The sequence below is a fragment of the Mus caroli genome, unplaced genomic scaffold, assembly GCF_978045245.1.
Source record: "Mus caroli unplaced genomic scaffold, Mus_caroli_1 scaffold_9, whole genome shotgun sequence".
Taxonomy (NCBI): Eukaryota; Metazoa; Chordata; class Mammalia; order Rodentia; family Muridae; genus Mus; species Mus caroli.
Window position 1 is genome coordinate 111779163 of NW_028227264.1, and position 129603 is coordinate 111908765.

The 129603-nt window shown below is 39.0% G+C and overlaps 2 protein-coding genes across 5 annotated transcripts; one reads left to right on the top strand and one right to left on the bottom strand.

The window, feature by feature from the left end:
• Nucleotides 1-30081: 30081 nt before the first annotated feature.
• LOC110303568 (GLIPR1 like 1) lies at nt 30082-43625 on the bottom strand. Its single transcript, XM_021174691.2, has 5 exons — nt 43355-43625; nt 41929-42171; nt 36121-36221; nt 32289-32374; nt 30082-30176 (listed from the first exon to the last, which is right to left on the bottom strand). Exons 1-5 carry the CDS (start codon nt 43550-43552, stop codon nt 30094-30096), a joined length of 711 nt encoding a protein of 236 aa, XP_021030350.1. The 5' UTR covers nt 43553-43625; the 3' UTR covers nt 30082-30093.
• A 3054-nt stretch (nt 43626-46679) lies between these two features.
• Caps2 (calcyphosine 2) lies at nt 46680-91318 on the top strand. Of its 4 annotated transcripts, none has more exons than XM_085843159.1 (18): nt 46680-46818; nt 49094-49200; nt 51108-51157; nt 53324-53369; nt 53463-53588; nt 54243-54401; nt 57343-57456; nt 57930-57997; nt 64662-64781; nt 67994-68068; nt 68773-68868; nt 68959-69052; nt 74284-74402; nt 75357-75436; nt 78779-78933; nt 82699-82824; nt 85928-86024; nt 90221-91318. In XM_085843159.1, exons 2-18 carry the CDS (start codon nt 49123-49125, stop codon nt 90394-90396), a joined length of 1779 nt encoding a protein of 592 aa, XP_085699285.1. In that variant the 5' UTR covers nt 46680-46818; nt 49094-49122; the 3' UTR covers nt 90397-91318. The 4 variants fall into 4 exon arrangements, with proteins under 4 accessions (XP_085699285.1, XP_085699287.1, XP_085699286.1 ...); XM_085843160.1 differs by lacking the exon at nt 46680-46818 and adding an exon at nt 46960-47244; XM_085843161.1 differs by lacking the exon at nt 57343-57456.
• The last annotated feature ends 38285 nt before the right edge of the window (nt 91319-129603 follow it).

The following is a 129603-nucleotide window of genomic DNA, read 5'->3' on the forward strand; positions in this document are numbered from 1 at the left end:
GTTTCATCCCAGGGATGCAGGGATGGTTCAATATACGGAAATCCATCAACGTAATCCAGTATATAAACAAACTCAAAGACAAAAACCACATGGTCATCTCCTTAGATGCGGAAAAAGCATTTGACAAGATCCAACACCCATTCATGATAAAAGTCTTGGAAAGATCAGGAATTCAAGGCCCATACCTAAACATGATAAAAGCAATCTACAGCAAACCAGTAGCCAACATCAAAGTAAATGGTCAGAAGCTTGAAGCAATCCCTCTAAAATCAGGGACTAGACAAGGCTGTCCACTTTCTCCATACCTATTCAACATTGTACTTGAAGTCCTAGCCAGAGCAATTCGACAACAAAAGGAGATCAAAGGGATACAAATTGCAAAAGATGAAGTCAAAATATCACTCTTTGCAGATGATATGATAGTATATATAAGTGACCCTAAAAATTCCACCAGAGAACTCCTAAGCCTGATAAACAGCTTCGGTGAAGTAGCTGGATATAAAATTAACTCAAACAAATCAATGACCTTTCTCTACACAAAGAATAAACAGGCTGAGAAAGAAATTAGGGAAACAACACCCTTCTCAATAGTCACAAATAATATTAAATATCTTGGCTTGACTCTAACTAAGGAAGTGAAAGATCTGTATAATAAGAACTTCAAGTCTCTGAAGAAAGAAATTATAGAAGATCTCAGAAGATGGAAAGATCTCCCATGCTCATGGATTGGCAGGATCAACATTGTAAAAATGGCTATCTTGCCAAAAGCAATCTACAGATTCAATGCAATCCCCATCAAAATTCCAAATCAATTCTTCAACGAATTAGAAAGTGCAATCTGCAAATTCATCTGGAATAACAAAAAAACCTAGGATAGCAAAAACTCTTCTCAAGGATAAAAGAACCTCTGGTGGAATCACCATGCCAGACCTAAAGCTTTACTACAGAGCAATTGTGATAAAAACTGCATGGTACTGGTATAGTGACAGCCAAATAGACCAATGGAATAGAATTGAAGACCCAGAAATGAACCCACACACCTATGGTCACTTGATCTTCGACAAGGGAGCTAAAAACATCCAGTGGAAGAAAGACAGCATTTTCAACAAATGGTGCCGGCACAACTGGTTGTTAACATGTAGAAGAATGCGAATCGATCCATTCCTATCTCCTTGTACTAAGGTAAAGTCTAAGTGGATCAAGGAACTTCACATAAAACCAGAGACACTGAAACTTATAGAGGAGAAAGTGGGGAAAAGCCTTGAAGATATGGGCACAGGGGAAAAATTCTTGAATAAAACAGTAATGGCTTGTGCTCTAAGATCGAGAATTGACAAGTGGGACCTCATGAAACTGCAAAGCTTCTGCAAGGCTAAAGACACCATCAATAAGACAAAAAAAACCACCAACAGATTGGGAAAGGATCTTCACCTATCCTAAATCAGATAAGGGACTAATATTCAATATATATAAAGAACTCAAGAAGGTGGACTCCAGAAAGTCAAATAACCCCATTAAAAAATGGGGCTCAGAACTGAACAAAGAATTCTCACCTGAGGAATACTGAATGGCAGAGAAGCACCTGAAAAAATGTTCAACATCCTTAATCATCAGGGAAATGCAAATCAAAACAACCCTGAGATTCCACCTCACACCAGTCAGAATGGCTAAGATCAAAAATTCAGGTGACAGCAGATGCTGGCGAGGATGTGGAGAAAGAGGAACACTCCTCCATTGTTGGTGGGATTGCAAGCTTGTACAACCACTCTGGAAATCAGTCTGGCGGTTCCTCAGAAAATTGGACATAGTACTACCGGAGGATCCAGCAATACCTCTCCTGGGCATATATCCAGAAGATGTCCCAACCGGTAAAAAGGACACATGCTCCACTATGTTCATAGCAGCCCTATTTATAATAGCCAGAAGCTGGAAAGAACCCAGATGTCCCTCAACAGAGGAATGGATACAGAAATTATGGTACATTTACACAATGGAGTACTACTCAGCTATTAAAAAGAATGAATTTATGAAATTCCTAGCCAAATGGATGGACCTGGAGGGCATCATCTTGAGTGAAGTAACACAATCACAAAAGAACTCACACAATATGTATTCATTGATAAGTCGATATTAGCCCAAAACTTAGGATACCCAAGATATAAGATACAATTTGATAAATGCATGAAACTCAAGAAGAATGAAGACCAAAGTGTGGACACTGTGCACCTTCTTAGAATTGGGAACAAAACACCCAGGGAAGGAGTTACAGAGACAAAGTTCGTAACTTGATGAAAGGATGGACCATTTAGAGACTGCTGTATCCAGGGATCCATCCCATAATCAGCTTCTAAACGCTGACACCATTGCATACACTAGCAAGATTTTGCTGAAAGGACCCAAATATAGCTGTCTCTTGTGAGACGATGCCGGGGCCTAGCAAACACAGGAGTGGATGTTCACAGTCAGCTATTGGATGTATCACAGGGCTCCCAATGGAGAAGCTAGAGAAAGTACCCAAGGAGCTAAAGGGATCTGCAACCCTATTGTTGGAACAACATGATGTACTAACCAGAACCCCGGAGCTCTTGTCTCTAGCTGCATATGTATCGAAAGATGACCTAGTCGGCCATCAATGGAAAGATAGGCCCATTGGACTTGCAAACTTTATATGCCCCAATATAGGGAAAGCCAGGGCCAAAAGAGTGGGAATGGGTGGGTAGGGAAGTGGGGGGCGCTATGGGGGACTTTTGGGATAGCATTGGAAATGTAATTGAGGAAAATATGTAATAAAAATATTAAAAAAAAATAAAAAGCGAATGTAGTGGCTGAGTGGAATCCCAACACTCAGAAAGTACAGAAAACAAGATCAGAAACTCAAAATCATTACTGGCTACCAAGTTCAAGGCCAGCAAAGACATTAGGAATGTAGCTTAGTTACCCAAGGAGCTGAAGGGATCCGCAACCCTATGAGTGGAACAACATTATGAACTAACCAGTACCCCGGAGCTCTTGACTCTAGCTGCATATGTATCAAAAGATGGCCTAGTCGGCCATCACTGGAAAGAGAGGCCCATTGGACATGCAAACTTTATATGCCCCAGTACAGGGGAACGCCAGGGTCAAAAAAAAAAAAAAACCCTGGGAATGGGTGGGTAGGGAAGTTGGGGGGAGAGGGTATGGGGGACTTTTGGGATAGCATTGGAAATGTAATTGAGGAAAAGATGTAATAAAAAATATTTAAAAAAAAAAGCTAACATAAAGCAAACGAGTGTATCTCAGGGAACTTACTCTGTGTCATTTATGCGAGCGCCACACTTACCCAGCAGCTGGAAGGGCTCTTAGAGATGAACATTTTAGAAAATATGTGTCATTCAGAAAAGCAATTTTGAAAAACTTTCAGATGGCCGCACTATCAAGGAAAAGTATGTACTTACATTAATATTTTAATATAACTGATATTGTGGAAAGAGGACAGGCTCAGCAATTTCTGAATATTGATTTCAAACTTAATTTCTTCTCCAAATTACCTTTGCATGTTTGGGAAGTACTTACTGACATGGGTGTATAGGTTGAAAAACTGTGACTCTCCATAGAATGACAGATGTATATGTAGATAAAGCGTTCATTACAGTTCAGCAGGCAAAGTTTACACCCACATACTTATTTGTCTTTTTCCTGAAATAATTAATGAAAATCTTTTGTTTTTCCTGATTAGTATATATTCATATGTTATATATTATATTCATATACAATAGACTATTATACAATATAATATATAATTAATATATAACATTATGATAATAATGCTATTATACCTCGATTTACTTCCAAATGACAGTTATGCAGCTACTCTTTTAAATAGATATTAAGGTAAGGATAATTTGTGACTGCTTCCTTCTGAGTCTAATACAATTCTAAGGAGAATTGTTTTCAATTTTCATCCTTTAGTAGAGCTCATGAAGGAAATTAAAGTTTTGTATTAAGGTTGCCAGCTTTTCCTCTTCAAAAGCAGTAAACTGAAAACAGGGATTAATGAGTATGAAAAATATTTTTATTTAGATTAATTATAAGATGAGTGGTGGTGTGTGTCAATGCGTGGTGCGTGTGTGTGTGTGTGTGTGTGTGTGTGTGTGTGTGTATGTGCACTCGTGTATGATCATCTGGAGATGGGCCTATAAATACATGTGTGTGGGATTATGTTGATATGTCAATTGAGGTGGGAATACCTGCCCACTGTAAGGGGCACAATTCTCCTAGGCAGAGGATATTGGAGTGTATGCGTAGAGAGGAAAATCTGAGCAATAATATGCATACATTCCTTGCTCTTTCTGGCCCTGAATATAATATGATCAGATGTCAAAGTTCCTGCTACTGTGAACTTCTTGTCATGATGGACTATATAACCTGTGCCTTTGAGATAAAATAAGCCCTTTCCTCCTTATTGCTATGAAAGAAACCTCTAAATATTTCATAAGCCACTTGAACTACTAAATATCCGGAATGTTGAAGAATGGAAAAATCTTTGAATGCTGGAAACATCTTAATGGGCCATTTTGATGGGGACTTAGAGGAAAAGAATGCTGAGAAAAATGAATACTGTGAAGCCAGGCTCCCACGATTTCAGATCAGAGCAAAGACTGGACTAGGAGCCATTCATGTGGCATCTGGCCCAAGAATCTGCCTTCATTCCATCTGTGTCTGCAGTGAAGACCTGCCCACTCTGGGTGGTGTCATTCCCTTGACAGGGTATTCTGGATTTTATACAAGTGGAGAAAAAGAGCTGAGCACTAGCATGCGTGCATTTGTTGCTCTTTCTTACTGCGGATGGGTGTGATGTGGCCAGCTAATTCAGGCAAGGTGACTTGCCCACCATGATGAAACTGTACCTTGAACTGTGAACGAAAACATGCCCACCCCCTTAAGTTTCTTTTATCAGAGTATTTTATCATAGCAACAGAAAAGAAACAAGACAAGCAGAACTAATTTACATTTGTGGGAACTATCTATGGTGTTTCTAGTATCTTTGATATGCAAAATAAGACCACTGATGACCCTAAATACTGTAGTGGGTTAGGATTTCCAGAAATGACCACAACTGAATCTATCACCTCATATGCTTTCTTAATATTGTAAACTTGATTTCACATTGGTGGTAGTGTCTATGTCCTCTCTTAAGTCTGCATGAGTGGTTACTTAGACTGGGAAGGTGTTGATGCATCATGTCTTTTTTTTTCTTTTTTTTTAATTAGGTATTTTCCTCAATTACATTTCCAATGCTATCCAAAAAGTCCCCAATACACTCCCCCCCAGTCCCCCACCCACCCACCCCTACCCCCTTGGCCCTGGCATTCCCCTGTACTGGGGCATATAAAGTTGGCAAGTCCAAGATGCATCATGTCTTATGCAAAAGCAGTTTACCTGCTGCTGTATTTGCTGGGATGCTTATGCTACCATAGGAAATCTGGAAGTTCTAAACCTGAGTGCACATGGCAGTGCTTTGGTTACTATGGAGCCATTAATTTATATTTCTTGCTCTAAGATATCGTCAAGGGTAAGATAAATTTCAGCCCTGCCTGAAGAATTCAGGCAAACTTTTGTTCTTGTTTCCTCCAAGTCAGAAGCAGATACTGTCAAGTAAAACTGAATTTTAACTCTCAATCAATTGCAACTGAATGTACATCTGAATCGTTCTCTGTGTGTGAATGACTGTGTATGGAAATGTGTATGTGTGTATGTGTATGCACATATGTAAATGTGAGTATGAGTGTGTGTGACTGTGTATGTATGTGAATATATATGTGAGTATGTATATGAATGTGTGTGTATGACTGTGTATGTGTGTGAGTGTGTATGTGACTGTTTGTGAATGCATCTATGTATGTATACATTTGTGACCATGTATGTATGAGTCTGTGTGTATGAATGTGAATGTGTGTTACTATATGTGTTTGTGAGTGTATGTATGTGACTGTGTTTCTGTATGCTTTTGAGTATTTGATACTGTGTGTGCAAATGTATGTGTATGTGATTGTGTGTGTGTATATAAATATACATATGTGACTATATATGTGACTGTGTGTATGTGTTTCAAATATGTGTGTATGAAGGTGTGTTTGACTATGCATGTGTATATAACTGTGTGAAAGTATATGTGTGTGACTATATGCATGTATCTGTGAATATGTGTGTGTTTGTGTGTGCATACATGTATGTGATTTTGTATATTAATGCATTTTTATGTGACTGTGTGTGTGTCTGTGAATGTGTGTGTGAATGTGTGACTATGTATGTGTGTGAAAGTATGTATATGTGCTAGTGAGTGTATGTGTTAGTGTATATGTGATTGTGTATATGTTTGTACTACTGTGTGTGTTTGCTACTGTGTGTATGAGTGTGTATGTGTGGCTGTGTGTGAATGACAGTGTGTGTGAATGTGAGTATGTGACTGTGTGTGCATGTGAATGTATATATGTGAATGTGTGTGCATGTTCATATAAATGTGTACATGTGAATTTGTGTGTATGTGAATATGTGTGTGAATGTGTGTGTGTGTGTGTGCTGATGAATAGGAACTAATGAATATAGATCTATCTGTCAAAGAAAAGGATAAATTGGATAGTTTCTATTGAGACAAAAAAGAAAATCTTTTTGATTCTGAAAGCCACGGCCTCACATCCTGTTCCCTGGAGGCACAGTCCCAGGGAGATCGTAGGTTTTCAGAGGAAAATATCTGCATCTAGTCTGGGAGTCCTAGATAGGACTAGATAGGACTCCCAGGTGTCAGGTTTCATGAACAAATTCATCCAATTGTTTATCCAGTGCACACATTTTGAGTAGGATTATGGGTAGACTTTATTACAGGTTCAAGAAATACCACCACTAGCAACAAATCCCCTGCTTCAAATAGTGGAAGGAGCCGGTGAACAAATAAATGAATGATAATTTTGAGTCCTCTGAAGAGAAGAGAAAATAAACAGCATGGGCAGAGTCTGACTGAGGAAGCCTTCTCTGAGGAGATAATTCTACTTAACCTAAATCAGGCAAACAAAAAGAGAAAGAACGTTCTAGGCAGAAGAAACAGTGGCTAAACAAAACCCTGGAGTGGAAATGAGCATGGTGTGTTCAAGGGAAAGAAAGAAGGATGCTCTGGAAACATAAGAATGTGTCTCTGCCCCTCCCCTGTGTGTGTGTGTGTGTGTGTGTGTGTGTGTGTGTGTGTGTGTGTAGGGATGTATGCATGTATGCATGTGTGTATAGGTGTGTGTGTGTGTGTGTGTGTAAGGATGTATGCATGTGTTTATAGGTATGTGTTTGTGTGTGTGTGTGTGTGTGGTGACACTCTTCATGTAAGCTCTGAAAGAGCCTGTGTGGTCAATCCTGATTGCTAACATGATGTGATTTAATCACCATTGAAAACAAATCTTTGGCTAAAACACCCCCCCCCCCCCCGCCCCCAATGGGGACCAATGACTTTATTTTTTTCTTAAAATTTTTTATTATGTATATGCATTTTATGCATCAAACATATTGATAATTTGAGTATTTTGAGAATCAATAATACATCAAAAATTTGTTCAACATTTATATTCATATCCTTTTATACCCTAAAAATACCAGCAATGAATATTTAATGCTATCATAACTGAGGATCCTATATCTAATGTTGAATACTAAATTGTACAGAACATACAAAATATTCTTTGGGAGTTGAGCATAGTAAAAGAGCATAAAATATTAAAAATGAATCATTAATAAATATGTTCAAAAGCCCTTATATGCTACCACCTGATGTAGTGAGAGAGTATCTGTTAGGTCCATTTGGTTCATAACTTCTGTTAGTTTCACTCTGTCTCTGTTTAGTTTGTTTCCGTGAATCTGTCCACTGCTGAGAGTGGGGTGTTGAAGTCTCCCACTATTGTTGTGTGGGGTGCAATGTGTGCTTTGAGCTTTAGTAAAGTTTCTTTGATGAATGGGGGTGCCCTTGCATTTGGAGCATGTATGTTCAGAATTGAGAGTTCATCCTGGTAGATTTTTCCTTTGACCAATGTGAAGTGGCCTTCCTTATCTTTTTTGATAACTTTTGGTTAAAAGTTGATTTTATTCGATATTAGAATGGCTACTCCAGCTTGTTTCTTGGGACCATTTGCTTGGAAAATTGTTTTCCAAATCTTTACTCAGAGGTAGTGTGTGCCTTTGTCACTGAGGTATGTTTCCTGTATGCAGCAAAATGTTGGGTCCTGTTTATGTATCCAGTCTGTTAAGTCTATATCTTTTTGGGGGAATTGAGTCCACTGATGTTAAGAGATATTAAGGAAAAGTGATTGTTACTTCCTGTTATTTTTGTTGTTAGAGGTGGAATTATGTTTGTGTGGCTATCTTCTTTTGGGTTTGTTGAAAGATTTCTTGCTTTTTCTAGGGTGTGGATTCCCTCCTTGTGCTGGTGTTTTTCATCTATTATCCTTTGTAGGGCTATATTTGTGGAAAGATCTTGTGTATTTGATTTTTGTCATGGAATATATTGGTTTCTCCATATATAGTAATCGAGAGTTTTGTTGGGTATAGTACCCTGGGCTGGCATTCATGTTCTTTTAGTGTCTGTATGACATCTGCCTAGGATCTTCTAGCTTTCATAGTCTCTGGTGAGAAGTCTGGTGTAATTCTAATAGGACTGCCTTTATATGTTACTTGACCTTTTTCCCTTACTGCTTTTAATATTTGTTCTTTGTTATATGCATTTTGAGTTTTGATTATTATGTGATTGAAGGAATTTCTTTTCTGGTCCAGTCTATTTGGAGTTCTGTAGGCTTCTTGTATGTTCATGGTCATCTCTTTCTTTAGGTTAGGAAAGTTTTCTTCTATATTTTGTTGAACATATTTACTGGTCCTTTAAGTTGGGAATTTTTGCTTTCCTTTATACCTATTATCCTTAGGTTTGGTCTTCTCATTTTGTCCTGGCTTTCCTGGATGTTTGAGTTAGGATCTTTTTGCATTTTGCATTTTCTTTGATTGTTGTGTCCAGAGATCCTGTGGTCCAGGGCATGTTAGAGTGCCTGGGAATGGAGTTTCCTCTGGGTGTTGTGGGACTGGCTGAAGAATTTGTGCCCAAGGTCTACTCAGGGCACTTGCCCAGACTAGAAGCAACCTGTGCCACTGGTCGGGCAGAGTTCCTCGGTGCCTGGGTCCTGCTGGTCAAGTTATACCTGGTGTTTGGAAGAAGTTTCTAGATTAGGCTAACTGATCTGGAAAGATCTACTCTAAATGTGGCATTTGAATAGGAACTAATAGATACAGACAAACACAGTTCAGGAGGAGGCAAGGATTGGTTAAACAAAGCCTTCCATGCCAGAAGAGCCTGGATTTATAGACTAAGTTGAAAGAAGGGTAGAGCAGCATAGTGATTTGATTTTCACCTCCAAATAGACAAAGGGTAGTGGCACACTATGGACTGGATTTTGTGAGGAAAGAGACATCCTAAGAGGAAACTTTCATAACTCATTTCCTGGATTGTGGTGAGTTGGAAAGAAAAGGCAGAAGCATTGGAAATGGTGAGTTGTGGTTAACTTTGTGACTTTGCCAAGAGATAGCATGTCCACAGGTGGATTATGGAACGTGGGGAATAGAGAGGGAGCAAGGATTCATTAGACTGAGTGACTGAGTGGGCAACAAAGCTGTGTACTGAGAACTGGGCTTGGCTAGGAAGGAAATAGGCTTAGAAGAAACTGTGAATGTTGTTGTGTCATAATTAAAATTTCTATTAAACATCTACATGAGAATATCAAGTAGGCTTTGTTCTGGGATTTGTATACAAAGAGGAAATAGGAAATAAGGAATCAGGAGTGCACAGTATGGAATCACCAGTAAGTAGGTAGCATGTAAAATTATTGAGATTTTGGTGAAGTAGCCACCAAGGATATGTTGTAGACATGAAGCAACGAAAATAAAAATGGTGGCCAAGGTATGAGCCCTAGATACATGTACAGGTTTAGTAAAGAGTGGTGAGTGCTGTCCTAATTTGCTTTCTGCTCCTGGGTTAAAACAATGACCAAAACACATTTTAAGGAGGAAAGTGTTTATTTCATCTCATACTTGAAGGTAATGGTCCACTAAGGGACATCACAGCAGGAACTCAAGGGAAGAACCTGAAGGCAGAGCCAGGGAAGAATGCTATTTACTGACTTGTTCTCTCAGCTTGCTTTATTATACAAACCAGGACTATCTGTATGGGTGGGGGGCACCTCTCACAGTGAACTAGGTCCTCCCATGTCAATTACCAATCAAGAAAATGCCCCATAGAAATGCCCATAGATCAATCATCATTTTATATGGGTCTGGAGATTTGAACTCATATCTTTGTGCTTGCTTACAAATGCCCTTATCTATCAAACCACCTTCTTAGCCCTAATTGCACTTATGTTTACAGAAAATATATTTTATCAAAACAAAATTCATCTCAATTACTTTTTGGTGTCTAGTTTTGTGTCTGAGACAGGTAGTGTCTGTCTTTTTCCCTGAGGTAGGTTTCCTGTAAGCAGCAAAAAGTTGAGTCCTGTTTATGTTCCCAGTATGTTAGTCTATGTCTTTTTATTTGGAAATTGAGTGCACTGATATTAAGAGATATTAAGGAAAAGTAATTGTTGCTTCCTATTATTTTTGTTGTTAGAGTTGGGATTCTGTTCTTGTGGCTGTCTTCTTTTAGGTTTGTTGAAGGATTACTTTCTTGCTTTTTCTAGGGCATAATTTCCATCCTTGTATTGGTGTTTTCCCTTTATTATCCTTTGAAGGGCGGATTCGTGTAAAAATATTGTGTAAATTTGGTTTTGTCATGGAATACTTTGGTTTCTCCATCTATGGTAATTGAGAGTTTTGCTGGGTATAGTAGCCTGGGCTGGCATTTGTGTTCTCTTAGGGTCTGCGTAACATCTGTCCAGTATCTTCTGGTTTTCATAGTCTCTGGTGAGAAGTCTGGTGTAATTCTAATAGGCCTGCCTTTATATGTTACTTGAACTTTTCCCCTTATTGCTTTTAATATTCTATATTTATTTAGTGCATTGGTTGTTCTAATTATTATGTGTCTGGAGGAATTTCTTTTCTGGTCTAGTCTATTTGGAGTTCTGTAGGCTTCTTGTATGTTCATGGGCATCTCTTTCTTTAGGTTAGAGAAGTTTTCTTGTATAATTTTGTTGAAGATCTTTGCTGGCCCTTTAAGTTGACATTCTTCATTCTCATCTATACCTCTTATCCTTAGGTTTGGTCTTATCATTGTGTCCTGGATTTCCTGTATCTTTTTGCATTTTGTATTTTCTTTGATTGTTGTGTCCATGTTCTCTATGGAATCTTCTGCCCCTGAAATTCTCTCTTCCATCTCTTGTATTCTGTTGCTGATGCTCACATCTATGGTTCCTGTTTTCCTTCCTAGGGTTTCTATCTCCAGAGTTGTCTCCTTTTGGGTTTTCTTCATTGTTTCTACTTCCATTTTTTTTATCTCGGATGGTTTTGTTCAATCCCATCACCTGTTTGTTTGTGATTTCCTGTAATTCTGTAAGGGATTTTTGTGTTTCCTCTTTAAGTTCTTCTACCTGTTTAGCAGTATTTTCTGTAATTACTTGAGAGATTTTTGTGCTTCCTTTTTAAGGGCTTCTACCTTAGGAGTGTTTTCCTATATTTTTTTAAGTGAGTTATCAATGTCCTTCTTAAAATCCTCTACGAGCATCATGAGATATGATTATAGATTCAAATCTTGCTTGTGTTGGGTTATCCAGGACTCACTGTGGTGGGTGTACTGGGTTCTCATGGTGCCCAGTGGTCTTGGTTTCTGTTAGTAAGATTCTTTCATTTGCCTTTCGCCATCTGGTAATCTCTGGTATTAGATGTTCTAGCTGTCTCTGGCTGGAGCTTGTTCCTTCTGTGATTCTTTAGCCTCTGTCAGCACTCCTGGGAGACCAACTCTCTCCTGAGTCCCAGTGGTCAGAGAACTCTCTGCAGTCAAGCTCTCACAGAAGTCTGGAGCTCAGATCCACCTCCCGATTCCTGGGGTCACAGCCCTTCCTGGAGGCCGACTCCCCTCTGGCAGGGAAGTTGCCCAGGGGTCTGGGTTTCAACTCTGTCTCCTGGGTGAGGATGAAGGCCCGAAGGGACTCTGTCCAAGAAGCTCTGTTGCTTCTGCTGCCCACATGCTCTCCTGTGTAGACTGGTCTCCGTGATCCCAAGGTTCTGGGTGTGCTAAGGTCTGCCTTTGTCCTTTGACCCTGTTTCTGCTAACACAAGACCCTCTGTGTTTTTTGGAACTGATATTGCATTCCACTCACCTCAAGATCCTGGGTGTGCTAGGGTGCAGCGTGGAGTGTCCTCTGGAGACCTTGGGGACCTTCACAGAGATGTCACCCAAGGTTGGACAGAAATTTAAACTCGCAGAGATTCAGAAAAATTCTGGTTTAAATTCTTCTGATAAATTTATAGCTTTACAATTTCTAAAGATTTAATTAGCTTTGCGATGTTAAAGATTTAATTCTGTCTGGAGTACACATATTCAACAGGCAATACTGAATCACTGACAATCAACAATATAATTAAAGATTAAACAAAATATTAAACAAATGTACTATGTGAAACATAATGTTAGGAAACTTGCAAATAGAAATGTACAGATGGATTTTGAGGAATGGTTACATCTAGGTGATTAACATGCAGTACTTCACATAGATATATATTTTTGTGGAAAAGCAACCTCAGAATCTTTCAAACTTAAAATATATTATCAAGTACATTCAGAACATTGCAAATAAATGTCTTGAGCTTATTCTTTCTTAACTGGCATTGTATATTGCTTGATTTACAGCTCCACACCCACCGCATGGGCGCATGCTCACCTCACCACCATTCTGTGAAGAGACATAAGCTGCTTGAAGCTTGCGTCCTCCTGAAGGATGTGTGAACATATGTATGAACAATAAGCAAGACCCATAAAAGATGTAACAGGGGCGGGTCAGGAACTGGTGCTTATCTACAGGTTCCAACGACCAGATTCAGGCTAAAGTCAGCCACTGAGCCCAAGATGGATCCTCACAGGTGCTGATCATAACTCTTTCCCCTTCTCCTCCTTTCCTTAGTCTGCAGCATCCAGTTCTGCAGGAGAGGTTCTCAGCTTCTGCAGGCCTGCTGTGAAATGCCCCGCTCAGCAGTCAGGCTGCTTCCTTTTGGTAACCTGGTTTTGGCCTTAGCAATAACTCTGACTCCAGGAGGCCCCACCACCTCTGAACCCAGCACCAAGGTGAGTTTATGCGATTTGCAATGACACTTCTTGCCTTTTCCTGTAGGTATCGAATCACTGGGATCAGAAGAAAGATACGCGATGGCAAAGCTGTTGGAAATCTCCGTGTCTGAGGATATGCTGAAGACCAACACACCAGAGCAAGCGACCTGCAACCACCGCTTTGGTTGTTGTTTCAAGCAAGAATTCACAATGGCTCTCCAAAGGCATTTGTTGTGGATAGGCCTGGTGCTGATCTTGTAAACTGATCCCTTAATGAATAAAGGAGCCAATCACTGGGCAAGTAGGCGGGACTTCCGGGTTGGGTGGAGGAAGAGAGGAAACAGGAGAGAGTTAGGTTCTTTTTGGAATGGGGACAGAGATGGGTAAGATGTAGCTGCTACAGTTCCCAGGGATCTGCCTCCCGAGGAATCATATTTTAATACGGTTTACAAGATTAGGTTTTAGTTGTTGTGCCCAGAGATTGAGTTGCCATTGTTTCTGAACTGAGTCTGTATTGTGTTTTCCTTCAGGCCATGGCAGCTGCCAGTGGAACCCAGAGGGCTGGGTGGAGAGATTGTGTAGTTTTGAGTCAGTCTCCAGCACATTAAAAAGAGGTTGGCCAATGCATGGCCGGCAAAGCTGTTGTGGCAGAGTTGATTCCACTAGGGTGGGAACGTGCCAGTTAGATATTTTTTTAATATTTCCTGCTACAGGTATTGATGTTTAGAACTGAAATTTGGTTGGCTACTTTTTATCACCCACAACATGACTCTTTGGTTTACTTTGTTTGAGACAGGACCTTGCTATATATGGGTCAGGCTGGCCTTGAATTCTTGGTCATTTCAGTCTTTCAAATGATGGAATTAAATGTGGGTACCACCAGGCCCAGTTACTCTCCCCACTGCGGACATAGTTTGGAAGTTTGAGGAGTTAGTAATTTCGAGGTTGAAATTCCAAGTTTTTATTAAAATGCATTTCAGTGTTGAATTCATCTGACTCAGCAAGATACATTCTTTTCCAAATTTCAATTTTGTTTCTCACTCAGGAACTTTTATAATACACACACACACACACACACACACACACACACACACACACACACACACACATATATATATATATATATATATATATATATATATATATATATTGTTGTCAGATTAGCTCCATTCATCAAATATTTTCTTCAGATAGCTTAAGATTAGAATTTAATGGCCTATTTCCTCTTTCTGTATTCTCATAATACATTTTTATGTTTCTACATCTTTTCTTTTCATTCATCTCTTTTATGAAACAAATCTGTTTATATTTTTATGGTCACATTTTACATAAACGTGTGTACTCACATATGTGTGCCTGCACATGTGCACGTGCGTTTCTCGCACATGTGAGGATCGTCCATGTTAGTGAAGGCAGACTGATGTTTCCTTCCTCACCTCCTCTGTTATATTGTAAGCATCTTTGTCTGATTCTTAAACCACAGAGCAGCAACTGCATCTCTTGAGATGGGTTCTCCTTAGAATTCTGTGTGAAGTTATCTTTAAAAAAAATATCCACAGCAACCCTGAAGAATATGTGTGTGAGCATTCTATTTTGTGCAGTTTTGGTTTCTGTATTATTTTCCAATTAAAATATTGACTTCTACAGTATTACAAGTCTCACTGGCATTTCTTACGGTTGGCTAATTCTGAAGCTATAGATAAGCAGTAATCTAAATGGAAAGGATTTAGCCCTAATTGCTTTTTATCCGTAAGCAAGCTAATAGTTATTCTCATTTGTTCCTTCATTTTACAAACATACATGGAATACTTATAGGTCAGACACTGTGCTAGACATTTTGCTACTCAAATAGAAATCCCACAGTCAACATCTTCATGTAACTCTCTGTGTAGGGTCATTTACAGGGCCTGGGCCAACTGTCTGGGGATTAGGTCTTTAATTGGTATTGGATCTGTTCCCTGTTTTCCAGGCCACCTATGTGCTTGACATTTTTTTTTCTTTATGTTTGTGCTGAAAACCCAAACAAAACCTGCAATTGCATAGTGGGCAAAAAGAGGCCAAGGAGGTATCTACAAGTGATTTCTGCCACAGGACTCAGGACTTGGGAGCTGCCTTCTGTGTTCTGTCCAGACGGCTGGCTATATAGTCTATTGTTATTAGCTACCCCTACTCCAACAACAGGAAGCAGTCATGAAAGAGAGTTAAGAAACTGGTGCACACAGTAACATGTCAGATTAATTATTAACTGACATTTAAATTAAGGAGGAAATAGAAAGCTCATTACTCAAAATGAATGCCAGACGTTAATTCACTGAACTTTATAGTGCGATACAAGGCCTCTTTCAAATGTTAGCAAGCATGGTATAGAGTTAAAGTCACACTGACTTCAGGCTTCGAGGTAAATTAGAAAATGGTTTCTGATGTTTGCTACCATGTGTTTGTTTACATGATAGATACTGCTGCCAGAGTCTCAATCAGATGTAAGCTGATAAGGACTCAGATTCTCATGATATTATAAAGGTAGCCAAAAGAGTATTTTAATAAAGCGGTATTTGTTACATGGCCTATATGTTGTCCAAAAAAATATGTGTAGCCACAATGCTGACCAGTGAGTGTTTTAGAAAGATCAACAGTTAACTATGGAACTCCTTTATGTAAGCTTGGAAGATCGTTCAGCAGCTCTCCCCTTAGAATCTCTTCCCTCAGTGAGGTACCACCAAAGAGTAAAATCCCATCAACCCAGAGAACATAAGAAACATCAGTGGACGAAAGGTCAAAAACACTGGAGAGATGGAAAATGTTTCCATGATTAAGAACAATTAAGTACTCAAATCCCTGAAGGAGGTGGGGCTCCTCTAAAAATCTGACTCCCAGAATGCCTGGACCACAGGGTGAGGCTTATGTTAAGCAACTGTAAAAATTATAAACAAAGCAATTGAACCCAAGCATTGGGAAACCATCCCTCTCACACTGGTCATAGCTAAAAGCAAGCTTAATCTGGAGAAACTGAGTCAAAACTACCTGCACCAGATCAAACAGACACAGCAGAAGACAGAGGTGAATTTAGGAGCCAGGGACAGTAAGAACATACAAAATATTAGATGTTGCCATTCATGATGTTATGTTAAGACTCTTCCCTTCCCTTGGACATTGAATCCTAGATAGCCAGGTTCAGACATTCAGCTCACTAATGAATATTGAGGTCTACCTGACAGTCAGCTTTTCATTTTTATCTGTGAACATTCAATTGGTAAGAAATAGACATCTGAGAAAGGAAAATTGTGGGTTGGGGAGAGACAGAGAGACACAGAGAAAGACAGAGAAATTGACAGAAGAGAACATAAAAAAGAAAGAAAAAAATTGTGTATCAAAAAAAAAAGACATTGGAACAGAAAAAGAAAAAAACATACAAAAGCCCCCATGGTTAATATTCTGAAGGAGAGAGGAGATAATCTGCTTTGAAATACATATGAAGTAGAATATAAAAAGAAAAAGAAAAATATGAAAAAGAAAAAGAAGTAAAAATATGATGAACGTGAGGAGGTTTTCTTGAGCCTCTTTTGGTGCCAGACATGCTACGAAATAGTGATTTGAAGGCATAGGAAATTTCCAGAAAGTGTGTGGGCACAGACAAAGGCAGACGTCTGGGAAGCAGGAGGGGGTGCCATCACAGTCTCTCTCTCTCTCTCTCTCTCTCTCTCTCTCTCTCTCTCTCTCTCTCTCTCGATCTGTGTGTGTGTGTGTGTGTGTGTGTGTGTGTGTGTGTGTGTGTGTGAGTGCCTGTTGGAGGCCCTGGTAGTCCAGGCATGACAGACTTCAAAAGTAGTCTCTTTGTGCCTATTCATCTTTAGGTCAGACACTGTCTCATGTCCCATCTGCTGAAGGAACTGGAACTGTAGGTCTTGGGCAGGGAATAATCCATCAAGCCATGGAAGCTGTTGAAACTCTGCAGGAAAAGGAATAAAAATGCCTAGTACAAGACAAAAGGTAGCACTCTACAGCTGCTATAGTTGAGTACCAGTACCAGTGTGTGTTAAGCTAGAAAAAGATGAAATTGAGGGGAATTAACCAACTGCTTTTTTTTTCTTGCATGAATATAGACTTTTTAAAAAAATTATTTATTATTATATCTAAGTACACTGTAGCTGTCTTCAGATGCACCAGAGGGTGTCAAATCTCATTACAGATGGTTGTGAGCCACCATGTGGTTTCTGGGATTTGAACTCAGGACCTTCGGAAGAGCAGTTGGTGCTCTTCAACACTGAGCCATCTCTCCAGCCCGAATATAGGCTCTTATGAAAGTTTGACAACCCCCACCCTTTTTTATTCTTGAATTCACATCTGTTTGTACTGGATATCAGAAGAACTGAAGAATACTATATTTCATCCCTCACAAGGTAACCTCAATTAGTTGATGCAAATGAACAGTTCCCAACAGAAATGAATGGAAAAATTTGTTCTAAGGAATAAATACATAACATTCTCATTGTTATGTATTGGAACCTCTGGTATCCTCAACATTTGTGCTTACATGATTCTATTACAAGAAGACACCTTGTGAAACAAACCTCAGCTAAAAGCGTGCAGTTTTTCTATTGGCCTTTTCAAAAATCAAAGGTTTGTGTCTTCTTAACCTGGAAGTAAAAATGTTACACTTCATTGAAATACTGAAAAATCTCCTGCTCATTACCAAGCATTGGAAGATTAATGAGTCTGCGTTCTCTCACTGGACTCAGGTGGTTTCTAAATGCCTGACTGAATATTTTCCTCCTGAATTGTGGTGCAAGGATGGCTTGGATTGGTTTTAGGTGTGGAGTCCAGAACTTTCAAAGCAGCTAGTGCAGTGTTTGAAGGGAGCTGTCATGATGAAAATGGAATTGAGGGCCCTGAAGAAGCAAGCAGTGGGGGATGGAGTCCTGGCAGCTGTCCACCACAGGGATCAAAGATGCATTTCTCTGCAGCTTGTGAGTGGCATAGTTTCTATGTCTTCCATTTTAGACCTCTAATTGGACTGCATCTGGGCTTGAAGACTGCTTATTATTTCCAAATGATGACTGTGGGACTAAGAAGACTTCCTAGCTAGTCCTCAGGTAGACAGGACACATCACAGAGCAGAGCACCCGCTGTCTGTTATTCTAAGCAGACCTGGTCCATTTTCATTGTTTAAGCCATCAACTAAAACAGGTTATGATCTTTCAAATAGTTGAAAATAGTTTTAATGTTAGCACTTATTTTTCTGGGTGAATAAAATTAGCTACTTGGGGAGTAGGGATTAATTCTTTTAATTTATTACTTATCAAAAGGATTTATAAAATGAGGACTGTAGCTTGGCTTAAACGTGTGAGGTCTTCAGTCTTTTTATATGAACAGACTGGGAGAGTGCAGATGCTGCAGCAACAGGAAACACAGATAATGCTTGGGATGGTTTGTCTCAGTTCCCTCCACGACCTTCCACCATCTCAGTGTTCAGAAGAGAATATACCATTAAATGCAAAGAATTTCCCCTCTTTAGTTCTCAAGGTTCTTTCTGATTCAAGTCCTATACACTTAAGAGTTATAATATTAACATTTCTGTGAATTTTATTATATAACACCAATTTATCAATAATATATGATATTATATAATATAAGCATAATAAAATCAGCTTGTTATGTAATATAATGAGAGATAAGATGTGGCATAAACACATTATAGCTATAATTGTCTGACTAATTTTATGTGAATATGCAAATATTTGCATATAAAATAGAACTAAATCATTTAGTATTTATAAATATAGGTTAATTATCAATTTTATTTTATGTAAAATATCATATTTGCATTCATACTTTCTGTGTGTAGGGACCAAATTTTTGAAACAATTTTATTGATTGGTACTAAGATGAACTGAAAAGTGCAAGTATTTGTTGTCATAGTTTAGGCATATTTCTTACATCATGGTGTAGAATTCTAAGAATGATGATATGTGAACTTGACACCGGTAGGTGTTTATGTAGAAAAAAAATATGTTTTAAATGTTGACTTTTATCAAAACTATACATTTATAAAATGAACTCAAAAATATGTGTTTATATATATATATATACGTATACTTATATATGTATACACACACACACATATATATGTGTATATATATATATACATATATATATATATATACACAGTCGTCATTGAATTCAGTCCTAAGAAATTATATTATTCATTTTATGAAAAATTGATGACCATTGGGTGCTAAGTGACAAACTATTTGATGTCCCCCATTAAAAATAAATTTAATCTATCTATCCATCCATTTTCATCTCTCTCTCTCTTTCTCTACATATGACTTTTAAAGATTGAAATTTATCTCACAATCCAAAAATTTATCATTGCAGAGCATATAATTTAGTATGTATAATATTGTTGTATTTTCCCCCCGTGATCAAAATCTAAAATATTTCTAACCATGCTCTCAAAGCTACTAAAGAAACATACATATTAGCAGTCTGCATCACTTACCCCATTCCATGTCAACCACTGATCTATTTACATCTCAACAGAGAGCCTATTTTAGACCCGTCTTTCCAATGGAGTAATACAGTATTTGTTTAGCTTTTAAAATATGGACCCTTGTCTGCCTTTTCTCCCATAACACTGCATTCAATAGTCATATTTTATGTTTCTCTAAAACCAGTTTTGAAGTGATAACTTGTTACAATTCAGTAAAAACATTAATGAAAAACTGACAAATAATGAATGGGGTAAGAAACAGTCTCTTACATCATCGGGAGTCTGAAATAAACCATCACATCCATGATTCCAAAAAGGTGAGAAGCAGATACCCAATGAAGAACTGCTGTAAACAGCAGCCTGTAAGGTAAAGTACAAAAAAACCACTGTATACTTGCTTTATAATGGAGACAACGGCTATAACTCATATCACTAGGGAGAGCAACCAAGAAGGAATGGGGGACACCCCTTCTCCTCCTGCTCTGGGGCCAGAAGCAGAAGGGAAAGTGAAGTCTTGTCTGTCTGCTGATCTGTGGGAAGTTGGGATGCAAGTCACTTTCTTTAAAAGTCTTCCTTCCATTCCTCAGTCAAGGGACATCTGGGTTCTTTTCAGCTCCTGGCTATTATAAATGAGGCTGCTATGAACATACTGGAGCATGTGCCCTCATTACATGTTGGAGCAATTTCTGGGTATATACCCAGGAGTGGTATAGCTGGGTCCTCAGGTAGTAATATGTCCAATTATCTGAGGAACCACCAAACTGACTTCCAGGGTGGTTGTACCAGCTTGCAATCCATCCAGCAATGGAGAAGCGTTCCTCTTTCTCCACATGCTTGCCAGCATCTGCTATCACCTGAATTTTTAATGTTAGCCACTCTGACTGGTGTGAGGTGGAATCTCAGGGTTGTTTTGATTTGCATTTCCCTGATGACTAAGGTTGTTCAACATTTCTTTAGGTGTCTCTCAGCCATTCGGTATTCCTCAGTTGAGAATAGCCCATTTTAAAAATAGGGTTATTTGGTTCTCTGGAGTCTAACTTCTTAAGTTCTTTGTATATATTGGATATTAGCCCCCTATTGGAGGTAGGGTTGGTAAAAATCCTTTCCCAATCTGTTGATTGCTGTTTTTTCCTATTGACAGTGTCCTTTTCCTTACAGAAGCTTTGCAATTTTATGAGGTTCCAATTGTCAATTCTTGATCTTACAGCATGAACTATTAGTGTTCTTCTGTTCAAGAAAATTTCCCCTGTGCCCATGTACTCAAGGCTCTTTCCCACTTTCTCTTCTATTAGTTTCAGTGTATCTGGTTTTATGTGGAGGTCCTTTCCACTTGGACTTGAGCTTGCTGACAGAAGCCTGATATAGCTGTCTCCAGAGAGGCTCTGCCAGTCCCTGACAAACACATAGGTGGATGCTCACAGCCATTCATTGGACTGAGCACAGGCTCCCCAGTGGAGAAACTACAGAAAGGATCCAATGAGCTGAAGGGGCTTGCAGCCCCATAGGAGGAACAACAATATGAACCAACCAGTACCCTCAGAGCTCCCAGGGACCAAACCACCAACCAAAGAGTACACATGGGGCAACTCATGGTTCCAGCTGCATATGTAGCAGAGGATGGCCTTGTAGGACATCAATGAGAAGAGAGGCCCTTGGTCCTGTGAAGGCTCGATGCCCCAGTGTAGGGGGTGCCAGAACAGGGAAGTAGGAGTGGGTGTGTTAGTGAGTAGGGGGAAGGGAGTGGGATATGAGGTTTTCGGAGGGGAAATGAGGAAAGGGGATAACATTTGAAATGTAAAAGAAAATATCTAATAAAAAAAAATCCTTCCTTCCATCTATACTGTGCACTAGTTTCTGATCAATCTCCTTGGTCTTGAAGTATGCATACAATGGCTATTTCTTATATGATTCACATAATGGATAGAGTGGTGGGCTTTTAAAGACACAGACAGGATTAAAATTTTTATCATGTGGAGGGAATCATTTTATCACTAGAGTTTGCGAATTTGAAACAGAAAAGTAGGTGAAGCAGTTGAGAATCCCATTGATTTAATAATGATGTACAAATCAGATACCTGAATGTAATGACAACAGTCCTGGTCCTCAACAAAAGTGTCATTTAAGTAACTGTAGCTTGAATCCTCTATACAACCAACCTACATGTTTTCGCCAATATCGGTAAATACCAGATGGTACACATGGGGTTTATCTAGATGAGTATTATGGGTAGACATACATTTCCCCCCCATGCTCTGGCAGTATGCTATAAAGCTATATCACAAATAAACACACACAAAAGCAGAGAAAACAAAATAATTAAAAATATGTTGCTTTAATGTTCTAATTTATTTTCTTGGTATTTACTCCCTTAGGGAGAACTAGACCAACTTTGTATTACTTATGTGGATTTTTTCCCTGAGCAGTATTTGTAGGAAAAAACAAACAAACTTGTTTTCTAATTATCAATAAAACGATGACTGCTTCCTAAAACAGAAGGTTATTAGTATGTCTGTAATCGAAATAGTCAAGTGAAAGATTAAACTAATTATTCTAATATCTTTCATATAACCTTTTCAGGATAATATAATAAGCTTACATACAGTTTGATCAGAATACACACTTTTCATGTTCTGTCTTTTGTGCCTAGTAAACTAAAATATCCATCTAATAGCTATTTATTGAGCATTAATTATATATAAAATACTAGTTTCAGATATAAAAGTAGAAGTCAATATACAATTGGTCCTCATGTTGCTGTATTCCCAGCACTGAGGAGGTAGGGACCAGACAATTGTGAAGACCTGCTGCCTGCCACCCCAGCCAAGAAAACAGGACACTAGATCAGGGAGCAACCTGGTCCTAAAGAGTAAAGCAGAGAGGACATTGGACAATTTCCTCTTCTCTCTGTATGGACATGCACTTCTGGGCTCGCTCACACACACACACACACACACACACACACACACACTACACATATATGTGCACACAGACATACAGACACATAAACATCACACATGACATACACACACACACATCTACACAACCATCACACATACAAGCATCATGCACTCACACAATGCACCTATACATACACAAGCATCACACATGCATCCATACACTCATACTCAGACACTCACACCCTCTAATATCTGTCCAGACCTTTTGACATCTAAATTCATTTATAAAACATCAATAAATATATCCAAGTACACTCTAACTTATGGCACGCATGAAATTCTTCTTCACATAAGCTTTCTGACAACTTTCTATATTCATTACATTCTTATCTTAAAATCTCCTTTCTCATCTGTAGTAATTAGTCTTTTTACTTTAGAACAAAATTATTATTTACCTATTGTGCAAAGCACAGTGAGTCTATGGAGTGAGAGTGAGTTTCCCACACCATATATCCTTCTTGTTTTTTATACCTTTCATACAGTCTGTCTATTTACAAGTGTTCCTTACTTTACAGAGAGCTCAAGTTGACAATCTTGGATGGATATCTAAAACTTAACCTGAAATAGTTTTAAGATAAAATTTCACAAAAAGATTTTGGAAATTATTTTTAGGAAGACATGTTAAACATTAAAAAAAACCAGACATGCTTTCAATTTATTTTCCTAGTAGCCACTCACAATTATAGTATATGCATGTTAAGTATCAAAACAGTCAGAATTCAAAAATACCTTAAAAAATTAAAATGTATAAGCTCCACTTACTTCATCTATATCTAATCATGTATCCTTGGTGCACATTTTCCCCATAGCTCTACAGTCCTGACACCCTGGGCTCCCTCACTCTTACTTGTAACCCCATGAATAAGTTAACAGGCATGACAGGCATGACACTTTTCTCTATGGTCCCTCTTGGGCACGGAGGGATTTTAAGCTTACCTGTAACTGTCATTTTTCTTTTCAAACAATCATAAAACTATCTTTAAGCTTTCTGGTTTTAAATGCTTTAATTAATGTGATGAAAAGCCCAAACTAATGACTTGGATGTCATGATACTTTCTATCAAGGCCTTATTAAATTAGATTAATTTGCAAAAAAAAAACCACAGAAGATAACCAAACCTCAAAAAACCATCTAGATCAATTTCTGCATTCATAAGAGCTTTAGGAATATTTAATCTATGTAAGTGCTTATTTCACTTTTAGCCAATTTTACACAGAACTTCTTTCAAATTATTTGGTAAATTTATTTACATATACCACCCTGAGGTAAGAAAGTATTACACATACATAATACATATACAGAAACAGAAACATGAGAGCAAATTTAGGAAGCTTATAAAAGAGTAAGTTTGAGGGTAATGCTCCTACCCTGGAGCTATAGATGATCAAACAGAGTCTTATGCCAGATATGGGGCACCACACTGGGTTGGTGATCTGACAACTGGGACCCCACCACACACACACATTACAGGCCATTGCTAGTTCTCTTCCTTACTCACCAGGCCTTGATGCTAAGATCCTACTGCTGAACACATCACACTTTCATTCATCACACATGAATAAAGCTAGTGCTGGCCTAGAAGCCTCCTCCTTGAAGGCTTCTATAGTGCCTCAAGGCACACTGTAGGCTGCTGGTTAAGAGAAGTCATCAATGTTCTAACCTAGTTGTGAACCCTGTAAACTACAGTAATGTCCAGTAGGACAAGATATGTCCTCTTGTATAATAATAGCATGAATGTTATGGGGGTAACCAACTCATGTCTGGTACTGTAAACTTGGCTATTCTAGATTGCTTTATATTGCTGTGATAAAGACCATGTCCCAAACCAACCTAAGCAAAGAAAGGGCTGATTTCATCTTACATCTTAAAGGCCACCATAAAGGGATGTCAAGGGAGGGACTCAAGTAAGGAAAGAGCAAGAAGAACTGAATTGAGGCCATGGAAGACTGCTGCTTGCTGGCTTGATTTCCAGGGCCTGTTCAGTTTTCTTTCTCATATGACTTGGTACCACCTGCACAGAGGAGACACATCCCATATCAGTCACTAATCAAGAAAATGCTCCAAACATTTGCCTACAGGTCAATCTCACAGAGGCATTTTCTCAACTGAGGTTCATCTTCCTCAATGATTCTAAATTTTGACAAATTTTCAGAAAGCTAACCAACACACTGCCCAAGAGCAAGTGGGAACATTCGAAGCCTATTACTATTAGTTTGCTAGAAAACAAAATATCAAGCTGCCTTCTAAACTGTTAGCCGTATACCTAGGTACTTGGGCAACTCTTACACTTCATCACTCCTATAAGGTGTGATTGGCTGTTAACACAGACTCGTAGCTGGCCAAAGCACAGAGCACAAAGCACTGTGGCTCAGTACTAAATACAACATCAGTACCATACCTACTCACTCCCAAGGCTCAGGAATATTGCTAAAGAGTGGACACAAAGATTCTGAGAGCCAGAGAGGGGAACGATTGCTGTGAATAATGTCTTCTGGACATGACAGGATCTTTGTAGTTATGAACTTATAGAAGCTACGGTTGCTAGCACAAGATCTGCACAACAGCAGTCCAGTCAACACTGCAGCATAGAGAAAGGAGAGATTCATGAGGCTAACACGAGGAAACGGGAACACCAAGGGGCCTCAAATGTCAGTACATTTCAGAATCATCTGTATGACTTCATGTTAAAATATAGGCTAGACTAGTGGGCTCCAAACTTGAATTTGGGATTCAGGAAGATCACGGAGGGCCTGAAAACTTTGATTTCTAACAAGCTCACTGGTAGTTCTAATGCTGTGAGTTTAGGGACTATATTTTAGGAACGTGTTAGGTTAATGAATAGAAGAAATGGCAAAATCAATGGAGGAAACCAGTGTTGGGGCAGACGGGGAAAAGTGAGACAGATCTCTGTGGCTTGCTGGCTGCCAGCATAGCATTATAAACTGAGCTCACTAAGAGTGGCTGTCTCAAAGGAATAGCGCTGAGAGCATTAGAGGAAGATATTGGATGACCTGCTCTGGTCTCTCTCTATACAATGAATAAAATACACAAACCTACACACCTGCACACATGTACACACATGCACATAGCATATGAAGGTTGTCTTGGAATCAGAAATCTGGGACTTATTATTTATTCCCTGACAGAGCAAACCATTAAAGGACATATTTTAAGTGCAGGGAAACTTAGAAATGATTTGAGTAAAACAGGAGGCCTCAAAATTAGCATACATAATTACATACGTTTCTGTACATTCACAATGAACAATCTAAACAGAAAAATCAGGCAAATAATTCTACCATGATAACATTAAAAGATAATAACCTTATCCAAACTGGTTTTAAAACCACAGAATGTTGTTGAAGAAAATCAAAGAAGACACTAATTAAAAGGGTGATGTCAATGGCCAGGGACTGGGAGACTTAATATTAAGATGCCTCACTACACAAAGTATTCTGTAAAGTAGTGTGACCCCCCACCAAAAGCAATTCAGACCCTTAAGGGGCATTGAATAGAATCATAATAATAATAAAGTCCTGAAAGAAAATAAACTCAGAGGCTTGGAAGACTGAAAGAGATTAGAAATAAATTCCTGCACACCCAGGAAAGTGGTTTCTACACATACTGCCAAGACCATTTAATTGACAAACACCAATACTTTCTAACATGCCTTGGGAAAACTGCATATTCACACACAAAAGAGTAATATTAGACCTTTATCTTATACCACATAAAAATTAATCATAAATTTATCAAAGAGGTAATTGTAAGACCTAAAATTATGATTTTTTTCCCAGAAAATGTAGACGATGAACTTCATAATTTGGATTTGGCTACTGTTTCTCTAATACAGTACCAAAAGCATATGCAAGAAGGAAAAGGAGAAAATTTCATTGAAGTCTCTTAAAACTTTTTTAGAAATGTATTTTTGACATGCATGTGTGTTTGGACATATATGGACCATCTGCATGACTGATGCTCAAAGAAGCAAGTGGATGCTCACTGTCAGCTATTGGATGGATCACAGGGCTCCCAATGGAGAAGCTAGAGAAAGTATCCAAGGAGCTAAAGGGATCTGCAACCCTATAGTTGGAACAACATTCTGAACTAACCAGTATCCCGGAGCTCTTGACTCTAGCTGCATATGTATCAAAAGATGTCCTAGTTGGCCATCACTGGAAAGAGAGGCCCATTGGACTTGCAAACTTTATATGCCCCAGTACAGGGGAACGCCAGGGCCAAAAGAATGGGAATGTGTAGGTAGGGAAGTGTGGGGGGGGTATGGGGGAATTTTGGGATAGCGTTGGAAATGTAATTGAGGAAAATACATAATAAAAAAAATAGTAAATGATCTTGAGTAAATATCTAACTATAGCTGTGATAATTTCCCACTGATTAATTTCTCCTAGTTATTAGCTTTATGTTTATATAACCTTCCTCTTAGCCAACAAGCTTCTTGTCATGTTTACAAATTTACCAACTTAAGAGTATAAAAGCTTATCAACAATACCTTAATAAAGGAATGATGTCAAAAAAAAAAAAAAAAAAAAAGAAGAAGCCACAAGAGGGTGTTACAGGTCCTTGGAACTTGAGTTACAGAAGTTTGTCAGGGCTGGGAACTGAAGCCAGGTTCTCTGCAAGAACAGCAGTGCTCTTAACCATTGAGCCATCTTTAGAACCTCAAGTTTAAGACTTCTACTATCAATAGACAGACAACCCATCCAATGAGAGAAGGCATCTGTAGATACTCTGGTCTTTCATACCTGCCTCTCCACTCTCCCACCTGCTCTGCCACCACTTCTTACAGTTCTAATCTTCCCTCTTATCTCCCTTCTTAAGGTCTCCTCTTTTCCTCCTTCCTGGTGAGGGGAAGAAAGGAAAGCACTGGAAAGAGGGAAAGGAAGAGGGAAAAAAGGAAAGTAATGACTGAGACAAAACTCACACCAACTTTAATTTTTAAATGGAAATCATGAAATCTCCAATTAATGAGCTAATTAATTGGATTCACGTGTCCTCCCAAGGTCAGATATATCTCAGGTCTGATTCCTCTGACAAAGAATTAAGAGTCCTGCTGCCCCTGGCTTCAGAAATTATAGATTGTATTAAATCTCCCAGACTTAACGCCTTCTGATCCTGGTAATACCCAACTAGGTATATAACTAGTGAAAATTCAATGCAGGCATAAAAAAAAAATACAGAGCTCTGGAAAACTGGAAGAAAAGGAAAAAAATAAACAAAACTTAATTGAGTTCTTTTTGTTTGTTTGTTTTTGGAAGAATTATTGTGAAAACATTTACAGTGGAAAATAAAATAAAATAGGATCTGATCTTATATTTGAATTACCCCAAGAGTCTCACTTTTTACTAATTCACATCCAAGGATCTTTGATAAGATTATATTGATTCTTAAAGTTTGAAAAACAATTGCATTAAAACACAATTTCTGAGGCAGGAGTTGGGGAGCACCCTCACAGACTTTAGTATTTACTCTTGAGTTTGAGGGGTAATTTATATATTTTGCATAACAGTCATGGATCAGGTATGTTTTTTAAAAATATTTCCTGCTTTTGTCGTTGTTGTGTGTTCATTGCCAAATAGAGTTAAGAAGCACTTCTGCTTTTGTCTTCTACAAATGATTGCAGAACACTGTTACAATAGTATCCTTTTTGTTTGTTTTGGTTTCTCCCAGTGTATGGTATCTTCCCCACCCCCGCTGTACCGGAGCTCACTCTGTGGAGCCCACTCTGGATGAAAACTCCGAAATTCGCCTGTTCCTGCCTGTGTATAATAGTACTCTTAAATGTTTGTCAAATTTTACTAGTGAATTTATCTGTGCCTGATGCTTTCTGTTTGGGAAATTAATTGATCATTTAGTCAATTTATTTAACAATCATATGTTTATTCAGACTCACTCTTTTTGTATGAGTTTAATTTGGCTATTTAAAATGTTATGAAACAAATGAAATTTAAAATATAGTTTTCTGCACATTTAATGAGAACAAATAAGGAATAAATCTAACAACACACAAATGTATGATTTTTGTTTTCTGTATTGGTCTTAGTGGGAGTATACTTTAACTTTTAGACTCTTTTACTCAGTCTTTCCTACTTTCTTTTCTTCCTGTGTATTTGGGGTGGGCATGTGGTCATGCAAGTGTGTGTGAGCACACATGTATGTGCACGTGTATGTGTGCATGCATGTTTATGTGTGTGTGCACATGTGTGTATGCATGTGTGTTTATGTGTGTGAGGATATACATGTGAGGTACATCTTGTACAATATGGTTTGACTCCATGGGGTATCTTTCTGGTTTGCTCCCCACCTTCTATGTTGAGACAGGATCTTTTAATTGAGTTCATAGCTTGCTGATTAGAATCTAATTAGCCAGCCTGCTCCAGAAATCTTTTGCCTCTACTTTCCAAATGATGAGATTGGGTGGACAGTCATACCTGTCCCATCACTGATGGGTGATGAGGGTCTGAACTTTGGTTTTGGTTTTGTGTGTGTGTGCAAACACCCTTAAAAATAAAAGCAAGAAATTGACTTTCCACTGCTTTCTAACTTCTATACTAATATATATGTATATATAATATTATTTATTACATACATTTGTATTTTTACATATAATATACTAAATAAATATATACAGTATATATGTTACATGTATATTCAAAGAGCATAATATTATATATAGCACATATATTATCTGATGTCATGAGGGAGGTCCTCTTAAATCCAAAACACCCGGTCAATGGAGATGACAAAAATTTACTGTAACCAAGCTGCTACAGATTGATCAGGGCCACAGAACAGACTTGGGAGCTGAAAATAAATTGCACAGCTTATATGGATGGTGAGATCATAAGGGGAGAGGAACGCAGGGTGGGCTGTAGTGTTGTTTAATCATATCTTGGCATAAGGGGTTGCACAATGAATTTTTCACCAATCAGGTTAAGAGTGGGTTCCTGAGCCTGGGAACATGAACTTAGTTTGACCCTGCCAGAAAGATGGAGAAGTTATCCTTAAGATGTCTGAACACGGGCAACTGTTCCCTTAGAAGCATCCCTGAGATGTCTGGACTCAGACTGGTTGCTTATAATAGGAACTGTCCACTATTCTAAAGTCCCCAGCTCCCTTAGGGCCTGGGACCTTGAATTTAGCTTTTCTCTAGGATTAAATAGTCTGAAAATGAGGTGGTGGTATTTAGAATATATTTTTAAGGCTTGTTCCCAACAATATATCCATTTTGAATTGAAAAACAGACATCGAATTTAGATCTCAGACAAGAATGTCAAGACTATAAGGGAGAATTAAATAGATACTGACTTCCAACTAGTCAGAAAAAATAAGTCTTTTATTTTAGCATTTAAAATTTTTCTTCTGAATAGAAATGACAGTTAAAGTAGTCTCTGAAGAATAAAACCAAGCACAAGTACATGGCATGCTGCTTTCTGGTGAGGTGTTTTCCGATTCATGGGACCTGCCAATAAAACACAAGGATAGACGCTCAATGACCTGTCCATATGACATAATGATCAAAAGCGCAATGACCTATCAATAAAAGGCAATGATCAGAAGCCCAATGACCTATCAATAAAACACAATGAACAAAAGCTCAATTTAATTAAAAAAAATAACTAAAGAGGTTGGGCATTTAGTTCAGTGGCAGAGTGCTTGTCTAGCAAGCACAAAGGCCCGGTTTCAGTCCTCAGCTCTGAAAAACAACAAAAACAACTACAACACCCCCCAAAATAACTAAAATACTTTCTAGATGTACTGTCATGTATAAATTATGGGAGTTTAATGAAAGAAAGGCTACATAAAATTTATACACACACACACACACACACACACACACATATACATATACATATATCTTTTAAAATAAGGTAATCAGTTAGAATTGGAGAGGAAACCAGGAAAGGGGATAATATCTGAAATGCAAATCAAGAATTTACCTAATAATAATAATGAAAAACAAAACAAAATACTCTTTAACTTAAGAAAACAAAACCTTTCAAAGCTTACAGGATTGAAAAGCTTTATAATGCTGCCTATCACTAAGGTCATGCCAATACATACTCCTAGAATGCCTCTTGTGTTACAGGCATAAATATCTAAAAATAGGTAGAACTACATAAAAAATGAGCCCACAGTAGCAACAAAAGTTTTATTTTTGACACTGCCATGCCTGGCTTGAGACTGCAAGGAAAATTCAATTGTTTTATTTGGACTTTTAAACTTCATCATCATTGCTATAGTGGAACTTACCCCAAATTCATTATCCCTACATCTAAATTTTGTCCTCATCTTTGAATTGCAATAACACCTTGTGTGTGAGAGAAATGTACCCTTTTCATTTGCTTCCTATCCCCATTCACTGACATATTTTCATTCACTTCCTACCCCGTACCATGGTTTTAGGTTTTAGATACAGTGATTCTCAGAAAAGAGAAAACAGCAAAGGGGAAGGTATTATCATATTTGAAAGATGTATTAATTTATGCATAGGAGTGTTTGTATGTGCACCTGCACATCAGAAGAGGACATCAGATCTCATGAATCTACAGTTATAGACAGTTATGAGCTGCCATGTGGTTGCTGGAATTGAACTTGGGACATTTGGAAGATCAGCCAGTGCTCTTAACCACTGAGCCATTTCTCCAGCCCCTATCATCAATTTTTAAATGGAATGGATAAAAGGAACAAAACTGGTCATTTTAGGATGATAAGCACTATGAAGAACATACATCAGATTATCAGAATATAATGAGGGAATATAATGACAGCTAAAATTTGTTGCTGGCTTACTGTGCTTTGTGTTCATATTGCTTTGTGTGGCTTATCATATCTACTCTCCTTAATGGCCTCTCAAGTTAACATGTCTGGTTCCAACACTACATAATTGAAGCTATACCCATATGCCCGTCTTTTAAAAAACAAGTCAGTCAAGCTAAAAATAAAGTACATTAATCAACATTAAAGGGTGACCAATAAACAGAAAAGGAAAAGCACACACGTTAGAACTCACAGGGCTCAGATGGAACACAACTAAAGACAAAACAGTTAAAAACCAGAGTATAGCATAGTCACTAAAGATATGAATTCACTACCTAACACATATATAACACATACATAATATGAACAAGCTGTTTTTAATAGAGACTGTCTCCCAAATATAAACAAACAAACAAACAAATACATCACATGCATTGAAACCACAATTTCAAAAGAAGTAAGGCTCATTTTCCAGCCTTTTTTTTTTAATAGCTATTACAACCTGGAAGCCAAAGTCATTTAAGGGGTTAGAAGCCTATGCAGATGAACATCCCAACCAACAGCTATCGTGAGCACTACAGCAGACTAGATCACAGTTGTGTTTAATTGTTGTCTTCTTCCTTGAAAGGGGAAATATCAGGGAAGGGAAGGAATTATCTGAAATAAACACATTTAATATGATTAATGGTAAATGCTTTATGTTCTAATAGAAGCGAGCAAGTAATCTAGAGATTAATATCAGGAAGGACCACATATAAAAAGATAATGAAATTGTGGAATCATTACTGTCTACTATTTTTTCTCTTTCACTTACGGCAGAGACTATTCTCACACTTCCTCTGTCCGCACATAGAGCAGGGGTCTCCTGTCCTGTAAGGTCTGAAGTCTATGAAGTTTCCTCTGCCAAAACAGGAAACACTTTTTAACCAATGCCACTAAGCTAAATGTATCAATGTCTATGCAAGCTTTTCTGTTTTTCAATAAGTCATGAATGTTGAAAATAAAGAAAACAGCAATGCCTGGTCTTTAATAGAAAGACTCATTTCCTATATGCTAAGACACCATCAAAACTTTTCTTTTTAAATTTTATTTCATATTATTTCTTTTATTTTAATTTTTTTATTTAAAACTTATTTTTATTTCTTAGCATTTTTGAAAGTTAGAATATAGGAAGACTGTACAGGCTTGTAATCCCAACACTTAGGAGGCAGAGTGAGGCAGAGGCAGGTGCATCTCTGTGAGTTAAAGGAAAGTTCAGTCCATGTAAAGTGTTTTGTGCCAGCCACAGATATGTGATGAGACCTTGTTTCAAACTAAAAAAAAATAAAAAACCAAATAATATTAATGATGATGGAAAAATAAAGAATATACATCATTTCCCCCTTCCATTTTCTTCCTCTAACGTGTCCCAATCCTCCCAAACCCCCCCCCCCCGCCCACTCTCTCTCAATACACAGGTTGGATGAGGAGGGAGAACTTTGCTCTGCCCATTTGGCATTGCTTGTATGTATATGTTCATGATTTCAGGACTGACCACTTTATATTGGATAACCCATTTAGGGGACTCATTCCTGGGTACAAAGGTTTCTCTAGCTCCCAGAAGTCCTTAGTTGCCTGCTGTTCTTTGTGTAAGGGTGGGACTCAGTTTCCCCTTCATGCTGGGATTTATTTTCAGGCTTTCAATCACCACATTTGTGTCTTTCTATATCCAGAACACAACAAAATAGGGCCTACAAGTTAAATATGGCTCATGAATCTTTTGTCCAGTCCATGAGCTCAATCTAAGGGGTTAATGAAATCTTAAAAACAAAGATCTACATATGACAGTGTATCTATAGCATGCAAAACTCAACATAGTCACCATGCAGTACTTTACAAAAAAAATATTTATGATATTAGCTATAAAGTTCACCATTAGTTTTTATAGGTGCCCTTTATATCTTACCTTTATAACATAAGATAAGATATTTCCTTCTATTTTGAATATGCTAAATCGTCTTTTATAATTGCTTGTGTGTATGTGTGTTTGTGTCTGTGTGTTACACATGTGAGTGTAGGTATCCAGACATATAGGACTCCCCCCCCCATCTCAGCGGTTCTCTAACCTGTGGGTCATGACCCCACAATCTGATGGGGCTCACATGTCAGATATCCTGTATATCAGATATTCACATTTTGATTCTTAGCAGTAGCAAAGACAATAGTTATGAGGTAGCAACAAGATAATTTTATGGTTGGGGCATCATCACATAATGAGTAATTATATTAAAGGGTTGAAGATCTAGGAAGGTTGAGAAACAGTGTTCTAGAAGATGTTGGTTCTGGGAATCAAACTCAGGTCTTTGGCAAGAGTGGTCTGAGACCTTGACTGCTGAGCCATCTTTCCTATTGAGGTATTCGATACAGTAAATATGAGTCTTTTGTCTAAAACTTGTGTTTATAACAAGAAGTTTAAATCTTTATCTCCTCCACCTTGATGCAAATATTTTAATCTCCCCAACATGCAGTAAAAGCTTTCTTACAAAAAGGCATGCATCTGTTGTATTCCAGGGATCTGAGGACAAGGGGTCAGGATCCTTTTCCTCTGGGAGGTCTAAACTCCTTGCTCCTCCTCCTTCATTTCTTATGCACCAGTTCTTTTAAGACTAGCCAATCAGGTGAGACGGTGAGGTTGGTCCTCAGCCAATGGAGAAAAATACACAGTCACCTGACTTCGAAGAAAAGCCAAATGCATGTCTTCTCTGTGTGTTCCTCTTTCAACACACCCTCTCACTTAAGCATAAGCTTCCCTTGTCCATACACTCCATTTAGAACCGTAATTTTTTCTTTTGAACTGGAACTTACCCTCTACCCCCAAATTTTACTGACCTCCCCTTTATTTTATTGACCCTCCCTTTATTTCCTTATTTCCCTTCCTCCACACTTCCCAATTCCTTCCCACCTCCCCTTTCAACTGAATCCACAACCTTTCTGCTCTCATTAGACAACAAACAGGCTTCTAAGGGAAAATAGTAAAATTAAATATAATAAAACCAAACAAAACTAACACATCAGGATAGGACAAAAAGCCCATCAAAATTGCAAGAAACAGACCCACTTGTCCTGGGTTAGGGATGGGTGTGTGTGTCCACTTCTCTTAAGGACACTTGTTTCTAGGACCCAAAGTGGTGCAGACTAGCACTTGCTCTGAGCATGCCTCCTCATCTCTGTGAGGTCGCATGTGCTTTGACTTTGCCCATTTTGATTGAGAAAGCCATGTTACCTTGGTGTCCTCCACCTCCTCTGGCTCTTAGACTCTTTCTGCCTTCTTGTTCTAGGCCTTCCTTGATTTTTGAGGGGAGGGATTTGATGGAGACCTCCTGTTTAGGGCTGAGAACGAACCTCTTTCTAGCAACCAGGAGTGAATGTTTTTCTCTGAATCTATTGAGATGGTCATGCGAGTCTCATTTTCATGGTGATCAGTGGATTGAATTAATTCAGTATTTCAGATTGTTTAAATCAGCCTTTTATACTGGCAAACTTCTTCCCAGATAAATAGGCTTTTATAGTGTATTCAGCTGAGAAATTTTGTTTAGAGTTTTTATGTCTGTCCTAAGATATATTGTTCTACAGCTTTCCTTTAGTTTTTTGTTTTGTTTTGTTTTGGTTTTGGTTTTGTTTTTTTTCCTTTGTAATTTGTATCTTTTAAGAAACTTTGCCATTTAACCCAAGCTGCAACGTTTGTGGACAAGACTGTATTATTTTCATGATGATACATGTAAAACATATTGTGCTAATTTCTGAATATTGTTGATGTCTTTCATCTTCTTCGACTGAGAGCAGTTTGGGAAACCTTTGACTTTTTGCTGATTTTCTCTCTCTCTCTCTCTCTCTCTTTCTTATCTTATTTGTCTCATTTATTTAACTAATTCTGTTTACTTTGGGCTTAATGTGTCCCTCCCAAGTCTCTTTAGGTGGATTGTAGGAGGCAGAGAGATTCTTGGGCTCCCAGATAAGCATTAAGGAAACCAGGAATATCAAACACAGAGTTTTGTCTCTTTAAGAGGAGAGTCGGAGGGCGGGGCATGTATGACCTGTCCACCCAGAGGTCTGGGAATGGAGATGGTTAACACTGTAAACCCTGTGGTATCTGTATAGCCAAGCTAGGCTCCCCAGACTCTTATGTTTACTCCTCTGTCAATCTATAGCACTAGCCTCCCCTAGACCTTTATCAGGAGCATTTTAAGACAAACATTTTACTCACCAAGCTATCTTCCCAGCCTCTACTTTTCAAACTTAAGAAATAGTTTCCATTATTTCTATCCTTAGGTTGAAAGAGTTCAGGGAAAAGGAGGCCTCTCAATTAGGCAGATATCTAGGCCCATCCCATTTTCACCTTTAAAATTAATTTTGCAGAGGGAGACAACATCAAAGTTCCTTTAGGGTCTAACATAAGCTTCTGCTTTTGTAAGCATCTGTGTTGTTGTTTTGTTTTGAGACATGGTCTCTCTATGTAGCATTGGCTGTCCTGGAACTCACAGAGCTCCAATATCTCTGCCTCCTGAATGCTGGAATGAAAGGTGTGCTCTACCACATCCATCTTTGTAAACATTTGTTAACCGCAGTTATTTCAACTTAGGACATTTTAAAAAAGGAAATTAACTTACGTTGGCGAATAATTACATACAAATAGCCCAGCTGAATATCTGTTGAGATTAGGACAATTTGAAACTGCACAACCAATTTTAAATGTTTTGGCCCAAACTACCTATAAGCAAAGAAATTGAAAAAGTAATATGTTAAAAAATCTATATAAACAATAAGTTATGATACTATGTATAATCTTAATTATACAACCTATATACATATATATGTTTACTGCATTTTTTCTAACATCTAACACATTAAGTTATAATTTGTTAAGGCTGCTGTCATAATAGCTGAATGGTTTATATTAGGAAACAATTATCATAAACTGAAAGGATAACTTAACAAGTGAATCAAATATAATACATTGTTAAAAAACTCATCACCAGTTCTTCTAGATAACCTAGAAACCATTTTAATTCTCTCCATGGTCACACTACAGGAAAGATCCAGCTCAGATTTGGATTAAAACAATAATTTACTTCTTTCTTAAGAAAAAGTGTTGCCAAATTGATTGTGCTAGTGCTGCTTTTAGTTTGCAGCTTTGAAAGTATTCATAACTTTGTCAAGTCATAAGATAGGCATGTGACATTTATTTAAATGGTCAATGGTAGGAATGGTAACTTGAAAAAAAAAATTTGAGGTCCAAGGAAAACTAATTTCAGAAGAAGAAGCAGTGTTGTGCGGAAAACTAACCAGAAGAAAGAGCTAAGGATGTGTGCAATGCCTCAAGTCCCTCTCACCAATGGTGGAATGTAATTTTTTCCTATGCTCCAAAGGAAAAGAGAAGGGGATATTTTATTTATCCCTCTTGGAAATGAAATAATTTAAGAAAAATTTGAGCAGACTAAGTCATTTTTTTAATTAATTTAATTTTTTACACTCCAGATTTTATTCCCCTCACTGTATCCCTCCCCATCACCCTCTGACTTTTCCACATCCCATACCCTTCCTCACGCAACTGTTTCCATGTGGATGTCCCCACCCTACCTGACCTCTAAACTCCCTATGGCCTCCAGTCTCTTGAGGGTTAGGTGCATCATCTCTGATTGAACATAGACCTGGCAGTCCTCTGCTGTATATGTGTTGGGGGTCTCATATCAGTTGATGTATGCAACCTGTTTGATGGTCCAGTGTTTGAGAACTCTTGGGGATCCAGATTAATTGAGAGTGCTGGTCCTGACAGGGTCGCCCTCCTCCTCAGCTTCTTTTAGCTTTCCCTAAATCAACAACAGGGGTCAGCTGCTTCTATCCATTGGTTGGGTGCAAATATCTGCATCTGACTCTTTCAGCTGCTCGTTGGGTCTTCCGGAGTGTAGTCATGATAGATCCCTTTTTGTGAGCACTACATAGCCTCAGTGAAAGTATCAGGCCTTGGGACACCACTTTAGACCTGTTGTTGCTGGACCTTCTTTTCCTTAGGCTCCACTCCATTTTCATCCCTGTAGTTCTTTCACACAGGAACAATTATGGGTGAGAGTTTTGACTGTGGGATGGCAGCCTCCTCCCTCATTTGATGCTCTGTATTCCTGCTGGAGGTGAGCTCTCTAAGTTCCCTCTCTCTACTGTTGGACATTTCATCTAAGGTCACTCCCTTTGAGTCTGATACCCAAATCACACAAGGACCTAACCAAAAAAGATAACTACAGAACAATCTCACTTATGAATATCAGTGCAAAAATACTCAATAAAATTCTTGCAAACTGAATCTAAGAACACAGCAAAACCATCACTCACCACGATTAAGTAGGATTGATCCCAGAGATCAAGGTTGGTTCAATATATGAAAATCCATTAATGTAATCCACTGCATAAACAAACTCAAAGAAAAATATCACATAATCATCTCTTTAGATAAAGAAAAAGCATTTGACAAAATACAACACCCCTTTATGTTAAAAGTATTGGATCAAGAATTCAAGGCTCATACCTAAACATAATAAAAGCATTATACAGCAAAGCAACAGCAAATATCAAATTAAATGGAGACATACTTGAAGTAACCACACTAAAATTGGGGACAAGGATGCCCAGTCTCCCCCTATCTATTCAATATAGTACTCGAAGTGCTAGTTAGAACAATAAGAAAACAAAGAGTTCAAGGGGATACAAATTGGCAAAGAAGAAATAAAGGTATCACTAATCTAATCACCAATCTAATTCTTAGATTCAGTTTGCAAGAATTTTATTGAGTATTTCTGCACTGATATCATAAATGAGATTTTTCTGTAGTTATCTTTTTTGGTTAGGTACTTGTGTGATTTGGGTATCAGACTCAAAGACCTTTGAAGCAGATATGAGAGTATGCATAAGCAACCCCAAAATTTTTACCAGAGAACTTCTCCAGCTGATAAACAACTTCAGCAATAGAAACTTCAGGATAGGAAATTAACTCCAATAAATCAGTAGCCTTCCTTTATATGATAAACAGGTTGAAAAAGAAATTAGGGAGTTGGGCAGTGGTGGTACACACCTTTAATCCCAGCCCTTGGGAGAAAGAGGCAGGCAGATTTCTGAGTGTGAAGCCAATCTGGCCTACAGAGTGAGTTTCAGGACAGCCAGGGCTACACAGAGAAACCCTGCCTCAAAAAACCAAACCAAACCAACAACAACAACAACAACAACCAAACAAAAAAACAAAAACAAAAACCAAGTAAGAAAAGAAATTAGAGAAACAACTCCCTTCATAATAGGAATAATATAAAATATCTTGGGGTAACTCTAACCAGACAAGTAAAAGACCTGTATAAAAATAACTTTAACTCTCAAAAAAAAATCTGTCCATTCAGAAAATGGAGAGATTTCCCATGTTCATGGATTAGCAAAATTAATGTAGTAAAAGTGGCCACCCTACTAAGAGCAATCTACAGATTCAATACAATCCACTTCAAAATCCCTACACAGTTCTTCAAAGACATGGGAAGAGCAATTCTCAAATTCATCTGGAAAGGCACAAAAAAAAAACCAGAATATCCAAACAATTCTTAATAATAAAAGAACTTCTAGGGGAATCACCATCCCTGACCTCAAGCTTTACTACAGAGCAATAGTGATAACAACTGCATGGTATTGGTACAGAGACAGACACATTGATCAATGGAAAATAATCGAAGACCCCGAAATAAAACCACATGCTTACAGACACTTCATCTTTGACAAAGATGCCAAAAATATACAATGGAAAAAAGGAAGCATCTTCAATGAATGGTGCTGGTCTAACTGTCTGTATGTAGAAAAATGAAAATAGACCCATATTTGTCACCTTGCACAAAGCTCAAGAAGTTCTCTGTTGGAATTTTTGAGGTCGTTTATATATACTATCATATCATCTGCAAATAGTGATATGTTGAATTCTTCCTTTCCAATTTGTATCCTCTCGATCTTTTGTTGTCTAATTGTTCTGGCTAGGACTTTAAGTGCTATATTGAATAGGTAGGGAGAACATGGGCAGCATCGTCTAGTCCCTGATTTTAGTGGGATTGCTTCAAGTTTCTCTCCAATTAGTTTGATGTTGGCTACTGGTTTGCTGTATATTGCTTTTATTGTGTTTAGGTATGGGCCTTGAATTCTTGATCTTTCCAATACTTTTTTCATGAATAGGTGTTGGATTTTGTCTCATGCTTTCTCAGCATCTAATGAGACAATCTAAAGTTTTTCCAGTTTTATTGAGTACAAAGCTGTTCTTTTGTCCTTGTTTATATAGTGGATTACTTTGATGGAGTTCTGTATAATGAACCATCCCTGCATCCCTGGAATGAAGCCTACTTGATAATGATGGATAGTCATTTTGATGTGTTCTTGGATTCAGTTTGTGAGACATACTGAGTATTTTTGCATCGATCCTTATAAGGGAATTTGGTTTGAAGTTCTCTTTCTTTGTTGGGTCTTTGTGTGGTTTAGATATCAGTGTAATTGTGGCTTCATAGAACCAACTTTTTGTCGAATAGTTTGAGGAGAATTGGAATTAGGTTTTCTTTGGAGATTTGATAGAGCTCTGCACTAAACCCATCTGGTCCTGGGAATTTTTTTTTTTTTTGAGACGATTAATGACTGTTTCTATTTCTTTAGGGGATATGGGATTGTTTAGGTCATTAACCTGATCCTGATTTAACTTTGGTACCTTTTATCTGTCTAGAAAATTGTACATTTCATCTAGGTTTTCCACTTTTGTTGAGTATAGGCTTTTGTAGTAGGATCTGAAGATTTTTCAGATTTCCTTAGGATCTGTTATGTCTCCCTTTTCATTTCTGATTTAGTTAATTAGCATATTGACCCTGTGCCCTCTAGTGAGTCTGGCTAAGGGTTTATCTATCTTGCTGATTTTCTCAAACAATCAGCTCCTGGTTTGGTTGATTCATTGAATAGTTTTTTTTTTGTTGTTTCCACTTGGATGATTTCAGCCCTGATTTTGATTATTTCCTGCTTTGTACTCCTCTTGGGTGAATTTGTTTCCTTTTGTTCTAGAGCTTTTAGGTGTACTGTCAAGCTGCTAGTGTATGCTCTCTCCAGTTTCTTTTTGGAGACTCTCAGAGCTATGAGTTTTTCTTTTAGAACTGCTTTCATTGTGTCCTATAAGTTTGTGTATGTTGTGGCTTCATTTTCATTAAACTCTAAAAAGTCTTTAATTTCTTTCTTTATTTCTTCCTTGACCAAAGTACCATTGAGGAGAGTATTGTTCAGCTAACACATGAATGTTGGCTTTGTATTATGTTGTTATTGAACATCAGTCTTAGTCTGTGGTGATCTGATAGGATGCATGGGACAATTTCAATATTTTTTATCTGTTGAGGCCTGTTTTGTGACCAATTATATGGTCAGTTCTGGAGAAGGTACCATGAGATACTGAGAAGAAGGTATATCCTTTTGTTTTAGGATAAAATGTTTGGTAGATATCTGTTAAATCCATTTGTTTCATAACTTCTGTTAGTTTCACTGTGTCCCTGTTTTGTTTCTGTTTCCAGGATCTGTCCATTAATGAGAGCGGGGTGTTGAAGTCTCCAACTATTATTGTGTGAGGTGCAATGTGTGCTTTGAGCTTTACTAAAGTATCTTTAATGATTGTGGCTGCCCTTGCATTTGGAGCATAGATATTCAGAATTGAGAGTTTATCTTGGAAGATTTTACCTTTGGTGAGTGTCTACACATATGTTACAACAGTGAAAGAAATGGAGGTCATGAGTTTGAAGCCAGAAAGCAGGGGGGTATAGAAGGACTGGAGGGAAGAGGGATGGAAAAATATGATGTCATCCTATTTTAATTTCAAAAAGAATAAAAAGGAAACGACCAAATTAGTGGGGCATTAGCATGTAGAAGAAACTATAATGGGTTTAAAGACACAGTAATAAAGTTATCAAATTGACTGCGGAGAGAAAAATATGATAAACATAATAGAGACATCAAACTGGTATGATCTGAATATACTTCCAGTACTGGTAGCAGGCAACTAGGAGGAGAGAACTATTGTGAGAAACAGCCACCCATGTTTTCCAAATGTATTTTAATCTATAGATTTAGTGTGGGGGAAGCTCAAGATTCGATAGCACAAGGAACATGTGACGACCAAGGCACCTGACATACTTTGTGTAAAGTCGATCAAGTCGTAAAAGCAACAGCAGGTGGGGAAAATGAGATCACAGCAGATTTCTTGAAAGTAATGTAAAAAAATGTCAGTAGAGTCACATTGTTAAAGATCAGAAAAACTATACTCAGTACATGGAATCCCCAATAAGACGGAGGTATTTTTTTATGGATTTAAAACAAAGTATAAAAAGATTGTCTTGTAACTAAAGTGAACAAGAGAACTAATTAATAACTTGCCAAGTACATACCTGTGTATAATTGACACATATTTTAGAACAGGTATTATCAACAAAATTATAATATGTATTTTCATTATGCCAATTATTAACAACATCTTCTGGTTGCGTTTCTACTTCACCCAAATATATATTTTCTCCAATAAAGTCATAGTCCAGAAGACATCCATATTTTTTTGAAGTACAGGGATTATGGGCAAGTTTGCACTCTCTAGTCCATGCTTTCGCTAGTCTTGCCAGCTTCTCGTCCCAAATCTGAAAAGAAAATAAAAAAATACTCAATTGCATAGTACATATTTGGTTACAAATTTTAGTTAATTTGAGCCCTTTAGTAAAAGCAATTTTTTTGTTGTTATTTGTTGTCTTAGCTGCTTTCTTATTACAACCAAATACCTGAAAGAAACAGAAGAAGAAGTTACATTGAAACACCATTTCAGAGGGGTCAGGACATGGTTACTTGGCACCATGTTCCCGCCCTATCATGAGGCAAACGTCAGGAGCTTCTTCAGAGTGAACAAGAAGCAATAAGAAAATGGCACAGAAAGTGATCAGGGCAAAGTCCAGGGGCCCTGCCCAAGTCTGCCTCTCCAAACCTGCCTCCTTAACCCTGCCTCCCCAATCCCCACTTCACCAACCCCACCCACCTCATCAACCCTGCCCCCCTAAAGACTGACAATGTACCTCCAGAAATGTAAGAAAATAGGACAGTTTTACATATCACTGCAACATCAAAGGCCTCAACTTCTTGCAATCTTTTTGTCTCAGGGATGCCAGCCCAATGTCCTCAACCTTGGCAGCTGCCTCCCACCTCAAAGTAATGTCACACTCAAGCCTGCAATTTGTGAGAAGTGTTCTCTAAAGTGTCTCCCAAGCCTTTTATGCCCTAAGTAGTAAAGATTTCGACAGATCATTAACACCTACGAGGAGGACACACCTTTAGAGCACAGGAGCGAATTCCAGGAATATCATTGCTTCTCAGTGATATGAGACATACAAACATGATAGTTAAAAATTAAAACAATGCTTCTGCTCTCTAGCAGTCAGGCCAAGAGTGCTTCAGGCCTCACCAATAATCTCTGCTTTGTACAAACATTTAGAGCATGATTTGTAAATAAGCCACGATGTCTTACCCTAACTGGCCTTTCTCAAGAACGACAGATGGAGCTGCAATGTACCGTTTTCCAAATCAGGGAAATCTCTGCATCTTACCCATCCAGCTAGACTATGACTATCATATGTCATGCACAATGGCCCGTGTGGTTAAAGCAATTAACTTTCGAAATTCCATTGTTATAAAAGGAGTCAAGGGTGAGTCCTTGGGGGGTGGGGGATGCATCTACTAACAAGTTAAAATGAATTCTGGTCTTGGTAAATCATGTTTCATCTCTCTCCCCTGTTTAAACTCATTGTTCTGAACAGAATCCCTTTTCTTTCTCACCAGTTGATTCATATCGGCTGCTGGGGGCTGGACCTTGCGTCGCAGTTCATTGTGGATGTTGAGGAATGCATTTATAAATTTTGGATCCAAGATACTTGGCACCCGAGGAAGATCATTGGCGAATGCCTTGGGCAATCTAGTGGCTATCAAATACAGAACTAATGTCCATAAAAAATTAAGTTTCTTCTTCAGGGCCATGGAAGGATGCGGAGGATACCTCTAGTGAATATGCCAGAACAGAGATTACACTCTAAACTGGCTCTGTCTTCCCATTAGACTGGGGAAAGTGTTCAAGGCAGTCAGTGTTGCCATGGAGACTGAAGCCTGGCGCGTTCAGAGCTTCTAAGCCTTAAATTGTCAGGAAAGCCTGTGGCGCCCTCTGGTGCATGGTTCGAAGCATCCAACAAGCTTTCTGAAGAGCCAAACCAGACTCACTGTGGAAAATACTTGGACTGGGAAAAGACTGATTGTGAAAACACTACAGGGTTCTGACAATGGGGCTGGCCTGTGCTAACAAAAGAGTTTGTTGTATGTATTGTCGCAGACGATTTAGTCGCTGCACTCAGTGGACAGAAGCAGGAGCGGGTGGCTCTCTGTAAGTGGGAGTTTGAGGCCAGCCTGATCATTATAGCAGATTCCAGGCTAGGCAAGAATTGAGAGCCTGTCAGGCTACAGGGAGAGAAATGCAAATAACTTATGAGTTTCTTAGACTCTATTTTTCATGCCTAGCTTTAAAAAATTTATTTAAAATGAACTGCATCTTATTTTGTCTCTTCCTCCAGATAATGGGAATTAGAAGATGGCAATTGGTGAATTCTGTGGCTTCCTGTGGTTTTTCAATTATGCCCTTGTCAAACATCCAGGAATTCCCTTCTCATTGACTACCTAGAAAAGCAAAAATACTATAGGCATGTGGAAAATTAGAGCCGAGTAGTTTTCTTCTAGTGAAAATCTTTCTTTGGGATAATTTAGAATCTGTGCCCTGTGAGATGACTAGCAGATTCCAGATCATTCGTATTCTAAGGACTAGGACTATGCACAGAGTCTGTTGCTTGCTCACTCTATTGAAAAGGAAGTGTAAGTCAACTTCATTTGGTTTAATGCTTTAAATCTTTCAGTTACTCTCTAGTAAACGCCAAGTTTCTTGTAACGTCTAATGATATTTTTCAGTATTTATAGCTGAATATCTTTAATACTCAGGTTGTTTAATTTAATATTTAGGTTATTACAGTGCCATTTAATTCAGGCAAACACATTAATACTTACCCTGTGTTCTTCCCTAGAAAATTTACCGCACAAACAAAGCAATCAAAAACTTATTTTGATAAAACTAGTTACCAAATTAAGTTATGAAACAAAAACGAATGAGGAAACACAGGAACACAACCAAGAACAAATCCAAGCATCCTAACAGAATCGTTACAGAGTTAGAAGGGACATGTTGGTGGTCTATTATCTGACGGGGCTTGCTCCGTGTACTGCTGTGGTGTTGCACACATAGGCAAACTGAGTTTCTTATACTCCATACTCCAATATAAATATAGCTATGTGCATTCTTACACATCCAACCAGACAGATAGGACCACACCCATTCCTGTGTATATATCTCCATGCCTCTTCATTATGTAATCTGACCATGACTGACACCCGGGTCCTTAAACCTTTCCTCATCTTCCTGTAGTTCCTACCTGAAGGCCCCGTTTTTCTCATTGGCTCAATTGCAAATTAAATTGATGTCCTTTTCCCTAGGACCTGCCCACCAGGCTCTGCCCTTCACATCAATGGTGACTCCCTTATTTACAGATTTTTCTCTAAATCTAAAACAGGCACTTTAAGCCTCCAGTCAAAGTTTGTTAACTAAATAAAGAAACACGCATGCTATTATTATTATACTGCGTGTGTTTTAACCTTCTTCACTGTGGAAACTGTTTCTTATTTGTAAGGCCTAATAAACATTTTGAGTTCTGTCTGTGACGTAAGAGGCAGCGATAGACAGGCTTCTGTGCCTTACTTCTAATCTTTGGTGTATTAGCAGATTTCATGTGCTCAGCATATTCTGAATACAGGGAAGACTATGCAAATAAATGTTGAAAGTAAAACATAAACTTCAAAGGAAAATGTTGTAGTGGATGCAGGCGGTTCAGGGGGTGAGAGTCTACAGCATGAGGGCCTGAGTTTGAATCCCCAGCACCCCCATCAAATTCCAGGCATAATAGATATGCTCACCTCTAACCCCAGCATTGCGGGAGGGGAGCAAGCAGGCAGATCCTAATAAGTTTTATGTCTTTTTCTTTCTTTCTTTTGTGACAAGGTCTCATGTAGCTCAGGCTGTTGCCCTTCAACTTATTACATAGCTGCGAATGATCTTAGACTTCGCAGTCTCCTGCCTCAACCTCCTGAGTGCATCATATTAACTTTTTGAAGTTGTCAGGGGTCAAATCCTGTATTCCCACCCCTGAGTTCCCTTTTTTAATTGGTTATTTATTTACATTATAAATGTTACCCCCCCTTCTTAATTTCCCCTCCACAAACCTCCTATCCCTTACCCTCTCCTCCTGCCTCTATGAGGGTGCTCCTGCACTGACCCACCCACCCACTCTTTCCTCAGGGCCCTAGCATTCCCCTACATTAAATCATCAAGCCACCACTGGATCAAGGGGCTCCCCTCCTATTGATGCCTGACAAGGCCATCTTCTGCTACATATGCAACTGGAGCCATGTGCCCCTCCATGTGTATCCCTTGGTTAGTGGTTTCGTCCCTGGGAGCTTTGGGAGTGTCTGGTCGGTTGATATTGTAGTTCTTCCTATGGGGTTGCAAAGAGTTCACAGTTTTAAAACCCACAAAATATATTTGAATTTTGTATCTGAAACTGTTTAAAATGTGCCTGTTTTGGAGAAAGTTGATTTTCAAAAGATATTAAAATTTTAGAATCTTAAGCCTCAAAATATTTGCAGATCTGAGATTGCATTGGGGAAGATACCACTTATTGTTATTGGTGTAGAATTTTACAAATCTCTCAAGCTACCCTTGTCCCTTTATGGACAAGGTAGTTGAGACCCAAAGATGTTGCAAACATAGGTAAGATTTTGGTGGGAAAATTGTTGATAGTCTGGGATTCAGGATATTTTTATGGTTGTTTTCTCCTCAAATATCAAATTGGACTCTGGACATAATGGTAGTTGCTCTGTGAAATAATGTTCAAAGGAATTCCACTAAATGAATGATCCACTGTGATCCTTGCCGGGTTTTGCTGGTCTCCTAGTACAGAAGAAACCTGCTGTGCAAGAGTCCCCTCCTTTAGTCTGGGCCAGGGTTTATCACACCTCAGATTTGAGCTCTTGGTCTGGGAGGCTGCACCATTAAAAGAAAGAAAGAAAGAAAGAAAGAAAGAAAGAAAGAAAGAAAGAAAGAAAGAAAGAAAGAAAGAAAGAAAGAAAGAAAGCCGCAAGCCTTTGGACTCCAGGTGAGTTTGTCTGCTAGTGCAGGGGTGTTTGTCCAGACTGTAGGAAGTAGAGGCAGCCAGAGGAGTGGAAGGATTGGAGTACAGAATCCTGGGCCCAGAGGTGGAGTCAAAATCCCTTTTATTACTGGGGAAGTTGGAGAGGGTGAGGAGGCCTAGTGAAACAGCTTCAGTTGCCTAGCAACCAGAGACTCTGGTCTAGACTGTTGTGTTTTCTGGGACCTGCTCCTGAGCTTGCCAAGGGGAAGCTTTCAGAAGGAAATTCTTGGTGGAAGGAATCACCATGGTTTATACAGCTTCCAGTCCTTCTATTTTCGATTTGGGTTGTAAGGAGCTAACACTATTAGGTCAAGTCAGCTTGCCTTGCTCCCTAGTGTGGCCCTGAGTCCTGGAAAAAGGAGCTAGTGGATTCTTTTGGGAGCACTCCAGGTACTGTAAAGTAAGATTTAAATTGAATTAGGAACGACTTTGTGTTCAGTTTCAGACCTTGGGTCTATTGTCACCACGGATTCAAGGTGGACTCAGTCCCTGTCCCTCACGAATTTAAGTACTGAACTGTATTTATTAATCGTTTCCTTGTTTATGGACTTGATCAGATGCCTTCATCCTTTCCTTTCACGTGTGTTCTGACTTTGCATGAACAAATTCAAAGCTCTGGATACACTTACCAGGAGTGAATAGCTGGAGTTGGAAGTGGTCCTTGTTAAGAGACAAGGAGGGGATGAAGCCTTCGTGACTCTGTGGTTAAAGGCATCAAAGACATTAGTCAACAGAAGTAACTACCTGCTAGCAACAGCTCTTGCTGAGCAACACAATTTGGTGAAAATTATTCTGGTGCTGATTAAATTAACCGCCCTCCATGCCCACCCCCAACCCCCCCACCCCACCCCTGCCAACAAAGCACATGAAAATGTTGAGATACTAAATTAATACTAAGCTAAATAATAAGTAAGCTAAATACCGATCAGACCTGGGTATGCTGAAGCTCTTTGTAAAGTCCACGAGGGTGGGCACAATAGGCTGACTGAGAAAAATTAATTTACAGTAAGAGTCTGGAGGAGGATCCAGTGGCAGAAAAGTCTCTAGCCACATAGATAGCACAAGGGCCACCAGGCTTTGGCTTGGAAGCACATTCACGCCAGTGCCAAGCTCCTAGGCAAAAAACGGGTAGAGTATTCCTTCCTTTGAAGATAGAACCTCATGTGTACACTTAACATTCCAAAAGTCAAAATAAAAACGTGAAATTTTGAGGACAGATAGAGACTTCATTTAACAAGCAGAATTTATATACATACATACACACACACACACATATATATACTATTACATAATTATTATGATTTATACAAAATTACTAATTATACTATTGGTCGAATTTTTGTTTGTTTGTTTTATCTCTTTTGTTTTGGAGACAGGGTTTCTCTGTGTGTCCTTGGATGTCCTGGAACTCACTCTGTAAATCAGGGATTCTCCTGTCTCTCAGCCTTCAGACTACTGGTATTAGAGGCATGTGCCACCACTCGTTAAGTTAGTCTACCCTGACAATATAAAAATCTGTAATGGCTTGAGAACTGAATATAAAGAAGAGTGTGCTCATGGCACAGAGAAGGCAGGCAGAATATTATCTGCCTCCCAATTATGCTGTAAAACCTTAGCATAGACAGAATGGCTTAAAATAACACAACTGTGTTATGCTATACTCCTGGAGGTCAGTGCACACAATTTGTCTGGAAAGCAAGCTGCCAGCAGGATAGGCTCCTTTTGGAGGTCCCAGAGGAAGAGTCATTCATCCTTGTCTCTTGGGCATTCTGGAAACTGCTCACTGTCTTTCCCATCTTTGGTGGCAGCTGGGTGGCATCCGTGTTTCTCTTGGACTTGGGATCCCATCTTCTCACCTTCTCTGACTTACCCAGATCCTTCCCTCCTCCCTCTTCTAAAGACCTGTGTGGATCTAGTGAGCCCAACAGGTTAGTTTTCCCCTCTCAGATTTTTAACTTAATGCCACCTGAAATATCCCTTTTGCCATGAAAGAGACACAGTCACAGGGCCTCGAGATTAAGGTATGGACCTTTCAGGGCATACATTTTGCAGACTGCCACAAAGCATGATGTATTTGCTCCACCCAAACTTGGTTTTAGTTTATTAAGGTCTATGATGATTTATTACTAGCCACAACCATTAAACGCAATGGTTTCTTTCTATGGAAAAGTACTGTGTGTGGATTATCTACAATAAAAATGAGCATTTTTGCACTTATTTTCAACTTTTTATAATATAGCATACTGCACGAGAAACACAAACATTCGAATGGATTTAGAGGTAAAAGGAGTGGCTGCCTCCAGGAGCCAGACTCGGCTATTTTCTGGAAGAAAGAATTCACTGCAGGTATGTAAACCTCAGAATTTTCCTCTTACAGAATGATTCCCTCAGTTGCTCCAAGCATCCTTTGTTTACTGCTGTGCTGATGACTGTTCACCCACACAAATATGTAGGATTGGCACTTCTTAGCTTTGTAAGTGTGGGCCACCAAAGTTGACCATAGTCGTTATCTTAATATTTGCCATTGATTTAGACTTAATCTGTTAATTTTAAGCTTATTGCTTTATTGTTGTTATTTTTTAAATGTCACCCATGTATTTACAGAAAATATGAGAGAAAGAAGAAAATAGAAAGGAAGATGAAAACATTCCCCATATTACATTCTAGTCTGTTTATGTTTAATTGGTACATCATTGTAAACTGCCTCTTTATTAGCTTACCCTATTAGCATTTTATATATTAAATGTTCTAAAAGTAGTGTTAGTGGTCACATAAGATATAGTGTAATTTATATACAAAGAAAGATTTAAAAGATCCCAGGCTAAACTTTCCCCAAATTGTGTACTGTTTACTGAAAATGAAGTTTCAATGACCAGATCCCTTGCTTTATTTATTTTATACTCAAAAGCTGCTCCGTGTGATGCTAGGTGCTAAAGACCCAACAGTACATGAAGACTTAGCTCAGGGAGGCTCGAGGCCTACGGGTGAGATCCATATTCCAACAGTGTTAAAAATACAACTAAGGGTAAATATTTAACAGAGAACCATAGGGGTTTAAAGCAGAGAAGGTGGTAAAATGTCGGCCAAAACAGAAGGTTTCAACAAAAATGACATCTTTAGTCACTGCCTGTTTAGGATCCTGAAACGCAAAACAGCTGCAGGTTCAAACCTCAGAGCTAAGGGTGATATAGCAATCATCAACTTGCTATTTCTGGATTTAAATCCAGTCAAAATGTTTGCAGAGCAAGATATATATATATATATATATATATATATATATATGTATTTTTTTTTTTTTTTAAGGATAGTTATGTAGGACAGGCAGCTGGGTTTGCATTGTGAGGAACGTCCTTCTCAGTCCTCAAGACACTACCATTTTATAGTCCATGAAGTAACAAACAATTCCTCTTTCTCCAGTATATTATGGTGATTTTTCATTTAAAATTTATAGAGAATTTCATACATAGGTACTATATTTATACCATTGTCTACTCACTCACTCCCCCCCCCCATTCTTCCCACATGCCCCAAAGTCCCTCTGACTCTGATTATTATAATAGATTATAAATTGTAATATACAATATATAACATTTAATACATAATAAAATATACAGTATACAATATAACCTTTGATAGGTCACATAGCAATGTTATGTATAATTATATAAATATATACATATATATTATAATTTACAAATACAACCTGCTGAGTCCCTTCAGTGTTGCTCATATGTGAATGTATTCAGGGCTGACCACTTGGGATTGGTTAAGGTATCAGGGACTTGAGAATAGGGATCTCTGTCTCTTTCTCTAGCTCTCTCTCTCTCTGCAGACAGCAATTGCAGAGAGTACTTCCTGTAGGGGCGGGGCCTCCATCCACAGCTCACACTGTTGTTATTTTTCAGGTCTTGTTTAAACAACCATGTTGCTGAGATTCATGGGTACAGCTTACCTGCCATGTATAAGTCTAACAGGAGACATCCAGTCCCTCTTCCTGCCTGCTCCACCGTGGTTATGGTTTAGGGAGGCATCTCCCCAAGCCCAGAGTGCGGTGAAGGTGGTGATGCTCTGCCTTAGCATCCTTTCCTCTGTGCCTGAACAGCAGTGAGGAGGTCGTGGGAGGCACGTTTTCTATGGAGTTTACTGAGAAAAAGTAGAATTCTCTTTATTGCATGCAGTCATGACTATCTTTTAATGTATAAGGTACACTGATTCTGCTTTTTGTTAATCTTTTCTTTTCTTTTAAATTAAAGCAAGGATGGACTTCTAGATCATGGGCAATCCAAAATTCCTGCCTACCTATGTAAGCTATATTTCTTCACATATTTATTGCTGAATAGGCAAACACTTATGATACCTTGATTAGTTAAAAAAACTTTCTATTTATGCATATTCACGTATATATGTATGTACACAGTTTTGATTGTGAAGTGCAGAAAAAACTGCATAGAGAGAGCCTGAATATTATTGCGGCAGGATTAAAAGTTTTCTGATAGGATAGTAAGAATGTGGATAATATTTTGCTGTTCTTATTTTATTTAATGCCATTCTCCCATTTTTCTTTCTTTCAAAAATTCACTTTGTCTTTTTAAAATTAAAATTTATATTAAAATAATACATAACATCACAAAACTGTATATACTTTGCATATTTTTAGTCTACAGAAAGTATCAGTGTGGTGTACTCCAGCCTAGCAAATTGCTACTTTTAGTATTCTAAAGGAATTCTGTAGGGTATTTTGATACACGTATATATCAGGATACATACCTTCTCTAAATGCATATATTAAAGAAATGTATGCCATCCTTCATTTTATGATCGTCATAGTACAAGGTATCCAGTAGTAACTATATCTGTATTTTAAATTGTTATGTTGAAGAATATGAGAATTCAATTGATATTATTTTATATTTATATATTTTATATTGATATATTTTTATATTATTAAAGTTTTCTTTTTTATTTAAATATGCCTGATATGTTATAGTTTCAAATATTTGAAAAGTATAAAACACTTTAAAAATAGAGGTTTCATATAGTTCAGATTGGAAGACATCTCTGACATAGAAACTAAAAGTAGCAATTTGCCAGGCTGAACCACACCACACTGTTGCTTTCTGTGGACTAAAAATCAGCAAAGCCAATCATTTCATCTGCTGCTACATGATAGACACTACACCTGCAGCAAGACATAAAACATAAGCTATGTTTGAGTAAAATGTTATGTTTGGGTACTGAACACACAGTAGGGAGAATTAGCAAGGGGCGTGTGTTAAGGAGAAGAGCTCGGGGTGTACCAGTTATGTGCTAAAATATGTTTTACAATTGATATATAATGTACTGTTTATTACATTTTTAGTTGCTCACTATAAAAATTAATGTGAAGTCGATCAAAGTGTTCATTAGGTAAATTACATTAGCAAGAAATTTACACAGCTAACAAAATATTTAAATTATTACAAAGTTTATTTAGCCGATTTCTACACACAGAGGGCTTTGTTTGCTTTTCCCTGAATATTTATAACCAGCCTGTGGCCACAGTGATGAACTAGCTCCAATATGGATGTTCATTGACATTTTTATTTGGTGTAAAACATTATGAGTGGTTTCTAGGTGAAACCAATTTTGAATGCTTAAAATCATATTGCTGAACATTCTCTTGTGCTTTCCACCACTTGGCAGCTCCATATATGGTTCGTTTAAGTTTTATTTGCAGTATCAATATTTCTCCCTCCCCTGCTTAAGTCTCAGAAGTCAACCAACTAAGTCGTAAATCAAATCCTTACTCACAGTGCTTGCTGATTTCCATGTCGACAGTCTTAATGCCAGCTGCTCTCAAGGGAACAGTTTGGAAAGAAGTGCGCGCAGTTGTAACAGGACTCAGATAGAGATCTTACTAGCCGGCCATGTGCTCACCTCAGCAGGATGGTAGATGTCCTAGGTGCCCTAGGTGCACAACAGCAGAGCAGGGAAGTCATTAGTGATGGATGTGAGAACGCATTGCCTTCGTCCTTTTCTCCTGTGTCTGTGTCTGTGTGTGGTGTGCATCTGTGCCTTGGAGGATCCCTTCCCATCCTCCAGGATGCTGATGACAAGCAGCCGCCCCTCCCACCCGGCTTTTATGTGGGTTCAGGGCATCCGAAAGACCGACCGAGCAGCCCAGCAAATGCCTTCTTCACTGTGGCACCTCCTTACTCTCACCTTTGTATGAATACAATGTATTTAGTCATAATTTTGTGTGCCTTTTAATTTTATTACCATATTTTGATTTTATTATTCTCCATTAATAATGACCGAATTTAATAACCAATATGAAAAGTTATTGAATATTTGTCAAAAACTAGACAGTGGCAGCCAACATACTATTAGCCCAATTGTTACTTTGTACAGATAATGTATTTGATAATGATTTTTCTGTTATTACAGACTCACTTAAGATTTTATGAGATGCATAGATTATTTCTTTTAGGGTCCCACCACTTGATCTGGGAAGCCTTGTTGACTCTGATGAGGAGGTAATTTTAAACTTTATGTTTAATGTCGTATATCTTTGACTGCGGCAGCCCCCACCAGCAGGTACTAACCCTGATTCCATTTCACCTTTTTAGGATAATTTTTCACAAACACCACGTGGTACAGTCCATGTTCATCTTAACCCATCACGGTCACAGCCTGCTCTGGGCTGGGCTCTGCCATGTCAAAGACCTGACACTCAGCATGGACGACAGGAAGTGGTCAGTGTGCATTTCAGTGCTACAGTGCATTCCATTAGATCTGCTCTAGGCTTACATGTTCTTTTCCCAATTAATCAGTGTGTCCTTGGTTTATGTAAGTCACATATAAAAGATATCCAACAGTGGTATTGATGAAATAGTTTTACAGTTTTTGAATACTGAAATAACATTTTTAAATACTTGTAAAGTTGCCAAGTTACACTGTGTGTGAGTATGGATTCCAGGAATTTTTTAAAAAATTGTAAAATATGAGATCGTATCATATTATCTGAGTGACAGGAGATTGGTTTCTTAGACATTAGCTCAGACTTTAGAATACTAAGAAGTAGGGAAATAATCAAACTTTAATAATAATAATAATAATAATATATACCACCTCAGTCTATATTTTACAATGATTATGACTCTACATTTGATCAGTGCTTGCTTAGCTACATGGTTTTTTGTTTTGCTTTCCATTCATTCATTCATTCATTCATTCACGTTAGCTTAATATTTTAATGTCCCCTCTCGTCAGAACACAGAATATGGTGGCCTTTTTAGAGTTAAGTTGTAACATAAACAGTAAGTGAGGCAATGTCAACAAGAAAATACTATGTCTTTTTCAAAAAAATATTATTTTCTTACAGACAGTACACGTTCTTTTACCCCTAGGAACAGGACATAATACCTGAGGATTTGCCAGCGCCAACAGGCAAATACAAGCTAAAGTACCAGCAGTACGCAAGCGAAATGAAAGACAGCTACAAACAGTACATTCAGAGGAGCACAGAGAAGCCAAAGGCAGCAAGCAGGCCAGAGGCAACTGAGAAGGTAACAGACAAGCCACCAAGGACTAATGAACTTCAAATTGCACAGTGCGTGTGTCTTAGAAATGTCGTTTTTACTGTTAATTATAGAAAGTTTGATACTGAACATTTATTTCAATAAGGCAGGGCTATTTAAAAGATTTTTACTTATATCAAGTAGTTTACTCTTCATGGCAAAACTAAAGCACCTTTGTCAGGATTTCTCACATGGAAAATTTTATTCCTATCCTCACATGTGTGTTTAAACCTTTTTATTTAATTGAGAGTGGTGGCATGTATATATAAATGTATGCTTGTGTAATATATATTGTATATATTATATTTATTGTATATTATATGTTATATGCAAACATTATATATGTGTTATATATGTGTATGTATACACATACACATACACACACACACACACACATATATATATATACACATTTTTTATGCAGTTGTCTTGAACAATAGCTTATTTGGGCTACAGTCTAATCTTTAAAGTGGAAAAGAGTTCTCAAACTTTACAGTGTTCTGTTATAAAGCTGCCCCCACTTCTCTGTCCTTGCCTCATTTGGGGAGATGCTATTAATTCCCTAATTATACTTAGTTGTAATCATATGTAATCATATACTTAGCTGTAATTCATACTCTAGCACATCTAGAATCAGGAAGACCTTGAAGGAGACTACCAATATAATGTAAGCACCAAGTGAGGATGAGGGCTCTCACCCAGATGAGGGTAAAACAGACCTAGGTGAGAAGCAGTCCCATTGGATGGGCTTCTGGCTAGACTGTGAAGATGGGCCAAGTTGCTAAAAGATTGACTGTAGATTTGAGAGACAGAGATCAGAGTGACTGTATGTGGTTGAATATTTAGGGCGACGTCATCTGTAGGAATTGGCTAATCCACATACAGAGAGATAGGACATGTCAATTACACATTGTTCCCAGAGGATGGGGGTTTGGGGAGAGAGGGAGATGTTATCAAAGGGCTCAGTTTTGTTTATCAGAAGAGTAAGTTGTGGGGGAACTAATGTTAAGTACACGGTGACTGCGATTCCTAATGTTGTATATTTTGGAATTCTATGAGGAAACTTTAAGTATTTTCATACGCCTATACTCACAACACTCACTACGCTGGCAGGTGTGAATTTGACCTTACTGTTGTAATTATCACTCAATGAACACATGACAAGTTATCACATTTATACCCTAAGTACGTACATCTTCTGTTTGTCAGTGTGCAAGTATTAAATTACAAAGTAACTGTACACCTTTTGGTTAGAGCAGTTGTCTTAAGCAAGATGTGGAAAGCCCTAAGTGAGAGTCAGCAGTGGCAGGTTTTAACTTGGTATATGGAGTGGAAAGCTCCCCGATCGCCTTTTGTGGAAAGTTCAAAGCAAAGTGAGTCTGTTTGTTTAAGACAGGGTTTTGCTGTGTACCCCTGGATGTCCTGGAATTCGCTCTGTAGACCAGGCTGGCCTTGAATTCAGAGATGCACCTGCTTCTGACTCCTGAGTGCTGGGGTTAAAGGTGTGGACTACCACACCTGGTTAAAAATGATTTTTCTCAACTTAGGCATAATATGACTTTCACATATTTTAAAACTTGATTTGTTTAATTTACTTCAGCATTAGCTAGGCATTTTCTTGGTGTTCATTTAAATAAGTTATTACGTAGAAAAAAATGAAATATTATCAGGGAAATAAAGCAAACTGTAGAGCATCCTCCTTCATGGCTTTCTGTGAAATAGTTATTATCAGGCACGGGGGCCACAGCAGTTATGAAGTTCCTCTCCTCACGGGACAGATCTCATGTTCCGAGATGCAGACAATAAATCATAAGCAATATGCAGTAGTATTTCATGTAGCAGTGACAGGTCATGAAGTCAGGGAAGAATGTGACAACAGTGTGACCTTCCAAGGAAGATGGGCAGTGAGCAGCAATCCCAGAGAAGACACTCGTGAAATCTGGCATGTTCCTGACGAGTTGCTATTAAAGGGTTTTGTTAGGTAAGGGATTACATATCTTGTATTTATCTAAAATTTTGATGTTTATCTTTTTTGAAATCCCAAAGACTCCCTTAGCACTTGTGAATGTACACTATCCCTCGCCCTATCCATGGATTCAGGAACAGACCTGACTGGGACATTGTGGGAATGAAGAGAGGCAAACACGTGGTCACACTGAATAGCTGGGCTCTCAATGGCAAAGACTCACCACCCCAGACACTCAGCCTGCTTATTGCATAGAGTTGAAGAGGGAGGCAGGACTATTCATTCAGATAAATAAGGAGCCAGGATTATTCCATTCTCTGAACCAGGAGGCAGGTTTAGCTAATCAACAATAGCCATCTCTGTAGGGCAGTGGTCTTCAGGCTGTAGTCATCTGGAGGGAGAAAGCTATGACGGACATTTTCTGCACACATTATTGACAGTTGTGCTTGAATTAGGAGGGAAGGCTTTGCCATTTCCCTGAGCCTAGCCTGGGAAAGGCTTTTGAGATCACCATGGTGCCGAGGTATTGATCCTTGACAAGGTCTTGCCTATGTCAACAACACACATTCCTGTCAGGACTTCATACCACACAGGAAATCCTCTAACCCCCCAACAGGACATATCCACATCTATTGAGCTTTTAAGGACTCAGTATGTACAGTGGTAATTACAACCATTTTTGTCTTTTACTTAATGTTTTTATAAACATTAAGAATATATCATCTTATTTATCATCCACTGATCCAGTATCTACTGTTATTACCAATTTATGACTAACAGGAGGCCCAAAAAGGTCACTTAGCTGAACAGAGAGAGACCTGCATCCTAAGACAGGCTTGTACTCTCAATTTCCAAAGAGCCTTTGAGATGCTTGGTGGTCTATTCCCAGGCTTTGTTAAAAACAGGTATTGTGAACACGTGCCTGATGATCGGCTTAGTGTCTCTATTGTGTCCTGTGATCAGGTGGAAGGAGCCAGTCTGGACGACCTCATGACTTTGGATAGGAAAGCCCTCTTACAGCAAGGTTACGCAGATAGCACTTACCATAGACAGAGCATCTCGAGGAAATCAGATGTGGTAAGCCATTGGCAATTCAGTTCTTGCTCATTTGCTAAGCCATGAAGGTGTTTACCTTCTGTAGAGGAATTTTAATCCAATAACATGCCTGCTCGGGCAAGGAATCACATCCAAAGACCTTCTAGGTCTATGTGATCCTATTGGAATGCAGACACGCCTTAATACATAACTTTAATCCTTAATAATGAAGGTGGGGTTTCCAGGACGTGTCTCCAGGGGGTATGTAGAGAAAAGGGCTGCCATGTTCTCCATCTTTGTTCCGTGAGACACAAGGCACCTTGTTGGACATATGTCATGATGTCTACTGAAATTTAAGTGCATTAAGCAATGGAAGATTTAATAATTGGAATCTGATATATCAACAGTAGTCATCTCTAACTTAGGGAGAAAATTGGAAACATTATATTTTATGATGTGCATTAAGTGTTCCACTTTATCAATAACAGAATTGTCTAATAATTTTATTTTCCCAGGAGACTGTGGCTATAGAGAAGAAGAAACAGACCGTTGCAGAGCAGATGATGATGGACCACTTATCCAGGTGGGTGCTAGGAACTCCCACCACACCTGTATTCTGAAAGGGACCACTAAGTACCTTCTTCACACACAGCATCCATGTGCTTGCCAGTCAATGCTTAGCTCCAGCAGTTCCCAACCTTTCTGCTCACTGCACCCTCGTCATTTTAGTGATTTCTGTTTTTAATAAACACTTGAGATGAGTAGAAATACTTAGAAACTTCAGAGTAGGGAGATAGTTCAGACTGTGAAGTTCTTGCCCTTTTAGCAGATGGACTTGGTTTAAAGTCTCAGAACCAAGATGCAAAAGATAGGTATGGCAGCAAGTGCTTGCAAGTTTCGTGATGGGGAGGAGACTTGGGGCTTGCTTGTCAGCCAGCCTCACTTGCTCGGTGAGCTCCAAGCCAATGAGAGATGCTGGATCAAAAGACAAGGGGTGGGGGTTGGCTCCAGAGGTTGACCTCTGGAGTCCATTCATGTGCAAACATACAAATGAACCCACATGATCATGAATTCACAGGTAGGCAGGCATGTGTATATGGATGCACGCACGCGCGCGCGCACACACACACACACACACACACACGCATAAAAATTCTTATTGTCTCATGAAATATTTTTATTTAAACTACTTAATAATTCTCTCCTGATGACTTACTGAACATTTTTGAATCACGTATAAATGAGAAGACAGCATTTTAAAAAAATTCATTCATAGATTTCTAGATTGCTTTTTAATGGTATGTGTGCTTCTTTTGGGCACTGTAGAATCTTTCAGAGTTACCTTCTGTTCTGTTCTTGATTTTTCACATGATATTGGTTGTTTGTCATAGCACCTGTAGAAAACCTGGATTTCAAAGATTCGAAATGATATAAAGAGATTAGTGAGACATCTTGTCAAAACTAGGACCTCTAGTTGCTATGGTTTCCAAATGGTGACAGGAATCATACCTTTCCATTAGAAACGAATATCCCACAGGGTCATTGTAGTACTAGGTGACTTTTGTAGAGTTGAACACTATGAAACTAATTGTTGATAATTTATAAATCCCCCAGAAACTGTATAAAATAATCCATAAAGTGATAAACTATAGCATGACATGTAGGTCATCGAGGAAAAACATGTTTAGTTTAGTGGCCATCCACATTTGACTCGCATATTCTTCCCGCCCCCACCCCCTTCTCTGTTTGGTGCTGATCAACCCCGGGGCCTTCCTTCTGCTGTATAAGTGCCAGAAAGTTCTTCAAAGTCACTGTCTGCAGCGTGACTCTTTCTATTCATAAGAAAAGTGGTGGCACCATGCCACTAGATAAAGGGGCTTCCAAGTTCTTGGTCTTCAACAGGGTCTGTCTCAGTTGTCGGTTTTCGTCTTTCTAAAGCAACTTTCTCCTGTCATTATATGTGACAAATGAATTCCATATCATCTACATATTTGATTCCTGCTTTCAAACATGTCCTGTATCCCCATACATCTTTAGTCTTCAAGATTTTGATTTCTCTCTCTCTTTCTTTCTTTTTCTAATCTACATTTTCTCACCTGACCAAATCTGCTTTAATTTTCCTACACAGAAATTCTAGATTTGAAGCTATTTAGTCCTCATGTCTTGTGGATGCCATTCACCCATTTCGTTCTTTCAACTCTGATATCCACTGTCAGCCAAGACCCAGACCTAGCAAAATATGTTGATTTGTCCTGGTGCCCACTATTTGTTTTACCTCTTCCTATCATCTGGATAATTTCTGTCAGTCCCCATTGGGTTTTATTGAGTCTTTATTAACCTTTCATTGGCTTATCATCAACCCGCTCACTAGAGTGAAACTATTGAAAGATAATCAAATCATCTGTCAATTCCCTATCTCAGTCCCAGAAAATCTAATAAAGCTTAGGTATCAGTTCTATGAAATGTCAAAATGTAGTAGCTAAAAGTAGTTTTTGCCCATATGTCTTTCGAGTAGCTGTCCAGGCTTGGTTTGTCCAACCATGCTCCTTAGATAAATTACAAATTAACAAAATAAATCATGTCAGCTCTGAGAAGAGATCTTAAGAATCTGCATGCATCTCCATTTTTGCTTTTGTAGCTTTTTCCATCTCAAAAGGATGCTTGGCTCAGTCACTCTTGGTCTCCAGAAAAAGATTCCTCTATAAATGCAGCTAGGCTACCTAGCCAGGAGCACCCTCGATTAGCAGATTTCCAATCAACTCACATTTGCCTGACTTAGTTCAATGAAGAACAGCAGAACCATCCATAAGTACGTTCCATCTAAGTGAGTCCACAGCAGGCATATGGATCAGAAGTGCTGATAAGCCAGGGCCACTGCTGCCTTCTGTTGGACCCCACCTTCTACCTGTTCCCCAGTAGGACTCTACTCTTTCCCACCCTGTTCTCTCCTGTGCTCCATGCACATCATCTTGCTACATTTCTAGAACGTGCCAGGTCCTCCTGGTGCCTCTTTTCTTTTGCATTATTGTCTCCTCTCTTCTGATGGCCTTTTCCCTAGAAATCTATGATGCTGTGCACTAATTTCACTTCATCCTCTTATGTGGAAGTCACATGATGCAGCTTGCCATGGACACAGTACTAGTTAGGGGTACCATTGCAGTTATAAATCAAAAAGGCCAACACAAGTTGGAGTGGAAAGGGTTTTTTTGGCTTACACTTCTCCATTTCTGTTTATTACTGAAGGAAGTCAGGAAAGAAACTCAAATAGGGTGGGAATCTGGAGGCAGGAGCTGAAGCAGAGGTTGTAGAGGAGCACGGCTTATTACACTCATCTTGCTCCTCATGGCTCATGTAGCCTGCTTTAATTGTAGAACCCAGGACCACCAGCCCAAGGATGGTATCACCTAAAATGGTCTGGGCCCTTCCCCATCAATCACTAATTAAGAAAATGCTTTATAGCTGGAGCCTATGGAGTAATTTTCTCAGGTGAGGCTTCCACCTTTTAGATGACTCTAGCTTGTTTCAAGCTGACATAAAAGTAGGCAGCACAAACACTTAATAAGTAATTGATAAATTCTAGCTCATAACTTCAAATCTACTCATTATTTCTTCATCCATATCAACCATGAACATGTAGTTTATTCTGTAGTATCATGTAGTTTATTCTCCTATTTAACATATTATCTGTCCTTCTCTTTTTTTTTTTAATATTTTTATTACATATTTTCCTCAATTACATTTCCAATACTATCCCAAAAGTCCCCCATAGCGCCCCCCACTTCCCTACCCACCCATTCCCATTCTTTTGGCCCTGGCATTCCCCTATATTGGGGCATATAAAGTTTGCAAGTCCAATGGGCCTCTCTTTCCATTGATGGCCGACTAGGCCATCTTTCGATACATATGCAGCTAGAGACAAGAGCTCCAGGGTTCTGGTTAGTACATCATGTTGTTCCAACAATAGGGTTGCAGATCCCTTTAGCTCCTTGGGTACTTTCTCTAGCTTCTCCATTGGGAGCCCTGTGATACATCCAATCGCTGACTGTGAACATCCACTCCTGTGTTTGCTAGGCCCCGGCATCGTCTCACAAGAGACAGCTATATTTGGGTCCTTTCAGCAAGATCTTACTAGTGTATGCAATGGTGTCAGCGTTTAGAAGCTGATTATGGGACGGATCCCTGGATACAGCAGTCTCTAAATGGTCCATCCTTTCATCACAGCTACGAACTTTGTCTCTGTAACTCCTTCCCTGGGTGTTAAAGCGTGTGCTCCCCAAGGGCAGGGCACTATGGGAGCCTTCTCAGTGCAAGGTGGCATTCCTGTGCTCTGGGGCAGTGTCTGTAAAGTGCATTCTCTTGACCAATCAATGGGTGAGAACCAGAAATGACAGAGGGATTACTGGGAAGCAGCAGAGCTGAGCTTGACATTTATCCATGCGACTGAAGGACTTGCTGGAGCTTTTCTGGGTCTCCACTTCTTGACTTTTGTCTCTGCCCCGAGAACCTCAAAATCTCATATATCTCTAGCATTCTGTGTGAATGTAGATAACCTCAGACTCAGACGGCAGAACTGTGGTGAATGTGCACATATTCGATGTGGGAAGAGAGGGAGAGAAAGAGAAAAGAAGAGATGAGATGATGCTTTCTTGGTGGTTGTTTTTTTTTTTTTTTAATTTAAAAACTTTCTTGATCCTTAGTTAAAGCAGTGGTTCATTGGTTTCCCAAGTAAATAGGATCTAAAATAAGGCATAAAAATATCTAAAAACTTTCTTGGTTGTTCTCATTATTGAGGAAACGAGCTCCTGAGTCCTATTTCTCAAGGGCTGTTTCGTCTTCATAGTGTTGAAGGCTCATGACACTTTTAAAAGTGTTTGCCTGTTTGTCAGTTTTATAACATAATTAATTAATGTTGAGACCTTCATATGTAAGTACTGGATTTACTTCACCCCCCTTCCCCACCATTTCTTCCCTCTAATTCCTCCTGTGCCCTCGATAAAACTCATGGCCTCTTACTCTTTTTATACACATGGATGTGTGCGCGCACACACACACACACACACACACACACACACACAATGATAAGAACAACCTGCTGAGTCCCTTTAGTGATGGTCATTTCTTTTTTTTTTTCCCCCTTTGTTTTTTTGTTTTTTTGTTTTTTTTTTTTGAGACAGGATTTCTCTGTGTAGCCCTGGCTGTCCTGGAACTCACTCTGTAGACCAGGCTGGCCTCGAACTCAGAAATCTGCCTGCCTCAGCCTCCCAAGTGCTGGGATTAAAGACGTGGGCCACCATGGCATGGTGCTCATTTCTAATCTATCAGGGGACTAGTCTATCAAGGGACTCTTCTCAAAGACTGATCCTCCACTCAGCAGTCATTAACTCCCTGTAGCTTCTCATGTAACCATTGGCCTTGTGAGATTCTCCTATCCACTTTAGTGTGTGTTGTCATTTTCCAGGTGTTGTTCAGGCAACCATATTGTTGAGACTTTTGTAAGTTGTAAGTGTAGCTTTTCTCCCTGTCATATACAGAAGATACAGCTGATGTCCCTGACCTCTGGCTCTTACAACCTTTCCTCATTCTCTCTTATGATGGTCCCTGAGCTTTAGGTATAGGGTCTGTGTTGTAGGTACATCAGGTGCAGCTGGGCACCCCACAGTCAGTTAGTCTCTGCACTTTGACCAGCTATGACTTTCCAGAATGGTCTCTGTCTGCTGAAAACCTAAGTAGAAGCTTCTTTGATGGAGGTGAGAGATACACTCATCTGCAGGCCTGAGGGTTTTTAGAAAAGAGTTAAAAATTATACTGTCTTTGGAAAGTGGTTCCTTCTCGGGCCCATGACCTCATCAAACATGGTAGCTGGTTAGGTTTACAGTGCCAGGTGTTAATTCTTTCCTGTTGAGCCTTAAGTCCAATTAGACAACTGTCCATTAACCCCAGACAATTAGCGCCATTGTCACACTGTCTCATCCTTGTTGAAGTCTCCAGACACTGGAATTAGGAGGGCTGTTCATCACCTTTCCCCTTTGGCAGCTTGTGTAGCTTCCTCTGGGGGAGGGGATGTGACTGGAGGGGGTGACCAGGAGGGGGGCAGTGAGCATGATGTAAAGTGAATAACTAAAAAAAATATTTTAAATTAAAAAAAATGTTCCTTAATAAACATAAGAAGAAAAGAATCAGTTCAAGTGCTTCCATGGACTCATGTATTTCTTTCAATTTTCTGCATGTGGTATGTGTGCATGTGGAGGCCAGAAGTTAATGCAAGAGTGTCTTCTGCAATAGTTCTTCACCTTGGCTTTTGAAACAGTCCCGGGACCTGGAGCCCACAGATTAGATCAGCCAGCTGGGCAGTGCTGTCCAGGGTTATTTTTGTCTCTCTCCCCTTCAGCCCTGAGATTATAGATGCAGGCCACTTTGCCTGGCTTTTGGACACATCTCATGATCCAAACTGAGCATTTCATGCCTGTAATGCAGGCACTTCATTGACTGAGGCATCTAAGGCTTTCTTTCTAGAAATTGTGTCCTGTTCCTTCATGCTTCCCCGTCCACTCTCTGTGACTGTGCTTATTATCACTTTATACTCTTGAGATGGATAGTCTAGTTGTCAACTTGACATACCTAGGAAGGATGAACCTCAATCGAAAAATTGTCTCTACCTGATAGGCCTGTGGATGTGTCTGTGAGGGCATTTTCTTGATTTTTAATCAATATCAGAGGACCAGGGTCTCTGGGATCGGTACCATTCTTAGGCAGGTGTCCTGGTTTGTAGCAGAACTGGAGCCAGGGAGAAAGCGTTCCTCTTGGCTTTTGCTCCAAGCTCCTGCTTTGGCTCCCCTCAGAGAAGACCTGCAAGATAAAATAAACCATTTCCTCCCCAAGCTGTCTTTGCTCAGTGCTTATATAGAATCAGGAAGCAATGTAGAACAAGTCTTATTTACCAACATTCCTCCCCATGTTATCAGAAGTCAGCAAAAGCTCCATTTGAAGAGAGCTAAGAGAAAACATGAAGCTATTACTCCAGTCATAACTTCTAGGTGCTCTTATGTTCTACTTGTATGAGGGTATGAATAACTGTATTCCCTTTTATGGGCAGTACTTTTAATAGTTAAATACACTCGTATATGACAAACGTATTTATGTCAACAGGACAAATTGCTACCTGGTGCTTGAGAGTTTCCAACTGCTCAAAAATAAGCAAGCATGTATTTTGTCACGTTAGACATCAGACTTTGTGTCTTCCTGCTTAGGGCTGTCATCAGCGATCCAGAACAAGATTTAAACATCAAGAACCAAGAGAGTTTTCATGTCCCTCCTGACTCAGAGAGGGCACCACTTCGAGTCAGGAGACGAACTCTGCATGAAACGAAGTAAGAAAAGCTTAATGATGTATTGCTAAAATAAACTTCTGCAACATGCTGAATTAATTTTCATCTGTTTTCAACTATGTACATAGAAGTAAAAGTTTTAGGATCACAGATCTCAGTGCTAACTCCTTACATTTTTTCCTTCTGCCTTCTTTGCATTCCATTTTTCTTACATTTATAATTTAGAAGGGAAGTCATAATTCTTTCTAGGATAATAAAGGTGAAAATGAGTAATGTATTCATTTAGACATCTCTGCCTGAGGATGGTACCTTGCCTGGCTAACTCAGATTTATGTACTATATGAAGAATTAATCTGCAGAGGAAAAAGACCATCATTTCCCACATACCCTGCCTCTTAAGTGGTCCATATCGTTTTAGAACCGTAGGAGGATAACCACACGTTTACAAAGATTCTCAGTGAACTATGTCCGATGTCTTTTCCTCAACATTATATTTAGGAGTATCATTCATGATGTGATCTCTGGTTGTTTTTCTCTTTGCTTTCCATTATTCCATTTTATGAATACGCAACAACTCACCACTCACAGGTGCTTAACATGCCTGCTGAATTATGAATTATTCTGTGATGAACTCTGTTGTACATGCTGTCTGGTAAACACACATACTCCTGTTTGTTAAGTGAGTATTTAGACTCTCTGGACCATGTAGTTTGCCTGCATTCAGCTCCACAAAGCACTGGCAAAGAGTAAGCCTCGTGGCAGGATGAGTGGTCCTATCCATCTTTGCCAGCACTTGATGTTGCCTATAATTTCTAAATTGCATTTCTCCACTGTATTGGTGATTTTAATTTGCAATTCACTGGGGACTAATGATGGTGATTAATTTTCATCTGTGCATTGTTCATCCAGATGTCCTTTCGCAAAGTTTGACCAACTTACTAATCTCTTCTTACTTTGTTAGTGCCTTTTGTATTTTCCTTTGATAAGTCTAAGCCTACTTGAAAGTAAATATCACCATGAATTTTGAATTTCCCTATATTGTATGTCAAACTGTCATAACTGCGCAGATCATTTGGACCCCGCTTTTTAGTCTCATCTCTCTGGATTCTTGCACCTGTCTTAGTATTGCTTCATAACAAGTACATGCCGTTTGTTTAAAGTCAATCCAGTTCACAAAAATCCCATGGAGTTTCTTGATTAGGATTTTAAGCATGGCTTCCCACTCTTTTGTTCTCTCCAAAGGAGAAGGAAGGATCTCTACTTCATAAGATGGCAGCAAGATTGGTGTGAGTAGTGTAGCCTTCTCTCTTCTCTTTCCTCTGGAGGCAGCTTCCTGCAGACACACATTTCACCCCTGTCCTGAACTTTGCAGGTTTCTCTTCGGTACAAAGAAACAATTAGTCTGTGTAAGTCCAGTGCCAAACACTTACCCTATTATTGCTGTGTGCCCAAACCATGCTTCCTCACCAACTTGGTGAATGACAGAAGTCACCTTTGATATTCTAAGTGCTTAATTCTTCGTTTTGGACTGGTTCCAGACTTATATAGGGAAGAGTTTGTACCACTCACTGTGCGCCTGGAATTAAATGTGGCCCGCTTCATTTCATAATCCAAATATGGATTTACTTGGGTCCTTTGCCAATGACGCCGGACTCCTTGATACAACTAGCTCTTCCTCCCAGCATTGCTCACCACTGAGAAATGAGTAAATGCACTGATTGAAGCAAGGTTGTCTTCCAGATATGTCCTGTGCTCACATGGCGGCAAGCACCTGCTTGCCTTGTCTTCCACGACCTTGCTTCCTTCAGTTTTAATGCAAGCATTAAACAAACCCACACATAATGAAGTGAATTCATAGTAGCCCATGTCTACAAAGCCATCAGTTATGGTGGGTGGTATTGCTGCTGTCCTTTCCCCAGCATCTAAAGTCATGCTAGGAACATAGCGAATGTCCAGGGACTGCATTAGTACCAGTGAATCACACTGACCTGGGAGGATGGAGCCTCCATGGCTCCTCTCTCTTCCCAAACTCTTACAGAGTTAGCAGGCTTCTGTTTCCTATCTCCAGCTTCCTTTCTGCAGGACCTGGACATTACAGAGGGAAAGCTTTACCTGTTCTCAGTGGCTGGGGCCTGTTATACCACTGCTATTTTATTATTCATGCAGTCTTCATAAAACTGGATGAACAGTCATAATAAAACCACTGATATCTCTTAAGATAAAAGATATCATTAAGTAGAGGGTATCAGAGTGTGTGCATTTGAGTTCTGCTTTATATTTTAAAGACTACCAAGCCTTGGAGTCTTCAGAAGGTCACCAGTGCTATCTATATGAAGATACATACTCTATGTATGTATGTATGTATGTATGTATGTATGTATGTATGTATGTATGTATGTATATATCTATCTATCTATCTATCTCTCTGTATATACATATATAAACACACACACACAGAGCTTGGTTCATCCAGCACTCCTTACCACCATTGTTTCAGTAAGGAGTAGCATCAGCTACTTGTAATGGAAAACCTGATTGATAGGGTTCAATGGGTCAGGATTGATTTTCCTGTATAACCAGCTGCTTGGAAGTAGGCATATATTGGTTTTGTTCCTACGGCTCAATGATGCTGCAGCTCCAGACTGTATCCCTTTAATATTCACAGGCAGGGAACACTGCCCATTCTCTCATCGCAATGGACAAGAATCTTTCCTGTTGAGATTATTGGCAAAAGTGCTTTTGTTGGTCATCATCACAAGCACTAAGAAACTAAGTGCTGTGCTGTGAAGAAGGCAAAAGAACTGGGTTAGAAACGGCATTTGAGCTGATATTCAAGCTCAGGTCTGCAATCCCAGCTTTTGCTAGGCCAGCATATACTATATAATAATGGCATAATAGAAAAGAAAAGGACAGGGAATAGAAGGAGAAGGGAGGGGAGGGAGAAGAGAGGGACGAGGAGAGAGGAGGCAAGTCTACTGGGACAGCCCTAACCAAAGCTACTGTGCTCTGTTCAGGATGCACCTTTACCGTACCTTGTCCCTGTAGGTGCTGGCATGACGGGCTGATGTAGTGGAGACTGTGTGTGGCTCAGACTGTGTATGCCTTTTGTGTCTTTATATATTCACAATCTGAATTTTAATTCTCATCTTTAATCTGTGACATTTCAAATTACTGCCACAGCCCCTTGGTGCATTTGTTGTTTTTATCAAGTGCAATTGTTCTAAAACAATAACTTACAAAATGTATCTTGACAGGATAAGAACCAACTCCGCATTAACAGAGAATGACCTTTCTCAGAAAGTAGAATTTGAAGGGAGGGTCTTATCAAGGTAACTGTCACTTTATTATTATTATTTTTACTTCTGTGGTTATAATAATGTATTCTTTTCTCTCATAGAAGTGTCAAGATTAGACAAATCATACCATTACAGAAAAATGTGAATTTTTGGGTTATATGATTTTTAAGCAATGATTATTACTGTTGTATAAAATACCACACTGTGGTGCAAATATTTTAACTAAGACTATTTAAAAATTGATTTTATAAGTCTTTTGTAAAGATTGGATAAACTTGCCTATTACTAATAGAAATTCCTTATCTATTTAGAAGTTAATTCCTATGTGAGATGGTTAATTTAGTTTTAATAGTTTGAGTTAACAGATTACTGATAAAGACCATGGCAAAGAGGATGGATTTAAAAAATTTTTTTCACCTCAATGTTGTAAACGTGGTAAGCCCAGAGTTTTTAAAGGCCTCTGCTTTATCTTATCTCTGTCATTAAGCTACCTGAGTTGTGACGTAGCTGGACGTTCACCACTGTTAAGCTTATGGCTTTTTCTTTATCCAAATCTCAGTCAGGGATTTCTGCAAGTCGTATCATATTTCCCCCCAAATCTGCAGTGACCCTTATTCATTGTCACACACCCAAGGGAGTTACAGTATCGTCACTTGAGATGTATGATCTTAGTTTATCACTTACTTTAAAAACAATCCCCATGTTTAAATATCATTGGCATCATCTTGTTTTTCTAGAAATGGACGCGATGCCTGCAGGGAACTGATTGGGTTTTTCTTTGCCCACGACCGGTCCCTAACAGTGTATGAATATCGAATGTTCGGGAAAAACAGGTGTGCTCTGAAACACTGTCAGAACCCTAGGAGATTGATTCCAAGAGGGACCAAATGCCTTCATTCTTGTTATTGTTGCTTAACTTCTAGAACAAGTGTGCTTCCTTTTATTAAAAAAGACATTTATCATCATCAGTGTGGACGAAGAAAAGGAAAGCAATATGAGCTTGGTGACGTCTATACTGTAAGTGTGTGTAAGTGTGTGTAAGTGTATGTGTGTGCTGGCAATTACTCTGTGTGTGTGCGTGTGTGTGTATGTGCTGACACTATACTGTTAGGATGTATGTATGCTGGAATTATATGTGTCTGTATTTGGGCACTATAGTGTAAGTTTGTGTTTGGTGGCACTATATGTAATTGTGTATGTGTGTGCGTGTGTGTGTGTGTGTGTGTGCTGGCACTATACTGTAAGTGTGTATGTGTGTGTGTGTGCTGACACTATACTGTTAGGATGTATGTATGCTGGAATTATATGTGTGTGTATTCGGGCACTATAGTGTAAGTTTGTGTGTTTGGTGGCACTATATTGTAAATGTGTATGTGTGTGTGTGAGTGTGTGCTGGCACTATTCTGTAACTATGTGTATGTGTACTGAAATTATACTGTTTTAAGTGTGTGTGTATGCTGGCACTATAGTGCAAGTTTGTATGTGTCCTGGCAAAATAATGTAAATTTGGATGAGTGCTGACACTTAATACCATGTGACAGACTATGTACATTTCTCTGGTGTGGAGCGAGATCACTGCTCCCGTTTATTTTCCTGATCAGCAACATTTACTTGTATGCACAGTGATTGGTTGATCAATCCCAATCCTCCAAATCTTGAGCACAGTATTTATTTCCCATAAACATTCACACGTTGTTTCTTAATGGAGACTGTTGCCATGAGAACGTGTTTCTCACTACTGTTGTAGCTCTCTGTACAAGGCCTGTTCTGTGCAAGTGGCTCCCTCAGTACCCCCGGGACTAACGTGCCGCAGAAGGAAGGACTTGATGTTCTCTGTGGACTGGCACTGCCCTCTGGAGCTGGACCTTTGATAACCTGCTTCTTGTCGGTCTCCGACCTTCCCGAGTAGGCTGAATTTTGAAATCACATACAATGAAACATTCTCTGTACTGATCATTCATGTAATGCTTATATATGTTCACATTCTAAACACTGGAGATGAAATACTGAATAAGCAAGAGTTATTCTTTGCTTTGTAGCAATTGCAGCATACTGGGAATTGGATAGGAGTCAGATTGGAGACACAGTGGGTTCAATTCTATGGGCTGTAAGAGTCTGGAGAAAGTGACATCTGAGGTGATTAAGGACTCTGTGAGGATACAGGAAAGGCTTCAAGGTGGAGAAGAACATGTATAAAGAACAAAAGCAAGAAAGTAAATGGATTACCTGGAGATGTGAAAGTAGGTCAGCTTGTTTGGAATCTAGACATAAAGAAAGTAGACTTGGGATGTAGAGATAGTTCAGTTGACAGAGGGCTTAATCTTGCTAGCAGGGGGACCTGGGATCAGATTCCAGAACCCATGTCAAAAATTCAGGACTTGGTAGCACAAACTTGTAATCTCAGTGCTGGGGTGACAGAGACAGGTCATTTTAGGCTTATTGGCTGGATGCAGCTTAGACTGTTTGGTGAGTTCCTGAACACAGAGTGACCAGGTCTCATTAAAAACAACAACAACAACAACAACAACAACAAACAGGGGTGGATAGTACATAGGGTATGCTACCTGAGAATGTCCTATGGCATCCACATACATACACCTGTACTCCCCACGACTAAATAAAAAAGGAGCCTTATACCAAAGAGCAGTGTGTAATATACTACAGAAGAGAGGATGTGGGTAGAGTGGAGAGACTGCATGACCAGATTTGTAATTTAGAAATATCTGTGGGAATTCAATGTGTAGAACTGTTTGAAGAGCAGGCATGTAGGCATGGATTGGATGGATATTAACCTAGGAGAGAACTCATGGTGTCTTGAGAAGCAAGCATCAATGGCTCCAAAGGTAGTTAGAGGACAGGTCTTCAGGAGATGCAGTCACTGAGGTGTGATGACGAGACAGGATGGAGTAAAGGGGGAGGAAACTCTACACATCTTAATCTTGTGTTAGCTAATCCATGCCTGTGACATTCCTATCTGACTCTTGATGTCTAGAGGAAGTCAACTCTGCCTCCTGTTGCGAAATTTGAAGATAACAGGTTTACTTTCTATTGAAGGTGACAGTCAATACCAGTTCTGAGCTGCTGCTGTTGCACCTCAGTGTAGTTGCTGATCTGCTCTGACCCTCTGTCCTCAGATGAACCAAATGTGGAAAGTCACTTCCTCCTTTAGCTCAGGAAAGTGAGGAAGAAAGGAAGTAGAGATGAGGCATGAATGGAGAGAGGAAAGTAGAGAGGGGCAAGAAGGAAGGAAGGGGGAAGGGAGGCATCACCCACATGTGGGAGACTTTGTGTTTACACCGCACGATTAGAAAGGTTACCTCAGCGGGGTTGTACACACAGCATGTTTTGAGTGTTGTATCTCCCTTGGTGTTTACCTAGGCTGGTTTATTACCTTAGGAAAAGGCTCATTGGCCACAAAGCTAACAGTAGGTACCTAATTTCAAAAAGAATCCATATCCATCTCAAAGGGAGGAGAACCTGCCTCCATCGCAGTTACTGATTTTCTTTTTCTTTTCTTTTTCTTATTAGATATTTTTTAATTAGATATTTTTAAATTATTTATTTCATTTACATTTCCAATGCTATCCCAAAAGTCCCCCACACGCTCCCCTACCCACTTCCCCATCCACCCACTCCAACTTCTTAGCCCTGGCGTTTCCCTCTACTGAGGTATATAAAGTTTGCAAGTCCAATGGGCCTCTCTTTCCACTGATGGCCAACTAGGCCATCTTCTGATTCATATGCAGCTAGAGACACGAGCTCCGGGGTACTGGTTAGTTCATCATGTTGTTCCACCTATAGGGTTGCAGGTCCCTTTAGCTCCTTGGGTACTTTCTCTATCTAGCTCCTCCATTGGGGGCCCTGTGATTCATCCAATAGCTAGCTGACTATGAGCATCCACTTCTGTGTTTGCTAGGCCCCGGCATAGTCTCACAAGAGACAGCCATATCTGGGTCCTTTCAGCAAAATCTTGCTAGTGTATGCAATGGTGTCAGCATTTGGAAGCTGATTATGGGATGGATCTCCGGATATGGCAGTCTCTAGATGGTCCATCCTTTTGTCTCAGCTCCAAACTTTGTCTCTGTAACACTTCCATGGGTGTTTTGTTCCCAATATAAGAAGGGGCAAAATGTCCACAATTTGGTCTTCGTTCTTCTAGAGTTTCATGCGTTTAGCAAACTGTATCTTATATCTTGGGTATTCCAAGTTTCTGGGCTAATATCCACTTATTAGTGAGTACATATTGTGTGAGTTCTTTTGTGACTGGGTTACCTCACTCAGGATGATGCCCTCCAGTTCCATCCATTTGCCTAGGAATTTCATAAATTCATTCTTTTTAATAGCTGAGTAGTACTCCATTGTGTAAATGTACCACATTTTTTTATCCATTCATCTGTTGAGGGACATCTGGGTTCTTTCCAGCTTCTGGCTATTATAAATAAGGCTGCTATGAACATAGTGGAGCATGTGTCCTTCTTACTGGTTGGAACATCTTCTGGATATATGCCCAGAAGAGGTATTGCGGGATCCTCTGGTAGTACTATCTCCATTTTTTTGAGGAACCTCCAGACTGATTTCCAGAGTGGTTGTACAAGCTTGCAATCCCACCAACAATGGAGGAGTGTTTCTCTTTCTCCACATCCTCGCCAGCATCTGCTGTCACCTGAATTTTTGATCTTAGCCATTCTGACTGGTGTGAGGTGGAATCTCAGGGTTGTTTTGATTTGCATTTCCCTGATGATTAAGGATGCTGAACATTTTTTCAGGTGCTTCTCAGCCATTCGGTATTCCTCAGGTGAGAATTCTTTGTTTAGCTCTGAGCCCCATTTTTTAACGGAGTTATTTGATTTTCTGGAGTCCACCTTCTTGAGTTCTTTATATATATTGGATATTAGTCCCCTATCTGATTTAGGATAGGTAAAGATCCTTTCCCAATCTGTTGGTGGCCTTTTTGTCTTATTGACGGTGTCTTTTGCCTTGCAGAAGCTTTGCAATTTTATGAGGTTCCATTTGTCGATTCTCGATCTTTCAGCACAAGCCATTGCTGTTCTATTCAGGAACTTTCCCCCTGTACCCATATCTTCGAGGTTTTTCCCTAGTTTCTCCTCTATAAGTTTCAGTGTCTCTGGTTTTATATGGAGTTCTAAAGTAATTATTCCAAGAGGGAGGGAGGGGAAATCGCGTCCCCTCTGCTCTGGAGGAAGAATGAAGCCTCTTGGTTTTGTTTTTTGTTTCTTTTTATTGAGTTTGCTTTTGTCCATATGTTGGTCACATTCATTATACATGAAGCAACTCTGAAGTTAGAATAGGAATTCTCAAGGTCACGTTAAGAATTTCTGATAGAAGTTTTGTCACTGACTCTTTGATGATCTAATTAGGTTAAAATTCGGTTTTATAGTTTTGTGATATCTATCAGCAAAAGATGAGGGGAAAGACTGTGATTGATCTACTGGGATTCCCCAGCCTCTTAGGCATCATCTTTCTGTGAACCAAGAGCTCTTGTCCTGAATTTGGGGATTTTATTAGGGCTTCTTCTTCTTGTGTTGTTCTGTTGCTCTGATAAAATACCATGAAAAAGGAGGGAGAAAAGGCTTATTTGGCTGGCTATTCCAGATTACAAAGAAAACTCAAGGTGGCAGAAACTTGAAGAAACATGTCATGTTATATCCACAGCCAAGAGCAGAGAATGATGAACCAATACTGCACACATGTTAGGGCTCAACATGCTTTCTCCCCTGTTAGACATTCCTGGATCCCCTGTCTACTGAATGATGCCACCCACAGTGGATGGATCATTCCAACTCAGTGTTATGAGCATAATACCCCCTCATGCTCACAGGTCAGCCTAATATAGACAGTTCCACACTGAGACTCCTTTCCCAGGCAATTCTGCATATTATGTCATGTTAACCAAACTGCCCATCAACAGAAGTCATCACACATCTGCAGAACTCATGCCACTGCTTCTGTGATTCTTATCTAGTACATGGATTCTCTTTTAGTCACATGACTATTGTATACTGTGTTAGGCGTTTTGTTTGAGGGAGGGAGGATTAGTTCATTTTTCTATAGTATTAGTTGAATGTAGTCCTTAAATACTCTTTGAATCTACTATATTTTGGTAACGTTTAGAACATACCAAGGCAACTATGATAAAAACCAAATCTCTTCCATCAGAATGAGTTGTATTTTAATTTTAGGTATTTTCTAGCTTTAAGACATTTTTTTTCGTCTGTTCATTTCCTCAGGGTGCAACTTTGACATTTTTGAGCTGTGATCAACCTAGCCTTCCAAAGACCATAAAAGAAAATGCATTGCTTAGACTTCGAATTACAAATATTGATCAAGTAGCTTTGAATTCTCTGAAGTAAGTCAAACTCATGTGTCATTTTGAAAGTACGTGATAGCTGCATAGTTTGGATCTCAGAAGGAGTTTCTATCACAAAGCATTTCATATTTCAGAAGGTTTATAGTTTATAAATCATAGCTGTGTATATCTACATTATGTCCTGTATTATAATCAAACTTACTTCATTTTTTGGAACACATATGGCAATTAAAAATTTTAAATTGTTCTGTTTTATAATCAAGAGAATGTATTAATTTTCCCTTTTATTTTTTAAAATGCTATCAAAAGTGGAGCTTTAAAAAATAGGGTATCAGACCAGCATCATAACTGTTTCCTACACTGTTGGTGTGATATCTTTTATAGCACAAAAAGCCAAGACCCCTATGGTGATACAATTCATTCATTGACAATTATATATATATATATATATATATATATATTGAAACAATAATGTTACAAATAAAAAATTACATTGAAGACTACTATAAATAATAGAAATAATATGTATATTTCTATTATTTGTTGAATATTTCTTGACAGTAATTATTATTTAAATGGTAGTAATATATATATGTATATATATGTATGTATATATATACATACACACACACACACATATATATATACATATATATATATATATATATATGAGCATTGTCTATAATCTAGCTCTGAGAATCTTTATTAATGCATCTTCCAGACATTAAAAGTCTATTTACACTTTATACTTTGCAAGCTAAAGCTGCTTTTAAATAGTTATAGTTACATATTTAAAAACATTAAAGCAGTTATGAAAATTAATATCTTCAAAGATTGCAGTGCTTTTATAGTTCTGGATTTAATTCTCCATGGAATCAAAAGTCATGGGCAGAAGTGGGGCTTCCTATAGCTCGCATACCTCCACAGCTGTTGAGAGCATCATTGAGTCTGGAGTGGGGAAGCACAATTTAGCCTGTCTGTTCTCACTTCTAGAGCGGCCTCTGTGGAACATGGGGAAGAAGATGCAGTCAGTCTGGAGGCTCATGATCAGCTGGTGCTACAGGCCATTCAGGGTATGCTGTGTCTTCTACGCTCACACACGATTTTCCTTATTGTCATTTAGAATAGTGTTTGAGATACTTTCAAACATTTTAGACTTCAATTTATAATTTTTAAAGCACACAATATACTTTATATAAACATTTTACATACACCATTTTACATACACACACACACACACACACACACACACACACACACACACATATATATATATCTGAGATGGTGCAGTGACTTTATTTATGTGAATAGCTTATTTCACTTTATACAATGTCTCCACACCCATCCAAGTTGTCATAAATGGTAGGACCCATCATTCATAGCTGACTTGCATTCTACAGTGCATGAATATGCATTTTCTTTTTTTGAGCCTTCGAAACAATTTTTTATTAGATATTTTCTTCATTTACATTTGAAATGCTGTCCTGAAGTCCCCTATACCCTCCCCCCGTGCCCTGCTCCCCTGCCTACCCACTCCAACTTCTTGGACCTGGTGTTCCCCTGTACTGGGGCATATAAAGTTTGCTAGATCAAGGGGCCTCTCTTCCCAATGATGGCCAACTAGGCCATCTTCTGCTACATATGCAGCTAGAGACACGACCTCAGGGGGTATTAGTTAGTTCATATTACTGAAACATTATATATATTGTTAAATATACATATTTTGATCAGAGATATTTATGTGAATGGTGAGTAACTGATAAATCCCAATCACCTGAATCTTAAACATAGTATTTATTTTCCATAAACATCCACACACAGTTCCTTAATAGAGACTGTTGCCAATAAAACTTGTCTTTTGGTATCTTTGTGTATATATATATATATATATATATATATATATATATATATATATAATATATATGTTCATATATATATACATATATAATATATATATATACACACATAGGTACTATGTATATATCTTCATCCTGCTAAAATTTATATATATATATATATATATATAATTTTAGACTTCAATTTATAATTTTTAAAGCACACAATATACTTTATATAAACATTTTACATACACCATTTTACATACACACACACACACACACACACACATATATATCTGAGATGGTGCAGTGACTTTATTTATGTGACAGTGCATGAATAAATCTAAAATTTATATATATATATATATATATATATATGTCTCTCTCTCTCTATATATATATAAATATATCTTTATCCCACTAAAACTTTTATATATACATGTGTGTGTATGTATACATACATATACATACATATATACATATATGTGTGTATGAATGTATTTATGTGTGTGTGTATATATATATATACATATATATATATATATATGTATATATATATATAAAATGTTTTAGGGGGCCAGAGCCTGCCATTACTCCAGAGGACGTTAGTTTGGTTCACAACCCCCACATCATGTAGCTCACAATCCTCTGTAACTCTACTCTGATGACCTCTTTTGGGCTCTATGAGCATCCATAAGTGTGTGTGCATTTACCCTTGCACAAATGCCCAAATATGTAAATAATTAATAAAATAAACCTTGATACCCAAATATATACATAAATAATAAAAATAGTTCTTAAAGTATTTTCAAGTTTTTTATTAATGGTACTAAGCAGAAGGGTGTAGTTATAATAATAATTTTAGAAATATTCAATGAGTTGAATTATAAGCTAAATAAAGTGTAAAATTGACATTTTTAAAAATTAAAATTATATTAATTTATTTGTGTAGTGTGTGTTTGTGTGTGTGTGTGTGTGTGTGTGTGTGAGATACCACATACAAGTGAGGTAAGATGACAACTTGCAGGAGTTTTTTTCCTACAACTCAAACTGAGGTCATCAGGATTGGCAGGTACCTTTCCCCATTGACTGATCATCTCCACGGGCCATGATATATCTGTATATGCATATGTATATGTATGTGATGTGTGTGTGTGTGTGTGTGTATATATGTGTGTATATATATGCACATATATGTGTATCTGTATGTATATATACACACGTGTCTATCTATACATACATTTGTACATACACAGATACTCTTATACAAGGCTCACACTGAAACTCCGGTAGATTGCAGCTCACTGTGCAAACCTGGCTGCCCTAGAACTCACGGCGATCCTCTTTCCTTATCTCCAGAGTCTGGGAGTATAGGCAGGAACCACCATGTACCTGTACTTGCCTAGACGATATCCTGAAGAGACTCGTGGCTTAGTGCCTGACATATCTCCAGCTCACTTTCTGTTGAATGTGCTCTGACGTCTGTGAGCAGATCCTGCTGTTCCGTAGGCACACAACTTTGTGTAGATCCTTTGCAACTCTTTTTCCACCTCTCAGTGAGAGTAATGTCTTATTACCTTTCCCTGGGAAGCCAGAGGGAACAGAGGAAATGTAGATAGACTCAGGACACTGAAACATCCTTACAATTGTCTAAGGCCTGGCCTTCTAGCCAGTGCAGTGTACTAGGTGTTACATACAATTCCTCTATTGGATTCCATCTTCGAGGAGGGAGGAATGCATAAAACAAATCATCACAGAAGTCAATATATACTTCTAGGATTTTGATGAGTCCTGAGATAGTATTCATGATCAGACATTAAGGAAGCGAGCAGCTACCTGGATGGTTGGCTGAGACTGGCGCCGTCCTTGTTAGCAGGTCTTTCTCTCTGCTCTGTCATCGCCAACAGTTTTTGTCACTAGTGAAGCTCGTGACAGTTGCACTCTTCTTTTCCAATGTATTCACTGTAGTACGATACAGACAGCATTCTATGTGCTAGAAGGAGTGGTTAGGAGCCAGAGACCGCTAGAACTTTCTGGATAAAATAGTTGCTATGAAGATGTAAATGTGGACTAGGACACCACAACACAAATGCCATTGACACATTTTGTTCCAGCTTTCAACTTTTAAACTACTCAAAGTTTTTTGAACTGATATTTTTGGTGTGTGATTTGTCAGGCATCTATTCTGAAACTCAGTAGGGTAAATAAAAAAAATAGGAAAGATATGGGGTAGTTAAATAAGATGATCTAAACAAGAGAAACTAACATTGTATTCTTAAGACTTAGATTACTTGCTTATGACTAGAGAGAAGCATTGTTTCCCTGTATGTAACATGCACCGCTTTCACCACACAGTGGTGCTGTGGCTCTCGTGTATCATGAATATGCAGTTGTGTCTGACATCGTGGTTATTAAAATCATTCTCCTTTCCAAATTCAGCCCAACGCAGATATTCATTGAATATTCACATCCTATTTTCCATTATTATCAACCTATTTTCCCAGACAAGAAACAACTGCAACTTGAAAGCTTGGTGCACAGAAGCAATTAGCTCCCCTCTCTCTTTTTACTAAACAGATAAACTGAAAGAACAACTGCACAAGAAGGGTGCTCGAATTTTGACTGGATTGGGAAAATACTTCCAAGGTTTGGACAAGGAAGGGAATGGGCTTTTAGAAAAGGCAGATTTTCAGCAAGCTCTGAAAACCTTTCACTTGGAAGTGTCTGAACAGGTATGTACCACACAGCATTTTCTGCTCTGGGTGTATTCTTGCATGGTCTTGCTCACTTTTCTAATGACATTTTAATAGCCTATTTTTTTTAAACCCTGCTATCAGAGTTATGCCACTAGGCCACAAGTCCCATTTATTTTTAAAATGTTGACATCTATCCCTTTATCATATGTTTCTGAAGTGTTTTATAGCCAGGCATGTGTTAAACTCTGTGATGACGTACTCTTCACCTCGGAATCTTCAAAACTGAAGAAAGTGTTTAGTACATGCATCAAACAGAGAAGGCGGCTTTAGGAACCTGTGTGGTGGTACTCACTTCCAAGCTAAGTTATCAGGAAGGAACTCTAAGATGTTGGCAAGACCCCTGGGGAGGATGCATCAGGCTGGGTTGTGAATAATGTGGAAGAATTAACCAGGCAAGGGTAGCGAAGAATAAAAGCAGACAGTGGATCTCCCAAGAAGAGGGGGTCATGGCTCAGAGAATGGTCATTTCCTGGAAAGGAGAAGCAGGCTCCGGACATGAACTGTGGCTCTTTCCTAAGCCACAGGGACTTAGTTCACTCTGACATGAATGATCTCACACTAGATCTCTGTGTTCTAGATTTTTCTCATCATTTGGGCCACAGCTTTCCTTAACAGAGGAGCTCTGCTGTCTGAACTCTGATCCTTTCTGTATCAACGTCCATTTTAGTTTCTTCACGGCAAGTTGGGTCTGTAAGTGAAATGTCACATCCCATCCAGATGGTGACCAAGGTGGCTCAGGTTCCTGCTCTTTATTTAGCACCTTGAACTGAGTCTTCCACGGCAAACACGGGCACAGTAGCACATCGCTAGGGCAAGTAGACGGGAGAGTGGGAGAGATTAAGTTTGTTGCCCCAAAGCCTTGTACGCTATACTCGCAAGTAGGTTAAAAGTAAAATGATTCAGATGTGGATTCTTTTGTACTTTTCTCTTTTGCTGAACAAAACAATTGTCTTGTCACGTGATGTATTATGTTTCTGAAATTAGGTTCATGTAAAAGCATAATCACTTAGCCATGTGACACACAAGTGTTCTGACTTTTCTTTTTGACAGGCCCTGCCTGTGCAGTTCTGAGATAGTTGCTATGTCTAGGATGGCATAGAAGCTCTAATAAAAAAAAATCATATGGGAATTTGCTTTATCAACTGTAAAATTTGATGTCAGGGTGACATGGCTTATCACTGTTGGGACACAATTGTCCTTTGGCTTGTTGTGACGATGACGTTGAAACTTGTGGTGTGTCTGGTGAGACAGACCAGGGACCATCCACTTTAATATCTTTCTTTCATAGATGAACAAAATAAAACAAGAGTAGGAAATTAGAATTCAGTGGTATATCTTTGTTAAACAGATAGGTCAATCGTAACTGATAGAGACCTGGGGTCCACATAGCCTGGCTTTGGAGTGTGGGAAAGTACTGCATTCCTCTGGTGCTTCTGTATTTGTTTGTGAAATGTTTATAACTAGTGAACAGGACTAACTATTCTAACATTTCTGGCTTAATTACTTTTCTAGTGTTGTGACAAAACTCCATGGCCAAGGCAATTTATAAAAAAAGCATTTAACTGGAGGCTGTTAGTGCCCCAGAGGGTTAAAGTCCAGGACCCTCATGGATTGGAGCATGGCAGCAGGCAGGCAGGCAAATATTACTGGAACAGTAGAGATTCTACAGGTTGACACGACAATCATAACACAAAATGTGAGAGCTAACGAGGAATGGCATAGTCTTTTGAAATCTCAAAGCCCAGCCCCAGGATCATACCTCCTCCAAGAAGGCCACACCTTCTAATCCTTCCCAAACAGTTCCACCAATGGGGACTGAAACATTCAAATAAATGAGCCTATGGGGGCCATTTTCATTCACACCACACAATTACCAAGAAGGATAATGTATGCATGTAACTTCCATCCTTTCTCATATGTTTTGTTTTATGTAAACTTGATTTAATTTTTTTTTAATCTTTGGAACCTGTCCTGGGTTCTTATACATGCAAAGTAAGTATCATACCATTGATCTACATTTCCAGCCATATCACCTATTTTAACTAATATTTTTATTTTGCTTCTTGTTATATCACCTATGCAATATACATGCTTATGCCACCATAAGTGCATACAGGGAGATGTGAGAATAAGATTTCACCAGCCTGGGTCTCACTGTGAAGTAGATCATATTTGTAAAAAGACACAATTGTTCTCTCTTATTTTAAATAAAAAGTGGTATGTTCTGCAAAGAGCCAAGTTTACATAGAAATATTATCAATGAAGCAAAAATTTCAATTGAATTAGTTTCCATTCTAAATCACATGTAGACACATATTTTTTTGTTACTAAATTACACTACATAATTTTTGAAAATCCTTCTTCTGAGCCTTCAGAAGTCCTTTTAAGTCTGATATTCTTTGAGTTAAGTGAACATGTTTGCCTCGTGTTCGTTTTGACTCATGATTTGTAAAAGTGAAACTCAGACTCAGCTATAACTCAACTATACATACACATATTTTTCTTTGTAATGTATGAGGCATTTTGACACACAAAAATAATTTTATAGGGAGGCTGGGTATCTTAGCTTCCCAATTACAGTTTTATTTGAAAAGATAATAATTCCTGAGTATCTGTTTGCCAACTTGGGTGTTTTATTTACAGCCTCATTTAAAGTCAACACCGTGATAGAAGCATTGAGAATATATTTCTCTGAGCTTCAATAAAGGAATAGTGTAATTTCTTTTGTTATCACGAACACTGAGTAGAATAGGGTTTTAAGCAGCAACTTTGCCCAAGAAGCCCACGATAGTGGCAGTGAACAAATGGACATAATGTGTTTAATTAGTATCATCCTCCTTAGTAAAAATTTGGGAATAGTTCAGAAGTCATTCAAACTTTCTGTGCTCCCAAGACCAGAAGTAACCCATTAAAGGTCTCAGTGTGGCTGGTGTTTTAGAACCTGAATAGACTTTGAATTGTCACAGATGGAATACATTTAAAAACAGGAATGTTCAATACCGAGTGCACAGCAACCATATTACTTTACATAAAGAAACTGAGAGGTAAGCGGAGGGGGTATAGTGTGTAGAGAGAAATGGAGAGATTGACCAAGTGACATAAATTTTCATTTGCATAAGAGGACGAGTTTTATCTAATGCACAGCTGGGTGAATATGGTCAAGAATAATGAAAAATGTTTTGTGTGTTTAAAAATAGCTAAAAGAGGTTTTAAATATTCTTACTACTTTGTTGTTACTAAATGTTACTAAATATTATTACTAAAATGTTAAATATTTGACAGAGATGGCATTTAGTCTGGCTTGATCTTTCCATAGCATAATGTGCATTGAGATATCATGTATACTCTCTACATGCACCATTATTTATCAATGAAAATGATAAAACCCTTGGGATGGAGGTCAGTGATTGAACTTGCATTCCAGAGCTCACTTGATATGCAAGAGGTCCTAGGTTCCACCCTCAGCATTTCTCTGCCCTCAAATAGCATACCTCTAAGAGGAATATACTGTGAGGTATTACTCCTTCAGAAAAGGCCCGAGCTTAGGCATTCACACCAAAATGCCTTTTACTGGGTTTGTCTGTAGTTAGATGAATTTTCTTACTCAGTAGGTTACCTTGTCTAGAGCCACAGATGATCTAACAAAATATGCCTTTGATCCTGGTTGTCACTTACATAATTTAAAGATGTAATGGCAATTTCTGATTTTTTTATTTTATTTTTTATTTTTTTATTTTTTAGGACTTTGAGTCTTCCTGGCTAATTCTGCAAGGATATGGCCATAGCAAGAACAAGGTTGACTATGGAGAATTCAAACGTGCCATTTTTGGTGAAATGAATGAATATAGGAAGTCATTTGTTCGCAAGGTAACTGCTAACTGATCTCAAACTATTACTCTTACTAGATTGTTGTATTCATTCTTTATCACCTTGAATAGACCATCAATTGAAACATGTTATATCATTTTGGCTAATACACACTGGGTTTAGTAACACTTAAAATAAGCAAGCTTATGTATTTGTTCAAGTCTACCTAGAATAAAATGAAATGTCATATAAATATATACACATATATATCACATATGATATGTATGTCTTAGAAAATATTTGATCCAAGAAAAATAAAATCCAAATGGAATTATATTAATAAATTACTGTTTCTGTAAATTGCTAGCTATCCAACTATATTGTTGTGTAAATTCCTAAGCCTCATTTGCTATCGCACAGATTGGATGTGATGATTCTATTCTTAGCATCACACCTATTACACTGTTGATGCTCCAATGCATTATTTTATAATGCTGATGAAAGTGTTTCTGTGTTTTTTATGATATAAATGTTAAGTGTTACAGTGAACATGACAGAGGTCATATTAAGTTGAAATAAGAATCCCAGGACTGGAGAGATAGGTCACTGGGTAAAGAGTTTCTTTTTCTTTTTCTCTTTTTCTCTTTTCCTCTTTCTTTCTTTCTTTCTTTCTTTCTTTCTTTCTTTCTTTCTTTCTTTCTTTCTTTCTTTCTTTCTTTCTTTCTTTCTCTCTTTCTCTCTTTCTCTCTTTCTCTCTTTCTCTCTTTCTCTCTTTCTCTCTTTCTCTCTTTCTCTCTTTCTCTCTTTCTCTCTTTCTCTCTTTCTCTCTTTCTCTCTTTCTCTCTTTCTCTCTCTCTCTCTCTCTCTCTCTCTCTCTCTCTCTCTCTCTTTCTTCTTTCTTTCTTTTTGTTTTGTTTTTTAGTTTTTTGAGACAGGGTTTCTCTGTATAGCTCTGGCTGTCCTGGAACTCACTTTGTAGACCAGGCTGGCCTTGAACTCATAAATCCGCTTGCCCCTGCCTCCCAAGTGCTGGGATTAAAGGCGTGCGCCACTACACCTTTTTATTTTTATTTTTTGGGGGTAAAGAGTTTCTACTGCAAGTGTAAGGACCTGTAACCCCAGGGCTCTTATGGCAGGCTGAGAGGCACAGATAAGAAACTCCCGTAGGTTGCAGCTGTGCATTAGCTAACAGCAAAGAGACCCTGTTTCAGACAAGGTGGGATGTGAGAACTGACACCCTGAATGTTTGTGCTGCACACACCACACATGTGCACATATATCATAACTACATTCACACACATCACACACAGATCTTTAAATTTAAAAAAATAAAAATATAGATTAACCCAGTTTTAGTAGACATGTACACTTTTGAGTGGTATGTTTTTTCTTCTGCATGTGTATTTAATACAATCGGTAAATAGGTATATGTACCTCGTATTTATAGAAAAATATTCTATGTGACCTAGGATAGGAAATCATAGCAGGTGTCAGTCCCAAGTGCAAACAAACACAGCAACAAAAACCCAAAGCTAAACTAAAGCCCTCAACCCTTACTCACCAAGAGATGTAAGAAAAACTTTAAGTAAAACAAACTTCTCACTCACCTACAACTTTGCACTTAATTGTTATTATTATTATTATTATTATTATTATTATTATTTACATGCCCATGGTACTAAGTTTGAGTAGCAGAATAAAGTTGTATTAGTGTATTAAGTCATTGTAGTTATACTAAAGAACCAAAATAAAATAAAAATAAATAAAGGAAAGGAGGAAAGGAGGAAGGAAGGAAGGAAGGAAGGAAGGAAGGAAGGAAGGAAGGAAGGAAGGAAGGAAGGAAGGGAGAATGGAAGAAAAAGGTGGGGCAAAAAAGAGTTACCTCCAGCAACAGGCCTGTCAAATTGTTTTCTCATAGTTTGTAGACTAGAGGTCCAAGCAGGGTGAGCATATCTGGTTTCCTTGGAGGACTCTCTCTGTGGTTTGCAGGTGGCTGCTCTACTGTTTTCCTATGCCCCTCTTTGCATTATGCTGGCCCTTGTCAAAGAAATTCTAGTCATCCAGGACTGAGGCCTACTCCAATGATTCCATTCCATCTTCATTACTTCCTTAAGGACTCCACCTCCACATATGCCTATTCTGGGGCTCTAAGAGTAAGGATTCAGGAAAGGAATGGAGGCACAATTGAATCTAGAGCAGGCCAATGCTTCCATGAGATAAATATTCTGAATAAACAAAGATGCTTCTGGTTTTGACTCCTGGAAAGCTCAGGTTGCTGCTTCAGATAGCCTGGTGTGTCTGTGTATCTTCCTTTCTTTCTTAGGTCTTTTTTTTTCTTTTGATAGGCAGAGTTGTATTGAGTTGAAAGGACAATAAGCGAGCCAGTCAGGAACTTAAAAGAAAGTATTACATATTAAGAAATCAGCGTTTCACCTGTTCATTGATTCTAGTGATCTGGAGTTTGCAAGTTGACTTTTTGAACTAAAAAACAAACAAACAAACAAACAAACTTCAAATAACTTCCCAGCTCTTCATTTTGGTCATTTACCAACGTCATGAATCCCGGAGCTGAAAGTTACCAAGGTCTTTGACCTGACTCATCGATTCCCAGCAAAGCCAGGCCAGGGCAGTGCGGATAGACCACTTTGTGCAAGTCGGGGTGATAGACACATGAAATGCCTGGCAGGGAGGGGTTCTCTCTCCCTCTCCCTCTCCCTCTCCCTCTCCCTCTCCCTCTCCCTCTCCCTCTCCCTCTCCCTCTCCCTCTCCCTCTCCCTCTCCCTCTCCCTCTCCCTCTCCCTCTCCCTCTCCCTCTCCCTCTCCCTCTCCCTCTCCCTCTCCCTCTCCCTCTCCCTCTCCCTCTCCCTCTCCCTCTCCCTCTCCCTCTCCCTCTCCCTCTCCCTCTCCCTCTCCCTCTCCCTCTCCCTCTCCCTCTCCCTCTCCCTCTCTCCCTCTCCCTCTCCCTCTCTCCCTCTCCCTCTCCCTCTCCCTCTCTCTCTCTTGCCAGTGTTTGTTGTAGCCATCTTCCTCTGTGTCTATGATGCTTTCTCAAGTACCTGTGTAGCTCCTTCAAAATCTCTTGTTCAGAGTTCATAAATGATTGACTGCAAAATAGCTTTTCACGTCTAACAATTTCACAGAGAGAAACCCTGTCTTTCTTCAGGCCTTCATGAAACTGGATTTTAACAAAACCGGCATTGTGTCTGTTATAGACATAAGAAAGTGTTACTGCGCCAAGAAGCATCCACGTGTGATCTCAGGTAACTGTCACATGTCAAATGCTTTTGATTTCTACTATGCTTGTTAATAAAAGTGCCTACTCTAAATTAGACTAATCTAAAAGCATTGGCTGAAAGGAAGGAAATACATTTTGTTTGAGCCAATAACTTGGGAGCCATCTTCCCCTTTTCATTTAAAAACTCTTAGGTGTGGTTGTGTCTATACTTATTGATTTCTCTGATAGTTATAATGAAGATAGAACTCTTGTTTCTTGTTTGGAATGGGTGGTGAATTGGAGTCTCCCAGTAATATTTACTGCATCTTCTGGAAGAGTGCTCCATCCTTGAGGACTGAGGAAGATTTATGTCTTTATCTAGAGTGGAATTATACATAAAATGACATTGTGTGTCTGTGGAAATCCAGCCAAGCGCAGCAGCGCACACCTATAATCAGCACATTGGAATAGCCAAGGAAAAGGGGGTGTAAATCTGAGGCCAGCCTGGGCCATGGAACGCGACCTCACCTCAAAAATGGGGGAAAGCAGAGCGAAGTTTTGAAAGTAATATTAAAGATTCATTTCTTATTATAGTTCCTTTGTAGTGGATTTATGAATGCAACTTATCACAGTGTTTGGCCACCAAAACTTGCTTAATTTCATCGTATTTTTCTCCAGAAGTTGTAATCATGTAACATACTTTTCAACCACTTCTTCTATAACTTTCTTTTTTTTAAATTATTTATTTAATGTATATGAGTACACTATAGCTGTCTTCAGATACACCAGAAGAGGGAATCAGACAGCATTACAGATGGTTGTGAGCCACCATGTGGTTGCTGGGAATTGTACTCAGGACCTCTGGAAGAGCAGTCAGTGCACTTAACCACTGAGCCATTTCTCCAACCCACTCTATGACATTCATAGTTGTATATACATTTGCTAATCCACATTAAGATGTCATATTTTTGATTGCCAAATGTTATTGTATTAATAGTCAACAAATTAAAGTGTGTATAGACATTCTCCTATTGGTGAGCTTCTAATTTCTAACTACTGATACACATCTAATGAAGCACACGTGTGTTCATCTGTGACTCCTTAGGCTCCTTTTCTTCTGACTCCCTGGCATGATACCAATACCTAGAATTACTAGGATATCCACATTTCAAATATCAACTGGGGCTTCCAAATGCTGATGCAGTGACAGCTACCTCTACACTAGATTACAGTGCCGTGTTTTGCGGAATTATTTTTGTCCAACTCCCTGAGCCTACTTCATCTGCATTTCATTGACTAATGCAGAAGTAAAAGATTTTCATTACTTAATCGAACATTCTCCAGTTTTGTTTTCAGACTGGATCTCACAGTGTAACCAAGACTGGCCTTGAGAGTCTCCAGCCTGACTTTATTATATTTTACCCTATTTTTATGAACTGTTTGGGAGTTTCATGCAACACACCCTGAGTTTTCACACTCAATTCATCTTCCTCTTACCCTTGGTGCCCTCCCAAAAAAAGGAAAAGGAAAAAAAATCAAAAGAGAAGAAAACAATGCACCAAGTCCTTTTCGTGTTGCCCACACACTCACTGGAGCACAGTCAAACTCCTAGCTAGCTTCCCCGTCCTAAGTGTGGGGGTTATAGTGTTCACCTCCATGTCCTCCTGCCTAGGCATCGGTTTATGAGTAGGGCTGACCCTCTTCTCTGGATGGTTACACAAAGTGAAAGCAGAAGACTTATATTTTTAAATTTAATCTTTTATATTAACAAATATACATTGCGATTACCTTCCCCTTTTTTTGGGGGTGGTGGCTTTGATTTCTTTTTTTTTTTTTCTTTTTCTTTTTTTAAGGCATTTTTTTATTAGATTTGTTTGTTTGTTTGTTTGTTTGTTTGTTTGTTTGTTTTTCGAGACAGGGTTTCTTTGTGTAGCCCTGGCTGTCCTGGAACTCACTTTGTAGACCAGGCTGGCCTCGAACTCAGAAATCTGCCTGCCTCTGCCTCCTGAGTGCTGGGATTACAGCCATACGCCACCATGCCTGGCTTAGATATTTTCTTCAGTTACATTCCAAATGCTATCCCAAAGCCCCCTATACCTCTCCACACCCTGCTCCCCAACCCACCCACTCCCGCTTCTTGGCCCTGGCATTCCTCTGTACTGGGGCATATTATCTTCGCAATACCAAGGGCCTCTCCTTTCATTGATGGCCAACAAGGCCATCCTCTGCTACATATACAACTAGAAATACAAGCACTAGGGGGTACTGCTTAGTTCATATTGTTGTTCCTCCTATAGGGTTGCAGACCCCTTTAGCTCCTGAGTACTTTCTCTAGCTCCTCCATTGGGGGCGCTGTGTTCCATCCAATAGATGACTGTTTACCTTCCCTTCTTATCATTAAGAAAGAGTGTATATGCCAGAGGAGCCTTGGCTCAGTTGGTAGAGTGTTTGCTGTAGGAGGGGGCTGAATTTGAATTCAGCTGCAGATAAATGAGCTCGTGGGACATGCTTGTAATCTCAAGACTCAAGAGTTGGAGGCAGGGGGATGAGGAGGACAAGGTCTTCCTGGGCATGTCATTCTCTACATCTTTCAATTGAGTGAGTCACACCAAACACGAGGGCAAATGATCTTGCCTGTTTCAAAATTTTGATGACTTCAGCATCATCTATCTCTTCTTTTGGAGTTAGCTTGCTTGAGCAGCTTTTATTCTATTATGGGCCAGAGATGATAGCTCCAGTTGGGTTTGCCCATGTTGTTGGGTAACTTTGGTTCCTTTCAGGAATTTCTTACTTTGGCTTTGCATTCTCAATTCAGAGGGAAGCTAAAGGAGGGGGGGGGATCCAGTGATACTTTCAATATAACAAAGAAAAACCTATTTTTATGATTCATTACAAATTGAAATCTATTTACATAGCAATATCCAGGATAAAAATTGTCTACTATTCCTCCTCCTCCTCCTTGTTCCTTCTCTTCATTCTCTTCTTCCTCCTTCTCCCTCTTTATCTTTTGAGACAGGATCTTGTGTAGATCAGGATGGCCACCTGCTTGTGATTTTCCTCTCACTCTGCCTCCCGTGTGTTTGTCTTCACAGTTCAATTTCAGTTGTAGAAAACATATTCTCTCTCTCTCCCTCTCCCTCTCCCTCTCCCTCCCCCTCTCCCTCTACCTCTCCCTCTCCCTCTCCCTCTCCCTCATTCACTTTACTTAAGTAATTTGTTAGGAAAAAATGGTGTTAATAGAAGTGGCACATCCTGAAATCAGTTTTTGTAGTGATAGAAATCCAATATTTAATTTTGTAAAAATTTCTGGTCTATTAAAGCAAAGAAAGAAAATCTCCCATGGATGATGTGAGATGGGTATTTTCTAGGTGGGAGATTTTAAGAAGGTATTCGAGTCTTATTATTTGAAGCATAAATTTAATTAAAAAATGTTTTAATTAAAATTCATGTCCATATACATTAGATGCTGATTAGATTTTGCTTTGACTAACAATCTCAAGTGTCATATAGCATTATTGTTGCATAGTTCAATATCCAGTCTCTTTTCATTCAAACTCCTTTTTATTTTAGTAAAAGCGTCACTTTCTTCCTTTTTGCAGTGTATATTTTTAAATGATGGCAACAGGTTTTTCATGAATTTATTTTAACATATGTGTATGTGCCTTTATGTCTGTGTATGTGGGTGTAGGTACTTACATAGTCCAGAAGATGGTGTCAGAACCCCTGGAGTTGCAGTTACAGGCCATTGTGAGCCATGAAATGTGGGTACTGTTGACCAAACTCAGATTCACTGGAAGAGCAGCAAATATTCCTGATTGCTAGCCATCTGTCCTTCCCCCTAACTTAAAAAAAATTAAAGGTCCTTTTAAAGATCATAGATTACTGCCATTTTTTTCTTTCTTAATACATACTTTTAAATTTTCATTTTGGATATTTTTGACCATTTTCTGAAGTTTTTCATCTTTGAATCTTTACTATTTGAATCTCTTCCTTTTTCTATGTTCTCTGCTAATAGCTCAATAACAGATCAGTGGAAAAACGAAAGAGGGGGATAGTAATGGAGAGGCTGATCGTGAGACAAATTAATTCTGGTTAATGTTTCAATAAATTGGAGGGAAGTTTGAGGGTACGATTTTAAATTACCAAAACTATTTCAGAAGATGGATAAGCATCCCTCTATCACCACCTGTCATTTTGCTGAACTTCTAGGGAAAATATTTCAAGTCAGTCCTCTTCCTGCAGGGCATTCAACAGAGGAGGAAATCAAATCATCTTTCCTAGAGACATTAAAAGGCGCCTGCAGCAAGTGCGATGAAATTTCATACGGCGAATTTGAAGATTACTATGAAGGCCTAAGTATAGGGGTAGCAGGTGATGAAGACTTTGTCAACATCTTATGTATTCCGTGGAGAATTTAGTTTTCAATAACGCACCTTCTCGCTGGCACCAAGTATCTTATAGATAATATGCATTTTATATAAAATATGAAAAGCTTGTAATATATTTTCTAAGATTCTTTATAATTTGTTTTCAAAGTGGAGTCTGGAAAGGCCAATTCGGAAATAAATGTGTGTTTTTGAGCACAAATGCATACCATATGCTTATAAAGGCAGTTCTTTTTGCTCATTCTTATCTTATACTTATTATATATCTTATTTATTATACTTATAATTCTTACACTTATCATATCTTTTATCCTACAAGGATAAGGTGGTCCTTATCCTTATGCCTTATACATCTTATACTCATCTTAGAAAAGTAGTTTAAAATTAGCCTTAGTAGAAAAGTAACATTTTTAGTAAACTATATGAGGGCTTGTATATAGTGATCATTTTCTGTCCATTCTCAGTTTTCTTATAACCTTTCTCTAGGCTACAGTTGTCATCATTCACAATTTAATGACATGGGATTCAGATCAAGGCTGAAGTAGTGCAACTTGTTTGAAACTTATGAAAATATTCAATTATCTGCAAAAGCAACATTAAATTCAGTATGATTATAGGTGTTTTCTATGCGTTATATTTTGAATGGTTGGTGTTTACTCCTCAATGTTTCTTTAAAGAGAATTGTCATTTATTTTTGTCTTCAAAATTATATACTGCTCTTTGTTCACTGGGGGAATTACAGTGTATTTTCTATTTTAACTGTCATATTATCTGCATACAAAATGTTTCTTATGTGTAAAGAACAAAATGTAGGAACCTTGGAGTGTAGAAATGTCCCCTTAGACTATTAAATGAAGAATTCAAAGATAATTCAACGATTTTTGTACAAAATATAAAAGCATCCTTTGTATCACAAAATAAAGATGTGATATTCTGAGCAACCCTTTTTGGTACAATAAACAACCAGAACATTTTCTTCTATGTATACTGTGTTTAATGGCTTCCTGCTCGTCCTTTCTAAATTGTATTCTTCACTTTTCCCAGGATGGCATGTACTGAGTGTTGGAATGATGGATGTGTAACCTTTAAATTGTTAGCTTCTTGTCTGTCTTATCAGTGCTGATTGTCACATGTTAGGGAAAACAACATGGAAAGAAGGGAGCCAGATGAGAAACTTACCAGCAAGGAATGTAACTGTCTGTCTGTCTGTCTGTCTATCCACCCATCTATTATATATCATCTATGTGTCTATTTGTCATCTATCATCTATGTATTTATAATCTATCTGTCTGTCTGTCTGTCTGTCTGTCTGTCTATCTATCTTTCTCTATCATTTATCATCTATATATTATCTATATGTATATATCTATCATTTCTCTATCTATTATCTATCAATCATTTATGTTAGAGTGGCTGATACAGAAAATCATTCTAATTTTGATTAGCTTCATCGCCAACATTCTTCTTAGACCTTGGCTTAGTAAAACGCTATTTAGTTTACTGCTTATTAGACAAGCATCTGATGAAGGAAGTGAGATATTAATACATTCACAACACTGAACAACTGGTGTTTCCTATGTGCAGTAGTCTTTAAGATTCTGAAATGCCTTTTGAATAACTTTACAATGTTTTATGTTGTAAATTTTGTTGCATGAATTGGGCAGCAAGTAGAATTTATAATTAGCTAGGCATTTGCCAGTTACTTGCTTGAGATGGTACAGAATCATTCTCCCAGTTCACCATAATACCTTCATCGAGCAGTGCATATTGATCATGCTGTCTCTATTCTTGTCCATTTATTAAAGAATTTTCAGTAAAATGGGGATATAATCTAGGGGCTTCAGATTGTACTTTGGTAGAAAGGATATTTACATGATGGAAAAGTTATGGGATAATAATAACCCCAGTATTACAGGGTAGAGATAGGCCAATCTCTACCTCTCTGGCTAACAAGCCTCGTCCAAAATGAGAGACCCTGTCCTATAAGAGTAAGGAGAGAAACAGAGAGAGACAACAGATTTCTTACTCTGGTCTCTGTGTGGGTGTCCTCTGCACTCTCACATATCTATGTCACATAAATATGCAACTCACACAGACACACAGACAGACACGCACACCAATAAATGCTGCATGTCAGATGAACTGTGCATCTGGTCACTAGTCAGTGAATTAATGACTTAAGCTGGTGAGAAATATCCATGCAATTGCTGAGCTTTGAGATATTCTAGATCTTTTGTCCCTTTCTAGTGTTCAGGCCATCTCAGATACGGTCGTGTGTTGCTTCTGAATCCGTTTCTTCCTGCAACACACATTGCTCTTGGGGTAACTTTTATCTTTTTTGCTATTTTGGGGGACTACATCACATGTGTGTTAAATAAGCAGTCTGCTACTGAGCCACATACCCCAATTCTTGGAGTGATGTTTTAATATAAATATACTACTTTCTGAATAAAATTCAGAATTCTGAATAAAATTCCACAACATCCCACCTCTTTCGGAAAAGTTGCAGCCCTTGACCATAATTCATGTCTAAACAATAAGTTCATCTGGAGCTCAGGTTCCTAGATTCAGAGAATTCTTCATATTTTTCTAGATTTTCTGAACTACTTAAAATTATTTTACCTCTTTTGTGACATTTCACATCTCAGTGCCTGCTTTGTTACTGCCTTCCAAAATGGTTATCTCCACTTGTTAGATCTAAATCCAGCCATTCTGTGCTTCTGATACCTAAAATGATCCTTCTAAAGAATCACAGAAACTTCTAAAGCTGATGCACTTGTACCTTTGCGATCTGCAGGGCACACCAAGTATGCCGTTAATATAATATTTACTAATGGTCACCACAATGCCACTTTGCTTATGTTCTTTCCACTAGACAGGGAAATCCCATGAGCATAGCCACAGTGCACATTTCTTACTTTGTCTTTCCGGTTTTCAGCCCTTTGTGTTACATGGGCCAGGCATTATGGCAATGCTATCAGGCTGCATGTGAGAATCATCAAATAGCAGTTGTTGGGGTCTTTGCATTCCAACCACATCTGCACTAAAGGACCTTTAGCCAAAGCCCTATAAGGAGTCTAAATATGGTTTTAAGCACAAGCTCCACATTGCAAACAGCAAATTTACAATATAGAATGAACTGTTTCAGTTAGACAAGAGTAATTTCTGTTTCTAGTGGTCACAGTATTGTGAATATAGTAAAAGTGATATGTATCTAGAATTGCTGAAAGTAGATTTAAATGTGTTTTTAACAAGGCATGATTAAATAACCTGGCAGAATTGTACATGCCTGTAGTCCCAGCACAGAGAGGGTAGAGGGAGGGGGATTTGGAGGTCAGTAGCCTTTGCTACATAGAGAGTCTGAGACCATTCAGGAATATATATGAATCTGTCTCAAAAACAATAAATAGGGCTGGTGAGATGGCTCAGTGGAAGAGCACCCGACTGCTCTTCCAAAGGTCCAGAGTTCAAATCCCAGCAACCACATGGTGGCTCACAACCATCCGTAACGAGATCTGACTCCCTCTTCTGGAGTGTCTGAAGACAGCTACAGTGTACTTACATATAATAAATAAATCTTTAAAAAAAAAATAAGTAGTAAGCATGGGAAGTGTTAGATTGTTGACTAACCTGAATTTATCTTCCTACGTTGTAAACATATGTCAAAATACCACAACACACCCCATGACCATATGCAATCATTTGGCCATTAAGATATAACACAAAATGCACAGACGTTTAGCTAGGAATTATGCCACAAAGCTTTACTTCTTAGGGACCACTGTGTTCAGTTAGGTGGGACTCAGATGGTCTTGAAAGGACTGAATAGGAATTTCCCTCTGTGATGGAAGAAGATTGTATATAAGGAGAAACTGTTCCAGTCTTGCTGGGTTTGCCTTTTCCTTTTATCTTGTTTGAATGGGGCTTCTGAGGCATGGTAAATTAGTTTAGATATGGAATGAAACGTTCTTCACCTTTGCAAGAGTGCACTGAATTTCCTGGAACTTGTAGACGATGTTAAAGCTAACATAAAGCAAACGAGTGTATCTCAGGGAACTTACTATGTGTCATTTATGCGAGCACCACACTTACCCAGCAGCTGGAAGAGCTCTTAGAGATGAACTTTTTAGAAAATATGTGTCATTCACAAAAAGTAATTTTGAGAAAGCATTCAGATGGCCGCACTATCAAGGAAAAGTATGTACTTACATTAATATTTTAATATAACTGATATTGTGGAAAAAGGACAGGCTCAGCAGCTTCTGAATATTGATTTGAAACTGAAGTTCTTCTCCAAATTACCTTTGCGTGTTTGGGAAGTACTCACTGACATGGGTGTATAGGTTGAAAAACTGTGGCTATCCATAGAGAGACAGATGTATATGTAGATAAAGCGTTCATGACAGTTCAGCAGGCAAAGTTTACTCCCACATACTTATTTGTCTTTTTCCTGAAATAATTAATGAAAATCTTTTGTTTTTCCTGATTAGTATATATTCATATGTTATATATTCATATACAATAGATTATTATACAATACAATATATAATAGTTAACATATAACATTATGATAATAATGTTATTATACCCCAATTTACTTCCAAATGACAGTTACACAGCTACTCTTTTAAATAGATATTAAGGTAAGGATAATTTGTGACTGCTTCCTTCTGAGTCTAATACAATTCTAAGGAGAATTGTATTCAATTTTCATCCTTTAGTAGAGCTCATGAAGAAAATTAAAGTTTCGTATTAAGGTTGCCAGCATTTCCTCTTCAAAAGCAGTATACTGAAAACAGGGATTAGTGAGTATGAAAAATATTTGTATTTAGATTAATTATAAGATGGGTGGTGGTGCGTGTGTGCGTGTGCACGCGCACGCATGTGTGTGTGTGTGCACGCGCGCATGTGTACGTGCGCTCACACTCGTGTAAGATCATCTGGAGATGGGCCTATAAATATGTGTGTGTGGGATTATGTTGATATGTCAATTGAGGTGGTAACACCTGTACACTGTAAGGGGCACAATTCTCCTAGGCAGAGGATATTGGAGTGTATGCGTAGAGAGGAAAATCTGAGCACTAATATGCATACATTCCTTGCTCTTTCTGACCCTGGATGTAATATGATCAGATGTCAAAGTTCCTGCTGCTGTGAACTTCTTGTCATGATGGACTATATAACCTGTGCCTTTGAGATAAAATAAGCCCTTTCCTCCTTATTGCTATGAAAAAAACTCTAAATATTTTATAAGCCACTTGAACTAATTAATGTCCAGAATGTTGAAGAATGGAAAAATCACTGAATGCTTGAAACATCTTAATGGGCCATTTTGATGGGGACTTAGAGGAAAAGAATGCTGAGAAAAATGAATACTGTGAAGCCAGGCTCCCACGATTTCAGATCGGAGCAAAGACTGGACTAGGAGCCATTCATGTGGCATCTGGCCCAAGAATCTGCCTTCATTCCATCTGTGTCTGCAGTGAAGACCTGCCCACTCTGGGTGGTGTCATTCCCTTGACAGGGTATTCTGGATTTTATACAAGTGGAGAAAAAGAGCTGAGCACTAGCATGCGTGCATTTGTTGCTCTTTCTTACTGCGGATGGGTGTGATGTGGCCAGCTAATTCAGGGAAGGTGACTTGCCCACCATGATGAAACTGTACCTTGAACTGTGAACGAAAACATGCCCACTCCCTTAAGTTTCTTTTATCAGAGTATCTTATCACAGCAACAGAAAAGAAACAAGCAGAACTAATTTACACTTGTAGGAACTATCTATGGTGTTTCTAGTATCTTTGATATGCAAAATAAGACCACTGATGACCCTAAATCCTGTAGTGAGTTAGGATTTCCAGAAATGACCACAACTGAATCTATCACCTCATATGCTTTAATATTGTAAACTTGATTTCACATTGGTGGTAGTGTCTATGTCCTCTCTTAAGTCTGCATGAGTGGTTACTTAGACTGGGAAGGTGCTGATGCGTCATGTCTTATGCAAAAGCAGTTTACCTGCTGCTGTATTTGCTGGGATGCTTATGCTACCACAGGAAATCTGGAAGTTCTAAACCTGAGTGCACATGGCAGTGCTTTGGTTACTATGGAGCCATTAATTTATATTTCTTTCTCTAAGATATAGTCAAGGGTAAGATAAATTACAGCCCTGCCTAAAGAAGTCAGGCAAACTTTTGTTCTTGTTTCCTCCAAGTCAGAAGCAGATACTATCAAGTAAAACTGTATTTTTACTCTCAATGAATTGCAACTGAATGCACATCTGAATCGTTCTCTGTGTGTGAGTGACTGTGTATGTAAATGTGTATGTGTGTATGTGTATATGTTTATGTGTATGTGAATGTGAGTGTGTATGAGTGTGTGACTGTGTATGTATGTGAATGTATATGTGAGTGAATGTATATGGATGTGTGTGTATGACTGTTATGTGTGTGACTGTGTGTGGATGCATGTATGTATGTATACATGTATGAGTATGTATGTCTAAACCTGTGTTTATAAATGTGTATGTATGTTACTGTGTGTATGTGTTTGTGAGTGTATTATGTGACTGCGTTTGTATATGCTTGTGAGTATGTGAGACTGTGTGTGCAAATGTGTATGTGACTGTGTTTGTGTATATATGAATATACATATGTGACTATGTATGTGACTGTGTGTATGTGTTTCAAATGTGTGTATGGAGGTGTGTGTATATGCATGTGTATATAACTGTGTGAAAGTATATGTGTGTGACTATATGTATGTGTATGTGAATGTATGTGTGTTTGTGAGTACATACATGTATGTGATTCTGTATATGAATGTATTTTTATGTGACTGTGTTTGTAAGTATGTTTGCATGTGACTGTGTGTGTGTGTGTGTGAGACTGTGTGTGTGTGAATATGTGACTATGTGTGTGTATGAAAGTGTGTATATGTGCTTGTGCGTGTACATATGCATGTGACTGTGTGTGAATGTATTTGTGTGTATGTGATTGTGTATATTTGTGTTGCTGTGTGTGTGTGCTACTATGTGTATATGAGTCTGTATGTGTGGCTGTGTGTATATGACGGTGTGTGTGAATGTGTGTATGTGACTGTGTGCATGTGCATGTGAATGTATATATGTGAATGTGTGTGCATGTTCATATGAATGTGTACATGTGAATATGTGTGTATGTGAATATGTGTGTGTGAATGTGTGCGTGTGTGTGCTGTTGAATAAGAACTAATGAATATAGATCTATCTGTCAAAGACTAGAAAAAATTGGATAGTTTCTCCTGAGACAAAAAAGAAAATCTTTGTGATCCTGAAAGCCAATGTCTCACATCCTGTTCACTGAAGGCACAGTCCCAGGGAGATGGTAGGTTTTCAGAGGAAAATATCTGCATCTAGCCTGTGAGTCCCAGGTGTCAGGTTTCATGAACAAATTCATCCAATTGTTTATCCAGTGCACACATTTTGAGTAGGATTATGGGTAGACTTTATTCCAGGTTCAAGAAATACCACCACTAGCAACAAATCCTCTGCTTCAAATAGTGGAAGGAGCCGGTGAACAAATAAATGAATGATAATTTTAGTTGAGTCCTCTGAAGAGGAGACAAAATAAACAGCATGGGCAGAGTCTGACTGAGGAAGCCTTCTCTGAGCAGATAATGCTACTTAACCTAAATCAGGCAAACAAAAAGAGAAAGAACCTTCTAGGCAGAAGAAACAGTGGCTAAACAAAACCCTGGAGTGGAAATGAGCGTGGTGTGTTCAAGGGAAAGAAAGAAGGATGCTCTGGAAACATAAGAATGTCTCTCTGCCCCTCCCCTGTGTGTGTGTGTGTGTATGAGTGTGTGTGTGTGTGTAGGGATGTATGCATGTATGCATGTGTGTATAGGTGTGTTATGTGTGTTTGTAGGCATGTGTGTATATGTGTGTATTGTATATACATGTATGCATGTGAATGTGTGTATGTGTATATGAGTGTGTGTGTGTGTGTGTGTATTGACACTCTTTATGTAAGCTCTGAAAGAGCCTATGTGGTCAATCCTCATTGCTAACATGATGTGATTTAATCACCATTGAAAACAAATCTCTGACCACCCCTACCCCATGGGATGAATCACTTCTTTTTCTTAAAATTTTTTATTATGTAAATGCATTTTATGCATCAAACATATCAATAATTTGACTATTTTGAGAATCAATAATACATAAAAAATTTTGTTCAACTTTTATATTCATATCCTTTTACACCCTAAAAATACCAGCAATGAATATTTAATACTAACCATAACTGAGGATCCTATATCTAATGTTGAATACTAAATTGTTTCAAAACATACAAAATATTCTTTGGGAATTAAGTATAGTAAAATTTTGAGGCCGGCCAGCAGCCCACATGTCTGGGTTCTAGCCTGGGAGGCATCTTGGAATCTGGAAGAAAAGAGGGAAATAGGCGGAGTGAGAAAAGATGGAACCAAGACATCAGTCTGATCAAGGTTCAATTTTCCTATTCGGAGACACTGGGTTATGAAGAAGGGGGAGGGGCCCATTCCCGCCAAATCATCCTTGGAGTCCAGTTTCAGGTGACCACGTGTTGGCTCCAGAACAGCTGGGTGGCAGCTAGTAGCAGTGGGAGTGGCAGAATGATAGGGTGGTAGGCTCCACCCCAATGCTCTCTTAGTGCTAACAGTCAAACCTGATCAGCCAGATTTCAGGCTGGGGGGGGGGGTTACAGTAAAAGAGCATAAAATATTAAAAATGAATCATTAATAAATATGTTCAAAAGCCCTTATATGCTAACACCGGATGTAGTAAGAGAGTATTTAAAATGCATTAAATATCTGTGTACATTGTCTAACAATCAGTTTACTTAAAAAGATCATTAGTGTTTATAGGATAGAAATTTTTTTATCAGTAAGTATATTTTTCAAAATAGCAAAAGCTCTGAAGTTAAACATTAAGAAAATGCTTATTTTAAGTACAGTGAGAAAAATACCAATAATACTTCCATGATGTTTGTAGAACATGATTTTAATATTTTCAACTGTTAACATTCAAAAAACAGAATAATTATTTTAAGATATATTTTTTGTTATGTCTCGTTTCATTTCTGATTTTATTAATTTGCATTCTGTCTCTGTGTCCTCTGATTAGTCTGGCTAAGGGTTTATCTATCTTGTTGATTTTCTCAAAGAATCAGCTCCTGGTTTTGTTGATTCTTTGTATAGTTCTTTTTGTTTCTATTTGGTTGATTTAGGTCCCGAGTTTGATTATTTCCTGTGGTCTATTCCTATTGGGTGTATTTACGTCTTTTTGTTCTAGAGCTTTCAGGTGTGTTGTCAAGTTGCGAGTGTAAGCTCTCTTTAGTTTATTTTTAGAGGTACTTAGATCTATGAGTTTTCCTCTTAGGACTGCTTTCATTGTGTCCCATACGTTTTGGTATGGTGTATATTCATTTTCATTAAATTATAAAAAGCCTTTAATTTCTTTCTTCATTTCTTCCTTGACCAAGTTATCATTGAGTAGAACATTGTTCAGCTTCCATGTGTATGTGTGCTTTCCATTGATTTTGTTGGTATTTAAGACCAGCCTTAGTCCGTGGTGATCTGATAGGGTGCATGGGATTATTTCATTCTTCTTGTATCTGTTGAGGCCTGTTTTATGACCAGTTATATGGTCAGTTTTGGAGAAGGTACTGTGCCATGCTGAGAAGAAGGTATATTCGTTTGCTTTAGGATGCAATGTTCTATAAATATCTGTTAGATCCATTTGGTTCATAACTTCCATTAGTTTCACTGTGTCTCTGTTTAGTTTGTTTCCATGAATCTGTCCATTGCTGAGAGTGGGGTGTTGAAGTCTCCCACTATTGTTGTGTGGGGTGCAATGTGTGTTTTGAGCTTTAGTAAAGTTTCTTTGATGAATGGGGGTGCCCTTGCATTTGGAGCATGTATGTTCAGATTTGAGAGTTCATCCTGGTAGATTTTTCCTTTGACCAGTATGAAGTGTCCTTCCTTATCTTTTTTGTTAACTTTTGGTTGAAAGATGATTTTATTCGATATTAGAATGGCTACTCCAGCTTGTTTCTTGGAACCATTTGCTTGGAAAATTGTTTTCCAACCTTTTACTCAGAGTTAGTGTGTGCCTTTGTCATTGAGGTGTGTTTCCTATATGCAGGAAACTGTTGACTCCCGTTTATGTATCCAGTCTGTTAAGTCTGTGTCTTTTTTCGGTGAATTGAGAACATTGATGTTAAGAAATATTAAGGAAAAGTGATTGTTACTTCCTGTTATTTTTGTTGTTAGAGGTGGAATCATGTTTGGGTGGCTATCATCTTTTGGGTTTGTTGAAAGATTTCTTGCTTTTTCTAGGGTGTAAATTCCCTCCTTGTGTTGGTGTTTTCCATCTATTATCCTTTCTTTGTAGGGCTAGATTTATAGAAAGATATTGTGTATTTGGTTTTTGTCAAGGAATATCTGGGTTCCTCCGTATATGGTAATTGAGAATTTTGTTGGGTATAGTACCCTGGGCTGGCATTTATGTTCTCTTAGGATCTGTATGACATCTGCCTAGGATCTTCTAGCTTTCATAGTTTCTGGTGAGAAGTCTGGTGTAATTCTAATAGGTCTGCCTTTGTATGTTACTTGACCTTTTTCCCTTACTGCCTTTAATATTCTATCTTTGTTTAATGCATTTGGTGTTTTGATTATTATGTGATGTAAGGAATTTCTTTTCTAGTCCAGTCTATTTGGAGTTCTGTAGGCTTCTTGTGTGTTCATGTTCATCTCTTTCTTTAGGTTAGGGAAGTTTTCTTCTATAATTTGTTGAACATATTTACTGGTCATTTAAGTTGGGAATCTTTGCTCTCTTCTGAATCTATCCTTAGGTTTGGTCTTCTCATTGTGTTTTGGATTTTTCTGGATGTTTCAGGTTAGGAGCTTTTTGCTTTTTGCATTTTCTTTGACTGTTGTGTCAATGTTTTCTATGGTACCTTCTGCATCTGAGATTCTGTCTTCTATCTCTTGTATTCTGTTGGTGATGCTCGCATCTATGACTCCTGATCTCTTTGCTAGGTTTTCTATCTCCAGTTTTGTATCCCTTTGTGATTTTATTGTTTCTATTTCAATTTTTAGGTCTTGGATGGGTTTGTTGATTTCTTTCACCTGTTTGATTGTGTTTTCCTTTAATTCTTTAAGGGATTTTTGTGTTCCTTTTTTAAGGGCTTCTAGCTGTTTACCTGTGTTCTCCTGTATTTATTTAAGTGAGTTATTTATGTCCTTCTTAAAGTCCTCTATCATCATTAAGAGAAGTGGTTTTAGATTCAAGTTTGTTTTTCCAATGTGATGTTATATTCAGGACTTGCTATGGTGGGAGATTGGGTTCTGATGATGTGAAGTAACCTTGGTTTCTGTTGCTTATGTTCTTATGATTGCCTCCTGCCCTCTGATTATCTCTAGTGCTATCTGCCGTCACTATATCTGACTGGAGACTGTCTTTCTTGTAATCCTGGTTGTGTCAGAACTTCTCAGAGTTTAGCTATCTCTGTGATTCTGTAATTCTGGGATCCTGGGATCCTGAGATCCTGGGTATATCAGAGCTCCTGGGAATCAAGTTGAGATTCTAGTGTTAAAAGCTCCTGGGATGCTGGGATCCTGAGATCCTGTGGTCCAGGGCATATTAGAGTGCCTGGGAATGGAGTTTCCTCTGTGTGTTGTGGGACTGGCTGAGGAATTTGTGCCCAAGGTCTGCTTAGGGCACTCGCTCAGACCAGAAGCAACCCATGCCACTGGTCGGGCAGAGTTCCTGGGTGCCTGGGTCCCGCTGATTCCAGTTACTCCTGGTGTTGGGGAAGAGGCCACAAATTTTAAAAGGGTTTCTAGATTAGGCTAATTGATCTGGAAAGATCCACTTTAAATGTGGCATTTGAATAGGAACTAATGGATACAGACAGTGACAGGTCAGGAAGAGGCAAGGATTGGTTAAACAAAGCCTTCCATGCCAGGAGAAGAGCCTGGATTTATAGACTAAGTTGAAAGAAGGGTAAAGCAGCATAGTGATTTGATTTTCACCTCCAAATAGACGCAGAGTAGTGGCACACATATGGACTGGACATTGTGGGGGAAGAGACATCCTAAGAGGAAACTTTCATAACTCATTTCCTGGATTGTGGTGAGTTGGAAAGACAAGGCGGAAGCATTGAAAATGGTGAGTTGTGGTGAGCTTTGTGACTTTGCCAGGAGATAGCATGTCCACAGGTGGATTATGGATCATGGGGAACAGAGAGGCATCAAGGATTCACTAGACTGAGTGACTGAGTGGGCAACAAAGCTGTGTACTGAGAACTGTGCTGGCTAGGAAGGAGACAGGCTTAGAAGAAACTGTGAATGTTGTTATGTCATAATTAAAATTTCTATTAAGCATCTACATGAGAATATCAAGTAGGCTTTGTTCTGGGATTTGTATGTAAAGAAGAAATAGGAAATAAGGAATCAGGAGTGCACAGTATGGAATCACCAGTAAGTAGGTAGCATGTAAAATTATTGAGATTTTGGTGAAGTAGCCAAGGATATGTTGTAGACATGAAGCAACGAAAATAAAAATGGTGGCCAAGGTATGAGCCCTAGATACATGTACAGGTTTGGTAAAGGGTGGCGAGTGCTGTCCTAATTTGCTTTCTGCTCCTGGGTTAAAACAATGACCAAAACACATTTGGGGGAAGAATGTGTTTATTTCATCTCATACTTGAAGGTAATGGTCCACTAAGGGGCATCACAGCAGGAACTCCAGGGAAGAACCTGAAGGCAGAGCCAGGGAAGAATGCTATTTACTGACTTGTCCTCTCAGCTTGCTTTATTATACAAACCAGGACTATCTGTATGGGTGGGGGGGCACCTCTCACAGTGAACTAGGTCCTCCCATGTCAATTACCAATCAAGAAAATGCCCCATAGAAATGCCCATAGATCAATCATCATTTTATATGGGTCTGGAGATTTGAACTCAGATCTTTGTGCTTGCTTACAAATGCCCTTATCTATCAAACCACCTTCTTAGCCCTAATTGCACTGATTTTTACAGCAAATATATTATATCAAAACAAAATTGATCTTAATTACTGGCTTTTTGGTGTCTAGTTTTGTGTCTGAGACAGGAGTATCTACTACATGACACTACTTTTTCTTACAATCCTAGTGGATACCAGCACAGTCCAGAGCCCACTGATTTCAGGAAATAAAGCAACCAGATTCTCTGACAGGAAAAGAAAAAGCATGACTGTTGACTTCAGAAGTTTTATTTTTTTAAGTTCTTCGATTTAGTGCCTCAAATCACAATGTCAACGTTATTTTGCTACAGAGAGGTTTGTGGTTGGAAAGCTTTCAAAGTCTGGTTCTAATACTTCATTAGAAATGCTTTTTGTGTCTACTTCAGTGACTTGTCTAGCACAGAAGCTGGAAGAAGGTCAAGTGTGCTATTGTGCAGAATACCATGCTTGGCTGGCCACAGTAATAAGCCTTAGATCTCGGTTATGGAGAAGAGATTTTCCTTAAAAATTAAAGCGATGGAATGCTAAGTTCTTAAAATACATTAGGTGATTGGGAAGGCATAATTATTGCTAGGGTTAGATAGTAACGCCCTGTTAGCATTTCTTCTAGACTCCACCTCACAGTTACTTGGAAACAGCCAGGTGTGCCTGACTAACTATAAAAGGGGCTGCTTGCTCCCTCCTCAGCCTCTTGCTATCTTACTCTCTTACCCTCTCCCTCTTTGCCCCTTCTGTACCCATTCTCCTTCCCCTTCTCTCTCCATGTGTTCCTGGTCAGCCTCTACTCTTCTCCCTCTCCCTCCCCCTCCCCCTTTTCCACCTCCCCTACCCATACCCTAAATAAACTCTATTTTATACTATACCATCATGTGGGTTGTGTGGGTCATGTGTCTGGTACCTCAGGAGAAAGGGATGCCTCAGCATGGGTGTGCAGAGGCATCCTCTTCTCCACCATACCTCACTCTAACAAACAAATCTCTAGCTTCTTTTATTTTAATAACACACACACACACACACACACACACACACACACTAGTCTTTACTCTCTGAATTGTTATGTTGATATATTTAATCCTAGGACCTCAGAATGTGACTGTATTTGCAGGAAGGCCATTATGTAAACAAACAAGCGGAAATAAAGACAATAGGTGCATCCCAATCCACTGGTTTTTTGTTTGTTTGTTTGTTTGCTTGTTTGTTGTAAGAGGTGTAAGAGGACCTACTATTACAAGAATGCATACAGAGCAGCTACCATGTGAAAGTAGAGGATAAACTGCAAACAGGAAGACAGAAGGGGCGTTTGCTGGTGAAGCATGGCAAACCTGACTCTGGCAAGCCTTGCCTTTCCCCTAGCTCTTTTGTCTTGCAATCTGTAATCTGTTAGATTACATTCCTAAAGCTAGCCACCAAGGTCTATTCCCTTATTTGACCACTTCCCCTGGAGGCTGACTACCAAGGTCCAGCTATCAAAGTATTGAAGTCCAGCCATCAAAAGCTACCCCCACCCCTGTCACCTAATTAACATACCCAACTAAAACTAAACCCTTCATCTTAACATGGGAGTTCCCCTTCTACCTTTATAAACTGCCATTTTCTGATGGCCACCTCTGTCTCCTCTCTATCCAAGCAATTCTTTTTCCTCCAGGACAAATATCCCATCCATCCCCCTTGTTTCCATCTCCTTTTCCCTTGTCCTCTATCTTTGTTTTGTCTTCCTTTGTCTCTTATTCCCTGTTCTTTGTTCCTCTGGGGCAAATAAATCTCCTTTGTGCTGAGTTTTGGTCTTGAGGTGTCTTATGCACAATACCAGTCCCTTCAAAGACCAAGGGGAGAGGCTGGGCCTTAGGCCTCCAGACCTAAGTTGCTAGTGTTTAAGGAGTCTAGTTTGTGGGTACTCACTAAACTTCCCTAACAAGTGAATTCATCTCTGCCCATTATTCTGTTTTCTTCCTTCCTACTAATTACAGAGTCACTAACTACAGAGAACTCTTCAGTAGAGGAGACCACACAGCCCTTCCTTTTTCATGCAAACATGACCACCCCAGGCATGGATTCCTCACCCCAGAGCTTGCTGCTGGTTCAGTCCTCATAGCCCCTCCATTTGCCTGCCATTCTGTGACTTCACACAGGGGGTAAATTCTTACAGAAATTCTAGGCATAATTCATTATGAAACATGGCTCTTTTATAGCTCCTTCCCTGAGAAATTTTAACAGACTCTGCTCCCATAGGATGTTTTTCATCTCACAATCACAATTTGTCTCTGATAAAGAAAAATTAGGTTCCCAGGGCATTGTGAAATGATTGTGGGTTGGGGTCAGAAATGTAAACTCGCAGAGATTCAGAACAATTCTGGTTTAAATTCTTCTGATAAATTTATAACTTTACAATTTCTAAAGATTTCATTAGCTTTGCGATATTGCGGAGTGCACTCTTTCAACAGGCAATACGGAACCACTGACAACAATATAATTAAAGATTAAACAAAATATTAAACAAATGTACTATGTGAAACATAATGTTAGGAAGCTTGCACATAGACATGTACAGATGGATTTTGAGGAATGGTTACATCTAGGTGATTAACATGCAGTACTTCACATAGATTTTTTTTTTTTTGGTGGAAGAGCAACTTCAGAATCTTTCAAAATTAAAATATATTATCAAATACATTCAGAACGTTGCAAATAAATGTCTTGAACTTATTCTTTCTTAACTGGCGTTTTATATTGTTTGATTATATTGTTTGATTACAGCTCAACACCCACCGCATGGACGCACGCTCACCACCATTCTGTGAACAGACAAAAGTTGCTTGGAGCTTGCGTCCTCCTGAAGGGTGTGTGAACATATGTATGAACAATAAGCAAGACCCGTAAAAGATGGAACAGGGGCAGGTCAGGAACTGGTGCTTATCTACAGGTTCCAACGACCAGATTCAGGCTAAAGTCAGCCACTGAGCCCAAGATGACAGGTGCTGATCATAACATTTTCCCCTTCTCCTCCTTTCCTTAGTCTGCAGCATCCAGTTCTGCAGGAGAGGTTCTCAGCTTCTGCAGGCCTGCTGTGGAAAGCCCTGCCCAGCAGTCAGGCTGCTTCCTCTTGGTAACCTGGTTTTGGCCTCAGAAAGAACTCTGACTCCAGGAGGCTCTACCTCCAAGCACCAAACACCAAGATGAGTTTATAGGACCTGCAATGATGCATTTTGCCTTTTCCTGTAGTTATCGAATCACTGGGATCAGAAGAAAGATACCCGATGGCAAAGCTGTTAGAAATCGCTGTGTCTGAGGATATGCTGAAGACCAACACACCAGAGCAAGCGACCTGCAACCACCACTTTGGTTGTTGTTTCAAGCAAGAATTCACTAAGGCTCTCCAAAGGCATTTGTTGTGGATGGGCCTGGTGCTGCTCTTGTGAACGAATCCCTTAATGAATAAAGGAGCCAATCACTGGGCAAGTAGGCGGGACTTCCAGGTTGGGTGGAGGAAGAGAGGAAACAGGAGTTAGGTTCTTTTTGGAATGGGGACAGAGATGGGTAAGATGTAGCTGCTACAGTTTCCAGGGATCTGCCACCAGAGGAATCATATTTTAATACGGTTTACAAGATTAGGTTTTAGTTGTTGTGCTCAGAGATTGAGTTGCCATTGTTTCTGAACTGAGTCTGTATTGTGTTTTCCTTCAGGCCATGGCAGCCGCCAGTGGGAACCTAGAGGGCTGGGTGGAGAGACTGGAGTTCTGAGTCAGCTTCCATGAGATTCAAAACAGGTAGGCCATTGCTCACCAGTGCATGGCTGGCCAGCCTGCTGTGGCAGAGTTGACACCACTAGGGCAGGAACATGCTGGCTAGATATTTTTTAATATTTCCTGCTACAGGCATTGATGTTTGAAACTGAAATTTGGTTGGCTACTTACCACCCACAACATGACTTTTTGGTTGACTGTGTTTGAGACTGGACCTTGCTATATATGGGTCAGGCTGGACTTGAATTCTTGGTCCTTAGAGTCTCTCAAATCTTGGAATGAAATGCAGGTACCAATACTCTCCCCACTGCACACATAGTTAGGAAGTTTGAGGAGTTAGTAATTTCGAGGTTGAAATTCAAAGTTTTTATTAAAATGCATTGTGGCGTTGAATTCATCAGACTCAGAAAGATGTATTCTTTTCCAAATCTCAGTTTTGTTTCTCACCTCAGAACCTTCTATACCACACACACACACACACACACACACACACACACACACACACACACAACTATATATAGTTGTCAGATTAGCACCATTCATCAAATATTTTCTTCAGATCACTTAAGATTAGAATTTAATGGCCTATTGCCTCTTTCTGTATTCTCATAATACATTTTTATGTTTCTACATCTTTTCATTTCATCCATCTTCTCTTTTATGAAACAAATCTGTTTATTTATCATTTTATGGTCACATTTTACATAAACGTGTGTACTCACACATGTGTGCCTGCACATGTGCACGTGCGTTTCTCGCACATGTGAGGATCGTCCATGTTAGTGAAGGCAGACTGATGTTTCCTTCTTCACCTCCTCTGTTATATTGTAAGCATCTTTGTCTGATTCTTAAACCACAGAGCAGCAACTGCATCTCTTGAGATGGGTTCTCCTTGGAATTCTGTGCGAAGTTATCTTTAAAAAAAATATCCACAGCAACCCTGAAGAATATGTGTGTGAGCATTCTATTTTGTGCAGTTTTGGTTTCTGTATTATTTTCCAATTAAAATATTGACTTCTACAGTATTACAAGTCTCAATGGCATTTCTTACGGTTGGCTAATTCTGAAGCTATAGATAAGCAGTAATCTAAATGGAAAGGATTTAGCCCTAATTGCTTTTTATCCGTAAGCAAGCTAATAGTTATTCTCACTTGTTCCTTCATTTTCCAAACATACATGGAATACTTATAGGTCAGACACTGTGCTAGACATTTTGCTACACAAATAGAAATCCCACAGTCAACATCTTCATGTAACTCTCTGTCTAGGGTCATTAACAGGGCCTGGGCCAACTGTCTGGGGATTAGGTCTTTAATTGGTATTGGATCTGTTCCCTGTTTTCCAGGCCACCTATGTGCTTGACATTTTTTTTTCTTTATGTTTGTGCTGAAAACCCAAACAAAACCTGCAATTGCATAGTGGGCAAAAAGTGGCCAAGGAGGTATCTACAAGTGATTTCTGCCACAGGACTCAGGACTTGGGAGCTGCCTTCTGTGTTCTGTCCAGACAGCTGGCTACATAGTCTATTGTTATTAGCTACCCCACTCCAACAACAGTCATGAAAGAGAGTTAAGAAACTGGTGCACACAGTAACATGGCAGATTAATTATTAACTGACATTTAAATTAAGGAGGAAATAGGAAGCTCATTACTCAAAACGAATGCCAGACGTTAATTCACTGAACTTCATAGTGTGATACAAGGCCTCTTTCAAATGTTAGCAAGCATGGTATAGAGGTAAGGTCACACTGACTTCAGGCTTCGAGGTAAATTAGAATGGTTTCTGATGTTTGCTACCGTGTGTTTGTTTACATGATAGATACTGCTGCCAGAGTCTCAATCAGATGTAAGCTGATAAGGACTCAGATTCTCATGATATTATAAACGTAGCCAAAGAGTATTTTAATAAAGTGGTATTTGTTACATGGCCTGATATGTTGTCCAAAAAAATATGTGTAGCCACAATGCTGACCAGTGAATGTTTTAGAAAGATCAACAGTTAACTATGGAACTCCTTCATGTAAGCTTGGAAGATTGTTCAGCAGCTTGCCCCTCAGAATCTCTTCCCTCAGTGAGGTACCACCAAAAAGTAAAATCCTATCAACCCAGAGAACATAAGAAACATCAGTGGACGAAAGATCAAAAAACTGGAGAGAAGGAAAATGTTTCCATGATTAAGAACAATTAAGTTCTCAAACCCCTGAAGGAGGTGGGGCTCCTCTAAAAATCTGACTTCCAGAACTCCTGGACCATAGGGTGAGATGTATGTTTAGAAAGTATAAAAAATCTATAAACAAAGCAACTGAACCCAAGCAATGGGAAGCCTTCCCTCTCACACCAGTCATAGCCAAAAACAAGCTTAATCTGGAGAAACTGAGTCAAAACTACCTGCATCAGATCCAACAGACACAGCAGAAGGCAGAGGCGAATTTAGGAACCAGGGACAGTTAGAACATACAAAATATTAAAAATTTGCCATTCATGATGTTATGTTAAGGCTCTTCCCTTCCCTTGGACATTGAATCCTAGATAGCCAGGTTCAGATATTCAGCTCACTAATGAAGACTGAGGTCTACCTGACAGTCAGCTTTTCATTTTTATATGTAGACATGCAATTGATAAGAATTAGACATCTGAGAAAGGAAAATTGTGGGTTGGGGAGAGACAGAGAGACATAGAGAAAGACAGAAAAATTGACAGAAGAGAACGTAACCAAGAAAGGAAAAAATCCTTTATCAAAAAAGACATTGAGCCAGTCAGCTTTGGCACACGCCTTTAATCCTAGCACTTGGGAGGCAGAGGCAGGCAGATTTCTGAGTTTGAGGCCAACCTGGTCTACAGAGTGAGTTCCAGTACAGCCAGGGCTACACAGAGAAACCCTGTCTCAAAAAAAAAAAAAAAAAAAAAAAGACATTGGACAGAAAAAGAAAAAAATACAAAAACCCCTATGATTAATATTCTGAAGGAGAGAGGAGATAATCTGCTTTGAAATACATATGAAGTAGTAATATAAAGAGCAGAAAAAGAGAAACAAAAATATGATAAATGTGAGAAGGTTTTCTTGAGACTTTCTTGGTACAAGACCTGCTATGAAATAATGATCTGAAGGCGTAGGAAATTTCCAGAAGGTGTGTGGGCACAGACAAAAGCAGAGGTCTGGGATGCAGGAGGGGATGTCATCACAGTGTATGTGTGTGTGTGTGTGTGTGTGTGTGTGTGTGTGTGTGTGAGTGCCTGTTGGAGGCCCTGGTAGTCCAGATATGACAGACTTCTGTGCTTGTTCATCTTTAGGTCAGACACTGTGTCATGTCCCATCTGCTCAAGGAATTGGGACCATAGGTCTTGGGCAGTGTAGAATCCATTCAAGCCATGGAAGCTGTTGAAACTCTGCAGGGACATAAATAAAAATTCCTAGAACAAGACAAAAGGTGGCACTTGACAGGGACTATGCTTGGGTACCATTACCAGTTTGTGTTAAGCTAGAGAAAGATGAAATTGAGGGGAATTAACCAACTGCCTTTTTTCTTGCATAAAGATAGACTCTTATGGAGGTAAGACCCCCTTTTTTTTTGAATTCAGGTCTGTACTGGATATCAGAAGACCTGAAGAATACTATATTTCATCCCTCACAATGTAACCTCGATTAGTTGATGCAAATGCACAGATTCAAACAGAAATGAGTGGAAAATTTATTCTAGGAAAAAAAAATACTCCTCCTTGCTATGAATTGGAACCTCTGGTATCTTCACCATTTGTGCTTACATGATTTTTATTACAGCCTCTACTCCAAGAAGACACCATGTGAAACGAACCTCAGCTAAAAGCTTGCAGTTTTTCTATGGCCTTTTCAAGAATCAAAGGTTTGTGTCTTCTTAACCTGGAAGTAAAAATGTTACACTTCGTTGAAATACTGAAAAATCTCCTGCTCGTTACCAAGCATTGGAAGATTAATGAGTCTGAGTTCTTTCACTGGACTCAGGTGGTTTCTAAATGCCTGGCTGAATGTTTTCCTCCTGAATTGTGGTGCAAGGATGGCTTGGGTTGTTTTTAGGTATGGAGTCCAGAACTTTCAAAGCAGCTAGTGCAGTGTTTGAAGGGAGCTGTCATGATGAAAATGGAATTGAGGGCCCTGAAGAAGCAAGCAGTGGGGGATGGAGTCCTGGCAGCTGTCCACCACAGGGATCAAAGATGCATTTCTCTGCAGCTTGTGAGTGGCATAGTTTCTATGTCTTCCATTTTAGACCTCTAATTGGACTACATCCGGGCTTGAAGACTGCTTATTATTTCCAAATGATGACTGTGGGACTAAGAAGACTTCCTAGCTAGTCCTCAGGTAGACAGGACACACCACAGAGCAGAGCAACCAATGTCCGTTATTCTGAGCAGACCTGGTCCATTTTCATTGTTTAAGCCATCAAATAAGACAGGTTATGATCTTTCAAATAATTGAAAATAGTTTTAATGTTAGCACTTATTTTTCTGGGTGAATAAAATTAGCTACTTGGGGAGTAGGGATTAATTCTTTTAATTTATTACTTATCAAAAGGATTTATAAAATGAGGACTGTAGCTTGGCTTAAACGTGTGAGGTCTTCAGTCCTTTTTATATGAACAGACTGGGAGAGTGCAGATGCTGCAGCAACAGGAAACACAGATAATGCTTGGGATGGTTTGTCTCAGTTCCCTCCACGACCTTCCACCATCTCAGTGTTCAGAAGAGAATATATCATTAAATGCGAAGAATTTCCCCTCTTTGTTCTCAAGGTTCCTTCTGATTCAAGTCCTATACACTTAAGAGTTATAATATTAACATTTCTGTGAATTTTATTATATAACACCAATTTATCAATAATATATGATATTATATAATATCAGCATAATAAAATCAACTTGCTATGTAATATAATGGGAGTTAAGAGGTGGCATAAACACATTATAGCTATAATTGTCTGACTAATTTTATGTGAATATGCAAATATTTGCATATAAAGTAGAACTAAATCATTTAGTATTTATAAATATAGGTTAATTATCAATTTTATTTTATGTAAAATATCATATTTGCATTCATACTTTCCGTGTTTGGGGACCAAATTTTTGAAACAATTTTATTGATTGGTGCTAAGATGAACGGCCAAGTGCAAGTATTTGTCATCATAGTTTAGGCATATTTCTTACATAAAGGTGTAGAATTCTAAGAATTATGATATGTGAACTTGACACCAATATGTTTTTATATAGAAAAAATATGTTTTAAATGTTAACTTTTATCTAAACTATACATCTTTAAAATGAAATCAAAATATGTGTTCATATATATATATATCCACACATATATATGTATACACACGTACACACACACACACACATATACACACACAGTCTAGTCATTGAATTCAGTCATAATAAATTATATTTTCATTTTATGAAAAATTGATGACTATTGGGGTGCTAATATGGGGATTTGGTGTCCCCCATTAAAAATCAATATAGTCTATCCATCCATTCATCTCTCTCTCTCTCTCTCTCTCTCTCTCTCTCTCTCTCTCTCTCCATATGGCTTTTAAAGATTAAAATTTAACTCACAAACTGAAAATTTATCATTTCAAAGTATACAATTTAGTGCTTTTTAGCACTCACTATGTTGTATAATCCCCCCCCCCGTGATGAAATTCCAAAATATTTCTAACCATGCTCTCAAAGCTACTAAAGAAACATACATATTAGCAGTCTCCATCCCTTACCCTACCCCATGTCAACCACTGATCTATTTACATCTCAACAGAGAGCCTATTTTAGACCTGTCGTACCAATGGAGTAATGCAATATTTGTTTAGCTTTAAAAATATGAACCCTTGTCTGCCTTTTCTCCCATAACACTGCATTCAATATTCATATTTTATGTTTCTCTAAGAACAGTTTTGAGGTGACAACTTATTACAATTCAGTAAAAAACAACAATGGCAAACTGACAAATAATGAATGGCGTAAGAAACAGTCTCTTACATCATCGGGACTCTGAAAGGAACTATCAGATCAATGATTCCAAAAAGGTGAGAAGCATAGATAACCAAGATTACCAAGATAACTAAACCAACCTGTAAGATTACCTTACAGGCTGTGGCAAACAGCAGCCTGTAAGGTTAAGTACAAGACCATTGTATGCTTGCTTTTTAATGGAGACAACGGCTATAACTCATATCACTAGGTAGAACAACCGAGAAGGAATGGGGGGACATCCCTTCTCCTCCTGCTCTGGGGCCAGAAGCAGAAGGGAAAGTGATTTCTTCTGAGACAAAGGTACCAGAATCAGAAGCTTGGAAAACAGCCACAAGCTGCACAAATCAAACACTGGCAAGCCCCTCAGTGCCTGCCGTCTCCACAGCTAACTATTCTTTTTAGAGAAGGAGGTAGCAGATTCCAAGAAAACTGCTCTGTGAAGAAGAAAAGAAATCTCATGGACCACAGTGCCTCTCAGCTTTCACACCAGCCTCCTGCCTCTCAACAGCATCGGAACTGGAGAGGCAGAGAACCCGTGGACAGTTGCACATGATATGGGTAGACAATCTTTGGACAGTGCATATGACAGGTATAGCAGAATTTTCCCCTAATTGATTAGAATAACAAATATAAGAAGGCAATCACTGGGCGAGAAGAAGATGAGACTTGCTGGTCCAAGGGAGGAAGAGGGAACACAGGAGAAAGAAACTTCCTTTTGGACGGCAGCAGAAGGGGGTGCGGCGAAGAATCAACAACCAACAAGTAGGTCGGAGGCTGTGAGTTCGAGTGGCAATCCGCCACAGGAAAATTTCTAACATAGAATAGTTGAAATAGTTGATAAATTTAGGATACTAGGTTTTGTGACTAGTGATTGTGTTATCTGTTGATTCTAAACTAAGATTGTCAGGTGTCTTCCTTCTTGAGTTGATTCAACTGAGCTCCAGGGAAAGGTTACCGGGGGCAGAGCTGGGTGTGCAAGAGTGCATCCCAACTAGCCAGGAAATTTGGGAGTGTTGAGCGGGTTTGGTAGCAGTCAGCTGCAGAGTGGAGAGAGCGTTTTTGGAGCTCTGGAGAGGCCAAGCCAGCCTTAGTGGGACAGGCTTTGACAAAAGGGAAAACATGTGGTTTTGGGATTGGTACCAGGCTGGCAACAGACCTAGACCGTGATCGCCTGCTGGTACTAGCTTGTGCCAGCGTGGATTACTTTTTAATATTACACACTACAGACATAGGCAGAGAGCCTATGGACACTGTACATGGTATATTTTAAGCTCTGAATGACAATATTTAGTAACTCATGTTACCGTGCCCCACACAGATATTCTTTATAAATGGATATTTAAAAAAAAAACCTTTCCATGATAAACATATGCTAGAGCCCTCATGACCTCTAAGGCATTACTTTGGAAAATACTTGAAAGGATATTCTATTCAGGAAAGAGAAAGACACCTTTGAAGCCACAGGAGAAAAATGGGACAAGACAAAAGAAAGTGAATCAGTGTACACAAGTACCAAATTCTATATAAGGAAAAAATATTAGAGAAATTAATGCATACACTTCAATAATTCCTGTGGCTGTTGATGCTCAGTTATTCAGTCAAAAGACAAAGACAAGCCAATTGGAGAAAAACAGTGCCCAATCACTTGCCTACTGGAGATCCAACTCACTGGCAGAGTAATAAAAAGGTAGAGTGAAAGAATGGAAAAGAGGATTTCAAGCAAATAGAATTAGAAAACAAGCAAAGAATCTTATAGATACCCATTAAGTCTTCAAACCAAAATTGTTTAGAAGAGATAAAGATAATTTCTGATTAAATGGCAATGCAGTACGAGGATATAACAATTGTAGACACACACACACACACACACACACACACACACACACCAAGCATTGGTGTGTCCTATTTACAAAATTCTATGGGATGTGAAGGGATAGATTGACCTCAAAACAATAGCAAGTGACTTTGATGGCTATTTAACTGATTCTTATCAATGCTCAAGGCAAAAAACAAAACAAAACAAAAAAATCAGAGTAAATAGAAATATAGATAAAATGGACTTAACAGATCTATAAAAATAAGACAAATAAGCTGATAAAACCAATAATTGAAACAAAGCATTGCTTCTTTGAAAAGATAAACATAAAACACTTAACCAAGGTAACATAATTCAAATTAAGGATGAAAGGGGAGCTTTACAGCATATTTTCAGTCAGAAAATCACTAGGACATATTTTGAAAACGCACATCCAATGAATTAGATAATGTAAAAGAAATGAGTGAATTTGTAGACATATATCATCTTCCAAAAGCAAACGTAAAAGATAAACACAAGATAAACTGATGGGTAGTGAGTAATGAAATTGATACAAGAATACAAAGTATACCAATTAAAAGCCAATAAAAGCTTGTGCTCAGATGGCTTCATCGTGATCTACCAGAACTTTAAAGCAAGATTCAGTACCTTTGGGGAATTATTCCCGGAAGAGTCTTCTGCTCTCAGCTTTCTGTAGTTTCCTGTAGTTTGTTGCTTAGGGTTGGGTCTCTGTGAGACTTCAGTATGTCATGTTTTCATCTTGTCTATTGGCGCTGTCCCTGTTCAGGTCTTGCTCAGGCAGCTATGCTGTTGAGATGTCATGGGTCTAGCTTCTCTGAGAGAAAGCAAAGTGAGACTACATGGAAAGGGGGTTGGAGGGAGAAAGGGGAGAAGGGAAAATGTAATTATATGTTAATGTGACTTTCCTGCATATTAGTTAGAGTTTCATTGCTGTGAAGAAACCCTGTCCCGAGCTATCGTTCTCGCTGGCAAGAACACACTCGGACAACGGGAATCTTCTGCAGCAAAAGCTTTATTGCTTCTTCAGGAGGGAAGACCCAGACCCCAGAAAATGGCGTTGCTTATATAGCCCTCAGACATGGTGTTTCAGCACCTGATGTGGCATGTCAGCTCCTGATTTGTTGCTTGCCCATCACCCCATTACTACGCCCATTACTACGCTGTTGAGATGGGCAGTGACTAGGTGTGAGTTCACTCTCGCACTTGCTCACAAGGCTTGTTTACTAGTTAGGCACAGCGGAAGCCGGCGCCATCTTATAATGGCGATTGCTCATGGCATGGCTCTCCACATCTCCCCTTTTATTTTATTAAAATGAGACTGGACTAGGTCTGTGTAATTATGTCCATCTGCTGTGGCTCCTGTCTTAGGTCGTTCCTCTAATATCACAGCCTTTCCCATCATAGGGTAACCCTATCGCCACCGGGCCCCATGTCTTAGGTTGATCTGTGCATGAGGAAAGTTGCCCGTCCCTGGATATCGCAGTGCTATGTGACAGTAAGTACTAAATGACCTAGGCCAGCCACCAATGTCAACTAATTCTTGAGCATAGATAGCCAGATTTCGGGGGAGGCCCTTTGCTCAATGGCAGCAAGTGCTTGAGCTATGACAACCTTGTCATTTGTTTGTTGGGTTCTGAGCTTGAACACCAACCAGAGCATGAACACAAGTCCACAGCAGATGGCAACACCAAATAAACCTACTCCCACCCATTCCTTAAAATAAGAAAATGCAGATGAAATCCAGGAGGAGAGGCCCTCTGTCAATGACAGGTCCACTAGCGTTGAGTTGATCTTTAAAACTGCCACCCTCAGGGCCTCAAGAGTCTCATCGAATCCCTCAGACCAATTTCCTGCAAGATACAAGGAAAGCTGTCTAGACAGATTAGCTGCATGAGTAAAATTTTCATATTGGACACTGGTAATACACAGAGCGCCCAACTTTCTTTCGCAACCCAACTGGGCCAATCTGGTATAGGACACCTATCTGTTCCTCTGCCAGGTCAAGGTGCTGATTCAAAATCATCAGCCCTCCCTTTAACTTGGTACTAGCAGAAGTTTGGACAGTGATGGCATCAGTCAGATCTGCTGAAAGCTGATTTAATTTTGTGCCTGATCGAACTATACTAGCCATAGCGTACCCTGCAGCTGTAGCAGCAGCTGCACTGGCTGAAATTGCTATGGTTACGGCAGCAATAATGCCAAAATCTCTTTTTTGTCGAAACAGAGATAAGGTGGAAGGTGTTTCCACCGGAACAGGGATCCAACGTGGGATCGGTGCCACCATGGCACGTGTGTCCTTTGTTACATCCCAACATTGAGAAATCCAACAAGAATCATGGGAACAGACTTCAAATGAATCATTTGAAAGAATAAACAAGAAATGGGGGTAAACACAGATGGGGGTAGGTGGATAATTAATCTGGTTTACCAAAGTTTTATTGAACCCAGTGATCTCTACACTGGTATTAGTATATCCATAAGAGTTCAGGGAGGCAGCATATATTCCCCAATACTGAGCAAATCTTGAGATGCCAGTAAAAGAAGCCTTTCCAACTGCTCCTCCCTGGATAAAGATCAAAGGATTGAGTTCTGTACAACTGCCATTGACTCCACCGAGCACCCACTTGTGAAAGGGATGCATTCTAAAGTCCTGTATGAAAAGTCCCTTTTTTCATAACAAATTCCTTCTCTGGGTCAGCCATCATGTTGGGAGAAAAGGAAAAGGTTTTACTCTGATCTGCCCAACGAGTGATGGAGGATTGACAATCAGACCAAGGCAGGATCAGCCCTTCATCTTCCAAGCTACAATGAGGGGCTATTTTTGGTTGGGGGGGATGTTCTTTGTCTGAAAAGTTAGGTGGTAGAAATGTACCATTAACCCAAATTGCCTCCTGCCAGAAAGTCCGATTTGTAATGGTTATATCTGCCTTGGAAGTATCTTGGGTTGTGCTCACCCAGCCTCCTCGCTGCTCATTAAACATCCCCAAAGCTCGGGCTGTGAGGTTAATACATTTTCCTGGTCCATTAATTTGAAAACATAAAGAACCCTGTTCTAATAAAGAGCGATTTTCTCCTAATGGTGCACGGGTAGGATCATAGGGTAGATATGGTAAATCTAATGTTTTATTAGTAGTAAAGAATTTTGGAAAAACTATAGCATCATGGCAAACTGGCATTGGTTTAGGGAAAGTTGAGAGAATGGCCCATCTCTATTTGCCCATCATACTAGGAACCTGAGACAAGTTCAGCATTGTCAGGATCAGGAGCAGTCCTCGGGAGGTCAGCATCTTCCACACCATCCTTGATTACTATCTTGCGGGTGAGTCGTTCTGGCAGCCAAAATGGGTTGTCTTCACTCTGGAAAAACACAAACAGCTCCCCTGGATCTTATGAAAATAGGATCCGGGCCTTTCCACAGACCAGATAAGACATCCTTCCATTTCACCATTTCTTTTGGTCTATCAGGGTCTGAGCTATGTCGATCAGCTGCAGAGCAACCTTGCTCGTCAAGATTCAAAAAATTAAGTGTAAAGAGTGCCATAGATACAGCTACTCTTGGCACTGAGGACAGAGTGTCATCAACTCCCCCTTTTTGTTTTATAAAATAAGACTTGAGTGTATGGTGGGCATATTCCACAATGCCTTGTCCTTGAGGATTATAAGGAAGGCCAGTCAGGTGAGTGACATCCATTTGATGACAAAATTGCTGAAATTTAGTAGAGGTATATGCTGGCCCATTATCAGTTTTAAGGATTGTGGGCTTGCCCCAAGCACTCCACACTTCTAAACAGTGCTGTATAACATGAGAGGCTTTCTCACCTGTTAAAGGTGTAGCAAACATAACAACAGAGCAGGTGTCAATGGAAACATGTAAATATTGATTTCTTCCAAAGGAGGAAATATGAGTGAAATCCATTTGCCAGACCTGTAATGGCCTGATTCCTCAGGGGTTTACCCCTACATGAGGAGTAGGCAGAAATTGACAACAGTTTTGACATTGGGTGACAATGTCACGAGCTTCCTTCCTGGTTAAAGTAAAATGGCGGCGTAATGTTTCAGCCGTCACTTCGAAGCATTTATGAAACTCCCTTGCAGCCTCTGCCTGCAAGGACAGAGCGGCAGCCATGATTCTAGTGGCTTTGTCTGCCAAGTCATTTCCATGAGACATGGGGCCAGGAAGGCCAGAATGAGCCCTAACATGAGTAATATACACAAGATGTCTTCTATGCAACAGGGCTGACTGAATTTGCTGAAAAATGTGAACAAGCTTTCTAGAGGGTCTAATTAAGCCAGCAACTTCAAGCTTATTAACTGCATTAACCACATATGAGGAGTCAGATACAATATTGAGCAGTCCCGGAAAAGTTTCAAGGATCTCTAGAACTACCAAACACTCTACAACCTGGGGTGATGTCTCATTATATTGTTTAGATGTTACTTGGCCATTTACTACATATGCACCTATGCCAGATTTGGATCCATCTGTATATACCACCAACCCATCTGCAAGCAGGTGTTTGGCTGTCATTACTGGAAAGACTATGGCTTGGCTTAAGGCAAACTGTAAAATTGGATGTTTTGGATAATGGTTATCAATTTGTCCTGAATAGGAGGCAACCAAGACTGCCCAATCATTAGTTGTTGCTGCCAGGGTTCGAACTTGAGCAGAGGTATAAGGCACAATTAGCATATGAGATTCTTTCCCAAAATGAGTAATGGCTGCTTTTATCCCCCGAAGTGCAAGTTGAGCAACTGCATTAGGATACCACTCAATGATTTTTGCAGGGGAAGCATTAGGATGAACCCACAATAAGGGTCCATTTTGCCACAAGACTGCTGTTGGTAACTGTGCAGTTTTTAATATGCACAATTCAGATGACTCTGACTCGTCAATGCGTTGTAATTGAGCATCTTGTAAGGCCTTTTCTATCGTTTGTAAAGCTTGCCATGCAGCTGGGGTAAGTACTCTGTGGGAGGAGATGTGGGCATCTCCCTCTAATATGTCAAATAAGGGCTTTAATTCTGCTGATGGAATTTTCAAAAATGGTCTTAGCCAATTAATATCTCCTAGCAATTTTTGGAAATCATTCAAAGTATGTAGTTGATCTTTGCAAATCTCTAATTTTTGAGGAACAATTTTGTCAGGATAAATGAGTGACCCTAGGAAGGCTCCCATTCGAGCAACTTGCAACTTTTCGGTGGCCACCTGCAATCCCCATTGCCCTAATGTTTTTATTAATATAGGGTATGCATCTTGCAATAACTGTGAATTTTTATGGCAAATCAAAATGTCATCCATATAAATTATTACAAGTAATGATGGAAAATGCTCTCTAACTGACTTAAGTGCCAATTGCACATACAGTTGACACATGGTGGGGCTATTCGCCATCCCCTGAGGTAGGACCTTCCATTGGTATCTTTGATCAGGCTCTAAATGATTAATGGCTGGGATGGTAAATGCAAATCTTTGCCTATCTTGAGGGCATAAAGGTATAGAGAAAAAACAATCTTTAATATCTATAATTATAATTTCCCAATTTTGGGGTAAGGCAGAGAGCAATGGTAGCCCTCGCTGAACTGGCCCAAACAGGCGCATTTGTGCATTAATTGCTCTAAGATCATGTAATAAGCGCCATTTGCCAGATTTTTTCTTAATTACAAAAATAGGTGTATTCCAGGGTGAGGTAGAGGGCTCTAAATGACCCAAGTGTAGCTGTTCAGAAATCAGTTTTGTGGCTGCTTCTAATTTTTCAGAGGAGAGAGGCCATTGAGGAACCTATACAACTTCCTCTGTAAGCCATGGTATGGGCATGGAACCCTCAACAGCTGATCCTAGAAAAAACCCAAGCCTTGTCTTCCATTATTACCTTTTTGAGGAATAGGTTCAAGTCTACCCTGCTCTCCTTTCCCTAGTCCCTTTCCCTCTTTATAGCCCATTTTCTTCATCATTTGAACAGCTTGTGGCGAGTATTCATTAGTCAAGGTCATTCCTAGTGCCTGTAAGATGTCTCTACCCCAGAGATTTACTGGGAGTGGTAAAACATAGGGAGTGAATTGTCCCGTTTGACCTTCAGGCGCTATCCAGCTCAAAGAACGGAAGCTAATAGTGGGGCAGGACTGATAACCTAACCCTTGCAAAGAATGTGATGACTGAGTAACGGGCCAGGCTTTTGGCCACCATTGGGAAGAGAGGATACTTTTATCTGCTCCTGTGTCTAAAATCCCTTTAAATTGTTTCCCTTCTATAACTAATTCTAACAATGGTCTGGAGTCAAGAGGCATTATTAAGTAAGCAGAATCATTTCCAGTAGAACCAATCCCTCTGGTAGCTCGAGGGATACCAGAGGAAGGAAAACAGTCATGTAGGCTTTGCAAAATTATTAACTGAGCTATTCTATCCCCTTGTGAAATAGAAAAGACACCCTGAGGACAGGAACAGAGAACTTGAAGTTCCCCTTCATAATCTTGATCTATGACTCCAGGGTGAACAATAAGACCTTGTAAGGTAAGGGAGGCCCGGCCCAGTGTTAGGCCGACACTCCCAGATGGCAGAGGTCCTTTTTAGTCAGTAGGAATGGGCTGCACCCCCATTTGGGGCAACAGCATGAATCGGGTGGGGGTACGGAGGTCCAACCCAGCTGATCCTTCTGTTGCCCTGTGGACTGTGGGGTCCACCTTTTGCCTGTCGGGGTCCCATATGTTTTCGGGCCCTGAGACCTGGGGGCCCTGTTCTGGTTTTCTGGAATGGCCTCATTATCTACTGCTGGAGGGAATCCTGGCTGCAGGGGCCTGCCTCAAATGTCCTTGACTGAACGACAATCTCTAGTCCAATGATATCCTTTCCCACACTTAGTACACAGTCTTGGCACTCTCCTTTTGACAAGGGCTCTACAGTCCTTTTTTAAGTGTCCTGGTTTGCCACAATTATAGCAGAGTTTGAGCTCAGCCGTGTCAGGGCATTTTTGCCCTTGTAGAATGGCAGCTGCTAAACTGGCATTAGTGAGTGGCCCTCCAAGCTCACAGTAAACCTTCAACCAGTCCTGCAATCCCTTAATCTTTCTAGGTGTAATAGCCGCCCTGCATTCCTGCGTAGCCTGTTCATAGATCAACTGTTCAATTAAAGGCATAGCTGTCTCTGGGTCCCCAAAAATTCTCCCTGCCGCTTCTGTCATTCTAGCCACAAAATCTGAGAACAGCTCCTGGGCACCCTGAGTAATCTTTGTCAAATGCCTACTTGTCTCTCCATTCCTAGAGAGTGCCTTCCATGCCTTAATGGCTGCAGCTGAGATCTGGGAGTACGCTCCCCAATGGTAATTTGTCTGGTTATTAGCATGTTGTCCCTGACCTGTAAGCTACTCAAAAGTCCATGTTCCTTGGTCCCCTTCAACATTGGCATTGGCCCTTGCCTGTGCTTGGCAGGAGTCTTGCCACAAAGCTTTCCATTCTAAATACATTCCCATGTTAGGAGATGCGGCTTTTACTACGGTCATCCAATCGCCGGGGGTCATTGCCAGAGTCGCAAGCCTTTGGGCTATAGTAAAATTGGCATTGACTCCATAGTTACGGACTGACTCCGTAAGTTCTTTAATCTGTATATACTCCACCAGGGCATGAACGCATCCGCCATCTGCGCCTTCAAAGACTGGGAACACTTGCTGCACTTTTCTCTGTTCCTCTTTTGAAATGAATGAGTCTGAATGATACCTCTGCACATAGGGCGGAGGTGCACTAGGACCCAGAGGTTAAGGGCCCTAAGACCGTGCAGCGATTTGACATTTGTCTCTAGCTGCTTTCATGTTATTCTGTAACTGATTAGCTCGTCTTTCATCTGGCTGGTATCTTTCTCCCTCATAGCCTGCTGCTTTTTCCTCTAAGTCTTTCCTCGGAGGAGCTAAGTTCCTTATCCGATTCTGAGCTACTGACAGCTAGTACCTTGAACTCATCTATTGGTGGGTAGAGGCTCCTTTCCTTATTTGCCTCCCCAGCTCGATCTCTCTTCTTCTCTCTCTTTCCATCCCTTTTTCTAAGCTCTCCCATGGCATTTTTTCCCTTATATCTCATTTCCTCGGGCTCAAGGCCCGTGGAAAGGCCTTTATTCTTCAATGTACCTTGTTTCCTCTCAGCTCTTACTCTCTCTCCCCGCTCTGTCTCTGATAGACTGTCTTGAATTTCGTCCAAAACTTTCTGTCCCGCTTCAACCATTTGCTGACAATCCTCGTCTGTTAAGCACGATCTCACCAGTTTCCACAAGGGCATGATCCCTGCTTTAAGTTTGCCGTTCTGCTGTTCCCTAACTAGATCTCCTTTCAGTTTGTCCCATGAGGTGACAGTTAATGACCCTGAGCAAGCATACCATGGTGCCACAGGGTCTATCTCCCTGACAAATCCCTCTATAGTCTTAGTGGCGATTTTCAGGCCACACTGCTTCAAGACCGACCGTAAGGCCATTACTACAGAGTGGGAGATTCCCATACTGGTCGCTGTCCAGGCCTGACCACGACTGAGAACCAGTCAGCAGTTCCAGCGGTGGAAGCAAAACTAAACCGAAAGGGAAGGAACAATTGCCATGAAAACAATCAAAAGGGCGTCTAACTCTGGAGAAATTTCAAGACTGTACATACCTTACAGAGCCTTGATGTCCTGCAGTTCTGATTCCGCCCCATGAACAGGGGATCTCCCTTGCACCGGTATGATGGTATAAAGTTCCCGGGTTCCTCGGCGTTCTCACCAGCAAGAACACACTCGGACAACTGGAATCTTTTGCAGCAAAAGCTTTATTGCTTCTTTAGGAGGGAAGACCCAGACCCCGGAAAATGGCGTTGCTTATATAGCCCTCAGCTATGGCATTTCAGAACCTGATGTGGTGTGTCAGCTCCTGATTTGTTGCTCTCCCATCACCCTATTACTATGCCCCAAGATCGGCAGTGACTAGGTGTGAGTTCACTCTCACACTTGCACACAAGGCTTGTTTACTAATTAGGCACAGCAGAGGCCAGCACCATCTTATAATGGTGATTGCTCGCGGCACAGCTCTCCACAAAACCCCATGGCCACAGCAACTATTAGAAGGGAAACCATTTAATTAGGGCTAGCTGACAGTTCATAGGTTCAATTTTGTTATTTCCATGGTGGGAAGGATGGCATCATGAAGGCAGACATGGTGCTGGAGGAGCCAAGAGTTCTACATTCTGATTTTAAGACAGCAGAGGGAGATTGTATTCCACACTGGTTGAAGCTTGAGCATAGGAGACTTCAAAGTCAGTCCCCATGGTAACACACTTCCTCCAACAAGGACACACCCCATAACAGTGCCACTCCCCATGGGCTAAGCATTCAAGTGAGTCTCCAGCAGCCAAACCTATCCAAACCACTACACCATTTCCCCACAATTGTAACAATGCTCTTCAAACTATTTCATAGAATAGAAATGGAAGTGATGCTATTTATTTATTTATTTATTTATTTATTTATTTATTTATTTATTTCTCTTGCAAAGCCAGCATACTTTGGTATCAAAATCAGGTAAAGACAAAAACAACAAAAAGAAAATCTAAGCCAACCTGCCAGTGAACAGTGATGTAAGTATTCTAAATACAACCCAAGTGTGAGGCTAGCATGGGCTACATAGTATGGCACTGTTCTACAAAAACTAAAACAAACAAATAAGCAAAAAGAAAATTTAGCCACCACAATGTGCAACTGTGCATATTTTTGTCTTTTCTGCCCCACCCTGTGCTCTTAGCTGAGATCGTGAATTGCATTTGGTCACGAAAATAGTGTTCATTATTTCGTGTTCCATTGTTTCTTCCCATTTATTTATTTTTTATTCATTGTTTTCTCTTATGGATTTCTATAAGGTGTGAGTGGTGTGACTACCTTTAATCTCTGCATCTTGTGGCATTGTCCCCTATCACGTTAGGGTGAGAGTGTACACTAGCATTTAAAGTTGATCGCAGTTCTTAAAAAGGAAGAAAATAAGAATACAGTAACTAAGAAATAAGAAAAAAATAACATACTGGATATTTATGTTCCCAAAGTTCACCACCACAGCCAAAAATCATTCTGTTACGCATTTCTTGATACTGATCTGTGATTATTTCTTTAGAATTGTTCCTTAGAAGAGTTGTTGAGTCAGCAGAGATGTAATGCTCTGATAGATTGTCAATGTGTTTTCCAGAGTGGTTTCTCCACTTTCGTAACTCCCACTAAACATGCAGGAAAATAGGTATTTTGTAAAACTGCCAAGGTTTGATGGTTTCATTCCTTTAAATTCTTGTCAGACTTATGAAGTATAATTTAGTTTAATTTGCTTTTTCCTTATTATGTGACAGGTTGAGCGTTATATATATTTATATAGCCACTGTGATTATCCTTTGTAAACTGCCTGCATTGAGAGTTTATATCCTACTTTTTCCTGTTGGGTTGGTTGTAAATATATTGTAATAAAAAACTTAGTGTGTGTGTGTGTATATATATATATATATATATATATATATATATATATATATGTATATATATATGTGTGTGTGTCTCTGTGTGTGTGTGTATTATATGTTTATGCATATTTATATATTCTTTTAGTGAGACAGCATCTCACACTATCCAGCCTGCAATTCACTATGTGGCACATACTGACAGAAATTGTAGCACTCTTCCTACCTTAGTTATCTGAGCACTGGCATTGTAGGCACAGACCACCATACATAGAAGAATTTTTGTGTTTTTTAAGTAAAGTATGTATTTCCTTTGGCTTTGTATTTTAATTGGAAAGTCTCTCACTGTTCAAATTTATATTTCATTTGCTATTTTGTATTATTAAGTTACCTGAACTTTGTACACAGAGACAGGGAATGCCAATATTCAACAATTATTGAATAATAATTTAATCATTCAAATATTCACTGTATTGTCTATGTGTTCATTTTGCTTTACAATACAATCTTCACCAAATTAAATTAAAATATATATGTGAAAGCATTCATCAATCTTTTATGGATACTAGTAGTATATTCCAACTTGTTATTTGACATGGATTGAGATTATGTGTAAAACATTTATTTGAGTTAAGTATTAAGTTCAATGCTAGAGACCCTGGGTTCAATCTCAAACCCCTAGCTGCCCAGTTTCCTCCCAGCCCCATAATATCTAAAATTGAAAGCCTACAAGAAGGGTTCTTATTAATGTAATTGATTAACTCAATATACCCAAGAGAAAAAAATCAATGGGACTAAAGGAAAATGAATGTTAGATGAAAGTGAAAATTTGCAGAAAACCACAAGTTTTTTGGAGAGTTTTCCTACAGAAACATGAATCCCGGTAGGTGAGAGGGAGGCCTTGAGGTTCATAATTTCTAAGCGAGTACAAAGGTGACTTTTATTTACAACCAAGACAATAAATCACTGTTCCACCATGCGGATTGACGCAGCACAATCCATACAGTCTCCCAACCATCTTTAATCTCCATTCCTTGGATATGGTCATTTCATCTGAGACTGTTATTCAACTCAACTGAACCATGACCAGCTCATATTTCTCCATCTTTTCTTAGAAGATTCTATAAAAGACCTTGTCTACACCCACAACCTCACTAGCAAAGAATTTATGGCTGAGATTTCTCTATCCCAGAGGCTTGAAGCAGAAAGATGAGCCAGACAGAATTGCTTTCACCAGAGTGAGGTTTTAGTGTGGTGAAAAAAAGAGATATTAAACTAATAATCACCTACATAACTAAGTAGTAACAAATATGACATCTTTTATAAAAGAGCTTCTAAGGGTATATAGTTTAAACATTCTGAATCGAAAAGAATCAAATCCACAGTAGGCGGTAGGCTGTTTGTAAAGTACTTATTGTTAAAGCATGAAAGGATTTAAGTTCAGTTCCCACTATCCCAGTAGAAGCAGGGTGTGGCACTTGAGTGTCTAACTCGGCATTAGACAGAGGTAGTGATGGACAGATCCTTGGGCTTGCTGCTTTGCTGAATCTGTGAGCTCTAGGTTCAATGAGAGACCTTGCTTCAAAAGATAAGGTAGAGAGCAATTGAGGAAAATAACATACATACATGCACATTTGTGCACACACACACACACACACACAAACACACACACCTCATCAGTACATGGAATTTGAAGTTCAACATCCTCCAAAATACAAAACTGTTTGAATACCAACATAATGTCAGAATGGGAAATCCTTCACTTCATGAGATGGGGCAGCATCAGAATTCAGGCACATAAAAGAAGTGTGTAAAATTATTCTCTGGCTATGGAAGTGCAAACGAAACAGAGGAATACCATGTTTACTCTTGGATCCTGTTTCCAAGATTTTTCATGCTTACACAAATGTTGCAGGCTATAAAATGAAACCACAAACATCTCTGTACTCAAGCATTTTGCATCAAGGATCGTGATCCTATCTAGGGAGTCTGACCTAAGCTTTTGCTTGTCTGTGGAGGGCAGCATTATCGAAGGATTCCACAAAAGGACAAAGGGTCTGAGACAAGAAGTAGATCAAGTTTCCAGGTGGAGGTTGTAGGATTGGGAGGTAGTACGGAGAAAATGAGATCATTGTTCCGGGGGCAGGGGCTACGTGGTATATGCAGATGTCCCGTATGGGAGAATCCATCTGAGCATGTCAAAGAAAAGCTGCTGTCTACCAACAAAAAATTACGATGTTAAACATCAAATTTTCAGGTAAAGAGAATGTCTACGTGGCTGGAGCATAGGAAACAGAGAAGGAAGACAATAGGAACCAGGCTATTTGTCACATTTTTTAGCAGGAGCTCATATATAGCTCATGAACTTTAACCCTCTCTGATGGGGTAAGAGAAGGCTTTGGGATTCTCCATGTCGTTCTTTAACATTTTGAATATTAGTGGGACCTTAGATTCTTCTCAGTTTCCCCAGGGTGTCTGATGTCCATTTTGTATCTTTCAGCAGGTGAGATATTGTAACACTTCAGGTATAATATCCTGGTCAAAGGGAAGTGGTGTCATTTTGAGACATCTAGAACTAAGTTATGCCAACTTTTGACTTTCAGTTTATAGTGTGTTTTATTCTTTAATATAGTCATTAATCTGTCAGGATAAATCAAATTCAAAATAATTGTTCTATTTTCTTTTTAGGGTTCATTCATACATTTGCAATTGAGTTTATTTGCTTGTTCGTTTTGCCAAACCCATGTTAATATTTTTATAATTTTGAATACATTTTCAGCATAACTATTTTATAATTATTAGTGACCAAGTGAATTGAGTAGATTGTTAAGTTTTCCCTGTAGAATATCAGCTTTTAGTTTTTTTGCCTTCATGTTCTTTCTCAATGTGGTGTACTATAATTGCTTATTCATGGGACATTCTAAGAAATGCTTGATATCTTCTCTCTAGGATCCTACGTGTATTTCCACCTTGTTCTTAAACCAGCAAAGGGCAGCTGTCCTCAGGGACAGAATGCTCTCTGCATGTGCCAAGTTTTTTCTGGTCTTTAGATTTTACACACAATGGTGGCCTTGTTTCTTGTTCAAAAGATTCTCACTCTCATCACTGTCACTTTAGACAATTATTCCTCCTTCGTCATTATTAGTTCATGAATCAGTTTTCCAAGTTGCTCCTACCACCATCTAAGAGATAAGGTTGCCAGGGAACGGAATCTGTTTCTTTTGACAGTGCACTGAATTCCTATCAGTTTAATGGCTGAGGGGACTTTTCCATTCTTATTTCAGTGGGAATGTTATGACAGTTAACTTAGCTGTGATGCAGAGCCGTAAGGGATGATGTGGTCTCTTTTCTTATGACTCTCTCTCTCTCTCTCTCTCTCTCTCTCTCTCTCTCTCTCTCTCTCTCTCTCTCTCTCTCTCTCCCCCTCTCCCTGTAATCATGTACATGCATAAGCCAGAAAAGAGCATTAAATCCCTTGGAGTTACAACTACAGGCATTGTGGAACTCCAGAGCTCCTGTCTGCATGATTGCAAAACAAGTGTTGTTAACCACTGAGCCACCTCTACAGGCCCAAAGTGAGCAGTCTGTGCTTGACTAAGCATTTCAGAGGACAAAACCATTGTTTTACATGATTCAGATCCTTTATTGTCCCCAATGCTAACACATATATCATACTTTAGCTATTGTCCACTGACACCACAGGCTGTCTCTCCATTCGGACTCCTCTGTCTAGACTTTATTCCCCAATTCTGTGAACTTACGATCCTCCTCATCTACCTTTACTGTTTTCAAGTAGAACCTCGCTGTATAGTCCAGAAAGAGAGTTTTCTCCTTTTTCAATTTTTTAAACTTTTTAAATGTCCTTAAGAATTCCATATATGATTATTTTGTTTACATAATCTTCTTACTTTCTCTTCTCTTTCATATGCTCCTTACATCCCTCTCAAATTCATACATAATTTTTCTTTGAGTGCTAGGATTACAGGCATACATGACTACTAAAGCTTGACCTATGTATGCTTCTTGATGTTGAGATCATAGCTTGCCACTTACTTATCTGTTATTATTATTTCTTTATAACACTATCATATGAAACACTGTGCTTCATTTATTATGCTACACTAAGGATAAAGTAATGCTTAAGATGTGCGAATGGTGTGTTTCGTTCTTGTGTGCTTAATATTGAAGAAACTATTTTA

Bases quoted from the DNA above. Each gene is read 5' to 3' on its own strand.
- LOC110303568 (XM_021174691.2), bottom strand. From the start codon at position 43,552: ATGGCCCTGAAGAAGAAACTTAATTTTTTATGGACATTAGTTCTGTAT. The intron at 42,172-43,354 runs GTGAGAAAGAAA...TTTTCTTTTCAG, and splicing joins CAGCCGATATGAATCAACTG to ATTTGGGACGAGAAGCTGGC. The intron at 36,222-41,928 runs GTATGTACTTGG...CTTTGCTTATAG, and splicing joins TATGTGTCAATTATACACAG to GTAGTTTGGGCCAAAACATT.
- Caps2 (XM_085843159.1), top strand. From the start codon at position 49,123: ATGGATTTAGAGGTAAAAGGAGTGGCTGCCTCCAGGAGCCAGACTCGG. The intron at 68,069-68,772 runs GTAACTGTCACT...TTGTTTTTCTAG, and splicing joins GAAGGGAGGGTCTTATCAAG to AAATGGACGCGATGCCTGCA. The intron at 82,825-85,927 runs GTAACTGCTAAC...GTCTTTCTTCAG, and splicing joins GGAAGTCATTTGTTCGCAAG to GCCTTCATGAAACTGGATTT.